This window comes from Copadichromis virginalis, linkage group LG10 (assembly GCF_057382275.1).
Source record: "Copadichromis virginalis isolate Kocher_CV1m ecotype Utaka linkage group LG10, C_Virginalis_male_GT1.1, whole genome shotgun sequence".
Classification (NCBI taxonomy): Eukaryota; Metazoa; Chordata; class Actinopteri; order Cichliformes; family Cichlidae; genus Copadichromis; species Copadichromis virginalis.
Genome location: NC_140627.1, coordinates 22,170,951 through 22,297,763, shown reverse-complemented (window position 1 = coordinate 22,297,763; position 126,813 = coordinate 22,170,951). Strand labels below are relative to the sequence as shown.

At 39.4% G+C, this 126,813-nt stretch overlaps 2 protein-coding genes across 2 annotated transcripts; one reads left to right on the top strand and one right to left on the bottom strand.

Annotated features, from left to right (window-relative positions):
- Positions 1-6,877: 6,877 nt before the first annotated feature.
- yipf5 (Yip1 domain family, member 5) lies at positions 6,878-12,274 on the bottom strand. Its single transcript, XM_085470685.1, has 6 exons — positions 12,145-12,274; positions 11,257-11,374; positions 10,782-10,954; positions 9,160-9,305; positions 8,258-8,439; positions 6,878-8,038 (listed from the first exon to the last, which is right to left on the bottom strand). Exons 2-6 carry the CDS (start codon positions 11,364-11,366, stop codon positions 7,876-7,878), a joined length of 774 nt encoding a protein of 257 aa, XP_085326811.1. The 5' UTR covers positions 11,367-11,374; positions 12,145-12,274; the 3' UTR covers positions 6,878-7,875.
- A 16,950-nt stretch (positions 12,275-29,224) lies between these two features.
- On the top strand, positions 29,225-119,382 carry kctd16b (potassium channel tetramerization domain containing 16b). The gene is made up of 2 exons (XM_085470684.1): positions 29,225-31,121; positions 116,907-119,382. The coding sequence occupies exons 1-2, from the start codon at positions 30,284-30,286 to the stop codon at positions 117,368-117,370; spliced, it is 1,302 nt and encodes a 433-aa protein (XP_085326810.1). The 5' UTR covers positions 29,225-30,283; the 3' UTR covers positions 117,371-119,382.
- The last annotated feature ends 7,431 nt before the right edge of the window (positions 119,383-126,813 follow it).

The window sequence follows — 126,813 nt, the reverse complement described above, 5'->3', positions numbered from 1 at the left end:
CCCACTCCACTTCCACAACTTTCAAGCGTATACTGCAGCCAGCGGCTACCACAGGACTACTGCTGGGTGATGAGGAGAAACGCGAGGGCCTCTCCCGCTGTAGCACTCCAGCCTCCTTTTAATGGGCGGGTCCTCCAGCTGGATCCAATCACGCCGGGGCAGTATATCCACGCACCAATCGGAACAGGGCCCTGGCACAGCTAAATTAACATAGAAAAAACACAACACCTGCACAAACAAACACATGGACATACAAGTTCGTAACAACACTATATCGGATTCATATCGGTATCGGCAGATATCCAAATTTATGATATCGGTATCGGTATCGGACATAAAAAAGTGGTATCGTGCCATCTCTAGAAATAACCTGAATTTTTTGTATGTTTACTAGAATGGCAATTTACTGAAAACTTCATTAATGAATTAAGAAATTATTAGTGATTTTCCTGCAACTGTCACATATTGCAGAGCCATTAAGTGGACCTGACGGGAACACTCTCTCAGTTAGGAAAGGGAATCTGAGGCTACAATTCAAACAGGCTCCAAAATTCAGAAGGTAGAGTCAGAATGTGTAATAAACAACATGAAGTCATGGATTCAGCCTCCCTTGTAGCAACAATTCAGGCTGGTGGTAATAGTGTTTTTTGACACGCTTTGAGCCCTTTAGTACCAACTGAGCATAGTTTAAACATCGCAGCCTACCTGAGTATTGTTGCTGACCATGTCCATCCCTTTATGACCGCAGTGTAATGATGACTGCTTCCAACATCTTTAACTGGCTTTTTGAACACGACAATGACAATCCAACAGAGGACGTTTGGAGTGGTGGAATGAGAAATTCACATCATTGATGTGCAGCTAACAAATCTGCAGCAACTGTGCGATTCTATCAGGTCAATATGGAAGGCAAGGCAAGGCAAGTTTATTTATATAGCACAATTCAACAACAAGGTGATTCAAAGTGCTTTACAGAGACATTAAAGAACAAAAACAAATAAAAAGCATGATTTGAAATTGATTAAAAAAAACAAAAAAACCCCCCCAGTAGATAAAATCAGAACAGTAGATAAAATCAGTAGTTAAAATGTAAGTTTTGAAATTTAAGCATAACAGTGTGGATTTGGTGTTTTATTCAAATGCAGCTGAGAATAGGTGAGTCTTCAACCTGGATTTAAATAAACTGAGTGTTTCAGCTGATCTGAGGCTTTCTGGGAGTTTGTTCCAGATATATGGAGCATAAAAGCTGAATGCAGCTTCTCCGTGTCTGGTTCTGACTCTGGTAACTGATAAAAAACCGGATCCAGATGACCTGAGGGATCTGGAAGTTTCATACTGGGTCAGGAGGTCACTGATGTCAGCTCTGAATGGTTTAGGACCAAAATACATCAGTATTTATACATCTGGTATAAATACAGAGCCAGATGTAAATTACCCTAATTCGCCTTAAATGCCAGATCAAACAAATACATTTTTAAACGTGATTTAAAAGACTGAATGGAATCTGACGCGCGAATATGAAGAGGGAGAGTATTCCATAGCCTGGGTGCAGCAACGGCAAAGGCACGGTCTCCTCTGGTCTTCAGCCGAGACCTAGGTTGCACCAAGAGCAGTTGGCCCGATGATCTTAGTGCTCTCTGAGGGCTGTACAGACAGAGGAGATCAGCTAAGTAGTCAGGTGCCATATTGTTCAAAATTTTATAAGTAAACAATAGAATTTTAAAATCAATTCGATATTTGATAGGAAGCCAGTGTAAATTTTTCAGAACAGGGGTGATAGAGTCAAACTTTCTAGTGCCGGTCAAGAGACGTGCTGCGGCATTCTGGACCAGCTGCAGACGCTGCAGAAGAGAAGATTGTAGACCCAAGTAGAGTGAGTTACAATAGTCCAGTCTTGACATAATGAAAGCATGAATGAGTTTCTCCATATCTTTGTGTGGTATGTAGGGTTTAGCCTTAGAGATTAGATGTCAACGCGAACTATCGCATGTCCGCCATTTCCTGTCCAAAACCGACGTCATTTTCACGGAAAATGTAGTTTTTTACTTGTAGGCCTTAAAAGCCTATACTGGTGTTTTTATAAGTCATGTTTGACTTTTCTGAATAGTTTCTGTGATGCTTAGAACTCGAATTGCACTGCTGGAAATAGTTTATTTTGATGCACATGCTGTTTTCTTTGCAAATTTGCATCATAGGATTGTCTTTTGTTTTTCCTGCAGTATATAAAAATTGCTGTATCTCCAAAATAAAACTATGAAGACACTCAAAATAAATTTCCTGTGGTGGGAAACTATTTTTTGCAACTTTTTTGTATTTAAAGTTTTGAGGGATAAGCCTCTTAAATTTCCCCAAGTAGAAATATATGTAAAAAACAAAACAAAAACGATTTTCAATTTTTTTGTAGTTTATTGCACTTTTTTGTAATTAATGTAATTACTATGGACTTAATGCATACATATTATTAAAATATGGGCTATAACAGTTGTATTGATGTATAACAACTTGAAATGCTCCCAAAAATGGCACTACAGCATGTAAAAAAAAAAAAAAAAAGCTCTGGCGGACTTGGTTTTATGGTAGGTCTTAAAGGGTTAAATAAATATCGTCAAATAATCGAGATCTCAATTTCAGTGAAAATAATCGTGATTATCATTTTTGCCATAATCGAGCAGCCCTACAGTAACCTTTGAAATGCTTAGGCCCTTGGAGATCAGTAGGTCAAGAGTGTGTCCTCTATTATGTGTGGCCTCTGTTATATGCTGAGTCAGCCCAATGTTGCCCAGAGTGTTACTCAGGTCTTTAGTCCCTTTGTCCTGAGGGATGTCCACATGGATGTTAAAAACCCCAACAATAATTACACAGTCAAAATCAACACAGATCACAGACAGCAGTTCACTGAGATCATTAAAAAGTCTGTGCAGTATTTGAGAAACATGTAAACATTAAGAAACACAACTTTGGATGGGGCCTTCAGCTGTAAAGCCACATATTCAAAAGACTGAAAACTTCCAGGAGATGGCTGTTTACATTGAAATGATTCATTAAATAAGACAAAATTTGTGAGGAATGTTTTCAGCACCTTGTCGAATCTGCAACATGAACTGAATTAATGCAGTTCTGAAGACCAAAGGGAGTCCTAATAAGGTTTGTGGTGAGTGTATGTTGATGTTAAAATGCATTTGTCTCTTAAAATATGTTTAGCTTATGCATGCATTTGTCCTTGCTCTCAAAAAAAGATCTTTTTACATAAAGAATTAGGAGTTCCTGTGAGCATGTCGCTTAGAATACACAAATATGCAATATGCACACAGAAGTACATGCTTGTGCAGGAGTGCTTGTACACAAATTACACTTAGACTCATGAATACACAGGAGCATGCACTTAAGTACATGCACGCGCTCACATACACATCCATATTTCATCTTAGCCAGACTCGGCTGATCGGGCCTTGCAGTGTTTGCATTAGTTCATTGAGTTCTGAATCAACTGTTAGAAGAGTCCACAGTACAATGAGGGGTACAATTAGCCTAATGAAGTGCAGGAGCATATCACACTCAGTGCTGTGCTAACAGTTGCTCAGTGAATATTCATGTGCTGTTGGCTTTGCAGATGCATTAAAAGGCAGCACTGCGTTGCTGAATACAAATTGTTACATTTCCACCCGTCGCTTCTCTGGCACCTCACTGAAGATGACATCCTTATCAGCCTCACTGCTCCAAGGCCTTTTGGAGTGTATTGCTTACACAAGCTACACCTCTTATCCAGTAAAATCTGCTGCTGTCAGTGACTTAAAATAAAAATAATTTCTCATAAAATATGATATTTAAACATATTTTTAAAAAAAAAATTGTTATAGAAGTAGATGCATGAACTCAATTATGTATGAACATTTTCATTTAGACAAGAAAAGAAATGACATTCTCAATAAATAGAGTTAGGAGTTACACAGTGACTTTAACTTTGCACCCCCCCCCCCCCCCCCCAAAAAAAAAAAAAAAAAAAAAAAATCCAACAATGACAATTTTGTGGCTTCTTTGATTTCCTTTTGTTTTTAATTCTGAGTAATGAAAATCTTCCCATGAAGGCACTGCACATGCTAACCAAGTTAACTGCAGGAAGGAAATGGAAAACAAATTCCAGGTTCCAATGTGGCTTTTTTTAAAAGAAAAAGTTGAAATGCTGACTTTTGTTTTCCAAGGCTGCATGAATGCCACATGCATCCTGATTTACAGCAATTCAGCCTGCAAGCGACCCGCAATATTATCACAATCTTTCTGAAACAATGAGCTTTAAGTGGTTTCCCCATAATAGTTTCTTCCCCTTCTTTCGTAATCTCAGAAGCTTTTATCGCTCTATGTATTTCTCTCAAGCTCTGTGTAAAATGGGGTGTTTTCTTGGGGACAGTTTCAATATTATCTGCAGCTCACTGGTCAGCCAGGCATGCTTGCTGGGTAGGACAGACTGTGTCCCAGGCCAGCCAGATGGAGGTGAGATTATCCAACATTAGATGACATAATGGTGGGCCTTATTCCTCAGAGACAAACAGAATGATAAGCTACTCCTAAAACAGCATGAAGGTGAAGATGAATTTTAGAATTAGTAATATTTTACTAGCTGTGCAAGTACTGGCACAACAGAAGCAGCAAAAGTGGCACTATATATCTATTCCAGTGAATACAAAGATTAATATTACTTTGCGCCCATGTCGTAAAATAAAATGGTTTTGATTTCAAACAATTATTTATTTATTCATAAGAACTTTACGTGGGTGAAAAAGATTTGGATTTCGATATATTCTCCTACTTGAGGCACTTAAGTAATTACAAAAGAAACAAACCGAAAGTTTAAAAGCCAATCACAAAAACGAAAAATGAACAAAAAAAAAGTCAGAGTACAGAGTAAAATGGGATGGGTGTGTTTGGCTACCGGATGATCTTGGGCTAGAGTGAGACATAAATTTTATGACTAAATGTGAAAAGAAGCGACAATGCAGTCATTGCTCCAGGGGATATATACTTCATATTGTAACCAGTGAATACATGAAAAACACAAAATCCAGTGAGTCATACGGACAGTAACTCAACACTGTCACCTGGAGGCGCCTGAGTGTAAATATTCAGGAGGCGATGAAAAATTCAAATTCAAATTCAAATTCAAATTTTATTTGTCACACACACACAACCATACACAGTATGACATGGGGGTGAAATGCTTGTAGCTGTACAATGCCCGACCATTAAATGACAGAAGAAAAGTTTTACAATATTTACAATTTACTACAAAAATTTACAAATTAACTTAGGAATTTACAGTAAAGAATGTGCAAATAGCAGAAGAGATTATAAAGATAAGGATTATAAATTATAGGAATTATAGGATTATAGGAAATGTGTGGTGGTGCGTGTGGTGACGTGTGTGAGAGTCCAGTCTTATAGTGACGTGTTTGGGAGAGTCCAGTCCAGTCCAGAAAAAGGGAAAAGCTGGATTCTCTTTTAAACAGTACTTGATCTTGTTGACAATTCTTAACTATTAGACTTTAGGAATCTCAACTTTGTGGTGTTTAAATATTTTTTGCCTCTGTTGGATACACACTTAATTTTTTATTTATTTTTTTTACATTTTGGGGGTTTTCCAGAGGAATTTCGATGTTCCAGAGTGTTGCAATTCTGCAATTGGGAAACTGTAGAGAAATGTATTTAGAAGAGTGACTATTGCCTCTCAGTGAATTCTGTATCCATCTGTGAACTGATGTTCAAAAACAGAGACAAAACAGTTAAATTGTGACTAAAATGATTTTGAGGAACTACTTTACAAATAGGAAATGAGACGTATCAACTTCCTTTCCTTAACATTACCACAGGACTGCCACGGGAGCAGAGTATTCCCACAGCAACTACTGACAGAAAGAAGGAAAAAAAAAAAACTAAGCCCAAGAGGAAAATGTAACAGTGAACCTCTGAGTGAATGGAGATGCAAGGCACTGAAATCTATGAGCTCTGGAAACCGCCTGAAAGCAAATACTGTACGTTAGAATGTTTGAATGTCAACATCCTGTTCGCTTCTATCGTACAGAGAAGGCTTCATTGATCCCCAGAGCTGAGGCGATGCATAACTGCATAATAATTTGGAGCACCCGAGACACTCAATGCGGTGAACATGAGTTAAAAATTCCTGAAATGACTCTTTTATTAATCGAGAAACTGAGAACATCTGCATCAAAGTGCAACATTACAGTCTTCCATCCATTAATAGCTTTGACACGTTATGAAAGTACAGGTTGAAATTGACACTCAAATTAAGACCACACATACACAGAATGTCTATATGAAGGGGCCTTTGATCAGACTTCTCCCACTAGGTCTTCTTGAAATGCTAAGTTTGTTTTGGTGTTAAGTTTGTTGGAATAGAAAAAAAGGGGTCCTTTTTAAATTGTTGAATTATTCATCTATCTAAAGTGGGTTATTATCCATTTAAGGATGCTCTTTGTATGCGTGTGTATAAAACAAATAAAAGCTAAAAGAGTGAAGAAAAGAACAGGTTTGAACCCATTATTTCAATAGGAAGCTGCAGGTTCTTGCATTTGCAGACATGTGGCATTGTTTCAGAACAAATTGGATTTCAGTGTAATCTTTCTAATGTCCTCCACACACCACATAGCAGATGGGCTACACCTGAAGCTGAGGGTCTGTAGTTGTAGGCTGACAGTGCCCTCACTTGGCCAAGCTTTAGCACTGTAGGAGAATGTTGAATGTTTCTTTCTCTGCCAGCCAACAAACAACAGTGGGTCCGTGGCCCAAATAAAATGTTTTTTTAAGTCTTCATAGAGGTCGTAGAATTTCTTAGGGTGACCACCGAAACATTTACCCACACAGCAGGTAACCTTCAAAAACAACTTTAATGTGCATAAGAAGACATGAACAACAGATGACACATCAAAGCATTAAGTGAGTCGTCTCTAAAAATAAAGATTTAAGAGATGAAAAGGGATACATACAAGAACGAAAACCTATAGAGACACTTCTGTACCTAGACATACAGCATCTCTACCAATATTAATTCTGAGCATTTGATCAAACTGGTTTGGTTTGGGAGCAGTGTTTTTGTGCAAACTGTTGTTGTCTTCCTGAAAAGGCATCAGAACTCAAAGGAATCTCCAAAGAATATAATAAAATACATTAGATGTAGCAGAGCAGCTGTCTTTCTGTTCAAAAACTGACACACTTGATAAAGTTTGTGGTTCTTCGGTTGCGAAGAAAATGCGATGTTGCGGAGGAGACGACCCCTTCGCTGTTAATGTAGTCCTGTGCAGAATGAAAGTGGGTGTTTCCCTTAGTCTTGTTGTTGCTAAATATATGGGAGGCAGAAAACGCTCATAAAAGCTTTTACAAAAATCAGGACAAATGGGATTTTAGCTGAATTCAGATTAGGTTGCAGGGTTCATTTTTATTCTTGAAAACTGCAGTTTTTTTCCCACCTGTGTCCAAAACACTTTGTTCCCTTAATGTCCTTAAAAATCACAGGACTGTATAAGACCATTTAAGGCTCAACTCGGTCCACAGAAAATCCCCCCTCCCAGCACGCTTGTTGACAGTCTTCTCCTGTAAGACGCATATCAGGGGAGGAAGGCGACGAGGAGTCATGTGTGACACCATATAGTCCAGCTTGCGAATGGTCAAGTTGTAATGTGGGGAAAGGTGGAGGCCAATAAAAGAAGACAGAAAAAAAATCCTGGTACCAATTTAGGCAGGAGCGCCCACATTTCTGTAGTAACAGCATTATTAGCCAATAATTTCACTAATTACACTTACGCCAATTAGGCCGACATTACAGAAACTGGGGAACAGTTATTTGAAACTGTTGATGAATTGCGGTTTTTAGAAGACGGAGATGAGTGCGAAAACCCCATAAAGCAGAGCGCATGGGTAAGCAACCAACAGCTGCTGCCCATCCATGGCCAACGCTGAGATGAAGATCTTCGAGGCTGAGAAACTGCACCAGCTAATAATTGTTGCTGTTAGTATAATTCCCATCATGCCTCTAGAGAGGACACAAAAATAAGCAGAAAGTTAGACTTACTACTAATAACTGATGTTATTTACGGGCTGTACTACAATAATACGACAAAACTCTTTATTTTAAACTAGTAGATTGTATATTAATCTAGTAAATAAATACTATATCTTTTTAAAAGTCCTTTTGCCAGATTTGCAGGCTACATTAACAATCATAAACCTTTTTGTTTTCCTGTATACTCACTGTAAAGAGAAGAGAACTCCAAAACTTGAGAGAATGATCATGGGGAGGAGGCAGTATCCCAGCACGCTGGCCACGCAGCCAAACGACACGCCTGTCATACTCATGAGGTTGAGTAGGCAGTACATGCCAAGGCAGCCAATTGCACTGATGCCATACACATAACCAAACTGGATTTTACCTGACTGTAAACAGAGAGGAGGGGGAAAAAAAAGATCCACACAATTAGATATGGACTACACCCACCAACAGTTCACACATTGAGTTTGTACAGTTATATGCTCTGTGCTTTTGTTTTTTAACAGTAATTTAATTGCCAGAACACACAAAAATAATTTGACTACACAGCAGTTGTGTGCCGTTTCAACTATAGCTGATAAATAAAAAGCCATTTGCATGACTCAGATTTGATTGGAAGCAGCCATTTACACTGAGATCTAACTCAATGATCACACTAGGAGATTGTGATCACAAGATTATAATGAGACTCAAACTAAAAAAAGTAAAACAAAAACAAAATTACTGTGGATATCAAAGCTATGAATTTGGTACAGTCTAATGAAGCAGAAGCTCATGATGAAGGCCTTGTGCATAAGTCTCATAAAAAAAGATGGTGCATGGTAAACAAAGATTCATAGTTTTCTCATAACTTGAGCACGTTCAACTGAACAAAACCAGAACACTTACTTTACTGATAATTTCATTACTGATAGTGCTAACAGTTTGTAATGTAAAAGACTACACAGCCTCTGACACATCGATACCAATCTACCCAAATTATAATTAAGACTTGGCACTTTTATTAATGTAGTAGCCAATATTTTCTTATTTTTAAGTACTATTACTCGTCTTTACCAGTTTATCTTCTTTTTATTTTTCACCTAAAAATCAACCAAATGATTTACCAGAAGAAGTGTTGCTCCAAAGGCCAAACAGAACACCATAGGCCCGGCCAAGTCTGTCTCGTTCATGATGCTGCCATCTGCTACTTTCATTGGATGGAGAACCGTCAGAGTCTTCTGCCAGATGTGGTCAAAATTGATTCCTAATTCTAAGAGAAGAAGAGATGAGACATTTCAGATATTTATACTATACTATTTTCTATAAAAACACCAGGCCCTATTGGTTCCAAACACATCTGTCCTCCACAAATACTCAACCGGGGATTTCTTCGATGAAATGCTTTCAGGTGTGTCTTCACACCTGAAATCTGAATCGTAATTGTAGATTTTCCAACTAAATAATGGCTCAGTCTTAAAACGAAACTCACAATGAAACATTACCAGTTCAGTATTATTTTTTTTCTACCCTGAATTCTGATCATATTACAGAAGAGTACAGAGAAGATATGATGAATCCAGTTTTAACTGCAGGACAAAGTCAAGTCAAGTAGTGCCAATAGTCGACGTTCAGGATCGATGGTGGTCAGAGTAATCATCAGTCATCAGAGTAAATTGTATTAGACTGAATCTGCCTTTTTATAGTTTTGTGTAAGCATCTCCACATATAAGCAACACTGCAATATAAATGCATCTGGGTGGGCAAGTGCACATATTGTGCGTTTGTGGAGCAGCTACACATAAACAAATTATCATCATTGTCAAATGACAGATAACGGAAGTATATTTCTGAATGCAGAGATGCAAGTTCAGGTCTTTAACCCGGATTTTGATAAACTAACACCAAAAATTTCAACTGACACCGGTCAAACACAATGTGCTGATTTCCCAGAGTACAGATTTATATACTTATACTTGTTTTGGGGATAAGGTACTGTAAGACTACAGACAATACTGGAACCAAATATCTACAAACACTACAGTCAGAAACACTTAAAAATAAATAAATAAATGTCTGCAGTCTTTCTCAAGCATGTAAGTAGACGCAAAATAAAACAATAGGTCTGCCAAGAACAGTCAGAAAAATCAAGCCTGCCAGTTACGCAGACACTTGGCCGAACTCCATCATTTGATCCATCAATGCTTTTATTCTATCAAATCGTTTTGTAGTCATGAAATTCTCTGAGTCTGGAAGCAACTGCAACAGGCGAGTGAAACTCTAATTTCATGCTTTGAGAGACAGTTTCTCTGCTGAATATCAGAGATGATACTGAAGGCTGATTTCAACAATGCTAAACTTTTGCATGTTGGGACTTCAACTGGAGCTCCTCCTACACTGCCTTGAAATCATATCAAAGACTGACAAACAGTACTTGCAGTAGCTGATTTAATTCAACAAAGCCATTCAATTTATAGTATTATGAAACAAGAAGTAAAATGATTTTTCTCAGCAAATGATAACAACCATACTAGTCAGCTTTCTTGCTTAAAAAGAAAGAATAACTGGAAGAACTATTGAGATACATTTCACAGAATGCAATCGAGATAATTTAATGGATTACTCTTTTGCTCTGGTTTTCTATAGTATTGAGACTGGAATGAAATATTTTTGCTCAATCTTGCTGATAGACAGACAGACAGACAGACAGACATAACACATCGGCATGTAGTCTTGGTGCTTGACATACCTTCTAGCAGCGGTGGCTCGTCATCAAAACTGTTACTGTACATGGACTGTGATGCTGATGGTGTGTAGGTCTGTGTGGGCTGGAAGATTTGTCCGGTGTATGGTTGCTGGGGCTGCATTACTCCTGGGGATGAGTAGCCCATGGGCTGGGAGTAATCATATTGACCATATGGCCTGGGAAATACACAATAATAAGTAACTGGAAACTTAATTAAAAAAAAAAAGCTTTAGAAACGTCTCTTTTGTATTTACTCAGGTAATCTTTGTCTAATATTAAAATGTGTTTGATGATTTGTGTGACAAATATGCAAAAACTAGGAAATCAGGAAGGCGAAAAATACTTTTACATGGCACTACATGTCAAATACACAAGTTTCCAAAAGATCTGGAGATTAGTTTTGAGCACCTGAAATGGCCCAGTAATAGTGTACCAGCAGTTGAGAAATTATCAATTAAAAATGGCTTCATACACTTACTTATTGTAGGGGTTGTCAGTGTTGCTGTAGCCATAGCCGGCTTGGCTTTGGTCATCTACACTGTAGCTGGACTGGTAAAAGTCTGTGTTAAAGTTGTCAAAACCCGACATCTCTTACTCTGAAAGTAAAAGAAAACACAGTCGATCAGCGTGAAAAGTTATTTTAATGCGTCTGCTCTATATACAGATAAAACACTCTTACACTGCACAGCATAGACTCGCTTAACAATGCCAGCTTCCTTCGTAAGCTATCAATATCAATTAGAAATACTCAGTGTTGTTATCCGAAATGTCAACCTTTGCATTTAGTTGCGTTTAATCTTTTTGTGTTAATTACCTGACACCTTTAAACACGTCATCGTACACAAATGCGCAGCGACCAAATTTCAAGCCTAAATGCACAAACAACGCCACGTGACAGTAGTAGTCATATTTAAAAAAAAAAAACAAAAAACAAAATTTTTACCTTCCATTTGTTTGTTAACAATAAGATATAACAATAAGCCTCACAACAATTAACGCTAGTTGGGTCCCTAAACGCATCAGTGCTAAAGCGGCTAACAAAACAAACCAATTCCGTAAGCTGTATGCTTCAAGCATTTTCTTGGCTTATTGTTAGTAACTGTTCCATCTATAAAATGGTTCAACAGCTACGACCACGGACACGTAGATGAATAACTGGTGCTTTCGGTACACACTGAGCTACTAATCTTTGGGAGGCTAACGTACCGTTAACTCTGCAGCTAATTGGCTAGCTAATGCTAGCCATAATAGCCGACACAGACCTAACTTACACAAAATATCAGCGACGGCTTACTACTCAATCCAACATTTCAAACTTAATCACTATTCTCACGCTATGAAACACCACGGTCATGCAAACTCTTACCTGTGCTGTGTGATAACTCTGCCCAGAGCCCTGCCAACTTCGCTGCGGCTGCTACGTGTCAGGAGAAAGGTAAATCTTCCGGGACCAGCCGTCGCTAACAGGAAATTGTTGGGACCACTGACAAATTCCTGCTCGCAGAATATCTGGCGCATCCTGCCGGCGATTGATGGTACTACACGTCCATAAAAATCACTTGCTACCAAAAGGAAGAAAAAAAAAAACAAACAAAACAGAAGACCAAGGAATACATATTTTGACTTTGTATACACTTCAGTCACTTCTCGGTTTACACACCTCGCAAATAAAGGCAATTACTGTTAGTTTCTGTGTTTTCTGGGCTGCGGTGACTTTTTTCTCAGGGATTAAAGAGGCTTATACACAATGATTTTGTTGCTGTATTGATATGAGCATTTACATATGCACCATATCCAAAGATCAAGTGTGTAGTAGTGGCTATCTGATAAATTCAGTCAGTTTGAAATGTCAAACAACATAAAATCATGCAATTTTCCCTCTTAGTAAATTATTATTATCATTATCAATTTATTTTTAAATAATATACACACACACCCAGCACGCCCCTGCGGGCGGTTTATCCTTCAAGCTCGGGTCCTCTACCAGAGGCCTGGGAGCTTGAGGGTCCTGCGCAGTATCTTAGCTGTTCCCAGGACTGCGCTCTTCTGGACAGAGATCTCCGATGTTATTCCCGGGATCTGCTGGAGCCACTCGCCTAGCTTGGGAGTCACCGCACCCAGTGCTCCGATTACCACGGGGACCACCGTTACCTTCACCCTCCACATCCTCTCGAGCTCTTCTCTGAGCCCTTGGTATTTCTCCAGCTTCTCGTGTTCCTTCTTCCTGATATTGCTGTCATTCGGAACCGCTACATCGATCACTACGGCCGTCTTCTTCTGTTTGTCTACCACCACTATGTCCGGTTGGTTAGCCACCACCATTTTGTCCGTCTGTATCTGGAAGTCCCACAGGATCTTAGCTCGGTCATTCTCCACCACCCTTGGGGGCATCTCCCATTTTGACCTCGGGACTTCCAGGTTATACTTGGCACAGATGTTCCTGTACACTATGCCGGCCACTTGGTTATGGCGTTCCATGTATGCCTTGCCTGCTAGCATCTTGCACCCTGCTGTTATGTGCTGAATTGTCTCTGGGGCATCTTTACACAGCCTGCACCTGGGGTCTTGCCTGGTGTGATAGACCCCAGCCTCTATGGATCTTGTATTCAGAGCTTGTTCTTGTGCTGCCATGATTAGTGCCTCTGTGCTGTCTTTCAGTCCAGCTTTGTCCAGCCACTGGTAGGATTTCTGGATATCAGCCACCTCCTCTATCTGCCGGTGGTACATACCGTGCAGGGGCCTGTCCTTCCATGATGGTTCCTCGTATCCCTCCTCTTTCTTGGGTTTCTGCTGCCTGAGGTATTCACTGAACACTCGGTCAGTTGGGGCCATCTTCCCAATGTATTCTTGGATGTTCGTTGTCTCATCCTGGACTGTGGTGCTGACACTCACCAGTCCCCGGCCCCCTTCCTTCCGCTTAGCGTACAGCCTCAGGGTGCTGGACTTGGGGTGAAACCCTCCATGCATGGTAAGGAGCTTTCTTGTCTTTATGTCAGTGGCTTCTATCTCCTCCTTTGGCCAGCCTATTACCCCAGCAGGGTACCTGATCACGGGCAGGGCGTACGTGTTGATGGCCCGGATCTTGTTCTTACCATTCAGCTGACTCCTCAGGACTTGCCTGACCCTCTGCAGGTACTTGGTGGTTGCAGCTTTTCTAGCGGCCTCTACGTGGTTCCCATTCGCCTGCGGGATCCCCAGGTACTTGTATCTGTCCTCTATGTCTGCAATGTTGCCTTCTGGTAGTTCAATCCCCTCAGTTCTGACTACCTTCCCTCTCTTTGTTACCATCCGACTACACTTCTCCAGTCCGAACGACATTCCAATGTCATTGCTGTATAGCCTGGTAGTTTGGATCAGTGAATCGATGTCTCGTTCACTCTTGGCATACAGCTTGATGTCATCCATGTACAGGAGGTGGCTGACAACTGCTCCGTTCCGTAGTCGGTATCCGTAGCCAGTCTTGTTAATGATTTCACTGAGGGGGTTCAGGCCTATGCAGAACAGCAGTGGGGACAGAGCATCTCCTTGGTAGATTCCTCACTTGATGGTGACTTGTGCTATGGGCTTGGAGTTGGCCTCTAGTGTTGTACGCCACATCCCCATTGAGTTCCTGATGAAGGCTCTTAGGGTCCCATTGATCTTGTACAATTCTAAGCATTCCAGTATCCAGCTGTGGGGCATTGAGTCATAGACCTTCTTGTAATCAATCCAGGCAGTGCACAGGTTGGTCAGTCTGGTCTTGCAGTCTCGGCTGACTGTTCTGTCTACCAGTAGCTGGTGTTTTGCGCCTCTGGTATTCTTGCCAATTCCTTTCTGTGTCCTGCTCATGTATTGACCCATGTGCCTGTTCATCTTAACCGATATGATGCCTGACAGGAGCTTCCATGTAGTACTGAGGCAGGTTATTGGTCGGTAGTTGGAGGGGACCGGTCCCTTCTTGGGGTCCTTGGGGATCAGGACCGTCCGGCCTTCAGTTAGCCATTCCGGGTGTCTCTCGTTAACTAGCAGCTGGTTCATTTGTGCTGCCAGACGCTCGTGGAGTGCAGTCAGCTTCTTCAGCCAGTAGGCGTGAACCATGTCGGGCCCTGGTGCTGTCCAACTCTTCATACTGGAGACCCTTTCTTGGATATCTGCCACTGTGATGGTTACTGGACCCTGTTCAGGGAGGTCGCTGTGGTCTGCCCTCAGATCCACTAGCCACTGAGCATTGCCGTTATGGGTTGTGTCCTTCTCCCATATGCTCTTCCAGTATTGCTCCGTCTCCAGCCTTGGTGGTGCTGTTCTCTTATTGTTCCCTTGCCACTGAGAGTACACCTTTGCTGGTTCTGTGGAGAACAGCTGGTTTATTCTCCTGCCTTCTATCTCTCTGGTGTACCTCCTCAAGCGGCTGGCCAAGGCTGTGAGTCTTTGCTTGGCAGTTTCCAAGGCCTCAGGTATGGACAGCTTGCTGTATTTCTTAGGCACCTTATTTGTCGCACCTTGCTGCAACTCCGTTAGTTGGCTAACCTCCCTCCGTGCTACTTTGATCTTGCCCTCTAGCCTCCTTCTCCATGGAGGGTACTTACCCTTGTCGCTGTTCAACTTGTAGCCAAGCATCTCACTGATCACTGCTGCCGTATTGTAGATCAGCTTGTTAGTGTCGGTAATCGTGGTTGTAGGTATTGCCCGTAGTGCTGCATTAACATCATCTAGCAGACCTTCTGAGGGTACTTCACGTAATCTTGGTAACCGGCTACGGGGGATCCAGGTTTCAAGCTTGGCCATGATCCTATTTTTCAGGTCAGTTCCTCTCGCACTCAACGGTCCTTCTCCTATCGCACTTGGGGCTATGTACCCAATCTCGGGTGGGGGTGATGATATCGCCCCCCTGACCTGGCGTCCTGACTATATATATATATATATATATATATATATATATACACTGAAACATGATGGTGCAAATATCATGGGAACAAGCTGATGAATTGTGTTTCCATAGTGTGACCCATACAAAATGGAAGATGAGCTGCAGGAAAGAATTAGAAGTGTGCACAGAAATAGAGCAGGAACACATTTTTATAATGTAAAATGATAAATTCCTTGTATAGCTTTGCTTAACAAAGTCTCACAAACAACGAATTTTACTTCTTATGAATTCAAGTGTTGCTTATTGTACTTACATCTGGTATGTAACCCTATTAGGTTCTGACTCATATCCTGAGTAAATGATTCTCTAGTGATACCAAATAGAGACAGGAAGTGTGAGATAATTTAAGAGGACAAGCACTGAGCTCATGGTAAGAACAAAGGTAGCAGGTTTTGTTGAGAAACAGATCAATCAGTATGCTTATGCAGGAGGACTGCACCGCTATAGAAATACTCCGGCGAACCCATCCTCTTTGATGATGACGGCAGATAATGGAAAGTAATGTGCTGATGACCTCTGCCGAGAGGAAATAGAGAAGGGAGGAAATGGGAACTGAGTGAACATTGCAGATGCACATGGGTTTGACATGTGGGACATGGAAACACACAAATGTAGAAATGTAAGAAGAAAAACACATTATTGGTGCCTATACATTCCAGTGCTCTCTATCTTTAGAGTGGTCAAGACCAGTATAGTGAATTAATACAACAGAAAAAGCCAACAGGAACAATAAAACTGATATGAATTCAGATGACTGTTATTAAACAGTCTCCTTCCATTACTACTATCTTGATCTCTTACCCAGGGCTTATTAAAACTGGATTATTTCTGCTTCACTGACACAAAAAACACTCCTGGCAATCATAATAGGAAATATGTGGATTTTTTGACATAAATTAACTGGTGCAGTGTGAAAGGCAGCTGAATTACACCTGGCTCCCTACCTAGCCTAGAGTTACATTCTTCTTTACAGAATGATGAATGATAAAAATGCTACAGAAGTGCATGAACCAGAGATTTATCATTATTCACGGCAGACATAGCAAGTCCCCTCTGTCTTTAGGCAATAATATACAGAAAAGCCTTTTTTGGTCAATATTGTAACAAAACTGTTGTCTAGCCAAGGTTGTGCGGAAGAAATCTACTGATCTGGTACCATCTGTCACATTTTATCTCCCTGGTAAAAACAATGCTCAGATCCCAGCATTTGCCATGCCTCCACGATACAATGAAACACATCCCAAAGGTGCTCTATTGGACTGAGATCTGCTGACAGTGGAAGTTATTAGAGTACAGTAAACTCACTGTCATGCTAAAATCATTTCCTTTTTTTCTGTTTTTTAGCTTTGTGAAGTGGCATGGTTATTCTGCTTGAAGCAGCCATCAGGAGATGGGTACACTGCTGCATGTTGTCAGCAACAATGCTCATTTAGGCTTTGGTGTTTAAACAATAATTAGTTGGTGTGAAGGGGTCTAAAATGAGCAAAAAAGTATCCGCCACACCACTATACCACCAGCAGGAACTGCTAACACAAGCCAGTATGAAGTCATGCTTTCATACTGTTTACACTAAATTCTGATCCTAAAATTAGCTCAAATCAAGACTCATCAGACCCGGCAACAAATATTCAGTCTTCAGTCGTTAAATACTCGTGTGCGTTGCTGACAGGAGTGGCACCCAGTGTGGTCTTCTGCTGTGGTAGTCCATCTGCTTCAGGGTTTAATGTCTTACATATTCAGAAATGCTTTTTTGCACACCTTGTTTGCAACGAGCGGTTATTTGAGTTACTGTCATCATCCTCTCAGCTTGAAGGAATTTTCATTCAGAGAGCTGCTGTTCACTCAATATTTTCTCTTTTTCAGACCATTCTCTGTAAACCCTAGAGATGGTGGCGTTGGAAAAAAATCCCAGCAGTTTCCGAAATACTAAATCCCTCCCCCTCTGGTACTAACAACCCTGCCACGTTTAAAGTTTTAACATCACCTAAATAACCTTTTCTTCCCTATTCTGATGTTCGATTTGAACTCAGAGGGCGATCTTGATCATATATACATGGATAAATACATTGAATTGCTGCCACCAATCAACCTTTGCTTGCTGATTAAACATTTGTGTTGAACAAACGTACCTAACAGAGTCACTGGTCAGTGTATGTTTTCATCACTTGCTTCAAGATTGCTCCAGGATGAATCTATTACAGGCTATTTTTGTGCAAGAAACAGGTCAACTCCTTTCCCAAAAAACAATCAACCAAAGTGCATAAAAAACAGCAACAAAAGAATTTCATTAAAAACCCTTCTCATGCTGTGCAGCCCTGGCATGGATCATTTCTCTGTCTTATGAAGAACAAAATCAATTTGATGCAGGGAACATGAATTCTTACAGCAAACACCCATGACTAATCATAAGCAGAAATGAGTTGCTTCCCCTTCATTGCCTCTCATCTTTCTTTAGACTTTTAATCATCTTTAAACTTGAGGGACATGCCTTTCTTTTTAATCCACTTAATTAAAGAAAATTGAAAAGTGCCAGAGAGGGTAATTGAATTTAGGGTACTGTATTGCCATATGCTGTCATAATTGCCCTCTTATAAAAAGTCTCTCTTGTAATCCTGCTGTCACTGCCTGCCTGGATGAGTGGATTAAAACCATTGAATTTCCTCTACTGAAGCAAACCTTCGTCTTCAACCACCTACTACACCCCCGATTAAGATTTCACCTGCATCAAGCAAGGAAAAACTTATAAATCTTATAATATGTTCCCCTGAAAGAAAACTATGCAGATGGTAGGTATTTTTCCTATTCAGTAATGCATACTGAACATTTTAACGAGCACAGAACTAATCCTGTCTCCTAAAATTAATTTCCATTACAGCTAAACTGCATTCTCAGTTACATTTTAACGCAAATGACGGGGCTTCACAAAGCACACAGAGCTCTAAAGAAATGAATCTTGAGAATATTTACAAGGTTAACTTCAGTTAATTCATCGAATTCATTTCCTCCCGCCCTATATGACTGCTGCACAGATCATAAATTAGTAGGCATCTGGTTCGCTGGAGCAGCTTTCTCCATTCTATGAGTTAGCTACACAAGCACTAAAATGACAATAGAAGACTTGAAGAGTTTGAGAAGTTTATTCCGAAATGAGATTTTTACCCTCTTGAGGTTTTTAAAAAAGAGAGTTAGTCAGCACGAATTATCTTCAATATAATATGTAATAATATGATGTCTTCTGTGATATACCAATGAAGTATGAGGTTAGCTCTCAATGCTTTCTTGATCTGTATTACACACATGCAAGGTAGCTATGGTTCAATGTAAACCTTTGTTTGCAAAATGAGAGATAAGAATTGAAGCATTTTAATGTGTAGTGTGGACTTTTGCCAGCTTTTTTCCTTCCTGTCTCTGGTTGGCATACAGGGACAGCACCATTCGACCCACGAGTGTTCTACCTGTCAAAACAGATTTAGGAGCTTCTAAAATAAACCTCATATTATGAATAGCTGCATGGCTTTGGTTCTCCTTCTTATTTCTATGCTTCCCTCACAGACATCCTTCCAAGTTTTACTTGGAGTAAGTTTTACTTAGCATGATGATTCCATTCACTTTGAGATATGATGAACATATATTATTTTTAGCCCAGTGAGCTGATGCTGAGATGCATGTGTTTCTTTTTATATGAATGCAGCTTAAAGGAGAGACGTCGGTATTTGAATGTTGTTCACTGTCTTGCCCTTTATTGCCATGAATTCCCAGTTACCACAGTTACTCACATGGGATTTGGTAATTAAGTTTATGGTGAAAAGTTTATGACCAGTGGCTTTGGATCTGGAGATAGTAGGTCATCTATTAATTGGAAGGTCAGTGGTCAATTCCTCGGCTCCTCTGGCCTACATTTCAAAGTCTCCTTTGTCGAGATACTGAATCCCAAGTCAATAATCAGTATATCTGGGATATATTTGCAAATGTGTGAATGTTATTTGTTGCTTAAAAGTGCTTAAAAGCACTTCAAGTGCTCAGTATGAATAGTAGTAAAGTACAAGTACCACTTCATATACCATGATAGCTAACCTTTCAGACCTTTCTTTCCTTCAAACGCATCAGTGTCATTTAGGAGAAATAACAGCTACATGTCTCTTTCATTACATGCATCACAGTATTATAATTACTGCCAATGGAATAATAAATATGTGTCCCATAATGAGAGATTTCTCTCTGTGTGACTGTTGACTTTCAGCAGGAGGAGAGATAAAAACACTGGCTCATTCTGAGGGACGGACACAAAAACCTGAGCCTTACTATTTTTGTCTTCAATGCTAATAAGCACCAACTGGACTGGTAATATCTTAATGAGATTTCACATCATTAATGAAAAAAAAAAAACAAAGTATGAAAGCCAGAATTATAAGCCAGAAACAATCAGCGTGGTCTGTGCTTTAACAGCAGAACGAGATAAGAACATGAAATTAATAAAGTTGTACTGCAACTCCTGACTTCCACAGAGAGTGAACTGCATTGTAAACTGCGTCTAAAGCTGCAATCGTTCCCAAGATTTGTAATTCTTGTTGACTTGTTCTGTGTGTGGGGTGACTCCCCACTGGATGTTCTGTCTTTCTGAGGAAATTATTGATGGCAGAAGCGAACTGAGACCCACATCTTCTACTAACTGTCACCTTCATTTTCTCACACACAGAAATGATTCATTTTCACTGTGTCTGCTGAGGGCTTCATACACTACTTGAATGCTTCTTTGCCCATTCTACTGTAATATTGAACTGCATCCAAGTTACATAGTGCTGGATTGGATATAAAGACAAATGAAACACATTTAAAGCATCAAAGCATGAACAGCTGAAGAGCAAAATTGGATGCTATACCTTTAAAGGGGTTTTACAGTTCAAAGGACTTGTGGAGATTTGGCCTTATCAAGAGATTTGTCACACACTGAGGACCTGTGGAAACCACCCTTTAATCCCAAGAGTCTGTAAGCAGGAGCGAGAGAGAGATTGTGATGTAACACACAGACACACACTCTCTTACACACAGGGAGAGGCAAATATACACACCACACCAGTACACCAGCAGGGCTAGCTACCCCTCCACAGTGTTCCCATGGCCTTTGTGCTGGCAGAGAGAGAGAGAGCGGATGCTTAGCAACATCTCATCTGCATGGTTTGCCAAATCAACAGGGTCAACATCCCTTTAGGCTTGGAGAACTCTGCTGTGCTGTGCAAGGAGCTGCCTCAGACATGCAGAGCCTGGTGCAGATGTGGGAAGATTCTCCTCATTGCAGATATCTCTCGTAAGCTGCTTGGTATCAGTATTCACCTTCAGGATATATTCTTCTTAAAACAGAGAAAATGTTGCCATTGTGATCACTGACCATTTGCTTCTATTTTCCACTGTTTCTGTTGTTTCAGATTTTTTTGATTTGATCTTTTTTGTCAACGCTTTGTTATGCACACTGCTATTAAGAAATATGGACTTTACTGTATGTAACTTTCTCCTGAATATCCTTTGTAATTTCCTTGGATGTACAGTACATGGCATCAACCTGACTGCATGGCTGCTCTGTACATTTTACTAAAGCTCATCTGTGTCTGATGTAATCCACATAGGAAGATGAGTCAGTATGCACTTACACACAGTCTGACTCAATGGATTTTTTTTTCTTCTTTAACAAATGAACAGAGATTTCTTCCTTCACTGTGGAGCTGTCAGATCCTCCACCCCCTCCCATCCTTTCACTACACCCACAACTTGATCCTGGCCAACTGCTTTCTGAGTCCCACATGGTGCAAATTGAATCAAGCGCCAGCTACTGTAAGATACACTGAAAACCTCCTGGTGTTAACACTGCATAGAAGTTTGATTATCTCTTCATGTGCAAAGTTTCTACATTTGTTCCAAGAAGTGAAAAAGAACTTTAGGAGAAAGGTCTGGCTACTATTTTCATTTTTAACAGCAATACTCCTTATTCTAAACTTATTCTAAACCGAACTTATTAATAAATTAATAAGTTCAGTTATATTTCTACAGTCAGTTATGATCAGACTGCCTTAAGCACATCTTGTGAAAAGGAAAACAGAAATCTGTCTGATACAGTATCCCTGAAGTTAAAACTTGGGAGGGTATTGTAACTGAGAAATTTATTGGACATGTTTAAATATCTGATCGTTGTTAATATTTCATATATATATATATGAGATTAGTTTTTTGTAGATACATTGTAATATATATATATATATATATATATATATATATATATATAATATATTAGCTGCGCCTTAGATAGAGCGCTGACCTGAACATAGTGTATCTCTCCTCTTGGCCAACTTGGTTTGGCTCTAGTTCATCTTGGGGAATACGCTGACAAGGTAAAAATTTTAGAAGGTGGTTGGATGGTGAATTCATGGATGGATGGATTGTTTATCACTTTTTGTGAAGCATATAGTTAGCTTGTCTACTTGTGTACTATGTAACATTCTAACACAGTCCCCCTTAACAGTTAGAGGAAAACACACCGATTCTAATGAGTGAAAATCACAAATAATGGAAGGTAAGTGTTGCGCTCCAAACTGTGACGCAGTCTTGTAATTCTTTTGTATCTCATCTTGTTCTCTGTGGAAGCCACAGTACATGAGATAGGAGCCTTGAATACAGCAAAAGATCGTAGACCTCTAAAAAACGAGGCCTTCAACATAAATATATTTATGCAATGACAGCACAAACCAAACTTTCAAAAAAGCTAAAAAACTAACAAACAAAAAACCCCCCTAAAATACTTAGAAAAACAGCAGGACACCTAAATTAAAACTATGGATCAAAATCTAAATTGGAAATACTCATTTGCATCTGTGAGACACCGAATGCAATAATAAATACCATCTATCATTTAAGAGTTTGAAATACAATGTATCTACAAAAAAACTAATCTCATAGCACATGTATGAAATAAACAAAGAAATGCAGATGCAATAATACCTATATATTCATAATATAAGTTATTAATATTATTATTAAAATGTAAACACTGGTCTAGAAGAAACCACACAAGTGAATTCTTGCTGGAACAATATGCAGTGTATACTCTCCTGATATCTAAACAGCCAATCCCCTGGAAGTAACTCAATGCATTTAGTCACTTAGGCATGGTAAAAACAACCCGCTGAAGCTCAAACCAAGCATCAGAATAAGGATGAAAGATCATTTAAGTCATTTTGAACATTGTTTGTGCCAGACGAGCAGGTCTGAGTGTATCAGAAACTGGTGATCTACTGGGGTTTACCTACAAAACCATCTCTAGGGCTCACAGTGAGCAGTCCAAGAGAAAAGAAACAGAGCAAATATCCAGTGAGTGGCAGTTCTCTGAGTGAAAATGCATCGTGTTAGAGATTAGAGGAAAATGGCCACACTGCTCCGAGTTGATGGGAAGTAATTCAGCAACCAAAAGGTATGCAGACGAACATCTCTGAATGCACAACCTTGAAGCAGATGGGCCACATTGGATGCCATTCCTGTCAGCTAAGAACAGGAAACTGAGGCTATAATGCACACTGGCTCACCAACATTGTTCTGTATGGATGTCACAGAGGATTGGAAAAACATTGCCTGGTCAGATGGTCTCGATTTATATGACATTCAGGTGGTAAGATGAGAATTTGGTGCCAGCAAAACCAAAGCATGGATCCATCTTGCTTTGTATCAATGATTCAGGCTTGTGATCTTTTCTTAACACACTCTGGGCCTCTCAGTAGCAACTGTGCACCATTTATGCCACAGCTTATCTGAGTATTGTTCTTAAACACGTCCCTCCCTTTATGTCCACAACATGCTCTTTTTCTAATGGCTGCTTCGAAGCTCATCTCATCTCAAAGTGATTTCTTGACTGTACTCAAACGATCTACACACTCACCAGCAACTGTGTGATACTATCATGTTGATATGGACCAAGGCATCTTGTTGAATTGATGCCATGGACAATCAAAGCAGTTCTGAAGGCAGAATTGGGGTTAAACCTGGTATTAGCAAGTTGTTTGTAACAAAGTGTGTTCCCATTGAGTAGATTTCAAGCTAAAACCCAAAACAATTATGTAAACACTGAACATCACACAGGATGTGTGTCAACTGGGTGTATAGAACAAACACAGGAAACTATTATAGAAATGTTCTTGATCAGATCTTAATTTAGCAGTAAGACCTACAGTCATCTCTGTGCAGATACACTCGTACAAAGCCTTGGCTCAGTTGGTTGCATCTAAAATATCTTTGGATCTTAGATTTTGATGCTCTGTTTAGACTTGGCTGCAAGGATCCACCCGCTTCCTTGATGCCTTCTCCTGTACAAAAAGTAGTGCAGCACACACACACACACACACACACACACACACACACACACACACACACACACACACACACACACACACACAAGACACCTGCAGCGTCAATGTTAGTGAGTGGGATGACAGCTCTGCTGCTATGTTGCTGGCCAAAAGACAAGCTGAGGCGTTCAACTTCCCAGCTCTCTGTGGTGTCTTGCAGTCCTCTTCTAATTCTGGCTCCAGAAGTTGCTCGTCTGTCCCTCACCAAGCCACTCTGCTCTGGCTGCCAGAGCCCTTAATGTTTAGTGGGCTTCCTGGTAACTAGCCATGTCTCCAGGGAGAGCAGTGGGCCTAGTTTAGCAGGGAATAGCTTCATGGCCTTGTGCAGAGAGTGGATAAGGAGAGGTTTTCAAGAGTAGAGCAACAAAGTGACACAAACCAAGACCAAAGTCATTTTTAACCTGCTGAAATGAATAATACTAAAAAAAAAACCCATGTTGCTGAAATTATATTGCTCCATTGGCAAGAGGATATAAAACTGTCAAAATTCATAGACATGCCCTCAATTTGTCAGTCTTGACATTTTGAACCACAGAGGATTACTCTCTGCTCAAGATTGTTTGTGGGTCACATTACTGACATTGTATTATGAGATATGATGATTGTGTCAAACAGTTCAATCTACTTCTTCAGTGCAACTGACTCCCACATTAGATCTGTTTGTTGGAACCAGCTAAAAATATCTTGTTTAGATACCAAATCTGGGGCATCGGGACTTGTTACCGACTCCCACAAGGACTTCATTGAATTGATGTTTGAAGATTGATATCAGAGAGACAAAATATTCCTTAACGATAATGAGTCCATTAGTGTACTTCTAAAACAAGCCAAAAAATTGCTCAGCAATGTTTAAAGGCACATTTGAGAATGATGACTCATTGCTGTCCTAGCAGCAGGTGTTGGAGAGTAAACACTTTCAGGACAGAGTTCAGTCAGCCTGCATGGATCATCTAATTGAGTCGGAGTATCAGGAAGTTATTGTTTTTTGGTTTTGTGTATGAATAAATAAAAACAATAATGAAACAAAGATCTTTATAATTCAATTAACTAAAATAGAGCCTTCCCTTTTTCAGACTGTTATAATTGTGGACCATGGTTTTAAATTAAACAAACAAAAGGAAAAAAAGAGTTTTCCACTTTAGATGATTTAGTATTGATAAGCTGTATAACAACTTTTTAAAAATCTGAACTATTAATAGGGACAAAAGTGTTTTAGTCTGTTTAATGCAGTGTTTCGCCACAGGGTGATTGTCAACATCAAAATAAAAGGTTTTTGCAATTAGCAGGCTCTTAATTTCTGCCATTCCACCTTCTGGTCATATGCAAAATAGAAGCCACCAGCTGTATTTTTTCACATTTCCCACACATTTACATACATACATGGATCAATATGACCACCTGCCTAATATTGTGTTGGTCCTCCTTTTCCTGCCAAAACAGCCCTGACCTGATGAGGAATGGACTTCACTAGACCCCTGGAGGTCTGCTGTGGCATCCTGTAAGTTACGAGGTGGGCAACTTACAGGATGCCATGGATTCGAGTTGTTTGTCCAGCATGTCCCATGGATGCTTAAGTAAATTGAGATCTGGGGAATTTGGAGGTCACGATATTAGCTAAAACTCATTGTTGTGCTCATCAAACAATTCCTGAAGCATGTTATCTTTGTGGCAGTGCACAAATCCTGCTGAAAGATGTCACGAGCATCAGGGAATACGGGTGTACATGGTCTGAGACAATTGTCCAGCCAATACAATTTGGCCCTTGTCAAACTCGCCAAAATCCTTATGCTTGCCCCGTGGGGACAAAAGGTTTACTTGCTCCCTCATGCATCCCACCAACTACCAGCTGCCATGATGAAGAGGTAATCATTGCTATTCACTTCACCTGTGTGTGGTCAGACTTTTATGACTAATCGGTTTAGTTTTTAAGAAAATCATTCATGCACACACAGACACAGCCACGTCTCACCTCAGAGGACATTAGCTTCCATATAGTATAATCTACTTAACCTAACTCTAACCCTATCCACAATCTGATTAACTCTTAATCTAACCTTAAACTGAATGTTAACCCTAAAAATTACATATGCCATAGAACCTGATTTTACTTGTCATTAAAGTGAAGTCAGGCTATTGCAATGTGACTGCACAGATTTATTTGCCCACATCATTAGTCATACAAGCAAAACTGCACACATTGCTCTTAGGCCCTTTAATTTCACAGTGATTCAATAAACTTGATGGCTCCCTATTGGTAGCAACGATTAATTCAAAAATGATGCTAACACTAAAATGTTTTAAAGAACACCAATAATCACTTTCCTCGTGTATCTGACTGAAATGACTGCTCTCTTGCAGAATTCCGTGCTAACATGCTTGAGTTTTTTCCTAGTGAAATTTTGCAAATAATAAATAGCTGTCTATACATAAATAAAAAAAAAAGTTAAAGTACACGTTGAGAGATAACTAAGGTTTTCATAGAAACTCTTGGTAAATACTCATCCTCTCTGAGTCGGCTGAATTTATGCATTGAATGTCTGCCTGCTGTACTTGCAGATTTCCCATCTAAGGCCTGGCATCATTCGGTGTGGCTGTAATGAGAGATGGAAGTGGGAGTAGTATGCTGTTTATTTCAACCATCTGTGACTGGCCTGAAAATTTCCCTTTAATAGTTTTCTCTGCACTGCACAGGAAGAAAATAACTGTGCTGCCAGTTGATCTGTATCAAGGAAGAGGAGTGCTCACCAAGTCGCTTTCTTTTTCAAGTGAAAAATTAAAAATCTCTGTGATATAATGTTTCTCTCTGAAAAACCATAAATTATTAATGTTGCCGCTGTGCTCGCAGAGTGAATGTTTGTGTATATTTTTAATTTGTTAATGTGAAACTAAAATGATTTTAAAAACATGGAGAGCAAGGACATAATTTGGAAATTGCAACTACTGCACAAGCATGTTTTATGAAAACCCAGTAAGTTTGACATTATAACCCTAACAGAATAACTCAGAATCCTGCAAAAGACAATTTCCAAAAACTGATTTTCTGGACTTAAATGAAATAAATTATTTGAAATAATTCAAACCTATGTTGATACTGTACATTGTGACCTGAAATGCAGGCACGGTGCACAAACCATAGATGAATGTGTCTGGTGACGGTCTTGCTGTGTGTTTCGGAAGACTACACCAGTGAATCCAGGGCTCTTTGGGGACAAAGAAAGCTAAGGTGAAATTAATTTTGTCAGCACAAGCAGGTTCAACTCCTTACAGGTGGTCAATCGTCTGCTCTTTAAATAGCACCACAGTGGGGAGTGTTGTAGTGCCCACATGTATTTATGAAGACGCAGCCGACATGGCCTACTTCTGGGTGACTGCTGATGCCCCAGCTGGGCACACCTCCTCTCTTTCTACGTGTGTGTATGTGTGTCTGTTTGCATGATTGTACTTTATAGGAATTTTTGTGCGACTTTACAGCTAAATTGATAGTAAACCTGGTGACTTAATTCTCAAGCGATAAAACCAAAAAAAAACAAAAAACCCCCCCAAATAGTCACTTTTTTCTCTCTAAGAATTTCATTTCCAGTAATCTTTGTGCAAAACCTGTGAGGTGTGGGTGTTGTGTTAAAGCAAAATTAAAAGTTTAAAAGTGCTTTTAAAAAACCCACATGACACCGCATCCCGTAGAAAGGCATTAATAGCACTAAAAGCACTGAATGCAGGATGAGATTGTGCATTAATACCAAATGAAAGAGAATCAATTCCAGTATAAATGTTTTAGTGACTTTACTTTTTTAATTTATCTGCTGCATTTGATTGCCTCTGTGGCTATGTTGCTTTAAGCTACAGTTAAAATGGATGAAAATTAGAATTAGCACTGAAATAGAAAAGTAATGGCATCATTTTCTCAGTGGTAGGGCGGACACAACAGTTAAGCAATATGCCTGGAAATGCAGTTTTTCTTACAGCAGGGTTGGTTAAAAGTGGACAGATGAGCTCCAAAGGAAAATAAAAGGCTGCTGAAGGCATTAGGTCGTAACTCAATCAACCAATCAATAAAATACAAAAATGATTTGGACTTTCTGAGATCCAGCAGACTACATCATTCTCACCCAGACTTCTTATATACAAGTCCCTCTTTGGTTCTGCAACACTTTCACCATGCAGTAACTGAATTCTGTATAATGGTCATGTATAGTGCCGACTACTTTTGTCCCCATGACATAAAAATTTGATTGGAAAAAAAAAGAGAAAAAAGATCCCTCTTTGTAAAACTTCCCCAGAAACAGAAAAGTGACAATCCAAGCCTTGGAATGTCTGTCCGGAAACTTTGCAAATGCAAATGAAAAACTAGCGCAGCATGCATAAATGCATTCATTTACACTAACTGTAAACCAAAAACCTTTCACCCACTAATTCCATCACCTCTCTGTGCGAGGATATGTCCATGGCACTGAAAAAGGAACTTGGGAGGGAAAACATAGGGAGGCGCTGTTGTTCATTTTACAAAGCAAATGCTGAAGGCTCACACAATTCTTCAATTCAAATGTGCTTTTTTTTTTTCTTTTTTCGCAAGCGTTTATCTGAATTTTGAATGTAGGTATTTGGACTTTGGATTTCAATTTGTAAAACAGTTCTAAAGTGGAAACTGCAAATATGTTGCACGACAGTAACGCACTATGGTAAAAATAAACGTGTCCTGTAATGATGTATTTAAACTAAATGCCATGCAAATGGATTCAAGCTGCGGGTCAAATTACAGCATTGTGCTCTCGTTATAATAATGGCACAGCGATGGATGGAACATTTCTTCCTCTATGCACTGTAAGCGGCTGGGAAATCTTAAAAAAAATATATTTTTCATTGCAGCTCCTTAACCTACGACAGCACCAGTTTCCCCACATTTGCATACAGCGGTGCTAGTATTACAAATGGCATAGGCTAATATAGCAAACTTTAGTGTGCTGTATATTCAAATAGGGACAAATGATTTTTGCTCACATGCGGGGTTTACTTACACAGATGCCTGCGTTTGCATGCGGGTACATGTAGGAGAGAAGGGGCAACACTGAAGACACCACCCAACTCTGTAGGGGAAGGGAGGCGGTACAAGTGTATGCGAAGGAGAGTGAGGAGAGTGTATGTTAGGGTGTGTGTGCTGAGGGAGGGGGGAAGGGGCTGAGGGAGAGAGAGAGAAAGAGAGAGAGAGAGAGAGAGAGAGAGATGCTCGTTTCAGTACCGCGGACAGTTCCCGGTAATGCAGCCAACAGTGGTTCGGTCCTTTCTACTGCTTTAAAGAAAGAAAAAGAAATCCAAACGGAGGTTTTAACACCTCTTCAGGACATAAAAAAAGAAAAGAAAAAGAGTCGTATATGGGTTTTATTGTGTGTGTGTTTTTTTAATGAATAGGAGGGTACTTTAAATCAGCGCGCACCAGGCGACATGTCTGGATGTTGTGACAAGCTACAGACAAAATGATTAGAGGACTGTGTTTGCAATCTCTGCGAGGTTTCTCGTCACTGAAAGGCTTTTTTCCTCCTCCTGTCAGTCTCTACAACCTTCAAAATCGTCTGCTCTTGAAAGGAAGTTAAAGAAAAAAAAACAACAAAACAAAAAGAGAAAAGTGACAGCGTCGCATTTGCACCTTTTTCATTTCTGGCTAGATTCTAAAATAAGTTGTTCGACTTTTTTTCTGGTTACGTGCGTTTGTGGAAAAGGACATATTCCTATTGGATGTTACTTTCAAAAACTAAAAAGGCAAGCAAGGCAAGTGCTTCCCCCCCTCCATCCGGTCAAATAGCCTTCTTCCAGCACTCACTGGTTTTCCATGTAGGCTAATGCTCTTTTCCCAGAGGCGAAGGGAGTCCCACAACCACTAATGCAGTCAGCTTTTTGATGCGCCAGAATACACTCATCCTCTCTTACAACGACGATTCTTTACTCCATTCAAGTTGCTCTTTTCAGTTTTGCCGTCGAGACTACGAAGTGACATCTTCCTCTCCATTTTCGACAACTGTTAAAGACTGGTAGGTGATAATGGCAATGCAGCCATGAAAAATGCTCATTCGGATCGCTGTGAGATGAAGTTGGAGGTCCTGCGTCAAAATAACAGGGGGCTCAGCTCGGGCAACTTTTGACACGGACCCATCGCTTTTTTCTTTCTTTCTTTCTTTTTTGAGACTTGTGGTTGAAAGAGGTGTGTAGCCTGCTTGGAGCTGTTCATGACGGAAACGATGGCGCTGAGTCTAAACTGCAGGACTAATCCCAAAGAGCAGGCATCAGTTCAGAACAGTTTCCCAGATGTTGTTGAATTAAACGTCGGGGGACAGGTTTATTACACGCGTCACTCAACTTTGGTAAGCACCCCGAATTCGCTGCTCGGTAAGCTATTTTCTTCTAAAAAAGACGCATCTAACGACTTAGCAAGAGACCCCAAGGGTCGATATTTCATTGACAGAGATGGCTTTTTATTCCGGTACGTGTTGGACTACCTCCGGGATAAGCAAGTTGTCCTCCCGGACCACTTCCCGGAAAAAGGGAGGCTCAGAAAAGAGGCTGAATACTTCCAGCTGCCCGACCTGGTGAAGCTGCTGACCCCTGAGGATATCAAGCAAAGCCCGGACGACTACTTCCACAGCGACTATGAAGATGGGTCCCAGGGTAGCGACCACCGGCAGTGCCCGCCACCCTCTCTCGTTCCCGCGGACAGAAAGAGCGGGTTCATCACTGTGGGGTATCGAGGGTCGTGCACCATGGGCCGTGAGAGTCAGAGTGACGCCAAGTTCAGGAGGGTACCTCGGATACTAATATGCGGCAGGGTAGCCCTTGCCAAAGAAGTGTTTGGGGAGACGCTGAACGAGAGCAGGGACCCGGACAGGACCCCGGATCGGTACACCTCCCGGTTTTACCTCAAGTTCAAGCACCTGGAGAGAGCTTTTGACATGCTGTCGGAGTGTGGTTTCCAAATGGTGGCCTGCAACTCGTCAGTCACAGCTTCGTTCGTCAACCAGCACACAGAGGACAAGATCTGGTCCAGCTACACAGAATACGTTTTCTACCGTAAGTCACAGTGGTGCTTTAGTGAACGAAAGGTCACCGTTTGCAGGCGTGCACGCACACGCAAACTTGGAACGCCGCTAGAAGGCGCACATGGGTTGTCAGCTGGCGTGAGGGGAATATCTAGCTCTGGGGATGGGTGGGCCTTCCTAGCTGTGGACTCTTTTGACTGGTGTGAGCGTGCCAGTCACTTTATAGTGGGTGGTGAGATCCGATTGTCTGTATGGCAGTGCTCTTACACCTGACTTCTGCCAGCAGATTTGCTCGTTGACCAGCAGCCTGGAAGATTTCCACGATAAAGAACCATTATATATAAATTCCTTGCATGGATTCCACATTTCTGTGCCCTGTAGGTAGCCTGGATCTTCCTCTTTAAATGCAAGCACAGCTGCAGAGTCAGGTTTGCATTCTCAGTTGAAGTTTGTGGAGCGAAACCCATTAGAGATCATTTCCTGTAATTGAGGTTAAGCAAAGGTTTTCCACTTCTCCCTGGAAGCAGTGAAAGCTTCGCAGCTAACACATGATTGACAGGCTAGTCTGTGTTCCGATTCTGGCGTGTTCAAATCTATTACAGCATGCTGCAGCCTTCAGTGGGCTCTTATATTTCAAACGATTTAACCAGATTTTAAACATTTCACAACCATCTGAGCCAAGGCAGTTGTGAGAGCAGTGATTCATCAATGCTTGCCATTTCTTATCATGGTACAATTTGCTATTCCACCTCCTCTCTGCTTTTATCCAGCCCATCTTTTCAACTTCTTGCATTCCCTCATAGCTTTTGCTACTGCTTTCCTTCCATTTTTCCATCTTTGCTGCTCAGTAGCTGCTGGCAGAGTGGTAGTAAAGAAGATGTCATCATGACTGTTATACTGGCTCTCATAAGATTTTACGAGGCAACAAAAACATCCATATTTTTTAATCTGAGAGTATATAATTGATGACAAATGTCATACTGATACTCTGGATGTGCTTAAGTTTTCAGTACCTGACTACTTAGATGACAAAGCTTTTGTCACACAACCCCTGAAATGGTAGCAGGGGGGCATTTTTAAGAAACCAAGAACAATTCTGGAAATAAAAAGGCCTCAGATTTGATTTGACATAAGATAAAACCAAGTCACTCAACTACCTCACTGCATTTGATCAGGAATTATATCATAGCATTATGAGTACATGTAGACTATGGGATCCTATACTGCTCATAGTTACCATCCCGTTCAGTTTCTTAATGTGGAAACAATGTTTGGTTCATAGGTTTTTTGGAAAATGGCACATTTTTCTTTAAATTTTGCCACTGTACACCTAAACAGAGTGTTTTAAATAAAAAAATCAGTTTGTTGGTTATTGGATGGATATTTCAAAGGATTTTATTTCAGTCAAGGAGAAATAGTCCTGCAGTCATGCACTTTACTTGTCTTCTGTGGTCTTTCTATGCACCAGATTGTTGATTTTGCCACTCTTAAAGTTTTTCCTATCTCCCTCATAGCTCTATTTGGGGTTTCCAGTTTAATGATGGCCTCCTTTATTTGCATTGACATCTCTGGGCATCTCATCTTGAGATGTCAGAGAAAAGCTGAAACTGCAAATTACAAGTTCAACGCTTGGAATCAACTCAACATGTTTTATATGCATAATTTTGCCATGAAATAATAAGGGAAGAGACCTCATTTGGCCATAAAACGTCTTGTCATTCAATTCAGATTACTTCTGAGCGTCTGAAAAGGACTATGTATAAAAATGGCTGCAAGTCCTAAAAAATGATTGCACTTCTTTTATGAAACTTTTTTGAGTTAAAGCTGAAAGTCTGCAGTTCAATCACATATTGACTATTTCAATTAAAACTGTGCTGGTCTATATGTGCAACTGAATGTATCAACAGTTTTATATTAAATTTAAGTCTTGTCACATAAGCAAGGTACAGAGGACAGCATCGTGAATATAGATGCAAATAAAACATTTTAAAGCTGACAGCAGTGTTGTGCCAGATATCGTCACGTAAAAAAATAAAGGAGAATATGTTTCAGTGTTGTCAAAAAAGGTTACAGTTCTAAAAAATAAGAGTTGTGACCCGACTTATCTCCCAGGTAACACTCGTAATGCTGCAATCTCTCGGTTTAGTATTTTGTGAATACGTGTTCATTTTGCCGATAATTACATTATATTCTATGCAGAGTTCTGACTGGCATCCTTTTTATCCCAGCAGAAAAAGAAAACAGTGCAAATCAGCTTGTCTGTTGCAGTTTTTAGCAGCAGCCATGTTCTAAATTCCTATTCCATCCTCATTCCCAAAACATTTGTAATTACATAGCAGACCGTTCTCCTACTTTAAAGAACTGCAATAAAGCATTGGACACTGTTTTATATTCATAAGATTTTGTATTTCAAAAGGTAGGCATCTAACCCAGTTTTTTAGCACCACTGGCTTTGTTGTCTCATCTCAATGCCCAATCCTCCAGATGTTTGGCAAGCGAAAAGAGTTTATGAGCTAATCTGCACAAATTTTTACATATAACATTACATTCTAAAACGCTTATTTTTTAACATGTTCATACAATAAAATAAGGCCTTTATTAAATATTACAATAATCTTTTTTTGTGCATCAACAAACTTGTCATTGCCCCCAAACTTATGGACCTGACTGTTTTGCCTTTGTCCAGAACTATGGAGAATTTTAAATCAAACATTCAAGGTGCGATTGAAATGCAGACGTTCATATTTAATTCAAGGGGTTTAACTAAAGTTTTGTTTTTAGTGTTTAGGGTTTATAGTAATTGGTACACATAGTCCAACATTTTCAGAGGCTTGAAAGTAACTGGACACACTAACATCTTTCAGAAATTTTTAAATGAGTGCCTGATGTTTAGAATCCAGGGACATAACAAGATACTGTGTTTTGTCCCTTGAGATGCTCTGCTAGGGCTTTACCATCAGCTGAGACTTGTTTGTGGGTCTTTGCACTTGGTTTTGTATTTACTAACTGAGAAACATGCTTTAATGGGTTGAGATCAGGTGACTGACTTGGCCATTGCATTGAGAAACCCTTGGGTTGCTTTTACAGTATGCTTTGGGTCATTATCCATTTGTACTGCAAAGTGCTGCGCTGTTAGTGTTGCAGCATTTGGCTGAATCTGAGGACAGTATAACACCGTACACTTCACAATTCATCCTTCTATTTGTATGAGGAGTCACTTTATCAACAAACACTAATGGCAGCCTGTTTGACATGAGCTTTCTTTCCTTTTAGTTTTTTCTCCTCACATAATTCATTCTGCTATTTTTAATCTTGTCTGATCTTGTAGGTTGTTTTAGATATTCTCGACAAAGTCTAATCTGGCCTTCCTGTTATCAATTCTTTTAAAAAAATATCAAATTGTTGATTTGGCCCCCCTCTGTGAAAGGTTTATTTGGGGCTTTCTTCCTAACAAATATTGTCCTCTCTTGTGTACGTGTGTCCTCATGTCACACACATAAAACTGCTTGTCATTAAATTCTAGTATCTTCTGCATGTTGTGTCACTTGTTGATTAATTTGGAATGGTAAGTGGACTGATTCTTATGTAGCACTTTTCTACTTTGCCTGAGCACTCAAAACGCTTTATGTAACTTACCCCATCCACAACAGCTTCTGCTGAAGTGCTTTCTATCTAACAGTTGCAAACATTCATACTCCTATGGATGCATCAGAGAACATCTTGTGGTTAGTATCTTGCCCAGGGATATTTGGCATGCACACTGGAACAGCCAGGGATGAAACCATCAACCTTCTGATTAGTAGATGACCTGCTCTACCTCCTGAGCTACAGTCACCTCAGAATCCAGTATAGTGGTGTAGAAAATTATATATTTGAAAAAATAAAATAAAATAAAAAAGGAAAAAAACAAGCAAACTGATGGACCTAACTGCATTTTTTTCCACCTCTGGGATGAGGGCCAGAGGTGGAGGAGTCATGCATTCATCAGCGGCCTTGGGGAAAACCAATGCTAATCACATCAGTCAAATGAACGTGTGGTCCCAGAGCAAACTGGAGTAATTAAAAAAACAAAACAAAAACAAAAACAAAAGAAAACAAATGAACAATCAAACAGAAAAACGATTTGCAGAACTGTGTCCAGAGCTCTGCATTAAATGCCGGCATAAAGCACAATGACTCGAAGGCTCTTGGCTCTCATAACCTTCAGAAGTAGCACTAACAAGCTAAATAAAGTGGTGTTGAGGGCTGCTCAGATGAACACACACACACACACACACACACACACACACACACACACACACACACACACACATTGCTTATACAACATCTGTGGACTGCTGCTGCCTTTCCTTGCTTACTGACAAACAACAAATGCTTCCTGGCTTTGCTGACAAATGTTCAGCTTGTTAGAGGCCACATGCTCAAAGGAGAATGGCAGATGTGCTTTGGCCTGTACTTCACTTCACAGTAGATATGCACACAGGTAAGCATGGCATTACGGAGCTTGTATAATGCTGTGGAATCACTGCAGTCACTGACAGTCCCATGCTTATCTGCCTGTCACATTTTTGGCTCGCTCATCAACCCCCCTGTCTCCCCCACCCCCACTACGCGCGCACACACACACACACACACACACACACACACACACACACACACACACACACACACACACACACACACACACACACACACTCTTCCGCTCCTTCATTGTCTGTCTTCGGTCTCTTTTCTTTTCATGTCACCTCATTTTGCTCTAGTCAGTCATACCCAACTCTTCTCTCTTGTCTCGGTTCCCACTGTCCCTCTCCTCAGCTTCATTTTGCTACATGCGCCGCAGGGGTAAGGAGCGCTGTGGCGGCACCAGTTGCCTTTATATGCCTCACTGAAGCGTCACGCCTTCTGTCTTGCTTCTTATTCACATCTTTGTCTGTGTGACTCTGTAATTGTTTATTTTATCTCCAGATTTCTCATTCCTCATTTGAGGTATTCTATCAGCCTTTTTAGTGTACACTACTGTTAAGTCTGTTAAGTTATGTGTGCCTACTTTTGCTTACTTGTCATCTTAGGCTGTTTATTTTTTATTATTCTTGTTTCACCTTAGTAATGACCCCTGCACTGAGCAAGTTCCATAAAAAAAGATTTTTCCCACAGTGTTCTGGAAAACAAAAGACAAGTCTGCTGTGTATTTAGCCCTTCCTTTAACCTCACTTAACATCTTTTGGATGAATGGCATCATCAGCTGCAGGTCTTACCAATTTCACTGCCTTACTAATGCTTATGTGGCTGAATGGCCCAAATCTCTGCAGCTAGGTTCAAAATGTTGTTAAAAGTATTCCCTGAAAAGTGGAAGTTGTTATGGCATGACACGGAGGCCTGTTGTTTTGTGATGAGCTCTGCAAAAAGCGCATTTGCTGTCGGTGCAATGTTCAGTTGTTTAAAGAGCTTTGGCCATGTAGGCAATCTACCTGACACATCTATGTTACCATTACCAGCTGTGAATCATTTCCCTTAGGCCTCCCAGTGGGTGGTGTACCAAAGCACCCTACAATTAGCTAGCTAGTGTTACCAAAAACCTAATTGCTTGTTTTAGTCAAATGAGTATCTTCAGGGAAAGCAGGCTAAACAAGACAATGCTGTGTCAAGGTTTTTTCTTCCGTTTTTTCCATGGATAAATCTTTGCACAGAAACAGTCTTGATTGTCAGCTATCTTGTTATTTTATATTTAGAACACACACAGAGGACAAAAAAACCCCATACACAACAGAAATGACTGATCTTTAGACACATTTGGACAAACACTTGATCATGAAATCTCATATGTTTAGTATTTAGTATTAGTATTTATTTATTTATTGTCATTGTCAAGAACAATGAAATTGCGTTTGGGGTTCCAAATCTGGTCTTTTAATGAAGCGTTTTAATGAAGGTTTTTGTCTAAAAGCCCTGACGTCGGAAACTAATATGTTCCCCTTTAGGAAAGATATGAAATACATTTTGCATATTTGTTCGCAGACAGCAGCTCTAACTTGTAAATTTCCATCAGATAAGCAGCAAAGCTGTCCTGAGCCATAACATTTACACCACCATACTTTAGGCCAAACAGAGCATTTCAGCATCTCCTGAAAAGTTCTGTTTGACCTGCACCAAACTGTACCAAAGTCTACTGTTGCTTTGGCAAGAAAAACAATTGTGCTGCTAAGATAGCTCAGACAGTAGATAGATACAGTGTGACACCAAAAATTACTAAAGTTATGTGCAGATCCTGTAATGGCATATTAGGGTTCTTGGAGACGTCTTTCTGCATCCTTGTCTTCCTGAGTTGAATTTGTTGGTGCTGAATGTAATGGCAGTTGCTTGAAATCTACACCACTTGTAGTTGATTTCCCTCAAGGTAACATAATTAATTCAAAATATTTCAAGAGCTCTTTGGATCCTGGCATCATGACACCACACACTTGAATCTCAAACAGATTAATTAAGACATATTTCACCTGCCACTTCATAAACTGGTTCATATCGTTGACAGTTTAGAACTCCATCCACCCAATCATGCATCCATGCATCCAACCATTTTCTTCTTCTTATCCTGATCTAGATGTGCCGTTTCCCTGAGACCATCCCTTTGTGTATTTAAATCATGGCTATAAGTAGAAAAAGTGAATTGTATGAGTATGTCATTTGTATTAATCTGCACTATTTAAAAAAATGATTGGATATTTGTCCTGTAAAAACATGTTAAGGAAGCAAATCTATCGGCTGTACTTTTTCAGTGACTCCAGATGCTTTGCTTAGGGGCACTGCAACAGTGGATGAAAAGGTAACTTACCTTCTATTCCCAACATTGTCAGCCTTCACTCAGGGAAATTGTATTTTCTTGCCATAAGCTGAACCTCCTTTATCTCTTCCAATCCTCCGTTTGCTTGTTATCCATCACCCTGTATCCTCTTCTCCTCTAATTGTACCTATCAATCTCTTTCTGTTTCAGGCTATTCAAATTCTGAATAGTCTCTGAAGCCTTACAATGCAAAGTGTATTTAGCAATTTGTTGCATGGCTGAAGTGATTGATAATCATCTCTTGTGACAGTTACTTCAGTGAATTGCTAACGTTGACCACAGCAGAACCTTCAAGCAAAACATCTACCATGTGGCAAAAAAAGAAATATTTAAAGTCTTCAGAAAAAAATGATTTTGTTGGATCAGGATGTTTTTCCATCGAGGCTTTATTTTTACCTCCGCGGAACATGCCAGTGAGTGAATTATGTGTCATCACAAATGGCCACTTTCATGCGCCCATGTATGCTGGCGTGTGACACACTATGCCATTAGCTTTTTACGCACAGACGAGAAACTCCTTGTGTGGCAAATGTGATTTGGCAGGTGGCAGCAATTACGGTGTCTGTGCTTGTGTGTGTGTATGTGATAATGTGTGACCCATGTTGCACTACCTGAGGCATTTGCACACCCGTTGAGCCGCCAGCTAAAACCACCTGCACTCTACCGCTCTAACATACACGGAAAGACACACTCATCACCATGTGAAACTACATCATGCTAATCCTGCAAGCTTCTCCCAGACCAGTCAGTGATGACATTAGCAGCAGCGGCCCCCGTGCTGCAGGCCTGTAGGAAGTGATTAGCCGAGGAGCAGACAGGCCATGACAGCTCTGAGGAGAGTCTTGATAGAGACAGCTGCTACCCTGGCCTCAGCACCACAGGGGAGTCCACCACCACACACCTCAAGTTTGCGTTATTTAGAGTGAGACAGAATGGGAGAGGAAGCAGGTGGGGGGTACAGTTCAGTGCCTGAAAGAAGGGACAAATACAGATACGGACACTTTTCTTTTCTTCTTACAAATATTTCTGCTTGTATAACTGCTGCTGATACTGCTTGCTCTCTCTCTCTCTATCTACATACATATATATTACTTCAGAAAATTGCTGATTTGACCATTTTCACAAGAATGTTTTTATGTTTCTTAAGCTGCTTATCAGTGACCTATGAATCAAACAAAACATAAAAGACATAAAAAGGCACCAAGCTCAATTGAGAAAAGAACCAGCGTTGAGCAGTTCATTACTAGCAGCTTGTTGCAAACACACAAAATTTGCTCCATTTTTTTTCCTCTTTTGTCAAATCTACAAAAATGCCAAAGATAATACAGTTTGACAGGCATAAAATACCAACAAGCTGATTCCCAAAGTGCTATTAGCCAAGACCTTAACATATCTCAGCATGCACGGTGGGCAGAGTATCCTTAATGAGCTTCTGGAAACGGGACTATTGCAGGTCAAGCTGCAGAAATAAAAACAAGCAAAGCAAAATGTCATGTCTTTAGGAAATTGTAAAATAGGGAAAAAAAACCTGACATAGGACTGGGGAGATGCACCTGGTCATCTATACTGTTTGCTGAAATCTTATTGTGAAGCTGGCTTCAAGAAACCATTCTTAATATGAAGGGAAGCAGGCAGAAAAGAGTGAAGTATGCTAAATTACACAAGAATGGGACTGAAAATCAGTGGCAACAGGTCAACTGTTTAAAGTCAAATGTTCAAATTCTCATCAATATGTACAGAGCATGTCACAGGAGAGGTACAACAGTGAGTGTCAACATTCATCGGTAAAACAAGGTAGAGGCTCTATCATGGTTTTGGGCTGTATCTCAGCCAGTGGTGTTGGGAATCTTGTCAAAACCGATGGATATGGAGTTTGATCCACCTTGCAATACCATCTGGAAAGTTAGACCTGTAAGTCTCAGTTTTTGATAATGAATTTCAACACATCTTTGCAAGTTTTAATAAATTGCTCTATTTCCCATTATCTTAGCAAGATATAAAGAAAAGGGGGTTTCTCAAGGCTCAGTATATGTAGACAGACTGTCTTATACCTGGGAACTGGCTATTCTAACTGCTACAGCTGTGTGTTTTTTTTCTTTTTTAAAGCTGTCTCAGTTAAAGCCTCAATAGAGCTCCAAGAGGGAGAGAAGGAAAAAAAATGACAAGAAAGAAAAGAGTTACTTAAAGGTAAACTCTAAAAGTAGTCTAGGGCAAACAAAAAATGAACTAAATTTTCACTTTTGAAATAGAGTTTACTCACCTTTTGAAAGTGATAGAAAATACGTTATGGGATATGTTATAGATAGATGTCTTAAAAAGTAACCCAATCCTGAAACTGTGTATTGTTTTGCATTTATTTAGCCAGTTTCTAATCAATTTGGCACATATAAAAGCAAGAGGGCAACAAGGAAACAAGGAAAGGCCAAGTAGATCATATAGAAAGAAGTACTTGTTTGCATAGCCTCATTTTGAACTTCTCCCTTAGATGTTTGGTGTAGCTAGAGTAACTTTCCATGATCCCCTCCCACTGGAGAATATGGGGAATTACCAAGCTCGGAGACAAAGAAAGAGGAAGAAATACACAAACAAAACAAAGTAACAGTGGAGCATCAACAACAAGCTTTCCTAAGTCCTCGGTGACTCCCTACTCTCTTAGCCGTCTATCAGTCCATTTTCTTTTCCTCTGTGACTCCTGGCACTCTATTCTCTCTGCGGCGGTGGCACAGCTGATATAATGCTGATGCTCTTTCCCGTTGTGTTGAAATAAGTGCACTGTGGTGCGACGAGGTGTGGAGCGTTGCCATAATGACAGAAACTGCAGCTGGAGAGCCTCTTCACAAACTCAACCCACCAGCTGGCTCCTGCAATGCATCAATGCTTTAATAACCCTGCTATGTGCCATTCCAGATTGGCTGTAAATGCAATGTAAAGGGTATACAGCAAGTATAAAACAGCAAAAGTAAGAGGGAGTCTATGACGATGTTTTTTTGCTGCTGGTTCGGTCAATATTGTTTGGAGATTGATAAAACTAACAGCTTTAGAATCAGCGCAAAAAGGGTGTAAACACAAAGCGCGGACCCGCCGAAACATCAGAATCAGCGAGCTGTCAGCTTTCAGCCTCGACCGTGTCCGTGCCGTCGGGTGAGAAAGGCGACATCTCACTGATTCTGATCTGCAGGTCCGTGCTTTGCGTTTACGTCTTTGTGCAGAAGCCGTGTACCTGCTCTCATTTACTGTTTTAAATGTTTGGTGGTTGTCAAAATTTTGTGACGTTCCACCTGAGATTCTGGAATTTTGGGCAAAATACATTTATATAAAAAAATCGATTCAGGATTTTAATGAATCGATATCACGTTATCCAAGCCAGAATCGATTGTAATCAATGAATCGATTATCAAAACCCACCACTATTTTCTAGCTAGGCAGCAAACCATCCACTACAGCTGTTTCTGCCTCTGAAAGCAGACCAACAGTCGCGATCCTGATCTTTGAGGATGCTGACGAGCTGCCAGTTCAGTCAGTCTAGAAGTATTCAGTGTTCTGCAAGTTCAACTAAAACAGGTGCTAAGATTGATATGAATACATCGATTGCAGCTTTATGGCTAGGAAATGTGCATCTATTGGTGACTGTGGATAGAAGAAGTATAAGGATACAATGAGATGGATGCTAATCTCTGAAACTGCTCTTAGTGGATCATGTTTGTCATTAAATGATAGTTTTATTCTTACACTTCCCTCTAATCCCCCCTTTACGGATTCCCTTTAAGTTGTTGTTTTGAAACAGTCATGTTATTGATCTTGTCAATTTTTTGCCTTTAAGTTCCTTGAATTTTAAAAAAACTTAAAGAAGTTTCTTTATTCAGAGAAAACCTCAAGAATCAGACGATCCCATTTGAGCAAGCATTTGGCTATGGTGGGAAGGAAAAACCCCCTTTAACAGGAAGAAACCTCTAAGCAGAACGAGGCACAGAAAGGGATGTGAGAAAGGGGGCAGCCATCTGCTGTAACTAGTTGGGGTGATGGAAGTGAGACAAAAGACACACTGTGGAAGAAAGCCAAAGATTAATGATAACTAATGATTAAAAGCAGAGTGAAGTAGAAACACTCAGTGCATCCTAGGAAGCCCATATCAGACAAGATCTATTGCAGGTAATCTGAGCCACCACTAACTATATGTTTTATTAAAAAGGAAAGTTTCTGGCCTAATCTTAAAACTGAATACAGACTTGGAGCTGGTTCCTCATAGGAGGCATCTAGAAGGCTGCAGACTCTGCTTCTCATTCTACTTTTAAATATCCTTGGAACCACAAGTAAGCTATCAGTCTAAGAGCAAAGAGCTCTATTTGTGTGATATGGTACAATGAGGTATTTAAGATGGGGCCTGATTATTATTGATTAATTATTGATGGATTTAAACAAACATTTACCTTCATAAGTTGGAGTTAAATGAAGGGGGTTGTAATGTGGCACTTTCTGAGTCCCGTCCAAGGTGCTTCATCTTTTTAATTCATCAGCACCTGCATTCAGCGCCATCAGGAAGAAAACTTCACAAAGAAACCTCACAGTTTGATCATGTTTGGAACCATTTCTTATTCTGTTGTGCCTCATTAGAATCACACATTGTCGCTCACACAGCAGTGGTCCACATCCCGTTTGAGCATATGGTCATACCCTTGTAATTTCATTCCTCGGTGCTTTATATCTTCCTGGGGCAGAATGACAGTGCCATTTCATTTAGAAGCAGCAACGAAGTCTTTATGTGTATTAAGATAGCTAGAGGCACTGGTGTAGTAACTCCAGAGGAAATTATCTCTGGCAGAAATTGCAAAGGTAACTTGTGATACCAGCCGAATGTGTCTTGGTCTTAGAAAAGGCTTTGTTTCAAATTTCCTTCCTTTACCACTGAGAGAAAAGATGCAAATAATTGTCAAATGTCGTTATCCTGAATGTGCTAGAGCCCAAAAGAGGAGAAATAATTAATCTCAAGCCATTACAGTTACATCTTAAACAGATACCTGAAACCATAAGTCATGGAGCTTCCAGAGAAGAGTGTCTGGGCACTTTTACAGTTGTGAATGTCTTAAAGGAGTATATACTATATTTAAGCAGTTAAACACTTTTAGCAGGCAGTACCACTGTTAAGGATTATTCCAAACTTCTACACTGTGTCTCATTAGTAATCCCTCTTTGTCATGTCAGGGTACTCAGCTGCTTGCTAGAGCATACTGTCATCGCCATTTCATTCCTAAGTATCTGTGAAGCTCCCTGTCCATTAAAACACACACACATGCTGTAAGCATATGCATGGCATGCATGCACACATGATCCCTCCTCCCCTCGCACACGCTCGAAGGTTAACTTTATATAAACAGCTCACAGATGAAAAATGGCTCTCATTAGAGAAAAGATTATAAATCAGACCGCTCACTTAAACACACTTAGTGTATCAACAGATACCGGCAATCTTTTCACTGTTGTGTAGCGTACCTACTGCCTATTAATTTCAGCCAGAATGAATTTTGTGCAATGCTTCATTACAAAGTAACACCTACCATGCACACAAATTATTAGACATACCATGCTGAACCTTAAGCCACCTCATCGCCTAACATTTCTGCTGTAATCTGTTTTCTTTGCTTTCATCTGTAGCTCCCTTTTAAGACTGAGGGGGATTTACAGGGTAAATATATCACACTGAGATCAGAGTTCATACCTGAACACAGTTGCACCTCTCTCTCTCTTCTCTAGAAAGCAGAACTTTCAGCTTGTTTACATGCACATGCCTTCATAGGCTGCAGCCTATTTGTCTCATCTGTGTGGGACCTAACTAGAACTAACATGTATACATTCGTATATCGTTAGCTTCATAGCATAATTGCCTAAGTCATTTGACTAAGTCAATGACTTAGGCACTTATGCTATGAAGCTAACGATATATATATCTCTCTATATATATAGATATATATATATATATATAACCCCGACTTACGAAATTAATCCGTTCCCGAGGGTCTTTCATAAGTCGAAAATCGTCGAAGTCGAAGCACCCATCGCGCCTTTTGAGTGAGGCGATGCTGAACAATAGGCTAATTGATAACTAGAATAACAATACGTCATTCAAGTGGAACAGCAAAGCGCAATTACGAAAGCCAAGGGGTTGTCACATGATTCGGAAGGCTTTGTGGGCATTGTGGGCTCGGCCAATCAGAGCCAGTGGATTTTGTAACATGGGCATTTTGCCGTAACACGGGCAACAATATTGCCGTTCAGTGCGTTCGTAACTTGAATTTTTCGTTTAATGCGGTATTCTTAAGTCGGGCTTCCACTGTATATGTGTGAATAAAAACAAAAAGACCACTGAATAATCACTTCTTGGGTTTTTGGTTAGCTTTGCCTGATCAAAGTCCAGTGAAAATGAACAGGTGTTTTTCGACTGATAGTTAGGAGGATTTTTAGAAAACCAAAGCGTCCACTGTAATCCCATCTAGCCCACAGTCTTGTTTACTATTCATGCTATAATGAATTACTGAGAGCTGTTCACAGTAGACTGCCCAGTCCGTGGCAGTCCAAAACAGGTCCCTGGCTGTTTGTTTGAAAAAGTAATGGTTTGCTACTGAGAGCCCTATGTACACATACAACCTGTGTAATGGTCTCCTAACTGCACAAGCCAGTATTACCTGTATGTAGAAGATGATTTGCTGTCTGTGAACCTGTGTGATTATGGTCTGCAGACAGGAGGTCTGTTGATAAATTGGTTTTGTGGGACAACAGCAACCGCATCAAAGTGCAAACATCCCACAGCACATATGCACAAATGCATGCAAGTACACACTCGCACAGACTATATAGATAAGATCAGACAGCATTCTGGCCCAGAGACACATTGTTTACTACTAGATTAACCTGGCCAAAGCTTTAGAGGGATTAGTAAGCAGTGTGCGCCTTTACAAAAGTCAACACAACCAAGGCACCAACGCTAACAAAAGTCCAATCTGCAGACCTGTCTTTGTGTCTGCATGCAAGTGCCAGCCATACCAGGGACTGATATGATCTCAGGACTGCAGCAGGCTCATTTGTACATGAACATGCTTGTGTGTGCTGGGATGAGAAACAAGCAAATGGAGCAAGACAATTATCTACATCCATCACTTCAGAAACTCATTTAGTCAATTAAAACTGTTACAGGCTGACATTTAGGTGCAATGATCCCATTTTAATAATTAAGACTGTCATGCACACACACACAAACACGCGCACACACAGAAATACACATACACACGCACACACTAAGCTGTTAAAATGGTAGGATCAGAGCAATAATGTAGTTGTCTCATAATATAATGACATGTCCTTGTTGAAGCGCAAATCTCATTCATCCTGATTAGGAGTGTGTGTGTGTTATATTTTCTTGTGAGTGTGTGTGTGTGTGTGTGTGTGTGTGAGGTGTAACAGGGGACACTAGCCTTTTCAGAGTTCACTCCCCTGTTTTCGTGTGACACTCGAAAACAAATGTCACTCTGCCTTCTGTTATCAGACATCATTCGCCCTTTGCAGACGCTCTTCTTTGTTCTACTTCTTAACTTCACCAAGCCTCACTTCTCTTTCACGGATGAATACACGATGAATACGTGATCAGCTATGCTTTGTTTCTTTTTTCAGCTAAAAAACATTGTGCGGCTGGAGAGATGTGCCACAATGCTCAAACCAACCAATCAAAATTAGACTCAAAAACAGACAAACGCTAAAGAAAAATATTTATATGAAATTGGCAACCATTAATCCAAAAATGAATATTTAAAATAACTATTCAATTTACTTTTGAACTTACAATCTCTTTAAAAATGTTTTGTTTTTTATCGTGTGTGTGATTTTGGGTAGTATGCTAGTGTTAATACCTTCTCAAGGCCTTTGGAGGACTTTGCCTTGTTTGGATTTTTGATTTCCAGCTCCTGTTTACTGGTCAGGTGGTTTGTGTTCTCACTGTAACACTTAGGGCATCGTAATTCTGTGCTGTTAAGCACACCACATGGGCCATCTGGATATTTGTTAATAAAGTTTTCAGTGCAACAGAATATTCTATGTATATTATATAAGCAACTCTTTTGATGATTAAATTACAAAAAAATGCATTTGTAATCAGTTACAGCTACCGAGATGGGATACATCCAAAAATATTCTAATTACCTCTTATAAAAAAATGTGTACAATATTTGTAGACTAAACCAGTCATCTTGTTGCACTGCATGCTTTTGTTCTGCAGGAATACCTTCATTTATATTTGCGGACAACGTGGGTTAGCAAAGTTACTATAATGAACTTGAATGCAACACCATGAAGAGGGGGATTCATTCACATTAGCACAGTTCAATTCATTTTGTAGTAAGCACAAAATGTAGCACTGTTTTTGACAAGTTCTTTTCTATTTTCCTTTTTCAAAATTTCAACCACTTTTTGTCTGCCAGTCCAATCGCTTTGCAACCAGTGAAGGAGGCCAGGCTGCCGGCACTGTCGTTCCTTGGAATTCAATAACGTTTTCCCTTTTCAAATCGGTCCGATGTGGACTGTGATGAAAATGTAGTCCACATTAAAATGCTTGCTCATTACATTCAAAACTGCGTAACTAGTAATCTGTGATGTACAGCTACATGCAATGCCCTCCTTCCAAACACTGATAACTTGAACTAAATACATTTTTTAAAAAGGGGAAGCAAAACAGAAAAAGGGACAGCAGAGAAACAAACACATGATGGCTAATCAGAGCACAGCTAACTTTCCAGTAATGGTTTCAGTATATGTCTGCTGCATTACAAAGTTTTCTGTTTTTAGCAGTTTTACAGCTAACGTTATTGCAAACTATCAATGGATGCTTAGATATGGCTCAGTGGCAACACAGAAATATGCTTTGGAATGAAATCTACAAGTGGGCGTTGAGCATATAGGGCACAAGCATATTTTTCTCTGTTTTTTGTTTGTCTTCTCAGGTCTCACCTTCCTCTTCCATATTTCCTGCTGCTTTAAGGATTTGATTCTGAGCCAGTCATACAGATCAGATAGGTTTCAGTTTTCTCCCGAGCATTTAAAACATTGTGGTGTTGTGGTGAGAGCACAGCCTCCTCTCTTCCGTAAACAATCTGCAACTGCTTGTTTTACTGATTCCAAACATTAGACCTGAAGTGAACAGAGTGATATAGCTGCCAGTGTTGCAGCTGCCGACAGATGTTTTTTTTTTAAATTCAGGGTTGAGCTTCTGTCTCATTGTGTAGTCATTTCGCTTATTAGCCTTCGTCTCTCTATTTCCCTCCCTGCATTTCCCCCACCCACGATGGGAGTGTTTGGTAGGTGCTTGAGACCTTTGTTGTTTGCTGACTATATTCCCGTCTGTATTTGCTTCTCCTTAGCCCCCTTCATCCTGCAAGAAATGGGTTTAGCTGTGATTTCATCCTCTCTTTCTGGAAGAATTGCTGCCATTTCTTTCTATTCTCTGTCCTTATCATTATTGCTCTTTGCTTCACTTTTTCGTTCCAAGTGCCCGAGGAATAAAATCAGGGGCAGAGAAAACAACAGTCCCGTTGGTCCTTTTCATTCTGCGGTGTTTTATTTTCTGCTCCTCTCCCACTGACTCAAGCTTTTTATTTCTTTATTTCTTCAGTAGATTCTCAAACCCTTTCTAATGCTTACTACCACCAAAGAAATATAGGTAGAGACTAACAACAACCAACAGGAATGACAATACAGTAGCCCAGTTACGTTAAGGATGAAAAGATGCACTTCTTGGTCTCTTGCGCCTCTTACATTAATCACATGTAGCATAAATACTAAAGAAAACTTTCAAAGGTCAGATCAAAAAGGGTGGGTAGGACTGAGTTGGTTGTAAGGGAGGCTGGGTCCATCTTCCTGCTCTCAATTGTGAGCAAGTGTTGCCCAGGTGTGTGAAGAGAAAGTCAAGGAAAAGGTCAAAGTTTTTAAGAAATCCATAGGCCTCTTTTGAAACTTTGTTTCAGTTGTTCCTGTTATACTATAGCTTGCATGCATACTAAGACACCGTCCACTGAAAAATGACATGAACACATGAAGTGATCTTACAATATGGTGATGTATAATGTGTGATCTCCAGGGCTCTATTACCCACAATTAGAGCATACTTCATGACAAAAAAAGCATTTGTCTGTTTCTTCTTGTTTCCGTCCTACAACTTCCCCCAGCTGCCGCTCCCACTGAAAGCAATAATACAATCCTGAAAAAAATTGACCCCAGTCTGCCTTTTATCTTTAACTTTTCACATGGCAGAGGCAACAGTGACTTAAATCATGAATAGTGACGTTTAGATGATTTAGATCTTAAATCCACACAGAAACACACACACTGCTTACAGAACTGGTACGGGACAAGACCCATCTTGCATCTCAACAGATTCATCAGTTTAAATCAGTGCAGTTGAAGCAAACTATGCATGTAGTCCATATGCCCTTTTCCCCGCCCATGTCCTTCAGGTCTTCCTGGGTAATCCTGATGTGTTTCCAGGTCAGATGGGGGTATTTAATCCCGCTATAATTTTTTAGGTCTTCTATCAGGTGGATGTGCGCAGACGCTCACAGTCCAATCATAATGTGGCTTCAGCAGTCACCTCAAGGTGACACTCACATTAACAATTTAGTGTTTCCAATTAACTGCATGTCTTTGGACTGTTGGAGAAAGCCAGAGTACCCAGGGAGAACTCACGCAAAAAGGGGGAGAACATGCAAACTACACACAGAAAGACCCTGGCTTGATGGTGGAATTGAGTCTGATATTCATCTCTGACTGACGCTTGCATTTCGAAGCTGCATTTGCTCCTAGCACAACGCAACTGAATCTCTGAATATCTGTCTGGACTGTTGAGTTGCACTTTTGTTAATGTAGGCATCATGTTCTGATAGTTAAAAAAACAAGAGAGTGAGAAAGAAAATAATTCCCGTTATGCTGCATTTTTTAGACGTTTCTGTTGTCACGGTCCCTAAATCCATCCCTAAACTGCTTCAGTTCAACAAACATTTAATAATGAAGGCTTGATTGCTTACAAAGCACAAACACAAACAAGGGAGATGGGGGGGAAAACAAACAAAAGAAGACCATGAGCCAGCCACACAATAGAGTCCATCTTCTCCCCTAAACTAATATTAGTAAGATAAACTAATCAAACTAAAAAACTGCCAGTAACTCCCAACTCAGCTCGTAATTCATAAATAGAAACCGGAGAAGCAGCAGAAGGATACCAGTGCTGTTAGAGGTGATGGAGGGACTGAGGTGTCAACTGCTAACTGCATGCTCTGTCTTTTCTGGCTTTATATGTGTAGCACTGAGGCTTCTGCAGCCAATCAGAAGTACGGATAAATTAGAGGAGAGAGCAGGATGAGAGACAAGGAAGATAGAAACACAATGGAAGGGTAATAAATGTCTGTGCACAAGTATTTTAAAGCTCGGCGATGCTAAATCATTTTTTGCATTTTGGGTTTTTTTTGTTTTATTAAGTGAAAGTAATGAGAGAAAAAAAGCAATATTTGATTTCTTTTTAACAATTGGAATTTAATCTCATTTTTTGGACACTTAAATCATCAGATCATTGATGGAGGCTAAAAGAAAACTGGTAAAATGAATGTTGCTTCATTCAAACTATTTTATAATCATTGCTTTGGAGGCACACATTACAAATTGAAGATGCAATTGACTAACCAGCAAGGATATAGACGTATCTCAGCCTTGATTATAACGTGTATTAAAAGCATCAGGTGGCCTTGGAGCAACTTGGGTTTTTTAAAATCTCCCAGTTTTGGTGTTCCCTCTTTTTTCCCTAGTTAACATTTAGCCTTCAGTTGGTTTTCTTTGTGAAGTTTGCTTTTAAATCCAAGTGGTTTTGAACGGTTTGCTTTTGCATACCCATCCCTCCCATTCTGTTTCAGTGACAGTGATGTATTTTGGTCCTCCTGCTTACACAGATGTGTCTCATATTGTAACCCTCATTCTTAAGAGGAAATTGTCAGCCTGTGTAATTGCATGTGTCTCTCTGTAACATAAAGTAAACAGCTGAAAGGAGATCGTGTCAGTCACATTTCTGGCATGTCAGTTTATATTGACTCTCCAGTTTTATGTTCAGCATGTGTATATATATGACCATATATGACATTCTGATATTGAAATGAAGACACCGCTATCCAAAAGTATCAACAAAATGGAGCACATTATGTTTTCTAGACACATATACTGCTGCTGAGACAGCATGTTTTCATAGCTTCAAAGGGCAATACACTGACTCTCATTCACTTCCTGCAGACTTACTAACATTACTGTAACTACAACTTGTTCAACTCTAGCATTACCTTAATCTTAACTTAACCTTAACCTTTCACTAAGCTTTTCCACAATGACATTCTATTAGGAATTTACAGTAGGTCCCCACAAGATAAGTAATGCGTGCCTGTCCACCCACCTGCGCGCGCGCGCGCACACACACACACACACACACACTCAAATGCTTACGGTAAGACAGGAATCCATTATCAGTATGGAGTAGCCGAGAGAGAATGTGAGTGATGTGGTATGAGTGGGTGGAGTGCTAATGTGAATGGATGCTTCTCATATATTGCGTGCAGCCACCAGTCAACTGAAGTGATGACTTTGTGCATTCACGCTGAGCGGAGGACTTCCTGTGATCAACTTGGTTATGGTGTGATGAATGCGAGTCAGAACGACTTCATTTTGGAGAGGCGAGGTACTGGAAGCCTCTGCGGCAGGATGTGATGGCTCTGTTTTTGAATTCAGCTAGGAGTAACTTTCACACTGATAGACTCACCGGAGGTTCTGGTGCAGCAATAATCAAAGTTCATGTCTGGTTTATTTTAAATTGCCGCACGCTGCTGTTGTCCACTCTGTTGTAACGTCGTTGAGTCTGTTTCTTCCAGCTTTTAGTGAATTTAAGTCTGTCACACCCCACATTTCAGGATCTGTGTTTGTTTGAAATGGAAACGGTTGTTTTATTTCATTTTAATGCACTAACAAATAACAGCATGTCAACAATTAACCTGTATACTTAAAAACTGGTGTTTCCTTCATATTCTTGCTGCAAAGACCACTTCTTTTGCATTTTCATTGATTGATCATTCTTTTTTTTTTTCAAGCATAAAAACAGCAATATTGAAATCGTAAAAAAAAGCCCTTACTAATGTCTGCAGTCTTCCTTATGGGCTGTGCACACAACTGCAGCAACCTCCATCAACAATGCAGGGCAGCTTGCCCAGGAGGAAAAAAACCTTCAAAAATGGTCTGTGAATCTGAATCACTCTTAATATTTCTTGTAAATGTTAATTTTATACTTGGGAAATGATTTAGAATAACTCTGGAACAGTGTTCTCCCAACTGTCTTTGGCTTTTGCGTCTAACAAACTCCAGTTGGGCAGTTCCCATATAAGTCTTTCTGAAAGGCCTCTCAACAGTGAATGAGCGAGTCAATCAGTCACTGCTACCCCTTAGTTTCTTCAGCTGGTGCAAACATTCGTCTAAGCCAGCCAATAATCTCTGTTTGCCCAGGAAATGTTTCTCGCGATTCCACGGCGTTATATGCACCATAAATTGTAAGGTCATGTGTTATGAAAGAGGTTATCTGATCTGGTATTATTAAGTGATATTTCCACTTCATGGGCTGGCTTTCACTGCTGCTTCACGCGCTCATGGATCATCAGATAAGGCAGCGCTTTGACAGGCAAGCTATTGGCTGCCAGTGCCTCTGGAGACTCAGAGACTCCACAGCTCATGCTGGCAGCAGAAATGGCCCTCATGTATGCATAAACACACAGACACAAACATACACACGCACACAGATGCTCAGAAATACAGAAATGCATGCAGAAATACAGACACACAAACAAATAACTGCAGTGGCAGGTAATAACTTTATTACACTCAACCCATTTTCTTATTGTCTGCATAATGAACATATGAGTGGGGTGGTTCTGGCCAGTGGTTGAGAAGATCACGCAGTTTATGGATTGATCTTCTTCCCATGTGCTGAAGTGGCCTTCATATGGATAGTGAATACCAAACGGGTACCAGTTAGTCTAGGTCAGGCAAACACCACAGCATAGCTGACCGCTGCTGGTGCCTGAGCGGCCAGTGAACTGGTGAATGAGTGGAACATTTTCCCAAATAGTGCACACATATTACACTTTCCAATTTTAAAGAAAAAAGGTCATAGCCATGAGGTAGTTGCACTTATGGTGCAAAGGTATGTGAAAATGTGTATAAGAATTGTTACCAAATAACAACAATAACAACAAAAATAAGTATTAAAATTAGCTATAACCTCAAATTTAAAGATTTGGTGAGTGACAATCAAATGATTATTATTTAAGTGTTAATAAGATATTGTATAATATTTAAAGATGTGAATGGTGCAGCTTTTTCCTGATTCTGATCACTACCAATAACTTGGTTTTGGGTATCTGCCAGTGCCAGTGTTTAATTAAAAATCTGTATTCCTCAGCAGAAACTCGCTCTTTTAATGTTTTTAAGAAACCATTAAGTTCGACTTAAACAGCTTCCCTAAATTGGAAAAATTCCCAAACTAAATCTGTGGAATCTTTGGTATTTATTATTTGAATAATAAATGAAAACAGCCCCAGGTAAAAAAAAAAAAAGTATTGCATCTGATTTATTTTCACAAGTATTATTTCAGATCAAAGTGAGAGTCATTAGATTACAAACTGCTACCAAGTGTAAAAAATGTATAAGTAATTTTTAATGGCTAAACTGTACAAAGCAGCATATTTGTATTAATGATATATTCTAAAAAATGCAACTAACTAGGGATGAACCAGTGATGTGCTCAGAAAACTGAGAACTTCCCTGAGACCAGCTTGTGAACCAATATCCTAACCAAATATTACTAGTCTGTGCAAAATACTTTTCTGTACTAGACGAAAATTAAATAATAAAATAATCTAAAATTATACAATAATCTAAATTATTTAACAAAATAAAACCTTTCAAAACATCTTGCTGCTGTGGTGTGTAGCCCGTTGTGTTGGCAAATGCAATCTGTCATGTAACTGGACAAATGTGACCTTTAGAGTTTTGAGATGTGATCTGAAACTCAGATTTCCTGAAGCTTCACCAAGTTTGAAAGAAAAACTAACATTCATCAACACACTACTCTTAAGGACTTTTTGCAGATTTAGATTGTTTCTCCTCTTATTGTCAGAGGGCACATCACATGATCAAAGAACAAGTGGGACACTATGAAAAGACGAGATGAAAGAGCAAATGAGTCTTGTTTTCACCAGTGTTCTTTTTAAAGCAGTCTAAAAGCACCCAAAAGTAACTCTCAGTGTAGAATCTCTGAGAGAGAAATGACCTTGAGGTTTGCCTAAAAAACAAAAAGATTCTTCACCGTCTCTTTCAGGGTGGGGGCCTTTGAAGTCATGATTGTTCTGGCTGAAACATACTGGGTGTCTTTTGTACATTATGATACCAGTGCTGATGGCTCCAGGAAATGTCTGGTCCCAAATGGAATTCTCTGTTGAATTCAATTTATGTGTGTTCCAGCGTGCTCTGGGGACCACTAGCTTCACAGCATACTATACAGTGGAAAAGATATATAGCATGGATGTTTCATCCTGATTTCTGCAACACCCAGCCTGGGGCCCAGAGCTGAAATGAACAGGAAGAAGATTGCCTGGTGCATAAGTAAGAGTGCGGGTAGAAGGAGCTGTTGATGGAGTTCCCGCTTGTTTGTCATGTTTTTAATTCCCCTAATGTTATTTGTTATGACTTTTTCATGAGCGCACCATGATTAAAAGTATGAGCTTTGTGTTGACACAATGACAGCTTCAAAATGTGACCTGATAATATCAAAGCAGGAGCACAATCCAAGATTTCTTATTTTTAATCTTCACTTGGCAGCAATTATATAACTTTCATCATAGTCACACCAGATCCTCCATTATTTATGTGAATAAAAAAAAGGGAAAGAGACAGATATCGGACTGTGAGTGGATATTGTACCGGACAAACATAAAGAAATAGTGCAATATTTTATCTTGAATATGGTGTAATGCTTCATCCTGAAAGATGCTGCCGTGTTGAGTAAATTGTTAAGGGCAAAACAGAATGCAATTATGCCGTCTGACTGCATGGTTATATTTCCATTTTCAGCATGTTTCCTCACATGGAATTTGCAAGTGATTAAGTAGGCTATTTATTTCTCCGCTTGTCTCGCTTGTTTCATGAGTTAAAGAGGTTGTATGTGGGTTTTGTTCTTAGTCCCACAGTGTCCCTAATGCGCTGTTTGCTGTAGCCTTTCGCCTTATGTTATCAAGAAAGATGCAAGCTGTATTCACCTCTGTATTTAGTGATTGTATAATATCTGAACTAAAAGATTGGTTCAATTTATGATTTCTATGCAAACTTGATTTGCATAAAAGCACAAAATTACACCAGCCGCTTCCAACAACAGACACACTAATTTGCATGTTAGTACATGATTGGGTAAGTGCTGACCATCTGCCTGACATTAGAGGAGTGACTGGATGATTGCATTTGATGACAATTAGGACACACTAGAGTCTAGTGCCAAAAAAGACATGACCAAGATATTTTGTACAGTTACCCGAACATCTTGTCCAGAGTGCTCTCTTATGAGAGAGTCTACCATTATCAACACTAGGTGAGGGATAGTTAACTCAAAATGAAGCTGTCTTTTGCAGTGCCATCTAACTCCACTGTCTTTCTCTCACCACGATTTAAGAAAAAGTAGTTCTGACAAATGTGCACTGTGTCAGCCTTTGCATGTATCCTGCTTCTAAATTCTCCAACCTAAAAATCTTAGAAACATGGTATTTAACCAGCGCTCCTCATCACCTTAAAACCGACACAAAGGATGAACACTCAGTAAAAAACTTAAATGTCAAATCAAATCAAATCAAATCACTTTTTATTGTCACATCACATGTGCAGGCACACTGGCACAGCACATGCGAGTGAAATTCTTGTGTGCGAGCCCCACAAGCAACAGAGATGTGCAAACACAACAACACAAACGAGCAAAATACAAGAATGGCCAACCTGAAACTAATAAATATATGTACAATATATAATAGTGTATGCATTTCTGGATGTGTATACTAAATATTTTCCTACGTGTGTGTGTGTGTGTGTGTGTGTGTGTGTGTGTGTGTGTATACACATTTTTACAAATTAAATAGTAAAAAAATAAAATAAAATAATAATAATAATAATAATAATAAAATATATAAAATATACAGAGTTGAATATGTGCAAAACAAGTGGCATTTATATACAGTGTGGAGTGCATAATGTTAAAGTTCCAGTAGTGAAGCTGAGGTGTCTATGACGTGTTCAGCAGTCTGATGGCCTGATGGAAGAAGCTGTCTCTCAGTCTGCTGGTACGGGACCGGATGCTGCAGAACCTCCTTCCTGATGGAAGCAGTCTGAACAGTTTATGGCTGGGGTGACTGGAGTCCTTGATGATCCTCCCCGCTTTCCTCAGGCACCGCTTCCTGTAGATGTCTTGGAGGGAGGGAAGCTCACCTCCAATTATCCGTTCAGAGCACCGCACTACTCGCTGGAGAGCTTTGCAGTTGTAGGCGGTGCTGTTGCCATACCAGGTGGTGATGCATCCAGTGAGGATGCTCTCAATGGCACAGTGATAGAAGGTCCTGAGGATGCGGGGGCTCATGCCGAATCTTTTCAGTCTCCTGAGAAAGAAGAGGCGCTGCTGCGCCTTCTTCACTGTTTTGTTTGTGTGTACTGACCACGTAAGATCCTCAGCCAGATGTACGCCAAGGAACCGGAAGCTGCTCACTCTCTCCACAGCAGCGCCGTTGATGGTGATGGGGGTGTGTACTTCTCTGCACCTCCGGAAGTCCACTATCAACTCCTTTGTCTTTGCGACGTTGAGGGTGAGATGGTTGTCTTGACACCAGTGGGTCAGGGCGCTGACCTCCTCCCTGTAAGCCGTCTCATCACCGTTGGTGATAAGACCCACCACTGTAGTGTCGTCCGCAAACTTCACAATGATGTTGGAGCTGTTAGTGGCTGTGCAGTCGTAGGTGTAGAGTGAGTACAGGAGAGGGCTCAGTACACACCCCTGTGGAGCACCAGTGTTCAGTGTGATGGGGGATGAGGTGATGCTGCCCAGTCTGACCACCTGGCGTCTGTCAGACAGGAAGCTAAGGATCCAGCTGCAGAGGGAGCTGCTCAGTCCTAGATCCTGCAGTTTCCCGTCCAGCTTCGAGGGAACGATGGTATTGAATGCTGAGCTGTAATCTACAAACAGCATCCTCACATACGTGTCTCTCTTCTCCAGGTGTGACAGGGCAGTGTGTAGTGTCAGGGCTATGGCATCATCAGTGGACCTGTTGTGGCGGTATGCAAACTGTAGAGGGTCCAGTGAGTCGGGTAGTGCAGAGCAGATGAAGGCCCTGACCAGCTTCTCGAAGCATTTGCTTACGATGGGGGTCAGGGCTACAGGTCGCCAGTCGTTCAATGAGGAGATGGTGGAGGATTTGGGTACAGGGACGATGGTGGCCATTTTGAAGCAGGCTGGGACTACAGACAGAGAGAGGGAAAGGTTGAAGATGTGCGTGAACACTCCAGCCAGCTGAGCCGCGCATGACCAGTAGCTTTGCGTGCGTTCACCATTGCGTGCGTTCATGTCATTAGGTCCTCTTAAATAAGAGATATTTAGAGAATGATTTCTACAATGATTTCACACCAAAAATATTTAAAGTGAAGCTCCTTCCCTTTTTAGTATTTAAATTATTAGTATTAAAATTCAGATTTGTATTTAAAAGAGATTTCAAGTGACTTTGGCTCACTGGCTTGTTTTGTAAACTGCAACTATGCTGTTTTTGTTCACTAGTAGTAAATTACAGCTGCTTTTTTCATGAACTAAGTTCTAATTAACTCTCTGTATACAGCAGCACCACCACAGTGACGGTGTTACAGAACAGCATATAATTCGAGCAGAACAGGTTGAGTTCCTCTAAGAATTAGTACCATAACCATTGACTGGAAACCTTAACACTAAAAAAAAAGATCTACGGTCTCGGCAGACTGTTCGATGTGTACATAGGTAACAGATTCGTCATTTCTTCTTCATAAGATATATCATGATTCTGTTTGATATATCAGAATCATGATATATCTTGATTCTGATATAGGGATGCACCAATACCGATACTGGTATCGGGGCCGATACTGTAAAATGTGCGTGTACTCATACTCGTAAAAGTTAACCGATACCATGAACCGATACTAACTTATTTCATTAATCAGAGGGTGGCTTGTCATTTTTGTTGTAGTTTTTTAGATTCGCCACTAGGGGGACATCCCGCGCTAAAGAGGCACAGGGTTAGACGAGTCAGACTGGCAGCTCCAGATAAAAAAAGAGAAACTGGAGGCTGCTGTAGCTAGGCTAAACAAAATGTCAGCAGTGTGGACCGGAACAGCCAACTTTAACTCAGGTTTTGGAAAAGCGATGAAAAATGTCAAGACAAAATCCACGGGCAGTTAAAATAACAGAGGCTCTGACTCAGTTTATCGCTCTGGATGACCAGCTAATGCCAGTTGTGGAAAACATAGGATTCTTCTCAGCATACTCGAGCTGCGATATGAAATTCCCAGCTGCCCACACATCAGGGAGATAATGGTGCCAAAACTTTCTAAAGAGGTAAAGACAAGCAGTGTGTGCGCGATGTCAGTCTTTGGTTTAACGGCACAGTGGACTGATGATCCACGGGCAGATGGGGAGTTCGTTTGTCAATGCCAAATACTTTCGTTATTTTGTTTGCAATAATTTAACAGAAGTGCTTATTTTTCACTTGAAATTTTTTTGTGGTCATTTTTATTAAGATATTATTTATTATCGGCAGAGAATAAAATAAAACCTGTCTTCCAATTCATTGCGTGTGTGTGTGTGTGTGTGTGTGTGGGTGGTAGAAGTATCGGTTTTTGTACTCTGTATCGGCAAGTACTCAGATCCAAGTATCGGTATCGTATCGGTTTGAAAAAATTGGTATCGTTGCATCCCTATTCTAATATATCATGAATGCAGACATGTATGTCACACATACAGTAGAGCTGGGCGATAGAACGATAACGATATGTATCGCGATATAACTTTTACTCGATAGAGAAATTAAGCTATCGCGATAGACCTCGCCGCTCTTGTCCTATAAAAAAAAAAAAAAAAAAAAAGGTCAGCCAATCCAAATTAAGTAGCGCAGAGCCGAACCAATCACAGCCGCAGCGTCACGTTGCGTGGCTTGTTACGTACAGCACAAGTGCCAAGCCGCACGTGTGTTTGTTTGGGAAGCAGCCAGCGGGTAATGGAGCCAGCGCGTAATGGAGGAAATGAGTGTGCCGACTAGAAAAATCAACCGAGCGTGACTGAAGAGAAAACAGATGATGGTTCCAATTAGAGATGGCACGATACCACTTTTTTATGTCCGATACCGATACCGATATCATAACTTTGGATATCTGCCGATACTGATATGAATCCGATATAGTGTTTTTTAATCAACAAAACTGTTTTTTAAATATCTTGCTGCATTTTGTATAAGTTCATACTCAAGTTTAAAACAACAACTACACTAAAGCTATTCTGTTATACCTGTATGCAAAAAAAAATATTTCATAGTTCAGCAATACTGATCAATCTAATAAACTTAAACCTACACCATCCTCCCTATTCTGGTATTTTAAAGAGTACTTAGCATAAATATTAAGCAACCTAACTAATAGGGTTCCAACTCCCAGCAACAACAAAAATAAATAAATAAAAAATAGGGAACCACCCCTCACGCTCCACCTCATGATGCTTAATCGACGTAATCAACCTTAATTTGATGCAGTGTGAAAAAAAATGCACAGAAATCAATTATTTTTCAAGAAATATTAAATAGATTCAACATCTTTCTTCAACAAAATTGCAGACTGCACAGATGGTACCTTCCCAAAGGAAAAAGCACTATAGCTTACTAGGGTATATATATATATATATATTAGACTTAATAGTTACTATATACAGTAATGGACTTCTATTCATTTTGCATCAAATTAAAACTTTGGCAGTCAGATAATTATTTATTAAAAGCTAGACATTTTAAATGAGAATAAGAAAGAAAAGTATGTCTTTGTGCCGACTTTTCCCTGTTAATGCCCTATCGGCCCCCCTGGCTAAACTTTGCTAGATCCGCCCCTGCACAGTTACCAGCCGTCAGCTACGTAGAAAAAGATCCTCGAGTAGAAAGTAATATTAAATAAATTCTAACAACAGCTTATCGAGCTTAAACGTGCTGCTGTTGTTCAGCCGCTGGTTTCCTCTTTCTGGTGCAAAGTGGGCCAAAAGCAAACTAGAGACACGGACTCGCGACAGAAAAGCCGATCAGCTGATCGTTAAGCAGTTTCATGATTGAAGTAGCAGCAGCAGAGGCAGTCGTTTGTTAAGCTTAACGCAGGAATGCTTTACAAACATTCAGAGATGGACTTACACACTTGCTTTACTTCTCTCGGGATAACTTTGTCGGAGATGAAATGCCGGGTTGCTAGCGAAGCTCCAAATGCTATCCAGACCACCGACAGGTCCGGCATGCCACAGCCGCTCTATCACCTGATGCATACTGCTCCGACGTGCTAACGTTCTGAGGTGAGTTACGGCGTGTTGCAAGTTTTGTGAGGTGCTTTCGTGATATTTAATGGATAGGATTACATTTTTTATTTTTCTCCGATATCCGATCCAGTAATTTAGGTCAGTATCGGACCGATACCGATACGTAATATCGGATTGGTCCATCTCTAGTTCCAATGCCGGAGAGATTGTCGAACGGAAGAGCCATAGAAGTTCCGTAGTTTGAAGGTATTTCGGCTATTTCAAGTCTGACAAAAAACAGAGTAACGTGCACTGTAAATTGTGCCGAAAGCAAGTCTGGAAATACAATAAACTGGAGCATGCGTCACACTGTGCGCCACGTTATTGTTTCGGTGAAATGAATTTCTACAATACTGTTAATTCTACTCTCTGCAGTGTTTAAATGCTTACATATACACACAGTTACTGTCCGTCCACACATACGACTCGGTTCTGCTTCTATGCCCCAGCTTTGTTTACTTTTTCCCACCGAGGCTTCTAGACTTCTGATTGGCCAACATTTCTGCACGGTTAGGAATCTAGCGCCACCTGCTGCTTTGGCATGTTCATAGCAGCGTTTTCCTTCATTTCTCCCTTTATGTGCGGACGGGATTATTTTTTAAAACGAAAACGGAAAATCTCCGTTTTCACAAATACCCGTGTACGTAGCCTCAGTCTCTGACTGGAAGCGCTAATTCGTCATTCGGCTTTTGTCAGACTAAAGTAACTGTTAAAACTGTTTGAAAAGCTAAGCTATACAACAAGGAGAGATTGAGAATTTCCTTTTAGTTCTCAGTTTATTTGATATTGACAAAAGTTAGTCAGTTTTGTCTGTTCTTCTGTAAAACAAACTAAGATTTATTTTTAGAATTAATATTTTGTTTCTAAGTGGAATTGACAATTTAGTCTGTTTCGTTTATTCTATTTTGAAACTTAAACGCTTTAGCGGCTGCCTTTTGTGTAGTTTGCAATATTTGCCTTTATTTATCTGAAAAAGTCTCATGTTCCTTAAGTACATCTACCCTGTTGAACTTATTATGGGAAATAAATATTTAAATAAAAACAAGCTGCTGATTATTTCACATTTTACTTGTGAGCAACGGCACATTTAAATCTTACAAATATAGTTATTTGGCTCATATCGTGATAGATATCGTTATCGCCTGAAATGAAAAAAACATATCGTGATATGAAAAAATCTCATATCGCCCAGCTCTAACATACAGACACATATTTGTAGACATGTGTCTGTATGTGTGACATCACACATACAGACACATGTCTACAAACGAACACATAGACCTATAATTCATATATAATGTATATGCAATGCATAACTATTTGGCTAATGCTCAGTCATTTCCTTGAAAGAAAATATAGTGTCGCAGAGACACAGATAATAATAATAGAGAACTTTGGTTTGAAGCAACTTTACAATTGCATGCTATTAATGAATTAATTAGAGGCCGCTTTCTGTGAGAAGGAGGGAGGCACACAATGGCAGATAGAGTGAGTGCGTTTGAATTTCTTTTAAGCAAAATGCCACCAATACCCTCTGTGGCTGGAGGGCGAATCCTCCCTTAATAACAGTGAAGTGTGAGTGAGGTTGTTGCCGCTTTATAATCAGCAACTTTACCTTATCCAGGAAATTAATCTTAATATTCCTCCTCAAGCATGCTCTTTATAGCAGCACAATTTATATTCATATCATCACCTCAGGGGAGTTTTCAGAACAACAACTCACTACAGAGCAGCTTCACTGAAGCAATTGGACACTGTGTCTTGTGCTCATGAACATTCTGCATGTAACCATCCACCTAACCTTTAGGTAAACCAAATTGTGTTGTAAATGCCAACTGGGCTGCTATCGATAAGGTGAAAGAAAAAGGTTAAATGGTTAAAAGAATTTATTTAAAAAAAAAGATGTACACAGTGAGGCAAATTAAAATTTTTATGTGAAAGTAGCTTCTGTGTTTCTCATGCTGTTAATTGACATGACAAGATTATGTCCTACTGCCCAAGACTATGCACCTTTGCTTTTATTCAGACAACAAAAGGCCTTTTCATTTCAACTTTATTTTATTAGGAACTCTGAAGTATAAAATGTCAAAGGCATGGACTTGAAAGACTGCTGGGAGCTTTGCGGTTTTAATTTGATATTTGGCATGTCATGGAATGTATTTTCTTTGTACTTAATGCATAGAAGAAACGTTTGAAGTACAATGTTTGCTAGATTAGAGTGTGGAGCTTATAGCTTGTGGCACGTATCCTTGTCTTTGCAGTGCTTTCTGAGAATTGTGTGACTTCTGAGAGATGGTGGCAATACATGAGTTTCTGGATATTCTATAAAACAGCGATACTCCATCAATCTACCCATACCCATCAGCTGTATGTTCTTAATCACTAACAGGGGAGCAACTGGGAATTTGAAGTACAGTACAAAGTACTGCACTTAAGATAATGCTAATGCTTTTAAAGTCAGGTGGTTAAAAGTAAAAGTATTACCAAACTGATTTAAGTATATATGGTAAAGGAAGAAGAAGAAGGAGGGATGCAATGCCCCTTGTAAGGTAAGCTTTTAGATAAGGGAGTAAAAAAGACAAGAAAGGAAATTGGGTGAATAAAGAAAAAACAAATATTAGCAGTATCTTAGGCTGTGCTATCTTCTGTAGAATAGTGCAAAAGTGAAAGTAAGTTAGATATCTTGCTATAATACGCTCTGTCTGTATGATTGTTTATTTCTTTGTCTGCAAACTTTTCCTAGACCATTAGGAGGAAGACACACAGGTCCATTATAGGCCACTGAAGGTTCTTAACTATGTCATAAATTATAGTATCATCATGTTGCCAAGAAACCACCCCAGAATAGGGTAAAACAGCCTGGTTTTAGCAATTATACATCTGTTAACATGTTATAAAAAATAGTATCATTTTTGTTACAGTAAAATCAAATTTAGATACAAAAACTGTTTTATATAACTATTGAACTATATACTTGATTTATTATTGCCTGGCAAACACCTAATAGGGGCTAAAATTACTAACTTTTAGTATACAAATAACATCTACCATTCTCCCCCCCCCCCTTTCTCAGTGTGATTATTTTGACCAGTTTACCAATGACACGAACAGTCCCAGTAATGCACATGTACTAGCAGGTTAAATGAATGAATATATCTGGAAAAAAACAAATAAAAATTAGCCCCTAAAGGCAGGGTGGATGTTAAAAAAAGTCAAAAAAAAACTTTAGTAAACACAAATTTAATACCAGTGCATTTATTTTATTTTATTTTATTTAGCTCAGGGTTGTTATTTATATATATCTTTTCATGTCTAGCATTAACTGTGAAACAAGTATGTGCTCGCATAGAGGATGATGAAAACATGTTATAAATGCAAATGAATTTTGATGTCATGATCTAATATGGTTTAAGGTTTTGTTGCATAATTTAGTATCTTTACAACAAGCACCTTGATGGCGTATTTTCCTTATTGAAAGAATGAGACATATTGAGGACTGACTTTGACAAATCTGTTTTGCTCTCCATGTCACGATTACACATCCCAAGTCCTTTTGATATCAGTGGATTACAGCCTCTTTCAGGCCACAGGTAGTCACTGGAGTAAGTTGCCAAGATGATTTACAAGCATGCGTTTGTAGGGCTCAGAGTACCCAGCTGATGGACAGGGATGCACATTCTGCTTCACATTTATCAGTGACACTTCAGTGCCCTCTAATGCCACCTCATAGCAGATGTCCACTAAGGTAAACGGGACAGGATGATGACATACTAAGCTGACCTAAACCGGTGTGCACAGTGCACTCACACAGTGCACCCAGAGGGACAAACACCTCAGTGTGTTCTTTGTGGAGCTTGACGATTTAAAGAATCTAGACATATATGACCTGGACAAACACAAAAAACACCAGAACGAGTTACTGACTTTCTTTCTTTACTCCTTTGATTTCGAATGATTAAATTTTCAACAAAACAGAGGAGACTGAAAATGGTCTGTAAATCAAAAACAAAAGGTGATTAAAAGGGAGCACGAAGAAGCAGTGGCTTATCCAGTCCTGACCTTTAGTTTGCCTACAAAATGGTAACAATACACATGCACCCACAGACAAATACTCTCTCATATCTCTAACATAATGATATTCCCATTTTATACAATAGCACAGATAAAAACAAACAAAAAAACCCCCCAACAAAACAGACAAAACAAATTATACATCAATTATGTATTGCTCATATTTGTTCTTAAATTGTGCAATATTGTTACTGTTTAATTCATAACGTTTTTTTAATCCAACCAAAATTTAAGTTTATTATTTACTTTTTTGTCAACATCAAAGAGCTGTTTTAAGTGTTCCCCAGAACAAAAAACGTTTGTATCATGTACAAAAACAACAAACCATACTATGTTTGTCACTGTACAGATGTCACTTATATACATAGTAAACAGTATGGGACCCAATACTAGACCTTGTGGGATACCACAAGTAATATTCAAGCACACAGATTTTGATTGACCAATTTGTACAAACTGCCGGTCTATTATCAAGATAACTTTTTTCTGTTTTATACCCCTCTCATACCATTAATTTCCATTTTTTTGGAACAATATGTTATGGTCAATTGTATCAAAGGCTTTTCTCAGGTCAATAAATAAATATCCCCACTCTAAAGTTGTTGTTTTTTTAAAATTATTTATGCAAAATGCAAAACTAACAAAGAAAAAACTGTCAGAAAAGTTAAGGAAATAAAATATCAGTGGCCTCCAATTCTAAAATCATTCCTGTTTTGGAGGTTGTCTCATTGTTGGCCCTCTAGTGCACCTGCTGTTAACTTCATTGAGACCAAAACAGCTGAAACTGATTAAAAACCCTCTCTGCATTTTAACAGTCCAGATCAAGTTTTTAGTGAAGTGGCTAACCTTAAACGTAAAAGCTAAGGGATAACTAAGGCGAGTTAGCACCACAAAATTCTAATCAAAGCAAGCTAGCATTAAAAAACTCTAATCAGGCTAAGTTCAAGCATGCACCAAGGTTAACACAGAAAGTTCCGTACTATGAACAAGTCCAACAAACAAAGTTCGAAGAGGGAGGCACAAAGGGCAAACTGCATGTTCACAGCTAAGCAGCAGCCACTGAGTGAAGGACCTCCAGCCTTTTGTAGCCGCAGGTGAGCATGATCAGCCACTGATTGCCTCTTGGAGTATCACAGGATCCCCGGGCAGCCAATTGTCTGCGTAGACTGTCACACTGCAATCTGCATAGAAGAGGGCCGGAACAAGTCTCCAAGTAACCAATCATCCACGAGTCCTAGCACACTTGGATTTGCATGAACAACAACAAAAAAAGGCAGTCTCACTCCCTCCAAGGCCCAGGGCCATAACAATTAAATATGGCACTACCTTTGGTGAAGTAAGTTTCATGTTTATTCCTCTATCACACTTCTTTGGATCTGAAAATGCCATTCATTTGAGTCTTCTGGGAAGTGGGTTGTGTCGAACATAACCATATGAAATTTCTCTGGAATTGGGGCATAGCTCATTTATCTCGCTCTGTTTTTCTACACAGTGTTTAATATTCAGTCTCTTGCGGTGGTGGGAGACATTCAAATGCAGTTTCCTCTTATAAACCTGCTGCAACTTTCTGTGTCTGAGCCTGTAGTGGTGATGGCCATATGCGGACATATGCCCCTGTTGTATATTATGAGGCATTTGCAGTTACATTCTGAAAGTCTGTTATGAAAACTTATAGCTCAGATGAACAATGTAATTACGTTGTTGGTTTAATTTCCTTTATATTACAGGATAAAAATCATTTAGCTTTTACGTATAGCCAGGATCTGTGCTTTCCACCCACCCACACACCATTAGGCAAGTTTGCCTTCTCTCTTCAAACGTTTCTTTCCCTGTTTGGGGCTTTTGGAAGGAGCTGAAGACTTTTTTTTTCTCTCAAAATCTCGCACACATCAAAGTAGTCAGGTTACAAACAGATAAAAGAAGTTATGGAGGAGAGGGAGAGACCACAGAGAAAGAGATGATGGGAAATATACAGAGAAAGAGAGGAGAGAGGCGGGAGGGAGGCAGAATGTACTGTATCTCATCAGTTGGATGTATTTTTGTTTCCACATTCACTCACATGCTGCGGAATGGCACGCCACCTCTTCATTCCACACCCACCCACACCCACCCACCCACCCACATACACACACACACACACACACACACACACACACACACACACAATTACACACCTATGCACACAAGCACAATAACTTAGAAGAATGTCACTTTATCAGCAGCAGTGTGGAAAGAAAGTAGAATAGCTGAGAGGCAGCATCTCCAAAAGTCCTCAGTGATTCAGGACTAAACAGTTGAGCCTGTTAATAAGAATCAACAAAGCTGAAAAATCACTTGTGGCTATTCAGCATTTGTTTTCACACCTCTATTAACTTTTCCTATTATCTCCTCTTTTTTTTGTTTTGCTTCTCATCTCTCCATCTGCCTCTCCTCTCCTCTCCACTGCCACTCTTAGTCTTTGGCTATCTTTCACACTCTTTTCTTTTTTGGATGTCCTTAAGCACCCCCAGTTGAAAAAGAAACCTTTGTTTGGCTTTCTATTATCCCCTCATCCTCTCTGCTTAACTTTCTTCGCCTTTTTACTCTGTGTTGCTCATTATACCCCTTCTCCATCGACCACGATGCTCAAGTTCAGACCACTGCACCAATTTGGCCTGACAGTGAATTATGTTGAAAAAAAATCCCGCTTTGCTAAGCGGCCTGTCCTGGACTGAAGTTCAGACAGATAGGACATGATGGGAAGGACTGTCAGCCTAGAAATTGTGTGGCTATTGGAAAACAAAGAGCCAGAAGAGAACCCAGCAAAATACAGCCAGTTTACTTTCTTTGTAATTTTTAATATCTAGTGTTCCAAGTGCCACATCAGTTAAATGGCAACATATTATCACAATTATTGCTTTATTTTATTCCTTTTTGCAATTTTAATACCACTGAGTTAGAGATAGATTGAAGTCCATGTTAGTTCTTTCTGCACATTTAAAAACATTGCTCTGAACAACAAAACCCCCCCCAAAAAGAGCTTGCATGTCTATTTCACCACAACCAATATAAATGTGCTAAACTCATTCACACAGTTCACTAATCTACTGAACTGCAGTCTCATCTTACAAGAGACAGAAAGAAATACAAAACCTATTGGCATGCAGGCAAGCATAGACACACACGCACCATCAAGACACAGAGTCAAATGGCAATCCCAGCCCCAAAAATAACATACTACACACACACACACACACACACACACACACACACACACACACACACACACACACACACACACACACACACACACGGCTGGTTTCTTGGGCATTCTTTGCCACTTTGTTGTCTGGTTGACAACAGCCCAACTGTACTTGGTGTTGGAGTCTAAGTGTGTCTGGTCATATCCAAGACAGCTTTGGGGCAAAGTCTAATTCCTGCACATTCAATAGCAATCTGATTAGAGCTCTAAATTGCTTTTCCGCCCAGCCTCTTAGTGCTTTAACAGTTTCTGTCTTCCCCAAACACCATATCTCAGACCTTTTCCCTATCTTTCTTCTTCTCTGTCTGCCTCACTCGTTTTCTATCTTTATAATTACTGTCCAGCTTTCTATCTCTTTCCCTTTTTGTACTTATCGCTCACTTCCTTATGACTACTATACTGTCTCTAATACTGCTGCACATCTCACTTTCTTTTTACCTTCTTAATCTTTTGATTACTTCACTTGATCTGGTTCCCACTGTTTTCCCACTGTTTTGTTCTCCTTCCAGTTCCATGTTTTCTTTCTTTTTCTTCTTCCATTTTGTAATCACCACATACGTTTCTAGGGGTTTTCCTTTAACTGCAATAGTCAGAGTGGAGACTGTTTTCCAATCTTTTCCACACTCACCCATTAGCCCATTAGAGGCACGATGTGCATTATTTTGGTCTCAGTGGACAGCCTATCTCTTTCAGCGCAGTCAGAGAGTCCCAGTGAATGTTATGTAGCCAATCCAAGGGGGTCCAGCACGCCTTGTTAGATGTGTCTCAAGCTTGAACGATTAGCAATTACACTGTCTGGCTAAACTTCTTGAGACTTGATGGAGTCAGCACTCTTGTCCAATCAGCTGTCTGAATGAAGCTATTTTCTGCTAAGAGTGGCTAAGTTCTGTTGATGGCAGGTGTTACTGTGTTTGAAAGTGAAGGTGCATCAACAGAATAATTTGGCCTGGTCATCCTTAATACTGATATAAAATCACAATATGCACAATATCTTAACACAAAGTATAAAAATTCATCAACTAACAAATGCCACATCTATATTTTACTGCTACATGTTCTCATCTTTTTGTGTTTGGTAAACATACAGAAATCCTATGCAAGAACCCAGTTTCTTCCTCATGGTCCAAACAAAATGAATGTGAATGGGACATAGCATTATCTTCTACCATGTTTCTGGCCTATGATTGACTGGTGACATGCCCATGGTTTAACTTCCAGTTAGGGTTGGCTCCAGCTCCCATCTTTTTTTTTTTTTTTTTTTTCGCCTGTCCCGTTTGGCTCTTTTGCCATCAGAATTGTTGTCTAAAGGCAAAGAAAGATGCCCAACGGATTTACTTTACCAAATTGACCATCCCAGCCTTGCCATAATGGTCCATTTGATTCACCTTTTATTGTTTATTTTATTTTCACTTACTGAACATGGGACAGACTTGACTGGGGGAAAGAAGGGGAGAAAGAAAGAGGGAAAGAGAAACAGCTGAGAAGAGGGACAGGGGAGAAGGGCAAAAACCAAAAACCAACAGAATGAGCAGAAAAAGAAAAAAAAGAAGAAAAAAAGAAAAAAAAATGCATATATCGATCACCTGGGTCACCTGCTGAGAAAGAAAAAAGAAAACAAGCAGAAGAGAACAAGAGTAATAGAATAAACAACATCACAATGATATATGGGAATATGACAGTAAATACTAAATATTAAACATTATTGTGCAGCACATAAGATCAACAGAACACAGTGTGCTTTGAGGTAGGAGCCAAAAAGGGTGTAGTTTGTGGGTGTGATCCCCCGTGTGTACACCTGTGAGCATGGACGCGCTTGTTTTTTGTTTTTTAAAAGGTTCCTTCATGTAATGATCTGCTAGAGGGTGTGGGGGGGCCACAGCCCCGTCCTCCAGGGCATGAAGCAGGTATGGAGGAGATCAAAACTCCAGACATCCAGAGGCCCCCAGAACACAAGAGACCAAGGAAGACCAACAGAGGGGCAGCCGCGCCACTGTCCCAGAAAGAGCTGAGGAGAGTCCCAAATGAGGGCTCACTCAGCAGCCGCGGAGCAGAAGCCAGGGGGAGTTGCAGTGACGCGCCCGTGAGCTCCGCCGGCAGCCAGCCGTGCCTGAGTGACCGAGCCCCAGGCCGAGAGGCCGGGGGCACCCCACCTCCGAAGTGGCCCGAGCAAGCCCCAGGCTCCAGGCCCCGATAAGCGGCCGCCAAGGAGTGAGCCGGTGTGTACCTGGACGCCCATCCCCGGACACAAAGAACCACCAACGCACCGACGTCTAAGGGAGTCCGCCACTGGCAGGGGAAGCTCCAGCTCCCATCTTAACCCTTTGAAAAGATAACTGGAGTTAACTAATGTCTGAATACACTGAAGGCATTCATACATTATTAAAGGGTTTCAAAGGAGGTGGTAAAAAGGTGTAAATTGAATGAGTCATATTCTTTAATGAAGACATTGTGGAACCTTGATGATCACAAGGCTATAAGGAAGCTCAGCGGCATCCCCCAGCAAGGTCATCACTCTATTATCAAAGAATCTCTCGAGATGCATCTTGTAGTGTGTTGTTAGTCCACATGTATAAAATATATATCTCTGTTGACCAGTCATGGCCACTATAATTATAAAGAATTAATGGGAGTTTAATGCTAGGCTCAATAAGACCCAAACAGACCTGAAAACCCACTGCAAAAATGCATTACAATGACTTGTGTAATTGCTTTTCTATGGCAAATTCAGTATAATAAAAAGTGTTAGAAACTATTGAAAACTATTTTTATTTTAGTTAAAAAGACCCCAAACCCAAACTGTACTATTATTAACCCTCTAACATCTTCCACTTTTGAATGAGTTGAATAGCGTCTCATAACATATATAGCGACTCATAATATATTTTCATAACCATGTTCGTAAAAAAAACCCAAAAAACAAACAAGAAAAACCACCCAAAACAACTTTTGGGAAAATATTGCAGACTGATGAGAAAAAGCTTTAACTTTTTGGAAGGCTTGAGTTCTGTTAGATCTGGTGTAAAGCTAATACATCGTTCCAACTGTCAAATACGGTGGTGGTAGTGTCATGGTCTGGGGCCGCTTTGGTGATTTGGGACCAGGACAATTTGCTGTCAGTGATGGAATCATGAATTCTCTAATAGAAATTCCTGAAGGAAAACGTCTGTAATGTCTGTCTGTGTGTAGTGCAATTGGGTTGTGCAGCAGGAGAATGATCCAGTGACACACACCAGCAGGTTCACCTCTGAATGGCTAAAAAAAACAAAATGAAGGGTTTGGAGCAGCCTAGTCAAAGTGTGGGTTTAAATCTTACTAAGATGCTTTAGCATGAACTTGAACATGCTTGAAAAGCCTACAGTTTTGAGTGGGAGAAATTCCTCCACAGTCATATGAAAGACTGTTACCACAAATGCCTGATTGCAGTTCTAGTAGGTTTAGAAGGGCTAAAAATGTTTTGCATAGGGCCATGTAGGTATGGTTAGCTTTTTCCCCTTACTAAATAAAATCATTATTTAAAAACTCCATTTTGTATTTATTCTGATTATCTTTGTCCAATGTTGAATTTTTTTTAGATGATCTGAAACGTAAGTGTGACACATATGCAAAAAATAACAAATCAACAAGTGGGCAAAGGAATTCTGGGCTAAAGTGAATATAATGGGATTACTCTGATGAAGTAGTGTCAAAAACATAGCTTCTTTGTTCAAGTAAAGGCTGTGAATTATTCAGCATGATCCACCCTGTTTTGACCTTTAGAAGTTTGCTTTCCTTGAGCTGAGAAGCAACTGATTCAGCTGCATTTTTCTGGAAGATGTGCAGAGAATCCTAATTGTAAGTGAATGTAGGCACTTTACAGTTGTTTCGATATCTGTTACAGTGATCAATCTAAAACTGCTGTGGATTACTAAATTGTAGTTGTTGTACAGTATATAGTAATTGGAGCACTTAGGGCAGTGACCCCTAAACTGGGCGAGTGATTCCAGGAACAGTCCCAGATATATAAATATTATACTTTTAACATCCTAAGCAGAAAATAATGCAATATTCTTATCCTACTTCTACCACTACCGTCACTGACCTGTTGGCTCAGCTTTGCTTATTATCGCATCACATCACAACACAATGCACACAAACCTTTCATTTCCATCCATCCCTCTGTCCGCCTGTGTAACCCAAGGCTCTCCTACACCCCTTTAGTCAGTTCTGTGGCCTGTTGCCTGGACAGCAAAGTGATGGATTTGTTTTCATCAGACCTTGTGACCCCCCCCCCCCCCCCCCTCTGGCCATACACAGTGCCCAGACTGAGAATGCCATTTAGCCCTCAGCCCCCGTTCTCTGCAAAGACTGTATATGACCTTTAAACTCCGTCTTGCCAACAGCATATTTACTGTGCTGATGCAACATATATAGAAAAGCAGAGGGAAAAGAGGGTAAAAGTGAAGAGAAGGAGGGGTGACAAAGGTTTATAAGCTAGGGCAATTTCATGTTGTACTCATTGATCACTGTCAGCATTTTGCTGAGATCATAGAGTCAGACATTTAAGCATTAGCTAAACAAGCTGACTAAGCAATGCTGATGAAAAAATATGAATCCATGAATTATTCTGATGACCATGTACATGATTAAACCAACTGTTTGTATATATTTTCTTTGATTTAACTGATTTTACTTTAAAGCTCCTCATTGCAACTAATGTGTCCTAATATGACCTAAAAAAGAATAGTAAAATTGTAACCAAAAACCATTGCTTAGTATTTGTTGTTCTGTCTTAATGAATGATTTGAACACTGACAGAGATGCAGATACATCATCACAGTTACTAAAACAGCAGTACTGTTTTTCTTCAATGTAGAAGATAAAATAACTAAAAAGGGATTGTGAAATTATAATCGGTGTACTTTTATAAGTAACTGATCGGACTTGTTGTCTAAAAATAAAGTGTATGTTCCCAGTTCATGTTAGTCTGTCGAAAGATTTGAACAGAGATGAACTAAAAAAAAATTGAGGTTAGAACTCTGCTTAAACCATTAGATTGCAAATTTTGTTGGCTCTCACTATGTGCTGCTGTAACATGCTTTATATACAAGTATAGCAAAGAAAAAAAAAAAGCTTTAAACACTTAAATTCAAATAAACTTGGATTTTGAGCTAGTGTTGATCCCTTGTTATGAATAGACAGCTTCTCTTTTTCCTTATTTAATTCTCTTCATCTCTCCATCACCCATTATTTCTTCTAGCTATTCATTTTGCTGCTGCAAGTGCAGGGAGAAATGGATTTGTGCGGATCTTCAGCATAAGCACACTTGAAAACTGCAACAGGAGTGAAAAGGACGCATTGTTGAAGCCCAAACTCTTATGTCACTAATTGCCTTTTTAAAGTAATTACTTGCAGGACATAGGTGTCATAGGCGTTTAATACAACAACAAAAGTCAGGGTCATCAAAAAACAAAAAGACATATTCTTAAAAGTATGGAGGCATGAGTAACTGTAGTATTCTCCAAAATGAAGTCACTGACATTCTCCGGCGTCCAAACTATTTCTCTGATTTTTCCCACACACCATTCCAGTGGCAGACATGCAAATTTTATAGCCCTCTTACTGCCCCCTGCAGCGACACAAGATGTGTGCTTCATCGTGACAAGCCCTTAGCCCTTGAAATTGTCCTTCCATCACTTGCCTTGTCTCTTTATGTTATTCCATCTCTCTGTCTCTCTCTCGCTCTCCTACATGCTCTGTGTTGCTGAGCCACTCTATGACAAGTCCTCACCCCCTGCATGTTTTATTGGTTCAAGCAAGTCATTGCAAAGATGCCCCAAACAAATTTTGAGGATAGATATGTGGCTGCATGGAGGAAAACAAGGGGGAGGGGGATGGCAGGGTGAGTGGGTGGGTGTGCTTCTTCAATTCCACTCCCTTTAGGCCTCATACAGCAAAATACCAGCGCTAGAAATGTCAGACACGCTCACTGCTCTTTCTTTCACTCTGTGTTTGTCTGGCTCACTCTGCAGAGGCACATTCCCCATTCCTTTTTCTTGCAGCTCCCGCTGTCTGTGATTTTGACGTGCACCAAGCTTGTTTAGGCCATTGATAAGAAGGCTTGTCATTGATGTGTGGTCAAAGTGTTTCTCTGTGGAAGTTAGAGGTGGCTGTTTTGACAGCAGATAAGGGGGAAGGTGGGAGTCTGAATGCTAATGCATGACAAGGAGTCAGAAGCACCTTTCATCTATGGAGAACAGGGATGAAGCACAAGAGATGAGGGGAGACACCAGATACAGCACAGGGCAAGAACTTCAGCTACTGTTGTTTATTTTCTCATATTTCAACTGTTCTTTCACCCCATTAATGTCTGCCTGAATGCCTTACTCTAAAATTCTCAAACACTTTTATGATTCTATGCTACAGACGCTTATGACTGCTTATTTTAAAGGTTTAAGTACACATACGTCCTTCAATAAAAAATATAATTTGAGAAAGCAGCTTATTATAACACATGGTTATGTTTTATTGTCAAGTGGCATCTAGAGGTTATGTATATAAAATCAAATCAAGTCAGCCTACCATGTTTAATCACAAAAAACACTGACCAAAATGTCAATGCTAAAAAGGGTTTAATCAGTAAGAACCAATTAAGTTGATTAGGCAAGTTCATCTATAGGGGTCATTAATACAGTTGCCAATAATTTTCTTTTTCAAATTTGGCCTAATGTGTAAATAACAATTGGAAGAGCTATGATTATAGTAGAGTTATGAGCACTGTTAGTGAGGCAGATGACAGGTTCTAGAAGTGGAAGCAGTTCTACAGTTTCAGCTTTAACTGAGAAAGACCAGTCAGCCTTAATTGCCAGTCTGGATCCAAGGACAAAAAAAATGTTGCTTTTCAACTGGCCAAATAAATGATCTGGGGCATGAAGGTCTAACAAGTCTGACATATAACCTGGGACTAGTTCATTCCACTACTTGTAATTCAGGAAACAAAATGTAATAGTTAATTATAAAATGAACAAATACCCAGGCTAGGTGAGATATACCAATGTTCAAGTATGAAATTCATCCATTGAATGCCATGTGGCTAGGCTACTTGTCTCACCCCAAGAAAACTGCCAACAAAAGTCTACAGACAACCTACAAAATACAATGAGCAAAAAGAATGAACCAAAAAACAAAGATGGGTAGAAAAACACAGCGGACAAGCCCCCACTTTATGTTATGTCCTGGTCTAGGGGTATAGGAGCGTATCATAAGGGTTAAAAAGGGTGTCCCTGCCCTGGCCCACAAATCCAGACCCAACAGCCAATCAGCTGTTAAAGTTGAGGTTTATTGCTACCAATAACACCAAAACTGAAAGCATAAACTCTATTGTGAACAAAGGCCAAAATAATAAACAAGACAAGCTATTCGAAAGAAGTTTACTTAACCACTTAGTACTTAAAACCTACATGAAACAAAACCGAACAAAAGACAAGCACTATCTCTAACTCCCTAATTTAATAATAAAGAGAAAACCTACAAAAATTAAATAGGCGGTTTACCTAGTCTGCTTCAGTGCTATTTACAGTCTATTTACAATACTATATACAAATCCTGCTGCTGCTGCCAGAGGAACAACTCCTGGAGACAAGGTTTTTGAAAAACCCAGTTGATATTGGGGGCCAGTCAGCAGCTGCCAGGTCAAAGTCAGCCCAAAACAGTTCCTCCAATCAGAAAGAGGACCTGCAGAGACTCTTAAAGGCACAAAATACACATACACATGATTGAACTTAGCTGCATAAAATTGGGGCAAAGATCCTCAAACATAACCCAACTATTAATGTGTTTAACAAACCTTTACTATTACACTGTTATATACTAAGTAAAATTTCTAAACACTGATTTTTTGTTTTATTATTTGTGCCATCTGTCCTGCCACCAGCATACTAGATTATAGGAAAGGTACACTCAGATTTCCTGTACACTCACTGATGGTGGAGGATTTTTAAAACCAGTGGTGTGTGGTAACTTTTATAGAAAGGCAAGCAAAAATGATTGTATTCTCTTTAATCTCCAGCATCATCTCCAGATACAACACGACCGAGCTGGTTAAAACCTCATTCTCTTCTGATGGCTGAATCCAACAATAATAGATCTACTTCACTGAGAAGTTCACTAATACTGACTAACAGCAGCAAAAACAGCCACACATACTGACAAGTTAAGGACATCCTCAAGAACTTACCTCAGTATCACCGTCATCAATCAGAAAAGAGCTTCACCACCTCATCGATCTGTATTGGACTACTTTCACAAAATTTTACAGCTTCCTCCTAGTAAATAAATATGGACACATTTACAGTTGACATAAACAGTGGACTGACCTTTTACACACTTATTCATTTTAAGTGGGACAAGTAAGAAAACAGACTTTATTTCATTGCAATCTGTAGTCTACTGACATCTAGTGGTAACATTTTATATACTGTAAGAATATATAAATTGCATTCTATCAAGCAAGTGATTTTTTTAAATTGTTAATTATAAAGTGCTGTTGGAACCTGCACCTGTTTAACTTGGCTGTTTTATTCAACTGGATATAACAAGTGTTGATGTCTGCTCTCCATCACCAAGGCTTTCCTTGCTAACCTGCCAAAGGAGTTATTAAAGGTTTCTTAAATGAGACTTGATAGCCAAGGTAGTTAAAAAGAGAAAATAGATTTTTTTAAGATTGTGAAAACCAGAAGTTTGTTAACTTTTGTTTCTCAAATCTGCAGAAATTTACTGTTCTCAGATCAGCGACAGCAAAGCCAGTAGCAGCTTGTCTAGCATGCTGGTCTCCCATCTTCCTTTAACTGATTGGAGGTCATGCATATGCGAGCAACCAGAAAAAGCTGCTGGCTGCTCTCAGCAAGTTTAAGCCACTGTTAATAGGTCATGGGCACACTCAAGATATCCTACAGATTTGAGTAGAATTGAAGTAAGCAGAGATGATCTTGCTTCCAGAGCCAGTAGCCAACCACAGCTTGCTGGCTTGCCTGCTCTGATGAAACACAACTACTTAAAACATGTAAGCTTGTGTAGAGTTGGTCAGTCCTCTTTTTTTATTTTTATTAATTAGGATAACTCTACCCCAGATGAAAATAACTGCCAAATATCTAATCTGGTTCCTGACATTAACAATTTGGCCCTCAAAATTAGTAATGTGGTGGCCTTGGATGGAATCAAATTCCCAGCCTGTTATTGTCTCAGTCTGCTCCTGCCTGTCAGCTTCTGTTTGTGAGCTTGTGTGCATTACATAGAAAGATAATTACTGTATGAACAGTACAATTACTTTCCCTTTGTATGTTAGTCACTTTTCCAATTTCCCTATAATATTGCGAGAAAAGCAACCCAATTACAAAGGAGCACTGTTCCAATTACATAAACATTGATGTCTACTGTAGTTTGGCAGTGGCAGCTGGTTGAATGGTGTTCTTATTATGCTTAGCTGTTGTTTCATTTCTCTCCTTCTTAATTGCATTTCCAGAAAACAAAAAATTAAATGGGTCAAGTGCCTTCTAAAATAACCCTTAAGAAAGCCTTCTATTGATAGGTAATTAGCAATGACTAATACATATAGATCAGGGCCAAAAGAATAAGAACAAATAAAAAGGTAAAAAAAACAAGCAAGAAAAAGATACCCGAGGAGGAAAAAAAGAAACTGAAAAAAAGACAGTGCTAGACAGTGAGCCTAAACCGAATAAATTGTCTAAGAAAAAGCAGAAGGAGGCACAAAGCGACTTCAAAACCTGCATGCCTCAGTGAGTTGCCCCCTAGCAAACCTGCAGCTGTGACATCTGAACACTTACCATTATTGGTGCAACCTAGCTTCCCACAGATCCACTGATAGCTTCTTGAGGGCAGTATATTGGGGTCAAGGAGGATACTTTCCCAGCAGCACAGCCTGCATTTAAAGCAACACCCCAGGTGTGGTGGGATGGAGATGAGCCTAGGGTCTAGCTATTGGCAGGGCAGTGGAGAGGTAACCAAGAAGACAACTCTGAGGACACAAGTCCACAGTGGCAGGTTACTTGGTCTTATGCCCTGTGAGTGGGGGGTTCTGACTCTCTCATTTGCTCTCTCTTGCTCTAAATTTCTCTCTCTCTCTCTCTCTCTCTCTCTCTCTCTCTCTCTCTCTCTCTCTCTCTCTCTCACCTCACACACACACACACACACACACACACACACACACACACACACACACACACACACAAACATACACAAACATTCCGTTTTACTGCAATAAAAAAATAAAAATATAGCCAGTTGCACGTGTCTCACAAGAATCAATTTTCACATTGAAGCATTCAATTTTGTCAATGTTTTCATCATAGAGCTGGGTCTTGGACACATCTGATGAATGTCCTAGGCCTGCAAGGTATGCACACACACACACACACACACACACACACACACACACACACACACACGCACAAATTTCACTTAAAGTAAATCTATCCAGAGTTAAACAGGATGAATTCTAGTGGAAAATTAGAATTAGAATTATGTGTGTTTTTTTTAATTAATGGAGAAGTAAAGTAGAGGTAATGAAAATAATTAGAACATTTGGAATGTGCAGCAATATATTAAATTCTATTAGATGCCAAGATGAAATGATGCTAGGAGTTGTCACTGTGGTCAGAAAGTACTGTGGGGCAATGTACTGCACTGCTGAAATGACAGCAAACAAAATTAAGATTGTTCAAATGCTGTTTACTTGGCTTTTTCATTGAACATTAGTGAGTTAAGCACACAGTAAATGAAAGGAAGAAAGCAGTGTGAAAAGAAGATTATAATGGCAATTCCCTTTCTGCATGAAACTGCATTAATTCTGACAATTAGAATGGTTCATCCAATTTACAGAATATAAAGACCCACTGTGCCCTCACCTGTGAAAGTAAACGACATGAAATTCTAATTAAGGTGGCAATAAACCAGTGTGTTGTTAAAAATGTGATACGTGAATACTTGGCCAAGCATCTGTTTGAAGAATAGCTTTCATCTTTTCACTGCCCTCTCTTATCAGCAGCTGGTTCTTATCTACATGTATTGTCCTCAAATATCATCTCCATAAGTGATGGGCCTCGTTTTTGAAGAAAGAAAACAATAGCATTGGTTTTTAGGTTGAAGGCAGAATTCATTTAGCAGATCAAACAGACCCAACGAAGCACAGATATTAAACTTTATAATTAAAGTATTAAAAAAAATGTTTAGACATCTGTTAGAATCCAGGATGCAGTAAAACAGGTGCAGATTTTCAGCGATGAAACTGAATTCAGTGGTTCATAGTTCATTCATAACTTTGAGAACATGTATGTATACAACTTCCAACTACGGATGTAGATGACTGTACTGTGAATACATGTTGCCATTTTGCACAGCATGATGTCAAATTTTATTTTAGTTAGCTTTTTAAAAGCTGTCTGCAGTTATAATCTCATAATCTTGATACCAACAGGATTGACAAGAGATGTACAGTTTTTGGCCAAATCAGAACTCAGCTGGTGAGGGGGTATAGAAAATAGCTGGATATATCTTGATATAATATGCTACAACTAAGAATTTGGTAAATTATCTTTTAAAAAGTTGCATGACACATTTTACAGTGTTACACACATGCTTTAGATTTCTTACCCGAGAGGTTAAAAAATCCCAACGAATTTCTGTAGTCAACCTTTTATTATGTTACAGCATTACCTTAGGAAGGAATATGAAATAGTGTAATCATACTCTGGGCAATTGAACCACCTCTACTGGCTCCTTTTGATGTGGAGGAGTAGGCACTTTATGCTGAGCCCCTTCTTAATGCCCCTCACCCAATCTCTGAATAAACACCCAGATTTTTTTTACAAAGGATGCTCATTTCCAGCACTTCTACCTGTGATCTCATTCTTTCGGTGACTACCCACACTTCGTTACCATAGATGAGGACTGGAACATAGACCTGTAAATGAACATCCATGTTATTCTAGATTGGGAGTGGGCAACTGATTTTCCAAAGGGGCCACATTAGAAACTGGAACTGCTGTGAAGGGCTGCACCAATAAGCTGAACTTAATTCTGCTAAATATTCACTTTATATTAGTCACTTTATAAGCTTATTGATGCGGCTCTCCATAACTAGTGTCTCATCAGTCGCTTGGAAAAATGAATTTCCCATCCCTGCTCTAGATGATCCACCATTCTGTGTCATTTACTCACTTGTGAACAAAACCCTGGAGTACTGGATGTCCTCCATTTCGAACAGCAACTCTTTCCCAACGTGGAGTAGGCACTTCACCCTTTTCTGACTGTGGACCATTGGCTTCAGACTTGAAGGTGCTAATGCTCATCCCTGCCGCTTCACACTTGGCCGTGATGAGAATAAACAAAACATCAAAACTCACATGGCACTGAAGAATTTGTGTTGTACTGAAAAGTGAACTGTATAAAATTTACAGGTTTTTTGGCACTACTCATGAAAAGTGTGTCACCGTTATATGCAAACACTATCTGACTTAATAAACTTGCTACAGTAAATTTAATGGGAGGTTCATTTGTGCTAGATCTATAATTGATGGCTTGAAGATAAATGCTCATGGCAGATTTGTTTAAATGCAAATGTTTTTCAGATTGAAACACTTTGATAACATGTCTGGAGGCCCATATTTTCTGGATTCTTATCATTTAAAGATCTGCAGATGTTATAGGAGAGCCAAACACTCACATTATTTATCTGAAGCTTCAGTCCAGTTCTATTTCTATTTCTATTTCTATTTCTATATCTAAAATGTGGAAAGCAGCCTGTGTTTACCCGTTACTTAAAGCTGGCAATCCATTAATGTATTACCCAAATCTCCAAACTTTCAACCCTAGCTAAGATCCTCAAATCTCTTTACATTTAAAAACATTTTACGTGATGATGATGTCTCAGGCGATTTTCAGTCTGCCTTTAAAATTGGGCACAGACTGTGGCACAACTGTTGCCACACCTGTTATAAATTACCTCATTGCTGCCTTGGACAGGAGACAACACTATTCTGAATTTTTTGTGGATATTTCTAAGGCATTTGATTCAGTGGATGATTAACTGTTGCTGAAAAAAAAAAGTTAATGATTAATCTTAATGCTGGTTTTAACCCTAAAGCTGTTAAGCATAGCTTTGCATGGCTGCTACCTTGGCCATGACTCATTTAAAGAATTTTAGATGATTAGTTGCATTTATTATTAAGCTGTAGAATGTTTTGGCACATGTGTGCAATGCTTTATTTCATAGTTTATTTAGTGTCCTCCTTCTTCTTTTGTGTAAACATTTCATGCTAGCATGGATTCTTTTTAACTTCTTTAGACAATCATTGCAGACATACAGGAAACTTGAAAGGTTTCACAAAGGTTTTATTTGTATCTGTACACTGGTAGCATTGTATCTTACAAACCTAATACCTATGCTTTGTCTTCAAACCACTACCGTTATTTTTGCTGGACTCCTTTTTCCAGTGCCACTCTACCAGTGGCTCAGGTGGTAAAGTGGGGTTTTCACTAATTGCAAAGTTAATGATTCAATCCCTGCCCTCTAATGCTTTTTATGGTAGCATTATTAACATTATTTTGTGTGTGTGTGTGTGTGTGTGTGCTCTCTACTGCTGCTCTGTGTACCTTATAAAGTGAACCTAACATTATTTGCATTCTTAATAACTGGTGTTTAAAAGTCACTCTGCTGCACAGCGAAGGCTGATGTCATGGAAAATACAATATAAACAAAAACATGCATAACCTGCTCTTTTTAGTCATCTGTGACCAGTTAATAGAACACTAGGAGGAATTAGTAACTCTGATATTAATAACTTCATTTCAATAATTTTTAATTAGTGCATTCAATATAATGTCAGTCCAACTTTGCGCCTAAATTGGAGCCTAAAACCCCTCATTTGTGTCAGCACATAGCAAGCTGCAGTGACTTGAAGAATGACATGATGGGCTTACAAGATGCAAGATTAAAAATGTTCCAACAGTCCTGGGGGAAACCCATAGCAAAGAAAAGAGGGTGAGTCATATGCAACAGTTGACAAAAACCAAAATGATAGGAAAACAGCATTCAGTTTAGAAAAAAAACCCCCATCTGTATAGATTTCAGAGAAAAGACTTATTAGGTGAAAACTTGTCATATCTCAGAATGGAGTACTGTGTGTCCATTAACAAAACAAGGACAAAGACAGACAAAGAAGTGTCTGAAAGTCATGTCCTTAAGAAACAGGAAAAAATCCAGAAAGAGTGGCTGTCAAGAAGCCATTCTTAAGGAAGGAAAACAGGAGAAGGCTGATGTATGCCAAACTACACAAGAACAGGACTGAAAATCAGTGAAAACTTACAGAGTGATGAATACAAATAGGAAATTTCTGGGTGAAATCGTTGTCAGCACATACATAGGAGGTCAGGAGATAGATACAACACTGTCTACAGCCATCTGTAAAACATGGTGGAGGCTCTGTGATGGTTTGGGGCTGCATTTCATTCAGTTATGAATGCAGAATGTACCATAAGACTTTGATCCATGTTGCAGTATCACCAGGTCTAATTTCATGCTTGTTAGAATTGTACAAGTAATGTTTCTGCCTTATTCTGAGATGTTAGTGAGGCAACTCTTCCATCCTAGAATTCCTCTTTGGACTATTAAAGTTGCTTTTACCAATGTTCTCTGTCAGTTTGATGGCCCGAAGGCTTGGTGTTCTGAGTAGCTCTCATCTCTCTTATGAGGCAGGCAGTTATTTCAGCAAAAAAATTGTAACCCCCCACTTTCCAATCACACAGTGCCAAACAACCAAAATACAAAAATTAATAATTGGTGAAATGGGAGCTAAAAGTGTCAAAGATGTCTGTACAACTCTCTCTGTCTCTCTCTCTTTCTCTCTCTCTCTATATATATATGTATATACAATTATGTCACTGAATGTATAAACAGATTAGAACTACATTAAAAATCCTTTTAAAAAGGCCTTTTAGGTGGCTCATTTTCAGGTTACCTGTGATGTTACCCTTACCATTATAGCAAATTTTAAGTTTCAATCATTTGTCGGTATGACAGTAGAAATTCTGCATGGGTGAGGCTTTACTAGAAAATACACAGCCATCAAACATATGGATGGTACTGGTATATCAGAGATTTCCACATTTTATCTTATTGTATACGCAAATTATTTTTTCACTCCATTTGTCACTTGTCAGAGCGCACCAAAGCAGCAAGTGAAGGGTATCTTGACCTCCTGTACCTGTAATAAATCAAAATCATATAAGCATATCATAGTGTGCCGAATCAAGCCTTTTTGAATAACAAAATATCTGTCCCCGTAGAACATTTCTCTTTACTGCTTTCTAACTTTTATAAAGGAGCAATATGCTAGTGAGAAAGAAAGGGAAATGTCCTGCTGCAGTTTGCCTATTTCTATCACCATGCATAATTTAAAACACTGAGCTATTTTAGGGGCATTGTGCAGGCTGGCAAGAGTGAGGCCAGAGTGTGAGCCAAGTGAATCTGAGTACAAGACTAATGATGGTAATGGCTGCAATTATATATATATGGCCATGTTCTCATTTGGCTCGCAAAGTCACTCTCTTTTCCATCTCTCTCACTGCCTGTGTCCTTTTATCATTAACTCTCTTTGAAAGACAGCCACCTTATCGCTGCTTCTACCCAATTTTCCCATTTCTCACTTTCTCTACTTCGCTGTTTCTCTTAGAGTCTGTTTTAGCATCCCTGTCTGCGCAGACAGGTGATGAGAGAGGGAGCTCTTCGTTATCTCGCATCTGCTAACCTATATAGCCACACTGACACTGCCGCTGCACTGACAAAAATCTCAAGGTGCGTGACACCAATCAGATGGAGCTGCTCTGTCATCAACCATCACCTGGCTCAGTGTTTGACATCTTTAGTGTGCTTGTTCCAAAAGTTTAAAGAAGCACTCACCGGGAGATGTAAATATTTTCAAATTGTCACAGCCCTTTTTGAGAAAAGTTATATTTTGTTGCTTAAGAGTTTGTCTTTGAAACTGCATTTGGTGTGAATGGTATAAAAAGCTAACAAAAGTTTTATTGCCATTTAACATATTTCTGCATTGTTTATACTCAGAATAGCAAGCACAGTGTTTTTCTTTTTTTCATGTTTCCCATGTTTTTGCCAAATTACCACCTATAGATCAGTTCAGCTGGGTGATAAGTTATTAGTCTTTACTGTCAACCACATGTACACTCACTCACGTTCTCGTTTACATCGGTTTCAGAAGAAAGACTGTGTGAATGATTTAACCTGATTAGTTTCGAGCTAAATTCAAGTGTCAAAAAGATACGAGGGAAATGAATCCAATACCTAGTGATTAATCGCTTTTGTGTAATTTTACTGCGTAAAAAGTCAGCCTTAAATCTTCAATTAGAAGGTTTTAAATTAAAATAAATTTAAAAAAACATGCATGTAACAATGTAGCCAATGTGAGAAACCTTAACATGTTGTGTTCTGTGTGATGTTGCAACTTGTTTTTATATACTTGCATCTTTTATCAATATCAAAATTCCTCCTTTTCTATTATTCTGGCCTCATCTCCAACCTTTTACAGCATCTGCTTTATCATCGTAATCATGCACATTTTGTTTGCATATCTAAAATATATATGTTATAAACATTTAAATACAGCTCTGCATTAAAACACTGTACGTCCTCTTTAAAGTTTCATCAGTATTCAGTACAGACAGCACAACTTGCATGTTTGGCCTTCTTCTTTTCAGCATTCAGGGTTTTCTCTGAAAGAAAGCTAACAGCGCTTGTGTCACAATATTCTTGAGGGAGCAAATTCTCTCACATGCACTCATTTCTCTCTCCCCTTCAGTAGGCATCACATGCTGGTCAGGATGACATGATTTATAGAGTTCTCTCTGAATAAATAATCTATTGCAGTACTCGGGAATCAGGTGTAGGTGATGCATAGGCTTACTAGAGTGATGGAGAGGAGTAGAAATGGGACAGTATGGAAGATAAATGAAGAAATTGAGTAGAGGGAACGATGAAGGTTAAAATAAGGAGAGAAGAGGGAGGCTCCATCTGAAGTTCTGTGACTGGCTATAAAAAAACAAAAGTTGTGCCTGATATAAATTTGGCCACAATCCCAGCTAAAGTAGTCACCTTGTACCACTCTCAGAGCCCTCCCTGGAAGTGCTGTACTGTAAACACCTTAAGCACCATCTGCAACTAAATTGCCTCCTTTGTGTCAAAATGACAACCCTTAGGAGCGAATTACCTTTTGGGAAAAAGGATAAATTTGCAGGGAACAAATTTTTTCAAACACTATGGGTGGGGAGACGTTACAAGACTTTACAGTATAAACTGGTGTTCACAGCATGACCCTGAGCAAGTAATTCATGGTGCACAAGCCTGTAACAGAGAGGATAATAAAGAACGTGCTGTTGGTCATGCTTATGACTCGACGTGCCTTTAGAAACTACCACACAGCAAAAGCTTCGGTGAGGTCTTTGCATCAGTGGAGCCAGTGATGATCCTTGACATGAACATTGCATGAACCTAGGTCTAAACTTGCCACAATATACAACATTTTATTTTACCACAAGCAGGATGTGAAACAGTGAGAAATCTGCTCATACAACATTTAGAATCATCGCATCACAGCTGTGTGAAATTGAAAATGTGGCAGCTTGTATTCATATCCAGACTTGACCTTTTCCTTTTTGAATATGAAATGTCATCACTTCATCATTTTACTGAGTTAGATGTGTGTGTGGAATTTCATCATAATTAGTGTGAATTCTTCAGTTACAGCCAAAGGCATGTTTTGTGACATCGCAGTTACATTTGATCTTTGAGCATCGGAGTCTAATCAGTTTGTCCTTGAGCCGAAGTGGACATTTGCCTGCAATTTGAAAAAAGTATATTTCATATATTTACACCATACTTGAAATGTCGGTGATGCTTAGTGTAGTGTTTGCTTTCATTACAATAGTTGTTTGGGCTTTTCACATCTATTTTGTGTGTAAATTGATCGTTTGCTGTACTTTTTGTTGATTGGTGCAACTCCCATCATAGCAAAAGCATTCATGCAAATACCCAGAACATCTAGCATAGTTCAAAAGTTACTTAGGTGAATGTGATGACAGCAGACACGACAACAGTGAACATGACATAACATGTGAGAGAGACAGAGGCCAGTGGAGATCATCTACTGAAAGGTAGTGATTGTGAGGGGGAAAGAAAGTAGAGCGATGTCTCATGCAGCTTCGTCTGTCTCTAAAATGAGCATGCTGGACATGTCTTTGATGCCAGATTGATCCCTTGAACTTCACAGCAATTTGCATATCAAACAAACCCAGCATAATGCTACATGGATTATGCCTTTTGCTCGCAAAATGCCAACCCCGCATCCCAAACAGATTTTTTTGAGTAATTTAACTGAAATGATAATTCATGAACCACAGTTGATGGGTGGAAATGAAAGCTATAAAACATATAAAAATAATTTTCATGCAGAAAGAATATTTTATGGTGAAATTTAGAGGGCTCGATGCAACATTTTGTTTTTGTTCATTTTATATGTAAGCTCCAAACCACGATAGAGACTTTACCTTGTTTTATGATTTGAACCACAATTTGGATTCATCGCTCCATAAGACCTGTTTCCACTGATTTTTTTATTTAATTTGGCTTACATCAGCCTTTTCTCCCTTTTTTCTTTTCCATTTTCGATGACGCTTCAGTGAATAGTAGTTGGATCAACTGATCAGATGTATCTCTCAGATGCTGTGTCAGATCTTGCTAGACCTTTTCCTTTTTCTCAAGAAAACTACTTTCAGATTCTTTTCACCTGCTGTAGGTTTTACACCTACTACTGCTTCTTTTATCCTTTACTTGTACCGTTTCCTCAGAGATTGCCGTCCATGCTGAAATATGGCAAGCTAAAGAAATAATGGTAGCAAAATGACATGTTTTTGTGAAAGATGGCAAAGTTCGTAAAAATAGGTATACGTATGTGAAGACACAACACCAATTGATCCCTTTAATTAGGTACTATTGTTTAGCCCTTGAATGATTCAAAGATCAAATGTCAAGCGGCTAAACAAAAAAAAATGCTCTGAAAATGGTAGGACTTCACTTAAAAATGAGTGTCAAAGCTGCCAATGTCCAACACAAAAACTCGGAAAACTATTGCTCGAGACCAGTTTAAAAAATTCCAAGAAGTCAAGCTCCTTGGGGATGGCTCAAGACTTTTTTTTACAGTACTATATGGAAAATTATTTCTGCTGTTTTAAACAGTTATTATCAAAAAGTAACTTGTCGTACCACTAAGTTAAGTTTTTGGTGAACATATTGAATAAGAAAAAAGAAAACAAGCCCCCCCACAAAAAGCATAACAAAAAGGATGCAGTGACTTCTTTTAAATCATCTCCGTGCTGTCATCATCCATACTTGTGTTCCAAATTTGCCTCAGTGTTCTTTAGCAATCCAACATCTATATGTTTATATGTGGTCACCCTGGGAAATCTATGTCCCCCGTTGATCCAGATGTTGGATTTGAAAGCCCAATCCCTTGCCTCATCAGTAACTGTATGTACCTTTCTCAAAGGATTTGGAGAAATAATGTTGTGGCTTGTTGTTTAATGTGAAGGGACCTTCGTCAAAGCCTCTGCTGGGGCCTTAAAAATCTCTGTCAGCAAAAGAAAATTGTTCAATGTCTGCTGCCAGTTCTTAAGGGAGCCCGAAAAGAGTGTTTGGGATGTCTTATAGTCTCTCATTACAGTGATGGAAGACTGGATCAATCTCTCTGTCTCTGAGATCATTATTCAGTCATTCTGATTCTGGGGCTGCTCCCAGACAGAGTATTTCCACCAGACGTGCAACATATCTCACCTCCAAAACTCGGGTTACATCATTATGTTTCGACAAAGTCATTTGGTCAGATCAGTTCATTTCCAACAAGTTACTTGATTTATTTTCGTCTGGCTTTGCTGATACCCAATGAGAGCCTTTGATGAAAGTGTTGTGTAATATCCACATTAATATGCAGTCCTATTAACTGGACTTTGGCAACAGTTGTTGCTGTGATGTGAGGAAGGATATGACTTATGAAATCTGTACTCTGCAAGCATTCTAAACTGCACATCAGTTATTCATTAATTCTAGTCGCCCTTTAAAAAAAAAAAGTGCTTTCAATTCACAAACAATTTACCTGACCTGGGTTTCACTTTTGAGCTGTTATTGGAGGGGGGCAATAATGCACTACTGAGAACTAAAGATTTGTCAACAGAGAGCACTGGAGCAAGCTAACGTCAAACCAAAACCACCCACACTCACCAACAAACCACAACATAAGTCAGGGAAAGAAACTGTGGTCCAATAGGGATTTGTGTGCTCTTTTATCTCCCCTCCAGGACAATTCAGTGTTCTTTTTGATATTCGTCCTACACGTTCTCCAGATGAGTACAAGAGTGAAGTAGAGTGTGCTTCAGAGTCCTTGTCTGTTCTGCTTTGTCTGACCCGCAATCTACACATGGGCCCCTCTCCTTTCTCTCTCTCTCTAACTATTGCTCTCGATTGATTGCTTTAATCAAACACTGGGCTCAGGTTGGATGAGAGTGCCGCGCTATTTTCCACTTCTCCAAACCATGCAGTGTGAAAACTCCCATTTTCTGCACAACCAGGCCAGAGAGCAAATGAGGTCACAGGTAAAATGAAAAACAAAAGCAAAACACAAAAATATCAACACGAAGAAGAGGTAATTCCCTTTAGAAATGTGGCAAAGGAATACCTCAGGCTGTGGTTTAATTAGATGTATTTGTAATGACGGGAAAATGGCACAGTGTGGAACTGTGAAAGTGATTAGGCCTTCCTGTGTATTTATTTATCCCAAGACATAATGCAGTGTTGTATTTTATTGAAAGATAGAAGTTATTCCTTCTTGTCATGAGGAGTGCCAGTAAGTACACACAACACATCAGGAAAAACACGGAAAACAATAAGTGAACCCAAGTTAAACCTCTGTAATATTAGATGCGGTCAGTGGACACATTAAGTTATTACTAAAACAGAAGAGCATCTGGAGGCTGCACTCAGCGTTGAGGTCAACAGATCTCACCTGGAGCCAAAATTGTATTTAATGGATGCTTTGCTTCCTCTGCTTCAGATTTCTAGCAGATTTCTTTAAATGTTGGATGGTATTTTTGTCTAATCTTACTGACTCACAAAGCTTAGCTTAAATTACTAAATGATAATAAACTTATTAGTGTAGTTATTATGTTTTGGAGAACTTGGAAATTCTTGGATATTTTGGACATGTATGACTCACAGCACTATGTCACACTGTGACTGAGCTTTCTTATCACAATGATGTAAGAAATACTGGAGCCAATTAGTGTCAGCGGTTCTCCTGCTGCCTCCAAAACTTACTACATCTATATCTTTAATAGCATCCAGTTAGTAACTACAGCAGGGATGACAGAGTTCGCAGAAGTGCACAGTCTCATTTAAATTTCCTGAGAATGATGAGTTGAAGAAGTGGCGAATTGATTTTATGAAGTGCCCCACTGATGTAGAGCTATAAGGATCACTACCAATACAACCCACTTCAGTTATGATCGGCTCATGGATTATTCACAGTTACTGGCTTTTTTTTTCCTTCATGATTTTGAAACCTCAAGTGGAGGAGCTTAAGCATCTCGGGATCTTAGTTTCCAGTGATGTGAGAAACAGGTGATTGATGCTGTACTGATCTGTTGTGGTGAAGAGAGACGAGTGTAAATGCAAAGCTGTCGATGTACTGGACAATCTACATTCCAATCCTCACCTATAACCACGAGCTGTGTGACAGAAAGAATGAGATTTAGAATGGAAGTGTTTGGAGAGACAGTGGACTCTTCCTTATGCATGCGGTCATCTGGGAGGAGCTGCTACTCCTCCACACCGCTAAAGAAGTGGAGGTGATTTGGGCATCTTTCCTGGATGCCTCCCGAGGTGAGGTGTTCCAGGCATGTCCTACTGGGAGGAACCCCTGGGGAAGACCCAGGACATTATGTCTCTCAGCTGGCCTAGGAATGCCTCATTATCCCCTTCAGATGAGCTGGAGGAGGTGGCCCGGGAAAGGAAGGAAGGAAGGAAGGAAGGAAGGATGGATGGATGGATGGATGGATGGATGGATGGATAGATAGATAGATCCACGTCATATGCTACTAAATTATTCACTCTATTATAAAATATATTTATGTTGTTTTTATACACTTTTTAATCGACGCATGTAGTATGTGCTTGTGTCAATATTTTGGGGAGTTGTAGTTTGCTGGCAGATGTCTTTCAGCCGTGTCCTTCATGCAAAGTAGTGGCTGTTTGATGTCGTGGAATGATTACAGGAATCTGCATGTCGGTGTGTGCACACAAGGACAGAGGCAGCAGCAGGAACAGAGCCAAATAAAGGGGTAGAGCAAGCGATCGAGGTGCAGAGCAGTCAGAAAACAATGGAATAAGATAAGATGAGAGCCCATAAGGGCATGATGAGACAAGGAATGGGCAAGTGAGAGATAATAAAGGAAGAAAAGAGAAACGGGAGAGAGCCCGAGCCAAAAAGTATGAGTCAGGGCAGAAGTGAGAAAAGCAAAAAGAAAAAGTTAGGAAGACAAATGAGAGGGACACAGAGAAATGTGTATGTGAGTGTGTGTGAGTGGAGGAAAGATTAGGGAGGCAATATCAGACTGTCCATCAATGTCACAGAGCTTGTGTCCTCTGTAAGCCATTTCATCCATCAGCCCGGAAGGCCTGATTGTGTGTAGTCGGCAGTCTCGGCCTGTTTACCTATTCTACATTGTGACACTCAAATCCCTTTCTATAATGCCTGGTCTAGATTAGGGCTCTCTGGAAACAACCTACAGATGTTATTAGAGATAGAGCATTGAAAGCAGTCCACAAATCCAAAAGTAAAGCATATTTTTTATTTGCATCCACTCTATGGAGTGGGACAAGTGGATCAAATATGACTTTAACTCTTAAAGTTTAATGTAGCACCTATTTGACACCATCTATTTTTGCTGGCCATAAAATGCAGAAAAAAAGGTTGTGACAATACACTCATAACAACACAACATTTATAAGCTTTGACAAGGTGATTAGAGCTCAATTAAAACAAGCTTTAATGACCGAACGTGACACTGTCAGACTGAAAAATATCTGAAGTGCTTCTGCTACAAAATCCCCCCACATGCCGCTGTTTAAAAGTGGCATTGCTTTGAAAAGGGAGAAAGGGCTGTTGTAGGTTACAACTGCTACAGGGTGATTCTGAGCTGATCCAGCTGAAGTGATTAACCCATCATCCACAATCTTTACCACAGAAGTACTGGCTCAGTGTTCGTATAATGAATGTTTCCAAGATGTAAATATCCTCTTCTTTTAGCTTTTGACAGAAAGCCTGACGAGCACAAGACGAGACTACCTAAGGGGTCTTTCAAGGTTGTTTTGTATTTCATATTTTAATTGGTCTAGATAACAGTAAGAGCTTTTCAGGAATATTCACAGATTATTAGGCTCAGAAAATGTCCTAATTAGAGGCTGCACACAAAGAGGAATTTTAGCAGCCTGTTTGAAATAAAAAGCTGCTATTCTTAGCTCACAGAGATTTTAGACATGCTATTGTAATTTGGGAAGCAAGAAAAGGAAACTACTCCTAATGGGTAAGTACAGTCATTTTAGCTTATATGTTCTAGCAAGATGACGCTATTCGGGATGCTGATTTTAAAGTGGGGAACCATTTCACCTCTGGATGTTTGTTTTTATAACACACACACAAAGACAAAATTTGTGTTTTTATTTCACAGCTCAGAAGTTCCAGCTTGTCCATGTCACATTTCATATTATTTAGGACATCTATTCATCTATATATTTTGAAACTGGAGCCTATCCCAGTTGACAGAAGTGACGTTGCCAGTCCATCACAGGACTGACCACAGATCAAAGAGAGGCAGGCCATAATTAATGCTAATATGCACACTTACCATCAGTTTTGAGTTGCATGAAAATCCAAAGAGAAAGGTTTTTGAGTACTTCAGTTCAACCAATTAGACTTGCATTTGTTTTTGTTTTTTAGTTTTTGAAGACATTTCATCTCTGATTGAGAAAGCTTCTTCAGTTCTAAAAACAATTCAGGATTCTCAGGTATTTAACCCTTTGTGGGGTTTTCACTTTGGAAATAGTCCCTATGGTTTTTGGCCTGCTCTGTGACCATGTTATGGTAAATTTATGATTTACGTGTCGATTTGCGTAGGTATTTCACTTTGCAGAGCTTAAGCTGATGGATTTTTAACCTATGCAAATGTGCTTGAGTGCAGTCCTCTAAAAAACAACAGTGAGTAGCTTGGAATGGATAATGCTGTGTGTAATAAGTTCACCAAAAACTAGAGAATTTTGAAAAAGAAAATTTTAATGAAAGATAAAACAAAAATATAGAATGAGAAGCACAGACGACACTTTTCATTAGCTATTTCAATTGCTGGCAAGAAACAACAACAGCACGAGCAAGAGTTGCCCACAGACTGGTTATTTGTGGCACTGCTGCCTGGTGATAGCAAACAGCTACAGCATGTCTGTAGGCTGTGTAGGATCAATGTAGAACCTTGTTTCCCCCATGAGTCATTAACCTGCATTCGTTTGAGTCATTACCGTCACCAGGGTTAAGGTGTGAGTGGGGAATGGGATCTCAAGGACGGGTTAGTGTTGGCTAAATATTAGTGTTGTAGGCCACCACCTCTGTTCTGTGATGGTCAAGACATCCACACAGAAAGACTCTGGCCAGCAATCAAGTATGGATTGAATCAAAAGAAACAGCAAACAGAACAAAAAAAAATCATGGGTTAGACATTACAAGTTATGGAAGGCGATTTGGTCTGTCATAGACAGATTACCCCAACAGATACTGATCATAAGATAAAAACATTTTATAAACCGAATTTCGCTTTCTTTATTATCCTCTTTTTCTTTACATGAACTTGTGCGGGTTTTTCATTTTGTGCCGTGAGAGAGAACATCCATCATCTGTTTTTTTCTTTGTTTACTGGTATTTGGTCAACCATGACAGAGCTTTATGAAGTTCTGCCCTGCGCTAGAAATCACTGATTGTTACCATTTTCAGGCTCCGCTTAGGAAAATAATCTGGTGGGACCGTTCACTGCTGGCTTCAAATAAGATTTTCAAACCTACATGTTTCACCCAGGGGAATTTATTCATTTTCCGCTCTGTATGCATGCACATATTTGAGAAGCTCAGACATTACAGTGGTCCAAGAAGTGCATTGTATTCACACAGCTTGGAATAGAGGTCCCTTTATTCAAATGGTGCATGAAAAGTGCCGTGTTGCAAAGACATAAATGTGTATCCATAGTATGGTGCTGCCCGAGGAGTCTGTTAGATTCTGTCTGTTAGACTGTTAGATGATGAGAGTCAAGTTGTTGATACCAATTATGGTGTTAATTTGCTTATTACACAGTAAAAAGAAGGATAGGGTAGGAGTAGAACTGATAAGCAACTCTTCTACCAACACAGTCACAGTTGTCTTTCTTTTGTCTGTAACTTTGCCTCTCTCCACCTCTGGTATCAAAAAAAATATTAATAGATGTATCCTTGTTTTGCTAAATAGTGTACCGTATGACCCCTTTCTCTCATCCAATCTCTTCTCGAGCACGATGCTCCATCCATTTACATCGGTCATCAAAGTCCATTAAAGGACTGTTCATCAAACAGGCCACACTATGTCATTCAGTGAATAATGCATCATTTGAGAGCGGCGGGGACTTGGAGGAGGGGGTGGTGGTGTGAGGGAATTAGTGGCATTGATTGAGAACCAGGTTTCAATTGATTACCTCTAAGCTGATGGAGCATGGAAAGACATTTTGCAAACCCTGCTCACTATTCCATTTCAAGTACGTGCGAAATATGGGGAAAGAGATGAAGAAAAGAACAACGGGGCAGTAATAAAGACAAATTAAAGGAGTGTTTATTTCGCCGCAGCGTTGAGATTGAATGGCTGTTGCCTTGGATACTGTGAATTTAAACAGAGAGGATAACAGCAAAACGGGCAGAGAGTGAGAAATAGAGAACGAGAGAAACAGCAGGACAAGTCGTTTAGCATTGTGCTCCTTATCGATTCCACCCTGTCATTGCTCAGGCAATGGCCAATACTACCTACCAATTAGGAGATTAGGCATGTGGTGTATCTCAGGAGGACAGCTGGATGGATGGAGAGTGGCGGGACAGGAGGAGAGCTGTGTAAGAGTCCTGACCAACCGCCCCCAACACGTCCGGCTGGATAACCACTGCTCATCTACAATCACGATGAACACCGGTGTACCACAAGGCTGTGTGATGAGCCCTTTCCTCTACTCCCTCTTCACCCACGACTGCAGACCTGCTGATGGTTCCAACACCATCATTAAGTTTGCAGATGACACCACGGTGATTGGCCTCATCAGTGACAACGATGAGGCCGCCTACAGGGAGGAGGTGGATCGTCTGGCTGAGTGGTGCGACACAAACAACCTGCTGCTTAACACCGAGAAGACCAAGGAGCTCATCGTGGACTACAGGAGGAATGCTGACCCACATCCACCCATCCACATTAAGGGGACGGCTGTGGAGCGTGTGAGCAGCTTCAAGTTCCTGGGAGTCCACATCTCCGAGGATCTCACCTGGACGACCAACTGCTCCAAGCTGGTCAAGAAGGCTCACCAGCGCCTCTTCTTCTTGAGGACTCTGAGGAAGAACCACCTGTCCTCAGACATCCTGGTGAACTTCTATCGCTGCACCATCGAGAGCATCCTGACCAACTGTATAACAGTCTGGTACGGGAACTGCTCTGCCTCGGACCGGAAGGCGTTGCAGAGGGTCGTGAAAACTGCCCAGCGCATCGCCGGAGCACCACTTCCTGCCATAAAAGACATCTACAGGAAGCGGTGTCTGAAAAGGGCTGGGAAAATCATCAGAGACCCCAGTCACCCATCACATGGACTCTTCACCCTCCTGCCCTCTGGGAGGCGCTACAGGAGCCTCCGGACTAAGACCACCAGGTACCGGAACAGCTTCTTCCCCACAGCTGTCAGACTCCTGAACTCTGCCTCCTGACATCTGACCCACGTTAACTCATGGACTGAACATACACACACCCACAATGGACAACTGTACCCTCAAACACACAATAATAACATGGACTGAACCACCACTCACAACCACTAGCACTTTATATAGCCTCTGTAGAAATTATCCACACCCTCACTTACCTTAACTGCACTACTGTATAGCTCTGTGTAAATAATCATTCTGTACATACGATAATTTTTAACCCTACAACTGTTTACAACTTGCATAGTTCCCATTTCTGTATAGCTGTATATCTCAGATTCCTGTAAAGTTATTTATTTCATATTCTGTATAGTTTTTCATATTTATATCCTGTCCATATCCTGTACATAGCTTGTACTCACTACAGCCTGTACATACTTATAGTTATAGAATATTCACAACATACTTCATACCGTGTACATTATAACATACCATAATAGACCCATTTCTGTAATATACTTACATATCTATATTATTGCTAATATATATTGTAATATATCTATATCACTAAGCACTTCTGGATGGATGCAAACTGCATTTCGTTGCCCTGTACCTGTGCATGTGCAATGACAATAAAGTTGAATTCTAATTCTAATTCTAATTCTAAAATCCAATTGTACATGAAAAGTGACATATGGTCACCAGAGCATAGCTGGGAAAGAGACATAAGAGTGAGCACAGAAAGATGTTGTTCCCTGTGTTGTCTTGCTGAGTCAGAAGTATTGCCTAAGGGATCTGACACACGAAATTCTTCAAGCACAAATGCAAAAAAGGAAAAAAAACAAAAACGAAATCCACCAGGACTTGCTTCTTACAATTAAGACCCATGCTGCAATTGTTGATACGCTTTTGGTGTTAGCCTCCGAAACTCTGTAGGTACGTCCATTTGGAAAATTATCCTGGTGAGTTTTTTAATCTTGAAACCATCCAGTGTCTGTCGTGGAGTGTATTTTTTGTGTGCTACTCTCAGTTTGTAGGAAATTACACAAACAGAAGAAGCAGAGTGTGCATTAACTTATGGTGTGAAACAGCCTTGTAGTTAATGCGATGGTTAAATGTGTAATAATCGTAAGAAAAGAGAGTCCAACTCAGTAGGGGATAATGGTTGAAGCGTAATTTTGAAATGCCACTGCATGTACTGGCTTTACTTCAGGCTGGGATTGGTTGCGTATTAAACATGTGTTTGATCCTTCAAGGAGGAATTAAAAGGACATCTATTGGTTTAGATATTTATGACCAAACCCTTTTCTCTTTTTTTAATCTGACCACTTTCTTCCAGCTGCCACATTGCCCCAGGTCTCTGTTTTCTGATGTGCTTTTGCCATTGTGGTTTACATGAAAGCCACCAAAACAGGCAACATCATTTATAATCATCATATGACTGTTCAGAATTATTTCGTCATAATTCTTTGGCCCATTTACTGCCAATAATCCAGTGAATAAAACCTGAAGAGCCATATGACGTTGTAACATTAACACGTAAGTCTGGACTGAAAAGCAAGACTGATAGAACAAGCAGGTAGAAATGAAAAAAGGTTTTACAAAGTTACTTTGACTGTGGGTAGAAGAAAAGGTCAACGAAAAAGCAACAATAACAGACTAAGACAGCACAGCATGAGTACAAAGGGTGTTAAATGATAAGTGAAATAGAGCCTATTATCAGAGGTTAAAGTGGGATTCGGCAGGTTGGGAAACCCTAACAAGTGCAGCGTGGGGAGAAGAATCAATTGGAAATGAGTCACAATAATTTGTATTGTGAATTCTAGCAGATTTTTCTTTAAGTACAGTCTGCAGATCAGCTGACCTGTGCTGCTGCTTTAGCCAGCTAAGTGCCAACGTATGAACAGATGTTTTGATAGCCTATTATGGCTGATTTCCAAGCCCAAGACAAAATAAAGCTGTCATAAAAGGTCAAACTTGTAAGTGAATCTAATCAGCATCATCATTTTAAATGATTAAACTGCTGCCCTTAGTGCAACCTAACTTTGAAACCTATGAACACCACCGGCTGCTGTGCACAAGACTTTTTTGCAACACTGTAAACTTCACAACAGTACTACGAACTAACCAGTAACTACTACTAACCTGCACTAACTTGCCTTATATTTTGGATCCTTTCTGATCCTTTCCAAATTTCTGAAATAAATTGAGGCATTTAAGTTTTAAATTTCCACTCGCTGAGCAGTCCTTAACTTTAAAAATAATTCCCCATCCTTCTCTCATTTCCTCTCTTTCTTTCATCATTCTCCGTCTCTGAGAGTGTCACACATTAGCCTAACGTTCTTTTTTTTTCTAACTGTCTCTGGGAAACACATGAACTGTACGCTAACTACATCGCTACTGAGATACAATGTCACAGAAACAAAGTTTTTGTCTGCTGATATTAGCTGCGTTTGATATTACCAGTCACTTGAAATAACATTTCTCTGTTTGTGACAAACTCTCCTTTAGTAGCACCAGCTAGATGTGGAAATATCGCCAACACAACTTTGACATCTGCACCATGAACCACACATTTAATGTGCAAATATTAGAAGTTGGGTGAACTGCCATGAATAAACAGTTAATTTGTCATGTGTAGCCGCTTGATCAGGACTCCTTGATTCTATGTTTTTAGACAATCTTTACTTTTTTCTTTTCAAAGTTTAAACCAGTCTTCAAAATTTGAGATAGATAGAGAAATTTTTTTCTGTGTTTTTCTTGTTATTGTCATCATGGTTCATTGTTTAGTTTCAGTGCTTAAACAGTGACTGGAAATTCAGGTGACACTCCTGTGATCCTTGTGACTGACATCTCTGTTGCTTCCTTTGTGGACATTTTTTATTTGATTTTTTTGTACTTCCTCACCTACAAAGATGTTATTTTGGAGCACTATGCTGTAGTATAAAAAATTAGGCCAATAGTGTGTCTTGTGTGTCAAAATGACCCGAATAAGTATCCCCATGTTACAGGCTGGGAGTTTGAATGTGTTGAAACAATAGCTTTAATTTCCCTGCCTAAACCAATCAAAAGGCATTTAGAAGAAAAGGACACGACGAAATGAGATAATTCAATAAGCACCTGTCAAAAATGGTAGCCACAGTCTGAAAGCTAAAATATCTATAATGACTATGTTATATGTTAAAACTTACATTTTTTTTTTCAGCACAGAAAGCGTTGCTTTAAATGCCGAGCTTCCTAAGAGTACGCTACCTCTGCCAAAATGTGAGAGCTAGTATGATATACTGTAAATGCTTTTACTTGTGGTTTGGAGGAAAGGAATGCAATTTGGCCATCTGGACTTGTTACTAGACAATTTATGGTATTGAACAGGTGGAGTTAACCAAGGATTCGATGGCAAACAAGCGCTACTGTGTGTCAGAAATAACTGGTGGCACCCAGTATATATGCATTAGAATGCATTTGCATAAACAATGCCTCTGTGTCTGTTGTTATGCTGCAGCTCTAAATGGATGCCAGATGACTGAGTAGCTCAAAGGCGTAAAAAACCTCTGTGCTGCTGGTGTCTCAGCTGCATGTGCTGAGCAGTCCCAGCTGCGTGTCGAGCACAGGCAGACAGATCAATTAGACTAAAACTGATAAAGTTCTAAAATTCATGTTATAAATGAACTTGCTTTTTACCATTAACTTAAAAATCTGCAACATCATCATAATAAATGTATTGTAATTGTTCAGTATCTCTTTCTCTACCATATCATATTCTATGTGGTTTACTGAAAATAAAAGGCTTGCTCATGTATTGAAAATCACGTACATGCCTCATTCAGCAGTTTTGACTAAATGTCTACTTTCAGAGAGACGTGCGTGACTGCGAAGTGTGACTGCTTTGGGTCCTGTTTGTGTGTATGTATGGTGGGCTACCTATTAAAAAAGCATAAATCACACAATGTGATGGGTGTATGAGGTAGAAACTGAAAGACACCATATGGAGCTCTGCCAGTGAGCTGTAGAAGAGCTAAATGTAGGATGACGGAACACAGCCTGCTTCCACTATATTCACACACCCACACACACCCACCCACCCACACACACACACACTTACACACACACTGCAGCTCACAAACATGCTCACTCTCAGTCACACATTGAGATATACACATTCAGGCTCACCCCAGCTGTGTGAAAAGACGAGTGGCTTAATGACACTTAACATGAGATCAACTCTGGAGATGCTCTAAAAGTCACAATAAGCCAAAGCTGTTGCAGCTAATGATCCACCACACACTCAAAGACACTTAAATGTATACACATAATACAAACTCATGAAGGAAACAAAAAAGTAAGCACTTGAAATTATTAAACTAAACTGAGAAAAAAAATCAGAGGACTGCAAACACTCACTTCAGTTCGCTCATCTTTCTGTCAAGAAGTGTCAATCACACAGTTTGTTTATCTTTTCATCTGTCTAAATTTGTTTCTGCGATTTGCCTGACACTTTCTGCACACAGAAGACCTGACATATCATTTTACTGCCAATTACTTCTGTGCTCTGTCAGGCTCTCTCCCGGCACCTGCTGTGTGCCTGAACGTACTTGTATGAATGTGTGTGGGTAAAAAGAGAAACATACATGTGTGATTTTGTGCTGTCTGTGCTTTCGGTAGCTGTGCCCTACTTACTCCAACTACCCATCATACATAGTCCCTAATGAGCCCTCTGGGAAGCTGTCCAGGGCTTTCGGTTCTCCAAAAAATGCTCCAGTTCCAACTCTATTTCAAAGCTGTTGCCTTGAAGGCTGTACAGCCTTTGAACTGGCATGGTTGGTAAACAGCAGTCCAGCTTTGTCACTATCCTACTGATAATAACATCATCAGATCTGGCCTGTACACCTAAATATTTCAAATAATGATGTATACCCATTTGTTTACACACATTTGCACAAGCGGATAAAAAGTGCTCTTTCAGACAAGCCAATACGTGCATAAACTGGTTACAGCCACTTTTGTGAACTGGTTTTTGCTTGCCCAGGCTGTTCCACTTCCATTTTTCTCTAATTTCTCTTTATGAGTGGTGCTACAGTAGAAACTGTGTTTACTTTTTTTTTTTTTAAAGAGTGGCCTCACACAGGGAACACTGATGCCTCCTGCTTTGATAAAATGCCAGCACATTCTCAACATAATGAATGACTGACAGAGAAGCAAGAAGGAAACAGAATGATAAGATAAAAGCTACGTGCAGTGATAACATCAACATGCTGAGATTTACAGTAGGTTAAGCTAAAGACTGTCATGTCCCCATGAGGGAAAAATTCCTTTTGGTCCACCAAACACTCGTTTTCTTGCACACCCTATCCTGTGCTGTTTTCTTTAAATCATCCCTGCCGGGAATACTCCAGGTGAAATGGGACAACAGCGATGAGCCGTTTACAGATGGTGCTCCAGACGGAGGCTCTTAATGTGAAATGGATGCTTGAAGTGGTGTGTAAAGGGGGAAAAGCAATTCTCGAGTAGTGTTTTGTTTTCAGAGAGTTCGTGGGGATAAGATGGTAATCTCTCGAAAGCTTGCCGTCTCACAGCCACCTGCAAGGAGCGAAAGCACAAAAGAGAGATATTCACAATATGAAGTGATGTAGTGCTAACACCCTGCCTAAATGCCTCAGTTGAAAATGATCCTGGCTGGCCTCATACCAAATCTCTCCAGAGCTCATCGCATCTGTTTCCTATCTCAGCTTTTCCTCCCAGTAAAGAAAGACAATCGTGCGGCATGTGGCAACCCGCTTAGAAAGAGTAAAACAGATCGAGTAAAAAGAGATGATGATGGAATGAGAGATAAAGAGGCCAAATACAGAGAACCCTGCCAGGATGCGAGAGGATTAAACACCACGGCTATATTGATCAGTCTGTATACCTTTCAGAGCCAACAGTCTTTCTTAAATCTTTTGATGTTTCTACTTTTGAGTCAGCCCTTTCATCACTCCAACCGTCCGCCACGGACATCTACATTGATTCTGTCTGAATCCAGAATTGCTCATGTTTGTTTTAAACTCTTGTCTGATCTTTGAATTATTTGTAATTCAGAGATGGGGCAGAGGTGTTGCTGCGATTCATTTTCTGAACTGATTTTGAAAAAATCTATTTCAGATTTGACCGTCCATCATTTCGCGTATTTGTTTCATTCATCTACTGTTCACACATGCAACACATTCATTGCCCAAAGACTTCAAATGCCCGTCTGCAGACCGCACAGGGGAAATTAGTGCCAGTCATGTGAACTGCTAGACTCATTTTAGAACTATGTATGTTAATTGGCAACAGGTCAGTAACATGATTGGATACAAAAAGAGCTTCTTAGAGAGGCAGAGTTTTTCAGAAGTCAAGCTGGGCAAAGGTTCACTAATCAGTAAAAAAACCCCAAAAACATCTATATATTGTGAAATTGTTTCAGAATAATCTTCCTCAGTTTGAGTTTGAATATGTTATCATCTACAGTACAGAACATCATCAAATCTGGAGAAATCTCTGTGCACCAGGATCAAGGTCAAAAGTCAATATTGGATGCCAAAGCTTCTCTGGGCCAAAGCTCTTTCAGAAAGGACTGAAGTGAAAAACTGTTCTGTTGTCAGACGGAAATTGCAATGTGAAATTATTTTTGGAAAACATGGACACTAGTTCCTCTGGACTAAAGAGGACAGGGTCTATCCAGCTTGTTGTTAATGCCCAGCGCAAATCTGATTGGGATGTGTTAGTGTATGGAATTGACAGGTTGCACATCAATGCTGAAAAGTGTATAGAGGATTTAGAGCAACATCTGCTCCTGTCCAGATGACGACTGCCTGCAGTCCAGATCTTGAACTCTATAGATTCCTATATCAGACAAGAACGGTACAACATTTCTTTTCCATAAGTCCAGCAGCTGGTCACCTCAGTTCCCAGACATATACAGACTACTGTTTAAAAGAGGGGGTGCTACACTGTGGTAATCATGGCCCTGTCTTAACTATTTTGAAATATGTTGGTGCCATCAAGCTCTAAATGACTTTTATTTGTTAAAACATTGTATATTGTTTTTATGTTCTATTATGATATAAAATACATTTAATGATAATTTAATTCTTTTTTATTTACATTTACAGAGAATCATACAGCATTTTTGGAACTGGGTTTGGAGAAATAAAAAACACAATTCACCAGTTTAACTGCTGGGAACCTTCATGACTTTCATGACTTAAAAATAAAAATTATTATTGCTGCTCAAAAAGAGCCAGTCTCCTGGGATGTTACTGCTGCGCACTGTCTTTAGCCTCCTGAGCAGTCTTGTTGATGAAAACATAAAGAGAAATGTCAGAAATGGAAGCCATGATTCTTGCTAAACTTTTTATGATTTTCAGCTTTTAAAAAAATCTTCGAAAAAAAACAGAGGACAAAGTATGCACAGACATTTAATTTTGTTGGCAGAAAGGCATGAGAGGGGTTAGATGACAGATTTGCGAGACAAAGGAGGAAACTGATTGAAGATGGATGAAGAAAGTGGATGATAGCTGAACAAGACTGATGACTTATGTGAGAAAAGGAAAAGAAGAGAAAATGAAATAGTTGATGTTGGTAATGATGGAAAAATAATAGTCATCTTTAGAAAGATGAAAAATGAATGTCCACCTGTGCAAATGATGTTGCTAATAGAGGAGTTAAAATTAAACAAAGTGCCATTTAACCTCGAGTTTGCAGTCATCCAGATGCAACTGAAACAATGCCAGAGTCGAGATAATGTCAGTATTACAACAGAAACATTGAGCAATCTATAAGCAATTACATTTTAAAAGCCTTGTCTGTGTCGTAGATTGATAATGAGACTGTGTATGACAGAGGGACAGATATAGTGGACTGCGGGTCTCCTCCTGGGAGGCGATAATGCCAAAACAATTGTTTGCAGATTACAGCTAGTTTGTTGGTACAGATATCATCTGCACAGATCTGCACTGTGCCACGGCATTTTGGTTCACTGGCTGCACTATCCCGTGTACACTTATTGCCACAAACGTTTGCCTGTAGCTGTGTATTCAGAGTAAACAATTGCCAGCAGTGTACTTTATCTAAATATTTAATAAACATCCAACATTTGCTAATTCTGTGACTTTTTAGCTGTAGAAAAATCATCTTTTCCCAAGGATATCAAGGACCAGATAATGATGACTTTTGCATTGTCTGCATCATTGTTTTGCACCCCTTTGTCTGTCAAACATTTGTACTTTACCTTCCTCTCAGATGATTAGTTTGACTTATTGTTAATGCCATGTGTCATCATCTGCATGTGCTGCATTTCCTCTTAATGCCTACTGCATGCTTGCAACATTTTCCGCTGCTTCATGCTGCTCTGCTTGGATGGATTCAGATTAAAAACCACTCTATTTTTTCATAGGCTCCCATTAGTCACCTGTGACTTTATTTACACATTCATGTGGATGTTTGCAGTCACTGGGAATTAGCTTAGCTTTTTTCAAATCATATAAATAAGATCCTGATTTGCATAAACTGCTGCAGTCATTACGGCCACTGTTTTTTGTCTTATAAGTCATTTTCTAACTCCGAGAGACATTTTTACCCTTTGTGTCAATGTTGTGTTTTAAGTTGTTATTTTTAAAAGCACGGCAGTACATGAATGAAGGCTAGATTTGTGGAAAATCAGCAAATGGGTCAAAAGTATTTAATAATAATTGTGTATTTATTTACTCCTTTAACTGTATCTGCACATAAGTAACCAAAATAATTCATTATGTATGAGAAATGCAATACATATTTTAAAAACACTGATTCATTCAAGGTGCCAGCTGCCACGAGCTGGTGCTATGGGTGGATCCACTGATCGGCATCAATGTTTCGGTGGATGTTATGTGTCAAATAATATGTCAGTACTAGGAATGCAGTGATCTGTGATTTGAATGGGGTATTGATCTGATACTGACCTAAAAAGTAGGATTGGATATCAGTGACAGTTTATCACCTGTTCCATTCAGTTCAACATTATGTTGTTTGAGTTTACTATATCCTACCAGCAACAAGCAGCAGAGCTAACATACAATAGAAGAAGCAAGCAGCAGAGGGACAGTAGTTTGGTGGAAGGCTATTTCAGAAAGATTCTACTTATATGTTGGCAAATGTTTTTACTTCACTACAAACTGTGATCAAAGTGAACTAACATAGAACAACAATGCTTTCTGTCTCTTCATTTCTCATAGTGTTTGGGCTGTCCTGATATAAAAGCTAGAAGAGCGTTCTTTCAGTTTGATGCTCATTTGTAGGCTTTTATTATGCTTATGCTAAGAAAGCACACTGTTGTCAGTGTGATTAAATATCTCACTTCAGCTGTATCCTATTAGCTGCACACCTGTGTGTGAGGGAAAAAAAGGTGAAACTACTGTGTAAATGACAGCAGTTTGCTGCTTAATGAATCTCACCTTGATCCAAAATAAGATCAGTAGAAATAAATCGGATGAATGACACCGACACATTAATTTTTTTCACCATGTTTATCCTGGGTATGCTTTCATTACTTATTTGATTAGCGAATACCAAAAAATGCAGTGAATTTATATTGTTGGATTTATTTACTTATTCCATTTTGTGCTACAAAGATACTAACGCCTTTAAGTCCAGCCTAGTGAATATCTTCCTCAGAGTGAGAAACAAAGATTATTAATTAAGGCTGGTACTGCACTCCATATCCACAGATACCTACAGCCAGGGTATTGGTATCAGATCAGAACCAGAAAAAAATGGATTAGGAGATTAGGTTTCCCAGCAGACAACTGTGTTGTTACTGGACAATGTTATTCAGCTCTGTCAGTACTTTAAAGTTTTAATTGTTTTGTTTTTTTTACTTGTGACATGCATGCAAAAGCCTGTTATGTCAGCGAAAGTCTGAGTGGCTAACACTACGTACATTACTTTGATATGTGTGCTGTATGTAGCCATAATTGGAAGGCAAGGTAGAATGTAACGTAGAATTAGTAGAAGCTACTGACTTACAGTCTGTGCTTTGAGTTTGCCCTTTTTCATATTTATTAATGTAGGCAGGCTAATTAAAGTTGTAAATATAAACAGTAAGTGTATGAGCACTGATGGCCTGGCATTCAGCATGAGCTGGGAGACACAGAGTCTCAGAGAGGGATCATTAGTTTGCATCATGATGAAAGTTTAAGAGGGCAGTCTGGATGTGGCGGTTATTAATGAATGCTAGCATAGGCTGGTGTCTGTTTAAAAAAAGAAATCTCTCAAATTGAACCTTTTTGAACATTTGGAGAGGAGGAGGAGGAGGAGGAGGCTTGATTAGTAATCAGTAGGACTGGTCTTCAAGAGGAAAGTTTCACTGTGCCTGCGTCAGCACAGCTACTCTGAAGTATTTCAAATTACTCAAGTGCCCATTGCTACAATTAGTTCTAGAGCATGTTAGTACAGGGCACCACTAGTTTATGTCAGATTTCAATTTCTCATTCTCCTTCATTCTGCAAATACTCCAATTTTTCTACATTTGAGATGAAACTGAAAGGAGAAAAAGTAAGTACAACAAGAAGTTTAATCAATTTGCAGAAATACCTTTTGTAATCTAGAAGAATGAATCCTGTAAGTTTTTTTTCTCATCTGTAGAATGCTCTGGCTTTGTGTTATATATGTACTTTTCGATGACTGCAGTCTAACAATAGACACACTGCATTTTATAATATGGAATTTACAGACACTCTAAGAGAAAGAGAGTGAGGAAATAAGCGGGAAGAATGAGGGACACAAAAACCCTTCAGGGGGTGCTGCAAGAAATGGAAACTCCTGTCAGCATGTAGTGTCACTCTCAGAAGCCAAATGTAACACCTGCTCCACCCAGCAGACACACAAAACAAACACGAGTGCAGAAACGCACTCACAAAGAGACAGAGTCTTAAAATGAAGGGGTGAGAAAATGCTGGCATTAAAGAAGAGGCCTGTTTAAGAGGATAGTCAAATGCATCAGCTCACACTGCTTTGCAAGGGACTAATAATGCTGCATTATGAGAAAGACGGGGATGGAGGAGAAACGCTTCATTCCAATTATCTACTGTGCTAACCTTGCAAATATTCTTTGAACAAACAGCACAGTTAAGGAAAAATGCCTCTTTAATTCAGAATATGCTGAATTTTCATTTGACAGCTGACATCTTTACCAAGAGCTCATTCCTGGGGCCAGGAAGAGTTTAATCAATATCTGACCAACCAAGCTTCTTCCCACAGCTAATAGCCAGACAGAGATGTAAAGCAGGCTGCTGCAGGTCCGGACTCCTGACTTGACCAGCATCTATCACGCTGAACTGTCCTTGAGCAAGATGCTGAATCACTGCCAACTGTAATTGTTGTTCTATTGACCTCCGCATGGAGCCAAGAAAAAAAAAAAATCTTGTGCACATATTTTTAAAACATCTAACCAGACAGAAACTCTTCATTTAAATATGTGCTTCTTGTAAAACTTATAAATTAAGTTAGATGTAATAGTAAAACACGTTGACAGCAATTACCCAGCGAAAAAAAATAAACACTGTAAAAAATCAGTATTGTAAATATTTTAGCCAGGGATTATGTTTGTCACCTAAAGGTGATTGGGAAAACAATTACTTACTTAGTTTCTAAGGGACTGAACTTTCTTGGGAAGCCATGAGAGCACCAGAAGCTTCTCTACTAACGATGAAAAGCCGACTGACTTGTGGATCCAAAAACGCATTTGTCTGAGCTTTTGAGCTAAAATAACATACACTATATAACAGTGATACCAACTCTGAACCAGAAAATAGACTCACATCCCCAGAAAATCGCAAAGAGTGCAGCCAGAGTCTCATTTTCCCTCTTTTCTGATTGATTCTCTATGGTGCCTCAGATCAGTTTGATGCTCAAAGGAAGAGCAAACTCTTACTTTCTCTTAGCTTTGTTTTTGCTTGGATAGCCTCAGTTATATAATCTCTACTTTCCCAGGGATTGCAGTAATACTGGGTTGAGAAACATTAGTAATTCAGTTTTAAACTATATAATAAATTATCAGCAGTTCAAACCACTTGTCTCCTGATTGCTGATGTTCTTGGGAGCGTGGCAGTGTAAGCCTTCTGATACAGACACTTGTAACTTATCCTTGTGACATTGTGCACTAAAATATATGATCCGTTTTCATCGGGTGGACCAATGGCACGAACAAAAAAAAAAAAAAAAAAAAAAGAGAGAACGATATGCAGCATCCTAAGCCTGCAGTCCGAATTGCAGTCTTGAAACTTTGTGCCAAAATAAACTGTCTTGCATGAATACCGCACGGTTATGCACAGTCTCATATATTTGCATTTAGTGTTTAGTTAAGACCCCAAATACAGGATGCTGGAGGTGCAACAAAAAGTGATCCATAATAGCTAAATCAAAACGTAAATGCAGAGGAAACGGAGACCAGAGTACTTAAGCCAAGTGAAGAGATGCAGCCAGAACGAAACACAAATAGCAAACACAAAGTGGGAACTGAAGCTGAATGAAAGAGCCAAGGACAAGAAAAGCAAATCTTCTTAACAGGAATTCAATCTCCACGAACACAAATACATAAATACAACTTTAGCTCAAGATACTTTAATGATAACGAAATCAAAATAGTAATTCAAATACTTACAACATTAGAACAACAGAGACACCAAACAGAAAACATTTAACATTGATCAGTGCAAAAAACCTAAAGTGAAAACCCTGAGACCAAAATCAGTGACCATGACAGACTGAAATTCCAACCAATTCAATTGTAGAGAAACATGAACTCGAGGGCTAGCTGAAAGGAAAAGGCATTTATTTTAAAACTCAGCATGCCTGGTGAAGCTTGCGTTAAGCCAAACTTTCCCAGTAGAGCTTTAGAAAAGAAAACATCTAATACAAGTGTCTGCATACTACTCATAAGTAAACATTTGATATTTAACATTTTTATTCTGAATGGTACATTTAACTTATAGGTTGCATTTATTTTACAATTCTGAAAAGACATGTAAATAGTGAGAAATCAAAACACGCAAACACAAAGTATCAGCATGGATTGAAGGTGACACTTCACCAGTTATTGTCACTAAGTTGTGCAAGTTTTAAAGCACTTACAGCAGTTTAAGATTTCTTTGCCTTTAAGTTAGGATGCCGACACGTAATTATCTTCAGCTGTGAGCTTCCCCCCCTCTTATGGTGTGTTGTCTTGATGCATGATCAATAATTTATTTGGCTCAGTGTATTTGGTTCATGTACCGAGTGTTTTTCATAGGAAAGGAATGAGACACATATTTACAAAAAACAACATCTTGGTGGCCTCAAAATCCCAAAACACAATATGCCAAAAATGGATCAACACCAAGGATCAAGATCCCTGGCACAAACAGAGCAATATAGCGTATGCAGTTAAATGCCAAGAGGATTGCTGTAAATTATACACCTGGGAAAACAAACAATGCTAATGGGTGGTACAACATATAAGAGCCACCTTGTCCAGCTAGAGACCCACAGTCTACTTACACGCCAGTAGCCACTTTTTCACTGATGAGAACCTGCACAACCTGGACGGGAGTCACGGAGATCATGCATGGAAGAAGGGAACAACTTATTTGAACTGAGGAAGAGATTCACCATTGTACCATGCTGCCATTAGAGCACTTCCCCGACTCTCTGTGAATAGCACTCATGGCCACTTATCAGTAGTCATAATAATTTGCATATTAATAATCACGAAACTGATCTTGTGACTCATTGTTAGGCAATGGTGCTAGTTTCGTTATGCAGTCGATATGCAGTCTGGGGAAACTGGCAGTCAGCTGAGACTGAATAAGTGACTTGGATGAGTGATGGAACATTTCTCTCATGGAAAACGCTGCATCCAGATGAACTGAATCAACTTTGTGGGATTATTTCAGCTTATTTGAGTGCTCTTGTGAGGAAATTATCTGACACTGAGTGAAAGTAAACGGCTGAGTTTGTGATCGAATTACAGGCTGAATCCATGCATCATATTAAAAAAAACACACATACACAATGAGTGTGTGTAATATAGCACATTACAGTGCTATATTACACAGTTCATTATTGCATTACTCCTACTTGCTATTTGGCATAATGTTCTTCACCAAAAACTGCCTCGGCTGACTATATTTTGGTCTCAGTTAAAGTAAAAAAAAGTTTAGTTTGCAAAATTAAAATGATCTCAGAGATGATTAGAGCACAGGGCCGTTCCAAGCGACTCGCAAGCCGTCACTGTCAGTCTTTGACGTCGCTTCCATTTTGTACCAGCGCTCAACTTTCATACAGAGGAACATCCATCACAAAAGATTAATGGGTGTGAGCATGATGCATTCTGACTCCCATTTCTCAAGAGAATTCAACTAGAAGCATTCAGGCATTTCTGAAAACTTTAACCAAACAGAATTAGAAGAGATGTAAGAGGAGGAGTGGAGGTGGGTACACCAAAAGAACTTGTTGGGGCAGTTCCTTGTTAAAATACCCCTTAAAGACATAACGTGTAAAATTACAATCTCAGTCAAAATGACTGTGATTAATGTGTTTCAACTCGAATGAGTGAGTTTTCATTTTGAGCTGCTCATGTATTTTCTGCTGTTATAATTCCACAAAGATTTAATCATTTGTTTGTTGTTTGTTAAGTAACTTAGCTGTAACACTTCACTGAAGCGCTCCATTAGAAAACTTGAGGAACCATACAGGTATCTGACAGAAAACCTTTTGTCAAGGGGCAGCTGATATGCCAAGATGTGGTGCGAAGCACTATAATTAGAGAGAATAAACAAAATACTAGAAACAACTTATGGAAATAGAAGAAGCCTTATTCTGAGACAGAAAGACTGATAGAAGAAGGCGGGGGAACTAATAAAGCAAAGGGAGGACAGAGAGAGAGAGAGAGAGAGACCCAGGTAGGGAGCATGACACAGAAACAGAGTGATGCAGACAGCAGAGGGGAGGTGGGAGGCAGAAAAAACTGACAGAGTGAGGGAGTGATAGATAGAAGAGGTTTATTTGCTTTTGTTGTGCCAACATCATTTATCTCCAGTGAACAGCCTCCCAGTGCTGAGAGGCTATATGACAGAAATCAATCAGAGGGCAATCGTCCATACACTTCCACTGATGCGCCAACCCATCGATACAGGCTTTAGGAGAGAGAGTAAAGGAGGGAGGCATGGCAAGAGAAGGAGAGAAGGGAAGGAAGTGCAGAGAAAAATGGAAATACAACAAGAAAACAAATTAAAAGAGAAGGCTTTTTGGCTCCAAAGGCTCCAAAATGAATGTGCAGCATGTCTCTATCTGCTCATTCAAGAGTCATTAAAAAGTCCTTTCATGTTTTTATGACCACCAAATACTCCAGCAGCCTCTGCCTTGTGTGCTTGGAGCTCTGTTTAAGAAGAGCAGATTTGTATTTTTCAAATTTTCTCAAACCAGCATATTTGGGTAAATATCCGAGGCTGTTTGAACATGTCACGCATATTTGGAAACAATGGCACTGAATGCTGCTGCATGGGCTGTTAGAGACATTTTAAAGTATGTTTATGTGTTTTTGGACTGCTATTCTCTTCATCAGGGTGATGAAGCACCACCTGTCACTGAGTGCGGTGTGCAAAATGCCAACTAAGATTTTCTCAGTAAAGACAAATTACATGAAAAATGATTAGGCATATATGGTAATGTTCTATTTTAGAATATCTCAGCTTATACTGCAGTAGTGTGCCAAAGTCTTGAGTCACCCCTTATTTCCTCATATTTTGCTTCCAAGGAGCCAGAGTTTTTTGTAATTTTTTAAAGTGGTCTTCAGAAGTAGTTTTCCAGGCTTTATAAAGGGCTTCCAATGCGCTTCTTGGGAAATCGACTACATCTTTAGTTTAGTCCTTGTACTTTGTACCATTTTCAGAATTTTTTTTTCTTTCTTTCTTTTTTTTTTTTAGTGATAATCCAGGAAAGACCTGACAGAGAAACTGAGAGATGTTGTGGTTTGTAGCTGTATTTCAGCCAGTGATATTGGGGATCTTGTCAAAATTGATGGAATTATTAACACAGAAAAGTACTGTCAGATTTTGATCCACCATGCAATACTATCTGTAGAGCATTTGATTGGCACCAGCTTCATTTCTCAGCATGACAATGATCCTGAACAGACTGCCTTTGCAGTTAAAGCATACCTGGGTAGAAAAACACACATTGGAATACTATCAGTCATAGACTTTACTCTACAAAGCCCCAGATTTCAACATTATTGAAGCAGTATGAGGTCATCTTGACTTAAAACAGAAAAAAAGGGCAGCCAACATTCAAAGAAGCGCTTTGAATGTCCTTTAAGAAGCCTGGAGAACTAATCCTGAAGACGACTTAAAGAATTTTTTTTTCAAGCAATAATGGTTAAAAAGCCAAATATGAATTAAAAAAGATTGTTGCACAGTACTGTATGCTTGCATGACCACCCTAACTGTTAAAACATAATTACTGGACCCTTCGACAAAACCACATTAGAAAACACGTTGTAATTCTGCTTGACAAAGAAAATGAGCAAGCCTTTTTAAATAATAGCTGTTGGAAATAAATTATAGATAATGTATGGATTAGTAATAAGAACATTAATTTCATTTTATATGTGCTGTGTGTGCTGTGACAAGCTCAGTCTTTTTACTGGCCAGGGCTAACACAAGTTGTGGAGGGCCCTGCTGAGATTAATACATCAGGCACCTGTCAGGAAGCACTGTGTGTTTGTGTGTGCATGTAATACCATGTGACAGTCATTAGACTTTGGTCCGACCTCCTGCCCACCTGCCCGGAAAAGAAACAACACGAGATCACATAAATCATCTGCTTCACATAGAATACGTCTCCTGCAGACACACACCCGAAGCAGTGTGTGTTCTGAGTGACTCTGGCCAGAGGCATAGCTGACAGCCTGACACCTCTGATGACTTGAATGGGAGCCCGCCCTGACACCAGAATCCCCTTTTCTGCCCAACAGTGTACAGATATTAGTTCCAAGGCCAATATCGCTTACACACTGAGGGATGACCAAAGGCGGGCATGCGAACTGTTGATGTATACCTCTCTCCCTCAGATACACACACACACACACACACACACACACACACACACAGTCAGTATATCATATATTGCATGTTACTTATTAGCATTAACACACAAAGTACGGAATTCTATCTGCACTAACAGAAGCACACACCATCATGCACTCAGCCCTGAAGCAATGTATGCATGAGGCTTACATTAGTTCACACAATGCCATACGTATACTGCACAGGATAATATAGATAGCATTTACATACATATTTACTTGTCTCATGGATTACACATGCTTCAACTGACTGAAGGAGTGCATGGTTTAAAGATAATATTTTGTGACTTATATCTGAGTCGGCGTTACTGAAAACAAATTTCTTTTTAACCCAAGGTACCTTTGAGGAAATAACAGAAATTTCTCCGCTTTCGATTTATTAGTTTAACACAATCAGAAGAGGCTCAATAACACAACAGTTTTACTGTCTGTCACTGGAGCTGTTTGGCGATCAAGGCCCTTTTCTCGAGGCACTTCTAATTCACGAACTCAACCCAGGATATGAGTTTATACTGGGTAACATGGCCACCTCTCTGACCTCTTTTTAATTTAATTAAATTTTTTTTGTTTTTTGATCTAACTGTGCAGCTGGACTCTAATACTACACATTGTACTGCATATTCTATTTCTGTGTCTATCTTCTGTGAAAACCACAGCTACATGAATTAATTGAGTGTAAAGAGTGGATTTTATAAATCAGCCTTAAGATGTGCCCAGCACCACGACTCTGAAACGACTTCAAATATTTTATGGTGAGAGAAGTGTTGAAAATGCACATGATAATTTGTATTATTTTGGTACAAATAAAGTCAGTAGTTTTCTTTCTGTCCTGTTAGTGAGTCTAATTTATAGGCCTAACCTATTTTATTATTTCCTCAACAAAGTTAAAAGTATAATTTTCTGCTTTTATTTTCATGTGGATTGAAAAAAAACTGAATGGAAGATGTTTTCTGTTCTTCTCTCCTTTGGTGGTATGTGGGTAGCACTGTCACCTCCAGGTCTATAGCACAAATCCACCAGCTGGCCTTTCTGTGTGGACTTGACAACTTTTGTCTAGTTTCCTCTCACAATCTAAAGATATGAATGTTGGGTCAGCTGACCCTGAAATAGACTGGTCTGTCCTGTAACAGCTGGGATAGGTGGGAATACATGAATCTCTGGTTAGGTTTTGACAGCGAGGCTCATTTAGAAGAGTTTCATGTAACCATGGAGAGAACGTCTCACTAACTTAACTCATCTAAGGTGACAATAATTGTACCTGGCCGTTTTGTACGATGAAATTAGGTTAGAGTTGAATACAACTCATGCAAAGTCACCCGTTATACAGCACAGGTGTCATCACATTACAATAGGTCACACCATTGGCTTAAAGACTCACTCTACATGGTCATTGCTCATTAGGTAGATGATGCAGGGATATTTATCTTACGGTTCAGACAACCTCAGGCAAAAAACAACAAGCAAACTTTTAATTACAAATTTTAACCTGAGTGATGGATGCAAGCATCCTTTGGGACACTCAGCAACAAGATGAATCACTCCTACCCAGTATAATTAAAATCAGTTTGTGTAGCAGCTCTAGCCTTTCAAACACTAAAACCTTGACCTTTAATTATAACGCTTCCATCAGTGTAAATTTTGAAGCTGTAAAACACACTGTCAAAATGCATCTATGGTGATGCAAAATTGGACTGAGGGCATCTGAGATATCACACTTAAGGTAAATGAGATTGCTCTTATTTGCAGATCAGAGAAAACATGGAAATCAGTGCAATACTCATTGGAAAAAAAAACCAAAACATAAATGATGGTGGTATTAACAGAGAATGAACAGAAATATTAACCCAGTTCTATATGAATGAAGTCTGACCTCACAGGGTTGTGACAATGGGCTTGGATCAGTTACACTGGCAAGTTTTTATAGTGTGATGCAAAGATGTAGTTTACATATGTAATACAAATCAATGGCTAGGAGCAAGTGCAAAAAAGGAGAAAGTAATGTAATTACATGTAATTACAGTGCTCACGTGACGATAAGAGACATACCGTGAATTTATTTCCTTAATTTTGATGACCAGGGTTTGGATTGTTCTTGTAAGCTCTTATAAGCAGTGTCTTCAATTAGCTTTTTTGGCCAACCAATTTCTCTCTGAAGTAAAAGCTTTGACAGGAAATTCAGCTAGTCAAAGTGACAAATCAGATTCCTCCTTGTAGTCTTTAATGTTCGCGAGGCTAATAGCTACTCACAGTACCTGTGAATTAAAGCAGCATGTCAATGTCAAGACTTACAGGATAAAAAGCTAAATAGACCTGGATATAATTACCAAATGCCAAAGATTAAACAGAATGTCATATATCAAATGCACAGACGCAAAGCCACAGGGACACACACAAACACACACACGACACGCTGTTTTACTGATTTGTTGTAACAGTGGTACCCATTGTGTTAAATTTATGTGGACAGGCAGATTGGCTACTAGCAGATTCGACAATTCTCCAGGGTATAAGACCATTTTTCATGTCACCAATTACAAGCCTGCATCTCATTGATTGGGGGGAGCCTTTCACTCAGAGTGACATAAATTAACTCATGTGTCCAGTAAAAAAGCTGGGACGAGATGGCTATCATGGGGTTAAATCCTCTACGTTGCAGCCAGGAGTGCATCTTTTTTATTTCTTCTGATCTCATTCTAATTGTGTTTATACCTGTAAAACTGCAAGTTGAAATGAAATATCACATGTTCTATCTTTTCTGTGAATGTGTGCATGGAAGTTTAAATCTCTAAATGCCAGTGGTAATTAAAGAGATTCACTGCTGGTAGAGTGTTGTGTTCCATTTCTGTCAAGGACTTTGAAAGGTGAATTTTGTTTAATATACAGCAGGCAGCAGTGTATTTGGGTGTGCGCTTTGGATTCAGTGTCAAAGCTGTTTACAACATACACAGCAAAATATAACTTCTACTATAAATTTCTATTCTAACTATACTCACAAAAATGTAGTTATGATGAGTTGTGACTATTTATGAGGAACAATAGAAGGAACAAATCTTGGATGGATCAATTGTTTTCCATTCTGCTGTCTAGAAACGAGCCAAGCATGCTGCTGAGTATAAAGGGAATTAAAAGCAGGGGGGCATTTATTTTAAGCAGAGTTATTTATAGTCTTCTACAATCTTGTTTGAAGTGAAATGCTCAGCAGCATGAAAAGAAACAATGGTATTATTGAATGTGATGAGCAGAAGATGCGTGGAAAGCTGAGTCCTGTCAGAGCTTGTGTGTGGAGCTGAGGGGAGGTGAGGGGTGGGGCTCAAAATCAGAAAGGGAGGTGGGGGCATGTGTGTGTTAGCCTCGGGGGTTTTGATCTCTCGCTTCGCTAAACAGAGAGAAGTCCATCAGCAACAGATACCCGTTCAATTATTCAGGAGGTTAGCATGAAAAATAAATGGCTGCTTCCTGCAGGGAGAGGTGTGGCACTGCGCTGGTTCCTGAGTGTTTCAGGTTATTGTACGCTCTCGCAGAGGTTAGATTGAGCAACTGCTTCCATTCTGGAGTCGATCAATTATGTGAGACCGCTCGCTTAACCCCATTAACACTAATAAACTCCACAATTTTCTTAATACGTGTTTCAAACAACATCAGCTTAAATTAGAGTAAATCAAAACAAAGCAGGAAAATACAATAACCCACATCCAGTCAATATTCATTGTTAAATTATCTTAAAGTTTCTACAGTTTCTGATAGCTCCTTAGCTTTGCAGCATTCTTCACAGGAATCCATCAAAGCTAAAGGTAATGTTAGCCATATACAAAGTGGCTAGCGTCGCTAACTAACAATTTTCCAACAGTTGGAAAATGTGGGGTGACTATTACTACTATTACTACTATTACTACTACTAGTACGACGACAACTAATAATAATAATAAAAGTCAACTTGGATTTTAGTTCATGAAGTGCATGAAGATTTGTCTTTGTACAACAGAAACAATGACAGAAAGTGAGAAGTTACACGTTTTGGCCCTGTCACTTTGTGGAGCTTTCAAATGCACAAAAAGGCGAAAGAGGAAATACTAAATATGGGGTCTTTCATGCTACAGTCACACAAGGGAAAAAAGTGGATGTAGACCAAACCACAACAAAAATTATTATGACCGAGTACAATAAACTTGCAATTTTGTTGCCATGATGGAAATGAGACATGGCTTGTTGGTTGTCAGTCAGGGTTGACATGGTTACTTCAAAGATAAGGACCAGGTCTGAGAGTACTCACTGTCAGTTCCTGGCTTCAAAGTGTCTATGTGCATCAAGACAATTATAAAATGGCAATAAAATGGTGTCAGTCTGATAACTGTCTGCAGTTTGCCATTACATGCAGTCCGCTGGAGATAATGGAACAAACAAGTATCATAAATCACCAAAAATCTGTTGTCTGCTGCCATCTATACACACACAGAAATTCACCTTCAAAATCACTGCTTGCATTCAGGGTCAGGCCAAAACTTTGACTTAAAGTAGAATTTTCTTTATAGATTCTTAGAACCTATTTTTTTAACCTCCTAGGACCTGGCGTCCACATTAGTGGACATTACATTTTGGGTTATTTAGACCAAAATACTAAATCTTGCTCTACAAGGGCCTGATATCCACTTACGAGAAAATTATACTGCAACTGTTCTATTGAAATTTTAAATGAATATCCTCATATGTGGCTCTCATTTTTCTTAGAAACAAAAATTAGGAAAAAAAAAATCTGGTATAACTTTATTTTTACATTCATCAGGTTCCAATCAGCCTAAATATCAAAGAGAAATTAAAAACGCATGCCATGGAAGAGTTTGGGTCTTAGGAGGTTAATATTATTTTTGGTCACTATTGGATAGTGACAGTAAAGAAGACGTGCAGTAAAGAGCCACAGGTCAGACTCAAACCCAGGCTGCTGGTCTCTGGCCACACAGCAGATGGGCACCTGCTAACCCGCTGAGCTAAACTGGTGTTGTAAAATCTCCTTTTTATATAGGAATATAACCAGAATACAATGTGTCTACATACAAGTTGCACTTTATTGATGTAGATTGGCTCACATTGATTCCAATGTGCTACATAAATTTGGTTTAATTGTGGTTTTCACTGTTTAAACTAACCACAACTGTGCATTGTCCTTTGGTTTCATTGTTAAAGAGATTAATACAGTATGATGGCAAATAAGACTACACATTTCAGGGGAATCAAACTTGTGCAATCTGCTATTTGTTTGTCTTAAAACTGACCATTGCTCACATTGTTTTTTTTCTTCCTCGGTTACACACATATTTGCAGTGTAGATGATTGTTTATTGTCCTGGCTCTTCTTCCTACTGTTTTAGTATGAATACATGTAGGCTACAACGTATAAATCTGGACCTTCATTGTCTGTTTTCAAAAGGCTTTAGCTCCTCCACTTGTTTCATATGACAGTGTGAATCTATGAGGGTAGTTCTCTGAACAATACAAGCTTGTCACATAGTCAGCCAACTCACTTCTATGACTGGAGGCCAGCCAGCTGTCCCCGATGTCATGTCACTCTGTCCTAATGTGATTGCCATTTGGCATTAGCTGACTTTTCGTCTTTGTCTGTCTGTAGCGCTTGTTACTTTTCCTTTCTTCTCCTGTCTCTGTAATTTGTGCCACTCTTTGTGCCACTGTCTCATTTTTCTCTTCACAATGATTGGTCTTAAAAGAAAAGAAAAGGTGGAAAAAGTAGCATCTAATATTGGCTCCCGCTCTGCTTCCCTCTCTCTCCAGGTGGTCCATCACGTTGGTCGTCCCCTCCATGTGACTGCTGCTGCAAGAACCACAAAGGTGACGGCGAGGGTGAGAGCGGCACCTCCTTTAATGAGCTCTCCACCTCTAGCTCTGAGAGCCAGTCAGAGGCCAGCTCTCCCCAGGGAACAGTCATCTGTGGCCCAGTAAGTCGCCAGTCGCATCCCCGTGCCAATGTCCAAACCCTGGACAGGCCGCTGAAAAAGGGCCCTGTCACCATGGTCCAGCAGTCTGAACAACGACGCAAGAGTGACTTGCTGCGCACTCTTACAGCCAGCTCCCGTGATACCAGCAGCTGCAAGAAAAGGCCCACAAAAGAGAAGCTCACAGTTGAGGAGGAGTTGGAAAAGTGCATTCAAGACTTCCGCAAGATTAAGATCCCAGAGAGGTTCCCTGAGAGGAAGTACATGTGGCAGGCTGACCTGCTGAGAAAATATCGTCTCTGAGGCAGGAAACACAGCTGAAGGAGCAAACACATGAGGCCAAGAATCAGTTCAAGCGTTTTTTGATCATAAATTTTGCAACAAAGGGGAGAGAACACTAAACTTATTTAAATCAAGTTTCTGAAAGAAACCTTACTTTTATGCCAGTGCGCTGAGAGTCTAAACAGAAGCTAGAAGGAATGATAAAGAAAAAAGAGACTGTTCTATTATTGACGTATGTATGGTAGTAGGCTTTGTATGTGTGTTCATGTAGATTAGGCCTACTGTATGTACTGTAGGTGTGCTGTAACTTACTGAATGCCTTCAGAACTTTGAATAATTTATCCCAGAGGACCAATACAAGTGGATAAAGACAATGTCCATGAAATGATCAACCACCAGAAGGCTTGCTGATGGCTACACTTGGGGCTATTGATGGCTGCTGGACTGCACATGCTGTAATCGGTCATCATTCACTGAAAAACCATCGCAAGAGCCACGGTTTTAGTCAAAGCAGATAAGCACTGGTCTAGTATGTGATTGTATGTGTTTATGTCTGTGAAGGTTCTCAGTCATCCAGGTCATGGTAATCTAAGGAGGTTGAAAGAAAAGCGAGAAGTGTCAAACTGAAGAAGCTTCTTGGATGAGAGGTCAAAGGTTTTCTTTCCAAGCTCCTTAGATGTGTGTGTTTATGTGAGTGTGCGTGTTTTGTGTCTGTTTGCACCCGGGTGGCCTAGAGGTCACACATAAGTCCACATTGGGACCCAAAAACACTTCATACTGTTCAAACAGTGCTCTCACTATAAATGCACGCAAAAATGTCTCATGACAGGATGGCATGAAAAGCTGGGTTAATTACTTTTAAACAACTTCTGGAGACTTCCGAGCTGGTGTAAGCACAGTTTTATCAGCAAGTAACTTTTGCATAGATCTTCACAATGTTGGTTAGATGTAGAGCAATACCCACATTACTGTGTGAAGGGGAAGCAGAAGAGTGAAGGTACCAGAGATTCAGTGAAGTTCAATAAAAATATAGCACACACATACACATTTTCCCCATGTACTGAAAATCATATTCACTGCAGCATAATTACATTCCAAAATTAACAAAGCAGTCAAACTTTTATTCACATACTGACACACAGAGCAATCAAGCACAGTGTCATTTAAACTACGCTTAATATGGCACAATAAATATGGAAAGGATAAAAGGGGACTGCTGTATTTGCTTACCCAGTGAACACAGACAGATGCCTTCTACACTGACTGTTGACAAGCTAATCAATAGTTATTGATGATAGAGTCTGTTGATAGAGCTGATAGATGTAACTCTTGTTTACAATTACTAATGAAGCTCTTGGGTTACTGACAAAGACAAGCTGCTCTTCTATTCAGTCAAAATTAGTCATTATTCATGTATTCATTTACCTACTACTTGGCTCTGTCAGGGTCTGCGGGATCTATTGCAGTGTAGACAGTCAACTGCTATATTAAAGCAACACAATTTAAAAGCATGAGTTAATATCCCCTGGAAGATGATTGTTATTCCTTCAAAGTCCTTGCTGAATAAAAAGTTACTGCCAATGGCAAAAGCACAGAAACGTTCACTGATGGTGCAATTATAAGGCATTTGTCTTTAGATTTCATATTGTTATTGGTCACTTAAAGCTGCCGTTTACTTTTTCATTGCCAGGTTAGTTCATTATTATTACAATACTAACTGCAAATGTAAAAGAAGAGTTGATAACTATATATATCACTGTTTTTGTAGATATGTATTAAAAGTGGTGGGATAGGGATTCACATCGATGAGAAGGCTTCTGATTATGAGACAGAATTATTCCATTTTTGTCATGAAGGTATTTTCCTTCATGAGGAAGTAGCTGATAAATTGGTACATGTGTTGGTCAAGGCATTCAATAAAATCACAGTTTTTCTGAATAGTTGGGTAGCTGTGATAAAAGATGTTAGCATTAGGAAGCTATACATCTAAATGAGTTTCTTTATATTGTTGAAATTTCAGATTGACCTTTTGATTAAAAAAAAAAAAAAAAAAAAAAAAATATATATATATATATATATATATATATATATATATATATATATATATATATATATTTATATATTAAAACAGAGGTGAAAATGAAAATAATTATATTACACAAACTTGACTTGTATTTATCATTGAGGGTTATAAAAGTGCAGAGGAGTGCGATCTATAAACAATCACAGCTTTTTGCAAGGCAAGAAAAAAAAGCACACACAACTAAGAGTAAAATATGCATAATGTATACTTGTCAAAGATCAGTTAATTTAAAACAATCCCTGATATGTTAAAAAGAAGGATGATTTAAAATGTTTTATTACACTTATTTTTCTATCAAATGCCCTTTAATTTAATTCACCGTCGAGCACTTATTCTGCCCATATAATGTATTTCCTGTGAGAGAAGTTAAGTGGCAGTAAGAGTGCCAGGGATAGTCATAACCATATGTCTGCTAAAGCTCATTATAGTATAGAGTAAGTGGTTGCAATAGGTGCTAGATATAAACTAATCATTCTCCTCATGTCAATACAAGTAATATAATTTATTTTTCTACATTACTGGAATATTACATTTTCATTTTGAAGTCATTGATCTTTTTCGTTGAAGTTGAAATATGTTAATCCAGGCTACATATCATATGTAAATAAACACCATAAATCATACCTAACCAGAAAAATGTATTATGCTCTCTGTATATAACATGCAAATCCATGAGGCATTGCTGCTACTCTGTTCTTAATGTGCAGTAGACTGACAATAATGTAATACAGCCATTATTGTTTTTATTGTTTTGTCATTTAGCGTTGGGCTATCAGGGATTAGGGAAATATAAGATATATCTATAACAGATCTCATATTTATATTGTTTTTTTTTTCCAAACAACAGTGTCATAAATGGACTTCTCTAGCACACTCATCTGTGTCACAATCACTGATGACTATGATGCTGATTTTCAACCAGAATACAATGGAGTGTTAGAATAGTCATATGTTTTTGCTGTTTTGGCTCTGAACTTGATTTGAAATGAAACAGTGACTATAAAAGTACTTTGAGGGTGTTTACATCCATTTTTCCATTTCAGAAGAACAGTGTATAAATCCCCTTTAGCAGATGCAGGAAAATGCAGCAGGACAGTAGTTCTAAACCCACACAACAACAACAAAAAGCTTTTCATCAAAGAATTTTATGTTCTTGACTTATCATTTGTCCCAAGCAAAACTGAGGATTTTATCCCCAAGAATATACAGTCCGAAGATCACAAGAAACTGCTCCAGTAGGTCTTGGGTCATGGTAGTCTCAGGTCCCACTCACACGGCCTAGAAACGTGTGACTGTGTGACTGGGACCTGGGGCAGTGACCATCTGGTAACTACTGGGACTTGAGTTGATAGTGTGGCTTCTTTCCGGGTAAATTTTAGGATAAAACCTATCAAGCCGCTATGTCTAATGGATTAAAAGCCTGACAAAAAGGGTGACACAGATTAAAAATTATACATTCAAACATACGATCCCACAACTCCTTAGCACAACCTTGCCATTCTCAAACCATCCCCTATTTAAATTTGGCTGAGCTTATAGATCATCGTTTTGGCAGCACTGCGGAACTTGTTAAAACTCAATGCCGTCTAACCCCAGTGGACAAAGTACAAAACCCAATCAATGTTAAAAAATGGTGAGCATAGTTCTGAGCATGTCAGGGCTCTGTGTGCGGGCAGGCAGAGAGGAGGATCCAAATGCAGAACTCGGAAAACAGAATGCAACTCAAAAACCTCAGCTTTATTGCTGGCCAGAAAACAAAACATGAAGTGAGGACTGAACACCGAAACCAAAAACACACAGGCATAATCTGAGGGTACGACGCGACACTGGGCATGGGAAAACACAGGGCTTAAATACACAGGGTAGTAATGAGGAAATGGGCCACAGAAGGGAGACACAGCTGGGAGAGATCAGGGCTAACGAGACATGGGGAACAAAGCTGCACACACTAACATAAGACAAAGTCTTTCACAATAAAACAGGAAACATGAATCACAACTCAGAGACATGGACTCAACACAGAGACAGAAAATGAAACATGGAACTGAACTATACATGAAACCACCATTCCTAAAACATGGATAATAGAAACATGAAACTCTAATAATGATAATAATAATAATAATAATAATAATAATAATAATAATAATAAACATCACAACAAGAGAATGAGAAACAATCCAAAACACCAAGATAACTGAAACACAAAGTACCAGAGAAACAAAGAATAATCCATGATGCAAAAGTGAACCAAAACATAATAAACTCAAAATACTGGGTCCAACGGACCCAGAACCGTGACAGAGCATACCTAAGACGTCAACACTGTGTGTTTGATTAATGACATTGATTTGATGTTGGCACATTGTAAACTCACAGCAGGATACATTGCAAGTGGTCAGATAGGAGAGTCAAAGGAGTGATCTAAAACCAGTACTGGAACTAAGGAAATGACCTTAAAGGTGGAAAAATGTCAAATTTAAATCAGGTATTGTAGCATTTGAGTTGTATGGGGTGAGATTAGAAGGTTTATGATCGTACCTTAAATTTCTGATACTGTTCTTTTCATGTGGACGTAAACACCCAGAAGATAAAGCTGAAGATCACAACTTCTTGTCATAGTCTGGCTAATCAATGAAAGGCAGTCCAAGATTAGCTGAGTACAAAGCCAGTTCACAGCGTACATAGGTGAGAGAATTTATGTATAAATCTTTCTATATGTTTGCTTGGTGTGAACCAAACGTACATGCATACATATAGACAGAAAAACAGTTTTGTCTCTGGCTGATTTAAATTTTTTAGAGTAGATAGCATACTTAAGACTGATTCACATTTAACCCATAAATTGTGTGTTTTTAATTGCTGGTACAATTATCATCAAACTAAAACACAAGAGCAAACATAGTTTATGTGTAATGTGAGGGTCCAGCTTTTAGTTTTTAGCATATCGTTTGTAATTTTTTAATATGTTTAATATATTTTAATATGTGCAATAGTTTGGGTTTTGCTGTCCATATTCAGCTATGCTGAAGTGACTTTATGGATTCTGTTTGCTTGACTCTACCCATCAGTTTAAAAACATCGTTTTTTTCTTACTTAGAGATGATTCAACAACAAGGTCAACTGTCATGAAAACCTAAGAGCATTTTCAAGCACAGATTTTCACAAGCTGTGATTCGAAATGTTGCTGAACGGACAAAGAGGGAGACATATACCAAGACACCTGGTGGCCTTCTAGAGTAGACTAAAGACGTTGTTGCACAATTTACAAAAAAATATAATGTAATACAGAAACACAGTATTTTAAATGAAAGAAAGTTAATTAACTTACACGTAGATCACAGTCACAAATAAGGTGTCTGTCATTATTCAAGCATTTGTTGTTTTTGTAGATTTGTCTGGTCAGTTTTCATCTTCGAAGCACAAGAGGTGATTTTCAGTTCAGTAGAAATGTGAATTTTTTGATAAAGAATGACTGCAATCTTGTTTTCAGACAGACGTATGTAAAGGATGGGAGAATGAATTGATTATATGTTTGTTGACTGAGATCATTTTGGATTGCACCTATTATGGTTTGTGATTTTCTTGCCTGTGTGAAGTGAAGCCTGTGTACATGACTGCAGGTCTTTTTATTTTCCTCCTGCCTTTATAAGCCTGCTAATCGCAAAGAATATCATAATATTCTAATACAACATGGCAGACCCGGCAGATACTGTACGAAACAAAAAGGGGCGTCGGTTTTGATGTATGTTGATCTGACACACACACACACACACACACACACACACACACACACACACACACATACAGAAAAACAACAAATGAAAATAAAAAAAGAAAAAATGGTTCAGAAGCATTGTGAGCATGTTGGTATACAAAACTTATAACAGATTTGACTTAGTCTGTTCTTGTGAAAAAGATTATGTTAAAAACTGATATTTGACAGAAAAAAAAGAAAAAATGAAAAAAGATAAGCACAACTGTGTTGATAGTGTCTGTTGTTCCTCCACCGGTGTATAACATTATCAAATAAAAACTAAACTGCAGTTTGACTGAGCTCTGGCAAAACAAAGCAACTCTCATCAGGAGCACATAGCTCATGGAATAAAACTTCACCACAAATTCTCCTGAAAGGTTAAATCCTGCTTTAGTAACCGTGGCATTATGAAAGTCTTTATTATATAAATTATAGATTTACTTTTCAGAGTTCATCAGATTGAATTGTCAAACAATCACTGCTGGTGAGAGTTGCTCTGTATTCAAGGCGTTACTTATGTCTGCCTTTAGAGACAGTACAGTTCATCTGAGAGTCTTTAGATACGAAGCATATAGTAATTTTAAAAATGTATGAGTACAACCAATAAACCAGACATTCTGTACAGTGTTCTATGAGTTTCATTTATTCTCAAAATCTTACAGAGTTCAACGTTTTCAGCACTTTTCACTTGTTTGGGTTCTCGTAAGTTTCTGTGGCATTATTAAAAGCAGCAGTGATATATTCAAATCTTCAGTATTCATTTGATATTAAAGCTTCATGGATGAGCACTTGAGTGGCCAGCAGCTCCTTATGTGCATTTCAGTGGCATCACACTAAAAGTATTTTTTAGCATCACCCCGATTTGCTGTACATTTTTGCAGGGCGTTTGGATGCTAGCTCTGAAAACGAGCTATGAATGTTATCAGCCAAGGAGGCCTAGCAGGTGACGCTTTCTTTCTACCTAGTGATAGTTGAACTACTGACAGTGGCACACGAGTTCAAGGTGAGAATTTTGCATGCAACATTTGTTATTCCTGCTTCATTTGTTTTTTCCTTTTCACTTTTTGTCACTCTAAGCTAAAGAGAAGTCTATTTAGTGAGATTTAGGCATCAGAACAAACCTCCATTTGCCAGCTTCCTGTAGTATTTACCACCTGATATTGTCACTCATATAATTTGTCTTGCTTTCTCACTCATTATAACCAGGAGTTAAAGTGGGATTTAGCAGCTTGGGGTATCATAAAATCTGGTGCACTGGTGCAATGTGGGAAAAAGTGATTAGAAAGTCACATAATATCTTGCTTTGTGAGCTCCGGTAGGCTTTAGTTTGTGTACAGGCTGTGATCATTTGACCCAGGCTGCTAGTCACTGTTCTTTGTGGGTTTAGCTAGCTGAATTCAACAAGATATAGAATAGAATAGAATTCAACTTTATTGTCATTGCACATGCACAGGTACAGGGCAACGAAATGCAGTTTGCATCCATCCAGAAGTGCTTTAGTGATATAGATATATTACAATATATATTAGCAATAATATAGATATGTGAGTATATTACAGAAATGGGTCTATTATGGTATGTTATAATGTACACGGTATGAAGTATGTTGTGAATATTCTATAACTATAAGTATGTACAGGCTGTAGTGAGTACAAGCTATGTACAGGATATGAACAGGATATAAATATGAAAAACTATACAGAATATGAATATAAGCAGATGCTTCACAAGCTTTTGTGGCTTTTATACTAAAACTAGTATAAAAGGTAGAATTTAATGAGTGAATTTATTTGCACTCATCACCTTTGATATATTCTGATTTTGGCTACCCTTGATGTAAACTAACACTGACCATGAACACCACAGCTGCTCTCGACCAGCCCATCATAACTATAAACTTCACCAAAGTACTGTGAACTAATCAATTTAACCTGCAGTCATACTGCTAATATTAACATTACAACATCTTGATATAACCTTTAAATAACAGAACATTTGTATAGTCTAGTTAGTTTTGCAGGACTTCTCACAAAGACATAATTGAGCAACACTTCGCATATAGATCCAGTATCCAGTATTTTCATATTACCGAACAAGAATCTCCATGCTGTCACTGAAGCAAGGCTAGACTGCAGCACATGAAAAATTAACTCATTCCGTAGTAATATGCATTAACCTGCCTATCAGATTTAATTGGTCATTAACTGAAGGTGACAGAATGTCTTTGAAATGTTCCAGCCCACTTTAACCCCTGATTACAACAGACGATAATGATGCTCAATGATTCCTCTACAAGATATGGAAAGATGCCTCTGGTCATGTATATGGGATTAATAAAGGCTGATAACAACCCAGTCTGGAGTTCTGTAACACTGTTTTTTCTACAGTGTGATAACTAAAATAACTCGTGGAACTACTTCTCTCTGGAGTTACTCTATAATTTAATTTGGAGGCAAATGGCAAAGAGTAAAATTAATATTAATATGCACTATTTCTAAAGACCCACAATGGATTGAAAAAAAAAATCCATTACTTGTGTGCATTGCATTCTTTTTTCTACTTGACACCAAACAGCACAAATCTACATATAGTATCGTACCATAGTCCCGAGAAAATTTCAATTAACTCCACTCCATTTGTTAAACACTATTTACTGAGTAGTATATAAAGTTGTTTTTGTCCAGAAGCTGCAGAAAAGATTTATATATAGCCCAAAAGGATGATTTTTTTTATGATTTTGATAAATTACATCACTTATCCTGGTGTTGTCAAGAAAAAATTATCAGCTTAACCACCAATACGAATGGACTGGTAATTATGTAGCACATTTTATTCAGTTTGAGCGCCTATAGTCCTAGTCATCCAATCACACACATATGGTTATATTGATACCTTAGCACTTTTAGCTAACACACACACACACTCCGATGGCAAGTCAGGGTTCACTATGATACTTCGACACATGGTTTGTAGGAACCAGGGATAAATTCAATTACTTTGCGACTGGTAGATGGTTTGCTTTACCACCTGAACCACAGCTGCCCTGTTAATTGAGCTGTTTTTACACCTGACATTTTGATATGTCAAAGTAGAAAAATTACTGGTGAAAGCAAATGGTTGTTGATGGTTTTGTTCCTTCATGTATACCAGGAAAACCATGACAGTGGGCTCACTGCATACCATACCTAAAGTTCTTCAGATTCAACTAGAATACAGTCATATTTAATGCTCTCACCTGTGCTCTTATGACTATGACAAGCAAAAATGCTGTAAAGAAAACAAAAAACCCATAACCCAGGTACACATCCCACTACACAACATGTGCTATGAGGCTAATGAGGACATCTGAAGGAGCTGAACAAGCATGCCAGTGATCAGCAAGAAACCTGACAATGCTTGCTGTTGGGCAAGTCAGGACTTTAAATGACAGGTGAGTAACAACACACATACACACACACGCACACAATGTTTAGCACAACAATGTTTTATCACAGTGTTTTAGCACAACTATGTTTATATTTTACATTATTATCATTATTGTAGGGTCTTTACCTTATAATATAAAGCATCGTGAGGCAACTGCTGTTGTGATTTGGTACCATATAAATGAAATGGAACTGAAAA

Coding starts and splice junctions, on each gene's coding strand:
- yipf5 (XM_085470685.1), bottom strand. CDS start 11,366: ATGTCGGGTTTTGACAACTTTAACACAGACTTTTACCAGTCCAGCTAC. Junction 10,955..11,256: donor ACTGACAACCCCTACAATAA/GTAAGTGTATGA, acceptor TGTATTTCCCAG/GCCATATGGTCAATATGATT. Junction 8,039..8,257: donor GGAGTTCTCTTCTCTTTACA/GTGAGTATACAG, acceptor TGTCCTCTCTAG/AGGCATGATGGGAATTATAC.
- kctd16b (XM_085470684.1), top strand. CDS start 30,284: ATGACGGAAACGATGGCGCTGAGTCTAAACTGCAGGACTAATCCCAAA. Junction 31,122..116,906: donor CACAGAATACGTTTTCTACC/GTAAGTCACAGT, acceptor CTCTCTCTCCAG/GTGGTCCATCACGTTGGTCG.